Below are 144,179 nucleotides of genomic sequence, written 5' to 3'. Positions count from 1 at the left end.
CATTTATCTACATTAACTTGCAGCTATGTATTTTCCACTGTTGAAAAGTTCGGTTAACAACTCGTTTGTGTGATTAGCCGTATGACTTCGTAAAAATTTGGTTAACAAAACAGTTGAGTATCAAAACGTATAACTTTACAGAATTAAAATAAAAAAAATAAAACGATCGTCTAACAGTCAGGCAAACGACGTTACTGCTCAGCGAAAAATAGAGGTCCTGGTATTAGCCAGTTCCTGCCTAGTAACTCATCTTAACCAATCAATGTACTAGAATTGCATTGTCAACCCATCGTTTTTTGAGTCAACATTCTAGAATTTGATTGTCAACCCATCGTTTTTTGAGTCAACCCATCATCTACCCACAGAGCCCTGCATTTGCGACATTGGCGTGTGTGCTTCCCAGAATGCCTTGCGTGTGAGAATGTTATGTGTAAAATGTGTAGTTAGCAACATGGATGTTAGTTAGGCTACTAGGTAGAGTGTGATAATGGATGTATTCATTACTAGTGATGGGAATTTTGAGTCACTTAAAGCAGGGGTTCCCAACCTTTTCGACTCCGAGGCCCAACTTTTCATATTTGTAACAGGTCGGGGCCCAACAGACCCCCCACTGATTTTAGCGAATCTATATGCTAATTGAATCTATCTATAATCCATTAATTCTAATTAATAAGCAACTCTAGATATTGCATCAAAATGTAATTGTGTACCAGAAAACATAAAACCACAAAGAGCATTTTGAGTCAAAAGGGATTTATTATCCAAAATAACTTTAAAACAAAGACCTTTGTGCACATGCAGCAAACAAGCAAGTAAATAAAACTAGAATAAGAATAAGAGCAATTTAAAATAAGTAAAATCAATATTTACACCTTAATTAAGACACAAAACCAGGTCTCCAAATTGGGTCATTTATGACCACAACAGTTTTCAAGAAATGGTAAAAAAAAAAAAAAACACAGAACAAAGAGCTGGACGAAGCTGGAACAGACAGCGCAGCAAACAAGAAGTTCCGACTTTCCAGAAGTTGAGATGAGGCAGGTGCATCAGGTTTCAGGGTAAGTGGCAAACACCTATAGCAGACACCGAAATAAAAAAAAAAGCATTGGAAAATTGCAATAAACCAGACAAGAAATGAACATAAAGATTTTATAGATTCGTATCTCGTTAGGCTATAACCGTGTTTTGGCAGGGTTTTCCCGTCAGCTGCCTAATAGCCTACGTTTTGCAGAGGACATTGCAGGGTCTCGTTATTCTCCTTAAAGTTGTGTCAAATCACAAGTTTGCTAGGCGTAAATAACTTCGGAAGTTTCGTCTGTTGCGCATCTGAGTTGAAAACACACACATTTTTCATGTAACAAAGAGTTATGGGTCAGGCTTGTAACCTTTTCCCTATTTTCGCCCACTTTGTTAGATTCTGCAGCAGCTCCCGATCCGCCCGGTAAAAATTAGATAGGCCTATAACTGAAAATATATAACGGAAATCCCGATAAGATAAGGTAGGTAGGTAGGTTACTTACTTCCATATGTTGGTAGCAGTCATTTGCAGTGAGGTCAACAGAGAATGGATCCAAAATCCACAAATTTCCCAACCTTGGATCCACTGGGAAGTACTCGTTGCATATTTCGTTCAGCTGCGTGAGGTGCTGTGACACTACATCGCTAATGTTCATGTGAGGGGAGATTTCTAATATTTCGCTCAAGAGCAGTTATTGTGTTGTTTGATACAGCTACTGTTGCAACTTTTTTTGCAGCAGCTTCCCCAACCATCTCGCGGCACAGATCAACCGCAGTTGGCAGCAACAGATCCTCTGCGATCGTGAAGGCCTTCTTGGCCCGTGCCACACGTCTAGCTACCAAGTAGCTCGACTTCAGAGCACTCTTGCTTTGGTTAGCCATTGTCGAAAGGGTATTCTTTTGTAATGTAAGTCCACTTGCTTTTCTTTTAAAATATTGCACCTGCTTTTTAGCGAGTGCTGGATGTCTGCAGCTGGTTGCACCAGCAGAACGTAAGTTACATCTTTGCCTAGTTTGAACGTAAGTAGGCACTACGTTCGAGTTTACGAACTACTAATTGTTAAACTGTTGCACCACACCACTTACGTTCAACGTAGGCTTAAGTTATATCTTAAAACTTAGTATTGGGTAGGTGTAACCTCCGCCGTAAAAAAAAAAAAAAAAAACGGTTAACCCTTCCAAAACGATGTGCGCCCGTGGGGCGTTTGGTGGTATTTCTATTAATAGAATGTAAAATCTCTGCGAGTTTTTGTCCTCCAAACATAAAACTAACACCCTGAGAAAGCTTGAATCTTCTAGTTTTCAAATATATCCAGTTCGAAACAAACAAATGAATGAGCACTTTGTAAGGAGAATACAGGTAAAACCTTGCATATTTCTCTCTCAGAGTGTATAAGCAACCGGTGATTGCCCACCCATTAGCAGATTAGGGCTATTCATATGATAAAATCATGGTAAATCTCCGATCGCTATTGGGTAATGACATTGCAGTAAAACGTGAGAAAACGCCCCATTTTTCCGTATAAACAAGGCAGCATGTAAGGATGTTTACATTTGGACTGAAGAGATACATGATGGCGAATTTCTTCTCTGCTGCCGAAGCCTTGCGCCAAATTCAAGAAGACCTAGTCAGCGAGGAGGAAACCACATCCTCGGATGAGAGCGATGACGATATGGAAGATGAACACATGCACTTTGAGCTTCGTCTTTACCCCGTTGAGGATATCCCTGTTGAGTAAGTTTTATTTGTTCACCTAGCTCTTGTAATGAATGCTGTTGATTAACTTATAGGGAGTAAAATGCTCCTCTGAGTTGAACGAAATATTTTAGTATGCTACTGTTTGCATAGTGAATAAATGACTATATGCTTCTAAAACTATTTTATGGTAGAATATAATTCTCAGAGTTGCGTTAATGATGTTAGGCTATATCAACGATTGTTGTTGACGTTTCGAGTTGGTTGTCTGTGCTGATATAAGTAAAACATACTTGGTGACTATATTGCAGCCATTGATGCAAACGTGTCTTACTGTTATAGCGAGTAAAATGCACGTCGGTATGCTATGAGTTGAATGGAATGTTTAGTATGCTACTATTTGCAGAGCGATTCAATCACTTTATGTCGCTAAGACTATTGTAGTAGAAAACATATTTAATTAACAGAGTTGGGTAAATGATAACAGGCTACACATATAAACGATTGTTGTCTGTTCTGAGATTAGTAAAACATAGAACTACATGGTGACTATATTGCAGCGGATGATGTAAATTGCAATCGCTAAAAACGTGTCTTACTACTGTGGGTAGTCGTTAGTGTTATTATGAAGCGTATGGTAGGTTTGAATCAAAACTAGGAGGTGTTTGTGATCGAAACTGTAGTCGTTAGAGCGCTAAAGTGATATGTGTTACAATGCCCGAACATAAAATGAAAGAGCAACAGTTAATTTTATTTTACTTTATTACAGAAACTTGGAGAACATTGCACCTACACCGCCAAGGAAGAGAGCACGCTGTCAGCCTAACCCAGATCTGTCGTCATGGAAGTCAGAGGGTGACAATGATGCAACTCCATCAGCACTGAGGTTTTTTCCTGCAAGGGAGCCTGGTGTGCAGCTGAATGCAGACAACCACACTCCTCTAGACCTCTTCAAGTTGTTCTTTTCAGAGGATGCTGTGGAAACCCTCTGACAGAACACCAACAAGCAAGCTGCTAGGAGCATTGCCAGAGGTGTAAAGTACAAATGGGTGGATGTTGGAGTTGCTGAATTCTACAGATATATTGGACTGGTTTCTACATGTGCATGATCAAGCTGGATCACATTTCTGACTACTGGAGGAGAAACACCATCTTGTCCATCCCTTTTGTGGCAGATGTGATGGTAAGAGACAGGTACCAAACCATATCATGGAATGTGCACATGAGTGACCCAAGCGAGGACATGGTGAATGATGCCTACCTTTATGTACCTACTTTTATGCACCTTATTTTATGTACCTACTATGCCTTTACTTTTATGCACCTTCTTAAATTCACCTTCTTATGCACCAAGCTTGTTTGCAATTTCTTGTATGTACTTTCAAAGCTGATGGTTGTGGGGGAGAGAGCCACAATGACAGTCCAGGGCCATTGACAGGTGAGCCATACTGGGGAGGGGCACTCACAGGGCAGTTTACACCTCTTTCATCAATATGCATAGTGGTCTAGGTGGAAAAAAGTGTCACCTTGTAAAATTCTTATAATTAGTGTAGAAATCACACACACTTTCTGAATGCTAAACTCAGCTATGTGGAGCAAACACATATGTTTACAAGGTTCAGAGTAAAAAAGAAAACTTCCAAAATATTTAGAATGTGTTTTTTGTAAAAAGTCTGAGCACCTCTAAAGCTAGAGTTAATTTGAGTGTCTTTAGATTTAATTTTAATACAAAACTTTTTTTACTACATTTCTTTTACTCTCATTGTATTATTGCTGAGTTGTTCTAGAATATAATCATAAATTCCACTTTTGCCTAATGGTTTTTAGTTAGGTGAAATATACAAAAATATCAGGCATGGCAGACTACCTAACAGAGCCAAAAAAAGCCCTCTGGGTTGGAAGTGTTAAGATGGCTTTTCGCTTCGGCGTATAGAAAACCTTCTGCAAAATGAAGAAAATGAATTGGAGTATGGCTTGCCAAGACGGCGCATTCTCCGTGACAGGTTAAATCCACTGGAACTGTACGACGATGTCGATTTAGAATTCGGGCGCAACGAAATACTTAAAATTATGGACCTTATAGCTAATGACTTGAGGCATAACACGGCTAGGAATGGGGCCCTTCCGCCACCCTTGCAAGTTTGTTTAGCGCTACGATATTTTGCCACGGGGTCATTTCAAAATCTAGTTGGGGACTCGATTCAAGTTCACAAGTCCACCGTGTGTAGGGCAATTCAGTCTGTTGCATTGTCATTGTGCAGACATATCAACACCTTCGTAAGTTTCCCATCTCAGCCTGTGCAACAAAACATCACCCGTCAGGCGTTCTTCCAGATTGCTGGCTTTCCTGATGTGCTCGGATGCGTGGATGGGACTCACATAAGGATAAAAACCCCATCAGAGCACGAAAATGTCTTCGTCAACAGGAAAGGGTATCATTCTATCAACGCCAAGATCGTGTAAACATCATGTGAAAACACCATGTGAAAACACGCTGTATCCTACAAAACCATGAGAAAAAGCTTAGATAGCCCAGACAATAAAATAGCTTTAACAAAACAAATTCATGTTAAGTAACACTTTATTGTGAAATATACACCATCGAGTATTTTAAGGCACAAACCTACAACGAACTAGGGTGATCGGGCATCTAATGTTGAAGATTAATAACGCTAAAACAGTTTTTTTATTCCTCCGGAGTGATGCTGGAAGTTCATTCAACACATGTGTAGCTACTGTCACACTTCCTGTTTACATGGTAAGCTTCTAATGATTGGCTTGATGTGATTGAAACGTCATTAAATGCGAGACTTATTTGACCCTGGGTAATTTACGCACTACTAGTTAAGTTCCGTCTTAAGTTATGGTGGTGCAACTGAAATTTAGATCAGCGCTAGTTTTAAACTAGCTACTACGAACGTAAGGTTAAGACGAAGTTTACACTGGGACTTACGATCGACCTTACGTTCTGCTGGTGCAACCGGCTGCTGGTCTCTAAATGTCGCTTCAGCTTGGATGGCTTGAGCGCCTCATTCGAGAGCGTTAAACCGCACTCCACACACTGCGCTCTGGGCTCAGATTTGTCACCGCCGGTCACAAACCCAAATTTAATGAAATCAGGGTTGTATTTCCTCTGAATTCTACTTATTTTTGGTGGTATGACGCTACAACTGCTTTTATTCTTCCGTTTGAGAAACGTATCCATTTTCCAAATGTTATCGTCAATATCCGAAGCTTCACCGTAGAGAAGATTGTAGTGTTGTGAAGAATTTCATACGCTCCGCAAGTTTTTATCCTACCCTACATAAAAATGACACCCCCAGAAGCCTCGAAAACTACACCCCCAAGAGCCTCGAAACAACAAAATAAATGGGCACTTTTGCAAGAAGAATAGAGCTAAGTCTCGCACCTTTCAGTCTGGGAATGTGGACGCATCTGCTAACGACCCACCAATTAGCCAGTCAAAAACACTAGAGCCCAGATCGTTTACTAAGCGCGCAAACTTGATGACAATGTAAAGTTCGAAAAAAAAAAAACTGAGACATTCTCACGGCCCACCTGAAACACTTTCGCGGCCCAAAAAAAAAATGAAACATTCTCTCGGCCCACTTGATGTGGCTCCGCGGCCCACCATTGGGTTGGGAAACCCTGACTTAAAGGACTATGAATCTTCTGAGTGAATCACTAAAAATATCCGGATCTTTTGAGTCCTTTGAATCTGAATCAGTAGAAATTATGTCGCTGAATGAGCCCAGCAGCCCACTCCCTAGTGCCTAATGCGCACGCTCACAGCAAACCACTGTAATGCAGTTTTGAGGATATCCAGGGGAAATACGCAAACACACACACACACACACACACACACAGTAAGCCTAGATACATTCAAAACATTTTAACATGATAGGCTTGGCTGGTTAGGCTACCTTTCAGAATTAAATATGTAATTTCGGAAATTGTGAATAGATACTTTTATTTTTACTTAATTTAATAATTTAATTGTCATGTTTACAATGAACAAATTTCAAGAAAATTAGTTCAGACGAGTTACAGTTGATTTGGTAGAATACAGAATGTTGCGCAATGTAATTCGCAATGCAAATGTAGTGAATATCTAATGCCACTTGGTGGCGCCCTAGGCGTATATGGCGGGATTAGATCACTAATGTGAGCTAACAATAAAATACAGTGGAATCCGCTTATAGTGGTCACGGATATAGTAATCAACCGCTTATAGTGTTCAAAAGGCTTGGGACCGAATCATTTCTATACAAATGCTGTTTAAATAATTTGTTTATAGTAATCAAGAAATCCGCTTATAATGTTCATTTTTGGCCATTTTATGAATGTAAACATGTGCGAAAATAATTTTAAAATTATAAAAAAATTATTATTATTATTACGTGTAGTTATTGTATTTTTTACCATGATACCTTTCTGGACGTCTGCTTCTGCCTAGCTAGCTAACGTAAAGAGTTGACGACCAGGCAGCTAGAACTAGCTTGCGAATCATGGCTGGAAAAAGGAAATCATTTTCGATGAATGAAAAACGTAATCTCCTCGAGGCATATGATAAGTTGCCAAAAATGAGCCAACGAGATGCTGCGGCGAAGCTTGGCATTCATCAGGCTACCTTGTGGAGTCTAATTAAGCAACGAGAGACAGTCATGAAGGCTAACGACGGAGACCGAAAACGACGGCGCCCGGGCAAAACACCTGCGGTTGAGGCTGCCCTGGTGAAGTGGATTGATTATGCCCTGTCTCGCAACGCTCCGCTGAGCGGACCCTTGGTCAGGGAGAAGGCTGAGTCATTAGCAACAAGTCTCGGAGGGGAGAGTTTCAAAGTTTCTAGCGGCTGGTTTGAGCGATTTAAAAGAGGGAGAACATTGTGTTTAAGAAGCTGCACGGGGAGGCTGCTGAGGCTGACACTGTGTCACGGGACGAGTAGCTTGAGCAACAGTGGGTCAGGATGAGACAGGAGTACAGTGAGGAAAGCATCTGGAATGCTGATTCAAATCCGAAAATAAAAGAGGGGGGAAAAAATCAAAAGAAAGGATTACGGCTTTGTTCGCCTGCTCTGCCGCGGGAGAAAAGAAGGAACTTTTTGTCATCGGAAAAAGTCAGAGCCCCCGCTGCTTCAAACACGTACGTACACTGCCTGTTCGTTAGGCAGCCAATGCTAATGCTTGGATGACCGGGGCTCTCTTTATGGAGTGGTTAAAGGACTGGGATCGCAAACTGGGCCAAGAGAGGAAGAGTATCCTTCTGCTTGTGGACAACTGCTCAGCCCATAACTTGAAAACAACACTGAGAAACATCCGACTCGAGTTTCTGCCGAAGAACACAACCTCAATTCTCCAGCCCTGTGACCAAGGCATCATCAGAACAGCCAAAGCTTACTTTCGCAAAGAGATGGCCCGCTCTGTACTGCGCCAAATTGATGAGGGGAACAGAGCAGCTGCTGCAGACATCGCAAAGAAAATCAGCCTCCTTGGCGCGATTCTGATGCTGCGGGACGCCTGGGCTGATGTGGAGGCTTCCACAACCAGGAATTGCCGGAGGAAAGGAGGTCTGGTCATGTCACCAGAGGAGGAACCGACACCTGTTGATCCACCTGCTGAGATCAGCACTGACGAGTTTGAGCAGTGGTTCGAAAGTGATGACAGCACTCCGGTGTCAGAGATTGTGACGGATGAGGACATCATCTCGGAGGTACAAGAGCGCTTTGGTGCGGGTACCAGTGGTGCTCGCAGCGAGGAGGAGAAGGATGAGGATGAAGAAGAGGAGACTGTTGTCCCTTCCAGAGCTAAGATGAGGAATGCAGTTTGCATTTTAAAGACTGGTCTCCTGCATGTTGGTTTCAAAAACTTTTACCTTTTACATCGTTTTGAAAAAGAAGTGAACTCGGTGTTGGACAACACTCTGATCCAGGGAGCCATGGATAAATATGTTGAGTGATTTCTTAATGCGGCGCAGCAGATCTGCAACATAAAAACAGAGGTAGGCTAGCTTTAATTTTCTGTAGCCTATGCAGTTATCTTCTATGTTGTTGTTCTATGAAACCGTTTCAAACTTTATTTTCAGACATGTTTAACCCATTTAAGCCGGGAAAGCATTACCGCTGTTCTACCATTAAAGCCGGGAGCGCTGTTGCGTCATTCTACCTTTAAGGCCGGGAAAGCATATACGTCGTTTTCCGGTATAAGGGTTTTTTTTGCCCAAATTGTCGGCCTCCGGGCCAATGAAATGCATCAAAATAGACACGTGATAGTGCCCCAAATGTTTTGCCATTAGTAGCTTCAAAAAAAATTCGTTGGCTTTCTCGCTTTGCTAAGTAACGTCTCATCCACGACAGCCAGGATTATAGCTCAAAGTAAATTAGGCAAGGAGTGAGTTGTGAGTACTGGTAGTTACAGAATATGGTTATCTGTAGTTGTTCACGATTGTTACTTACTTAAATGTAGGTTTACTTGAGGTAAATGAAAGGGAATATGGTATCATAGAGGGCTATATTAACACTAAGCTAGCTTGCTATGTTGTTAAAACTTTCTCCAGTGAGCAAGAGTGTGAACGAGCGAATTATATCGACATCTCTCTATTCTTTGCATTATTATATATTCTAGTATTTCGAAACAATAATCAGTCCCTATAGAATGTTGTTTATAATCAGTTAATGCTACTGAATCCTCGTTTGACTTTATTATAGTGAATGCTTTGGTTGCCTTCCATTTCAGCCCAGCATACAGTATTTATCAGTTGATAAATAAGATGTACTCGAAATTTGTTTTTTATTTGAATTATTCCTGTTTTTGCCCTTTGAATGGAATATTTGACACTAAACTAGTTAATCTGTATCTCAGTGATAGTATCCAAATGAGCATAAAAATATCACTGGTATGTAAAAACTACATGGACAACAAAATAGTTATAATTGTTGATCAAATTCTTATTCCCTTCTGCTCATAATACAACAAGTAAACAACTCAGAGGTTGACACTGTCAGATCCATTCTCCATCCATAGTGTCCAAATGAGCATAAAAAATCCCTGGTATGTAAAAACTACACGGACAACAAAATAGATGTTAATCGTATTCCCTTCTGCTCATAATAAAACAAGTAAACAACTCAAAAGTTAAAACTTTCCCTTTAAGAATTATATACTTATAATTATATAGTTATATACTTAATTCACTTTGTTATATACTTTGTCATATAGCCAATTCATTTTTTTTCTACTGTTTTGTGCTGATCCTGCACTTTAACATATTTTTTTTACTTTTGAGAAGGTGTATGTAAATATTGTAAATATTTGTAAATAAAAATTCAAATTCCCATGAAAGCCACAGGTGTAAGCTCTCAAATACTTTTTGAATTGTGTTCCTATCTGTTACAGGGGCTGATAAATCAGTAATTTAGTAGGCGTTGACACAATTGCTGAATTTCTAGAAAAACTTCAGGTTTTGGGGGCTTTTCTGAAATCGCCTATAGGTTTTACAGGCATTTTTTTCAGGCGCTTTAGGCCTAAATGGGTTAAAAAAATGCACCGGCGGCACAGCAGAGCCGACGCACAGAATAAGTTACTAGGCCTACTGTAGGCTATCAGAGTTATGTCCGCGCACTGCGCCGTACTGTGCTGTGATTAGGCCTAAGCATTTTGTTTCAAACTTTATTTTCAGACAAAAAAAGCACTTCTGTACTGTAATACCGTAAATCCTCAAATAAAGGCCGGGATTCAATTAGAAGCCGGGCTTCAGATAGTAGCCGGGGTCGTGGTCCATACGGACAAATAAAGGCCGGCCCCCGAATACAAGCCGGGGGTAAAATAAAGTAGCCTATACTGTAGCCTACCAGCATCAGTCCGTCGGCTCAAAGTAGACATCACAATTTAATTGAATGCATTTCACAAATACATGTTCTCCCCATGTTTAATATTATATTATATAATATTGTTGGCTAATTTCATGGGCTGTTTGCAATAGAAATGTCCCCACGTAGGACTAGGCTACTAGGAGAAATCGTTATTGTTTAGCCTAAATGCACGTATCGTACAGCCTACTGTTGTTTATCTGTAACGTTTTAGTTTGCTAGGTTACTTTTTCCAGAACGGATCATAAAGCAGTAGTAGACTAACTTTGATATTAAATTCAAAGAGACGGTGTATGCTGATTGCTGAAGAACATTCGGGAGAAAAAGCAGCAAAGAATATTGACATTGACCCGAGACAAATGCGATAGGCTACGACTAGCAGGTGGAGGTAGAAAGAAAGTTAGGCTGGATATCAAACCAGCTCGTTGAATACATGTTTTCAGTCCGCGATAAGCATAATAGAGTGTCTAGAAAAATGATTAAAATCCAGGCTTTGGAAATCTTTTCCTCCGTGACTGACAGTGGAGACCATGACTCCGATGTTTATTTTTTTACGTTGACACTGCACCTAAAGCGCTACGCGATGTGCAGGAAGTGTTGAACGCATGCAATTAATTATATTAGCCTACTGCAATTATGCCCCTTATTTAAATAATAAAATTCTATAACAGAAGATAAGTAAGAAATAAAGGCCTGCCCCTAATACAAGCCTGCCCCAAATAAAGGCCGGAGCGATGTGCAGCCTAAGTAAATACAAGCCCCGGCCACAATTGGAGGATTTACGGTAAGTTACGTACCAGAGTTATGTCTGCGCACAGCGCAGTACAGGTATATGTAATTAAACTTGCATGATACTGTAATAAAATTCAGTAAATGTGGAAGCTATCCGTTTCATCCACCGACTTCTGCATTTCCTCCACCTTCTCCTTCACTTCACTTATTGCCCTGCATCACAACACACAGAAAATCAGACATGGGTGAAGAGGATCTTTGGAAGGGAGGAGTAGCCTCATAAATAAACTTTGGATTCCAAACTATCAAAGGCATATCTGACTAATTCACAATTATAAGTGGAAAACCAAATATGCTGTAGAATATTTATAAATACTGCTCATTGTCTTCTAGCAACATACATTTAAATGGCAGTTGCAATTGGCCAGGAAGGCAGCATTTATGCATATTAACATGGCTACCGGTAGACAGAAACCCAATTGCCTCCATCTAGTAGCTATTAGCTTCCTTGTTAGTTCGGCGGTGAATTGGCCATCTGACCTAGCTACCGGGTGTAGCAGCTAGCTATCTAGCATCATGGGTTCACTTTCACATGATTTCTGCTAAGACATTAGCTTGCTAGTAGCTATAGTTATCCAGACATTCCGGATGTCTAATTAAACCAAATGACAGTGTGATTGTGCTTGTGTTAACGCTGGACTGATAACTGGCATTTATGTCAACCACATAACTGATCAAATAGCTATTCCCGAACGACGATGGTAAATCAGTTGAGTACAGCGCTAGTGCTAATGCTAACTTCTCACTAGCTTGCGCATTGGTCAGTCAATAGGTGGGTTTCCATCCCATGTTTTAATGCGCATTTTCTCTATGCGAATATAGAGAAATGTGCATTAAAACATGAGATGAAAACCCACATAATGACAGGAAGCTAGCGGATTCTTGGGATATTTAGCAGCTAGTTTAATTAGCTATTAGCTAGTTTTGGTAAGCTTGCTACCTTCTTACAATCTAACAACTTCGAGAAACATTTTGTAAACATGACGTTTGTTTGCATTTTGTTCATAAATTATACTCATCAAACTTACCTCAAAACGTCTCTAATATTTGCACCCATGTCATCGCCGTTCCCTGTGCCCTCTCTAGGGCTAGCCCCTGGGAAAAGGCAGGCACTTGCCCGCCAAGCACTAGCCAACTCCTCTGACAACCGCCTTGGTGTGGGCATCCTTAACCGCTCCTCATCCGCGAGCCGTTGATAAACCGGGCCAAATATCTAGTCACCTTGCATTCACATATCCGGAGCCAGAAATCATCAATATTTTCCCGGATTTTTAATTAGTCCGGATATGACCAAAATCTACTCCAGAGATGTGCTTTGTCATTGGAAATTTCCTAACACAAGATCTCCGGATTCCAACCTATTTTGCCCAGTGCGCATCCCGAACCCCGCAATAAATGGGTGACTGTAAAACGAGGAAGTAGTAAGGCTTTTTTATGGTACTCCGTACGACACGTTTTTGGGCACATAGGAACGCCTTCAGGTAGCTGGAACGCCTTCTCAGGTAGCTGAAACGCCCTTTCCGTGCTCTCCAGAGCCGTCGGACAGCTCTCCGTGTCCCCGCAAAAATTTCTGTTGGTCCGCTCATGGCGACGGATACTCCTTGGCCGTGATTGGCCCACTACGACATCATTTCCATACGACATCAGCTCCGGAAACTAACATTTCTGGACCTAGCGTTTCCTGTTTCATTGTTATATCCATATATGAACAACAGCCACTGTCAAAGGTGCAGATCCTTTCCTTGAAAGTAAGTAGCCTACTGCCAGAGAACCAGCACGAGCGACAGCAATTCAAATATTTGTCCAAACGACCTGAGCCCCACGGAGTCAATGTCTCAACTGTTCATACTACTGACACATTGACGTATTTTATGAATAGCCTGCCTATATTTAACTCCGGCATCATATACTACATGCACTCGCTCACACTCGCTGTGATGAACTGCACTCGCTGTGATGTGTTTTCCTTTCATTTCACAACGTATTTACTGTATAATTAACGATATAAGTTGCCCCTTCGTAAACATTGCTACACATTTTATTTGCTTAAAACACACAAGTATGTCCTATAGGCTACTGTCCAATCAGAAAGAAAACAGCTGTCACTCGGCTATATACCTAACCAATACCTTTCAAACACGGTGATAGAATGAAGGACAAATTAGTTGGGAGTACTATCAACAGGTTGACTTCACTAGCCTACTTATAAAGATATTTCAGACAGGAAACTCTCAGAGTAAGTAAAAGATTTTATTTAATGAAAGTACAAGGTAGTATGTTTGGTCATGGCGCCCTAGATCTGCTTAAGCTGCTGCTGCAAGATAAGTTGCACATTGCAACTGCTGCAGCAAGATAAAGTTGCACATTGCAACTGCTGCACAAGATAAAGCTGCACATTGCAACTGCTGCTTAAACACAATTTACACTGTAAATTACTGCCACAATAAATACAAGCAGGATTTAACGAAAACCCCCTTTAACTATAAGCAGATCTAGACAGGTGGAGCTGGGGAGGAGGAGGGAGCAAATAAGCGGCATCAACTCAAGCTGAGTGAGCCTGGAGACCGGAGGATTTAAACTATCGCGGGCGTATGAGAGCGAAGGTGATTGGATAGGTTGTGTTGTCACTAATTAGGGGCGCCTCTCCCGTTTCCTGTATGAACTTGGTCATTTCAAATATGGAATGTTCAATGCTTAATCGCGCCAGCCGCAGTATCTAAATTTGCCAAGATGATGAATATGGATTATCCGTGTGCTCTGCCCTGCTATTGTTCTAACAATAGGCCTACAATATTCCTTTTGTTTGAGTGTGGTTGTTTAGTGCGATATTCTGGTTAGGCTACTGTATATAAAGGAAGGCATTGCAACGGGAAAATCTCCTGAATCTCTTCTCATTGTGCTCCACCTGTCACGTCTCTGCGACCCACAAGTTGGGCTTCCACCACACTTCGAGACACGCTGCCGTTGGGGGAAATAATTACTATAGTTCATGTTTACTTGTATGAACTTTTAACTATTTCATGAAAGGTGTGGACTTGTACAACACTGTCAGTCGTTCAGATGTTGTGCCTATATCGTATAGTCTCGTCACATGATCAAATAGAGATTACAAAAATTACCCAGAAATCATTGCAAATCTGAATATGACGAAAATACCAAGGAAAATAAGAACGTATTCATTTAATTTAATCGTTTTTTTAACAGTTTCTATAGTGTAAGATAAGCATATCATTTTGTTGTAGATTGCAACTATTTCTCCCACAAAAAATACCTACCATGAAAGAGATAAGTTTGCCCTTTCAGGTGTATATGTAACATTAGACAAAGCATGAAAGGTGTGTGTCTGCTGACACCTGTTGCATTTCAATAGCGACAGCTGGTGAGAGGGAAATAAGTAAAAGTTGAGGAGAGGGAAAGCCAACTAACGATTTCCATCGCACGAAAATGTCATGGGGTAGCTTGTCTTTCGGCACTTAAACCGTTACTCCCCCTACTGTTCTGGTAGAGATTTGTTTTCAGCACCCACAGCTAGGGATGGGAACCGAGAACCGGGTCTTGTTGAGAACCGGTTCCCAATGAGCCGAATCTTTGGAATCGTTAGCCAAATTCATAACCGGGTCTGTTAACGGGTCTCTGTGCCGTTTGCGCATGCGCAAACTCTTATAATAAAGTCAGAACGCAGCAGAAATGGTAACTCGACAGAAGCGATCTAAAGTGTGGCTTTATTTCACCCGAACGGATGCGAACACGGTCACTTGTAACCTCTGTAAAAAATGTATTTCCTCAAAGGGAGGAAGTACATCTACCATGAATAAGCACTTGAGCACACATGGTATAAAATTACAAGAATGTCATGTTTTCGATGCCAGCAGCAGCTCAACTAACGTCGGCGCTTCATCCCTTACTTGCCAAGGTAAACTCCTCAAAATGTTTTATCATAAGTTATAACGGTGTTACTCGTGTGTTATCAGCAAACGTTTGAGTTTTCGTGTTAACCATAACTAAACTTAGCATTGAATTGCTTAACAGAATGGGCGATGTTGGACATTGTCATATATTATATATAACTTGCATAACTAGGCTAGCTTAACTGTATAATCTTCTATTTTCAACCGTTGGCTAGAGGCAGGGGCAGTGCTTGCCTCCCCTCTGTTGGTCCTAGGGTAGGGTTAGGCTGTACAAAAGACTCCGTTAATAAGCAAGCAACGCGTGCAGCTCCCTCAGTTTGACAGTTCGATATGGATAAGTTTCTCGTAGCCAATTCAGTGGCAGCAATAGCTAAGTGTTAAATATACTGAGTGCCTAGTTTGTGCATGATACAAGTAATTATGTTTCAGTACGTTATTGTGTTTGTAGTGGACTCTACATTGCTATTAGAAGCGTTTAGCATAATAGTTCGCTATTAGCAATACAACCAAGCAACCTACAAGAAAATATAGTCCTTTACCTCAATAACAAGGGCCGTATGTCAGATCAGAAAATTCAGCGATTTTGTTTGTGCCATTTTTTTCATTGTGCAAACCAGCGTTCGCTCTATAAATAATCTCCATTTCCATCCAATTAAGCTGATGATGAGGTTCTAAATCAGACGGGCTCAGAGGCTGCTAGTCTGTCATCGTTACAGGCTGCAGTCAGTACGTCTTCTGTAAGGAAGGAGCATTGTTATTTGTATGAACGTTTATATTAAACAGAACACATTTTATTTAAGTTATGTAAGTTTTATTTAAATGTGTATGTAAACATTCTAGAAATTTATATAAAAGAACATTCATGTAAAAAACCCGTTTGTGCTCTTTTTTCGCCCCTTACCAAATTATAAGAATCGTTAAGAGAATCGATAAGGAATCGGTTCGATAAGCAGGAATCGATAAGGAACCGGAATCGTTAAAATCTTATCGGTTCTCATCCCTACCCACAGCCGTTGGAGTACTATAAAGGGACACAAATGCTAACTAGTACGTACTATCCGGCCGCCCGCCCACTGTCCAACTATCCGACACGACCGTTTTGAGTACTGTATAAGGGCCTGTAGAAGACACTCAAAGCCCGTATCACACTTGTATCCCAATCCAATCTCAACTTCAAACCGTTTCTCTCCCATTAATACCACCGATACTGATGTACGAAATGTACAGTAGACTATCGGCACTTAATGACTGGCTAGCAGAATGGTGCTCACGAAATAAAGTGGATTTCATATATAACTGGCCAACTTTTTGGAGGAAGCCTGGGCTACTACAGAAGGATGGCATCCACCCCTCCAAAGTGGGTGCTAACCTCCTTTCTCAAAACTTAAAACACCACCTAGCCCAAACGTACTACTGACAACCAATTACTAGAACTGGAAGGCAGACCTATTACCCCACACTAACTCCTGCTGCACCAGTACACTCTCTGCCCATATTAAACCACATACAAACGGTATCTATACCCAGAATACATAAACCCAACGCAAATCATACTAGAAGAAGTATTAATCAGGAAAACCTAATAAAGATACAAACCTTATCAGCACAAAATGAAACTTGCACAATATTAAAACTGGGCCTTATTAACATTCGGTCCCTAACATCAAAAGGTGCACTTATAAATGAGCTGATAACAGACAACAACATCCAAATATTTTTCCTAACTGAAACCTGGCTAAAACAGATGAATTCATAGCCTTAAATGAATCTACCCCTCCAAGCCATGTTAACTGCCACATCCCCCGCAGCACTGGACGTGGAGGTGGAGTTGCTACTATTTCCCTCGCTAATCTAGGTATTTCCCCAAGACCTAAATTTAAATTTGCATCATTTGAAGTCCTCGTACTTAATCTTATGCATCCAAACACAAAAGCCACTAACCCGGTCACTCTTGTGACACTATATAGACCACCAGGTCCCTACACTGAATTTTTATCCGAATTTTCTGATTTCCTATCCGCCCTGATTGTAAATTCCGATAAAATCCTGATAGTGGGAGATTTTAATATCCATATGGATAATGAAAATAATAGCCTTACAATTGCATTCCAATCACTGATAGACTCTATCGGGTTCTCACAACATGTAAACACACCAACCCACTACCATAATCACACCATTGACCTTGTATTAACACATGGCCTAGAAATTGACCGCCCTATAGTTCTACCCCAAAATACTACCCTGTCGGACCACCACCTAATTACATTCAACATGAAATTAGAACTCCGTCCAACATCGGAAATAACCCACTTCTACAGGCGTTGTCTCTCCGACAGGACTACAGCTGAATTTATATCAAAACTACCCGTCGCCCTCACCTCAGTTCCTACCGCTGGCAAAGTAAATGGCATATGCACTCCCCCACCTCATATCGACCTACTAACTGAAGGCGTCATACATGCGTTGCACTCAACCCTTGACGCTGTTGCACCACTAAAAAAGAGAATAAGAAAACTGAAAAAACTGGCCCCATGGTACACTGATCAGACTCGTGCACTTAAACAAACCACACGAAAACTAGAAAAAAAATGGTACTCCACCAAACTTGAGGTATTCCTCCTGACATGAAAGGATAGTCTTCTAAGCTATAAAAGAGTACTCTCTGAGGCAAAATCAGCTTACTATTCTTCATTGATTGATAGTAATAAAAACAACCCAAAGTTCCTATTTAACACTATTTCTAGGCTAACAAAAAACCACAACACAATCGAACATTCGGTTCCCATAATCTTTAGTGGTAATGATTTCATGACCTTTTTCAATAATACAATTCTCAAAATAAGAGAACAAATTCATAGTTTCCTCCCCCTCTGTGACCCTACACCCCCTCCAAAATGCGCCATAGCAACACCCCCTCAACCGGGTGCTCTCCTTGAATTCTTCGCACCCACCGACCTCCCTGAACTAAACTCCTTGATCCTCTCATCTAAATCATCGACGTGCCTACTAGACCCTATCCCCACAAAATTACTTAACACTCTAAGGTCCAAGGCCTTTTAGACTTTTCTAAGTTGTCTGACATGCCTTGATGTTTTTGTACATTTTGCTTAACTTAAAACATTGATGCACAAATGGAATATATGATTCTATTCTAGACGACCTCAGCAATAATATCATGTAAGTAAAAGGAATGTAGTAAAAAAAAGTTTAATTTAAATCAAATGTAAACATACCCTTGGAAAATCCTTGTTTCAGAGGTGCTCAGACTTTGTACATAAACACATTGTAAAGATTTATTCACAAGACTTTTTATTTCTGAGCCTTGTAAACATAGGTGTTGGCTAAACACATGTTAGTTTAGCATTCAGAAAGTATGTCTTGTTTCACTACCACATATTTATAATTTCAGAGTGTCCTGTACCATTCCTAAATCTGTGCCCCTACAAATGCATATTGATGAGTTGGTGTGAACAAACCTGTGACACCTCTCGCAAAGACAAAGGCCATATCCTAATGGCCCTAGAATGTCTTTGTGGCCCAAACCCCCTGGAGTGAATCTTGCCACATCATGACCCAATGGAGATCACTGAATCACCATCTCCTTATCATATGAATAGCTGTCATTTTCTAATGGGTGGGTCCTTAGCAGCAGAAACCCCACTCAGATACTAGAAAGTGCAACACATCAGTTCTATTCCCCTGACAAAGTGCTTATTTATTTTAAAATTTTGAACTGTATATATTATAAAAGAAAAGGGTTCAATGTTTCCGTGGTTGTTCTTTTTATGTCTCTAAGACGAAAACTCGCGGAGCTTTACATTTTTTTTGACAAAAAAATAAAAATATCCCGTACGAGGGATATAGACCTTAGACAGTTAAACATGCACTTCCCTTATTAAGTGAGACATTACTCAATGTAATGAATAATTCACTAATTTCAGGATAAGTCCCACAATCATTCAAAATAGCAGTGATAAAACCATCTCTTAAAAAACCTAACCTTGATCCCGATAATCTCGCTAACTATAGACCCATATCTAACCTCCCTTCCTTTCAAAAATACTTGAAAAACTAGTAGCTAAGCAACTTACTTCCTTTCTACAACAAAACAAAATTGAAGAAACCTTCCAATCAGGTTTTAGGGCCCACCACAGCACTGAAACGGCCTTAGTCAAAGTCTTGAATGACCTACTAATCGCATCTGATCATGGGTGCGCCTCAATACTAGTTCTCCTAGACCTTAGTGCTGCTTTCGACACTATAGATCATCATATCCTTTTGCAGAGACTTGAACATCACGTTGGCATCAAAGGCTGTGCCCTATCTTGGTTTAGATCTTACCTCTCTGATCGCCATCAATTTGTTCATGTCCATGAGAAGTCGTCAAATCACACCAGAGTAAGCTACGGTGTTCCACAAGGCTCTGTCCTTGGACCACTGCTTTTTTCCTTTTATATACTACCCTTAGGTGCTGTCATAAGGAAACATGGCATTAACTTCCATTGCTATGCTGACGACACCCAACTCTACCTATCCATGAAACCTGATAAAATGTTACATCTACCCAAGATAGAAGCTTGCCTCCATGATGTAAAATCTTGGATGGCTAACAACTTCCTGCTCCTCAACTCTGATAAAACTGAGGTTATGCTTGTAGGCCCCGATCAACTGAGAGCTACACTATCTACCCATCTACCCACACTCAATGGCTATAGCTGTAACTATCAACCAAGACCTCCTACTTGACTCACACATAAAACAGATATCAAAGACATCATTTTTTCATTTACGCAATATTGCCAAAATTAGAAAGGTCCTATCCCTCCAAGATGCAGAAAAACTAATCCACGCATTTATTACTTCCCACGTCGATTACTGTAATGCTCTCCTGTCCGGATGCAGCATCAACACAATAAAGAGCCTCCAACTTATACAGAACGCTGCTGCTCGTACACTCACCAGAACTAAAAAGTATGAACACATCTCACCGGTACTCGCCTCTTTGCATTGGCTCCCCGTCAAAAGTCGATTTCAAAGTACTCCTGCTAACATATAAAGCCCTAAACTACCTGGCTCCAAACTACCTCAAGCAATTAGTCGTCCCCTATTGCCCTACAAGGCTGCTCCGTTCCCAGAGTGCAGGCCTCCTGGTAATTCCAAGAATATCAAAAACCACAATAGGAGGCAGAGCCTTTAGCTACCGAGCCCCCCTCCTCTGGAATAATCTCCCTGCCTCCATCCGAGATGCAGACACCGTATCTATATTCAAATCAAAGCTAAAGACATTCCTCTTTAGTGCATCCTATAGCCAAAAGTAATTGCGTCGACAAACCCATCACCTGCTGCGCTAGCCACCCAGATATATCCGAACACAAATAATGTTCTAATAAAAATAAAATACAAATATTTCATCTGTGTGTGTGCAGGTTGCAAGTTGCAGGCAGTGTATGTTGCACTGTGAAATAGTGCTATTACAGATCTCGGGTGTGACATGCAGCTGTCCACACTCACCAGAACTAAAATAAAAATTAAAAATTGAAAAAAATATAACTTACAACTGATACCTCCATAAATACACTACCAAACTAAATAACAAATGCCAGTATTACTAAACATATCTTCTCCCTTTCTCTTTCTCTCGCTCTCCCTCCTTCCATATCAAAAAATTAAATAAAAAATATTTATCTGTGTGTTTGCAGGTTGCAAGTTGCAGGCAGTGTATGTTGCACTGTGAAAGAGTGCTATAACAGATCTCAGGTGTGACATGCAGCTGTCCTCACTCACCAGAAATAAAAAAGAAAACTTACGACTGATATCTCCATAAGTACCCTACCAAACTAAATAACAAATGCCAGTATTACTAAACATATCTTCTCACTTTCTCTCTCTCTCTCTCTCTCTCCTTCCATATCAAAAAATAAAAAATATTTAATCTGTGTGTGTGCAGGTTGCAAGTTGCAGGCAGTGTATGTTGCACTGTGAAAGAGTGCTATAACAGATCTCGGGTGTGACATGCAGCTGTCCTCACTCGCCAGAACTAAAAAAGAAAACTTACGATTGATATCTCCATAAGTACACTACCAAACTAAATAACAAATGCCAGTATTACTAAACATATCTTCTCCCTTTCTCTTTCTCTCTCTCTCTCTCTCCTTCCATACCATATTGCTTATGCCTATAATAACACTGATAAAATAGCCATATTGCCTACTGTTAAATCCACTACCCAAATGTATCACCCTATTTGTTTCTGAAATTGTTGCTTACCACAGGCATGTGTTTACCACCGGATGTCTGTATACTTACTTTGTCCAGCGACCAAATGCTGGCTGTGTATAACCCCTGTTGCTTCCTCTCCCCTTCTGCCACACAACCCTCCCCCTTCCCACCTTTCTGTCTCCACCCGGCCGACCTCAAGCAGATGGGTCCCCCCTTATGTGCCGTGGTTCTGCCTAATGTTTCTTCCTGCCTTACAGGGAGTTTTTCCTTGCCCCTGCTGCCATTGTGCATGCACTAAGGGGGTTTAGGCTCTGGGCTCTGTTAAGCGCCTAGAGTCAATTGTATTGTTATGGCGCTATACAAATTGAATTTAATTGAATTAAGTGAGATCACCCTTGTGGTGTGTTGCATCCGCATTATGTAGTACCCTGTGATAGAGATTATTTCCAAACACTGTTAATGACTTAAGAATATAATAATCAAGTGACTTGTATGAATATATTCCTGTGAATTATGTGCTTATGAAAGAAGGAGCACAGCTTTTCTCTGTGTGTGTGTAACTAGAATATTAGGTGCCACTAAGTCTGCATATGAACAAGAGCATGTTTAGACCAGAGGAGATAAGAAAGGAACTGTGCTTCTTCCGACCTTGTGCAAAACTGCCATCCTTGCAAGACAGGGAGCCTCGGACGTGAGAAATCCACCACGTGATCATCCCTGCTCAAAGCTAAACTTCTGACTATATAAACTTTGTGCAAAGAGTTTATCAGGGCTTCACTGTCAGCCTCGGCTGGGAGGGGAGCCCAATTGCAATTACTGTTGTTTGTCTGTCTAATAAATGTACTTTCATGCAGCTCCGGAGTCCTGAACTAACAAGGGTGATTTTTCACCTATCATAATTGGGGGCTCGTCCGGGATTTCAACAACCTCTTCGACTCTCCTTGCTGGGCTAATCATCAGGACCTGAACCGTATGGAGGAGTACGAGACTCCAAAGACCTCCAAATTGAATTGGATGGAGGCCAGGGCCTGCCAGCGAGGAGAGCCGAGAGTGAAGGAATTGAATTTGACTATAGGGGGAGGACTCCGAGCTGTTTGTGAGTATATTGGTTGTTTTATTGTAAGTGTACGCTTCTATGTGTTTCTTGGTTGTTTCGGTTTTGCGTACACTTGTCTTCAGGTGGGGTTTGTGACTAACTTTTTGCCTGTTTGCCGTGGGGTGGAAAGGGGAACTAAGGTTCATGGAGGGATTTATTCCTGTTTGCCCCGTGTGTTGAACGAATTGCAAGAGTTAGAGAGACTCCTGTCTGTAATTTTCCTATTCAGAGATGCGCTAAGGTTATATAACACTGTTCACGTACCTGCTATTTGCCTTATGTGAAGGATAGCACCTTGTCGAAGGGAAAAAAAGGGTACCGTTCGAAAGGTTATATGTAAAGTATGCCAATTGCCTTATGTGAAGGATAGCGCGCGCTATATGGTTATATAAGCACTGTTCACCTTCCGGTTGTTTGCCTTGTATGAAGGGTGGAAGGAAGGGTACCGTTCAGTTTTGTTTTGAACGGTAAAGGCTATATGTAAAGAATGCCATTGTCCTTATGTGAAGGATAGTGCTTGTGTCTGAATTTGAAAACTTCCTAGGCCTATTTTCTCCGGATATTTCTGTATACATTCCTGTTCGCCTTGAATGAAGGGAACACACTTTTCACTTTCTGTTTTCCTGTTGGGCCTTCTGGTAGGCCTCTTGGTGCATTGTTAAAGGAAAGAAAAAAGGGCTATAAAGAAGGATATAGTCTGAAACGTATAGAGACATACCTGTCTAGCCGGATTTTAACAATAAGAGAAAATGGGAAACAAAGGATCTAAAAATGATGACATATCCCAGTTAGAAGGGGACATGAAACATATGGCAATACAAGGAAATGCTGACTGTGTAATGCACAGACATATGTGGAAACAAGATTTTGGATTTTAAGGAGTCTCCTTAAGAGATAAAGAAAAAGAGTCATAGATACTCTAATATACTAATACTTGTGTGTTATTTTTCTGTGGGGTTGAGACGAACTGTTTACAATGGGTAAAACACTGATAATTATAGTCATAATTTATGCAATTAAAGGACTGATTTCGCATTACTGAGATGCCTTGACCCGGAACCAGTAGGGGACTGATCATCCCAGGGAAATTCCCTGGCCTCAACCTCCTCAGAAAACGAGTGAGATGGAGGACCTCTGGTCGGGCTCTGGTTGACTCAGCATTGCGATCTGAAGAACAAACTATGAGAGTCTGAAAATAGAAACATAACTAACCCTAGTGTGAAGAATAAACTAAAGGTAAGTTAAAGGTTAGGTTTCAATATCAGTTAAAGGTATTAACAGAAATACATAAAATGACTTAAAAATGGGTTAAAGTGCGTCAAAATCAGAGGACGTACATGATAAAGGGAATAAGAGATGGATTTAAAATGTCTACAACAAGAAGAAAATTGTAAACACAGATTTGAAAATGTTTTTGCATTATTGGTTGCGCCAAACAGATAAAAGCTTACGTTAATGGTGGCAAGAAAGCCAATGATTGTTTGTTTTGGTTTATTTTGGCAAGAGGGCCAATGATTTTTTGTTTTGTTTTGTTTTGTGTGACTTTGATGCCTGCAGAGCAGTAACCAGAGAATAACATGCACAGAACAGAAAAAGAGACATCTAAAAGCAGTCATACACATAACCCATTACTTTTGAAGAGTCTGAAACGGGACAGATATTAAAAATGCAGATTATGTTTAAAAAACATGCTCTACAAACTTATTAGGAAGAGATATGATGTGGGATGGGCATTAAAATTGTTCCAACAATACATGGGTTTTAGAATAAATTAAACAATGGTGTCCCAAAATGTTATTAGGTATGGAATATACACTGTTTAGCCACTAAAAAAGATGTATAGAGGATGTGACCCTGTCACACTAACTATATTAACTTAGATTGATGCATTGGACTAACACAGGATGGGTGGGGGCTGAGTGCTGGCTCAAAAGACTATATTCTCACAGGCCATGAGCTCAAACTTAGCTACAGTTCGAGAGACAGTCAATTGTTGTTGAACATCTTGTGCTGTTCTCCAGATAAGAAGATTTTAGCAGAAACAAGGCCACAAAATTAGCAGCTGTGGTTCACTAAAGTAAAGCTATCTTTTAAAAAGCACCTTTGCCAGACACAAAGAAATAAATTATACATTTTCTGGAAATAACTTAATTATGTAGATAATGGATTCCAAACCATGCGTTAGAAACACAAATGTTGCAGAGTTTACTTTATTCTCAGCCCATGTCAGCTGGAGATATTATTAAAAAGCCTGAAGCGGGAAGGCAAGCATTTGATCACATTAAGAAACTATTGGTTAGTTCTACTGTCTTAGCATATACACGACAAAGCCATTCATACAAGCTGTAGACTGTAAAAAAAAAAGAAAAAGGAAAAAGGTTGTATGACATTTGTGTTAATGCATAAGTGGGGACTTAAAGTTGAGACCAGTGGCATATTATTCAACATGGCTAGATCCAGTAGCCCAAGCAATGTCTGAATGTTTACAAGCAGGAGTGGCTGCAGCCTTGACGGTGCAGGCCTCTGCTCCTATTGTACTAAACAGACACTTACACTGAAAGTTCCACATGCTTATTTTTTATTTAATTTGTTTTGCTCTCACAGCCTCATATCACTTTTGAGCACTGCGTGACATTTAGGCCAGCTTCACTTTTACGTACAGCACAAACAGATAAAAAAACTATGGCAGCCAGCGCTGACCTACAAGATATGCCTATTCCAAAAGCTGATTTAACCATTGTTGATGGTTCAAGCAAACAAACCTTGAACACATAGCCACTACTTCCACACTATTCCGCACAGGCAGCGGAACTGATTGCCCTGATTGTGCACACACGTGCAAAAGACCCGGTTTCATTGGGGAACCACAAAGCAGAGAAGGCCACTAACCAAGCAGAAATTTTTATCACTTTTATTTCTTTTATTATGATTTTAATAATCCAAGAAGCCTATTGGAACATCAGGTTCTGATACGATGTTGACCATTATTTTACTCCAGATATTGCTATTGCTGCTTGCTTTTATTAATTTTATGTAAAACACTTTCAACTGCAACAACCATCTGACACATACACATTTGAAGAATTAAAACACACAATACTAAAAGATATGCTGCAATATTGAGCCATGGTGAAAACATGCCTCAATAAGAGGGGATAGTAAGCATATATTTTTACTTCTTGTTTTTATTTTATGAGAAAGAAGGTTAATCATTCATCATTGATTTTATATTGTTTTAATTCTTATTACATTATTTAGTTTGAAAGATGTTTTAACATTCAGTTATAGATTTTATTGAGTTAAATCCCAACGAAAGAAAGAAATATTGTCTAGCCATAGACAAATCACTGCTCATACAACCCCCAGTCAGCCGGACTGGTAGAAAAGAAAGAATTGATCTATTGAAAGCCAATTCAGAGAGTGAAATTAGTGAAATTCAGCATGCATGTTGATATCACTGTTTGAAATGATGTATGGAAGAATCTAAACTGCCTAAGCTCTTAAACCTTTTGCCAAAACAGACGAAGAGATAGAAAATACTTGGCAAAGATGATATTTGAAACTAAATGCTCTCAGACTTCTCTCCCCTACACAGGAACACTGTGAGACTGAAACCAAGGTTGGGCCACGAGACTGGGTCCTAATCAACAGTCTCAAAAGAAAACATTTCCACTTGCCCAAGTGGGACAGAGCATACCAAGAGCTACTGTCAACATCTACCACAGTCAAAATAGCTGAGAGAGCCACGTGGATACATCTGACTAACTGTAAATGGGTAAGCCTGCATACGAGACAGAGGAATAAGGACCATCTTTCTTTGCTGTTTCCAGGTATTGCCCGCAGTGACAGAAAGACCAGTCTACAAAGGGGGGTTGATGTATAGATTCTTCTCGTCTCAAACGCTGGCAGTAGATATAGTACTGTCCTGTGGGATTAGAACCGAGTGGAAATTGTGGAGTAAAAGGTCTATTCCTCTGCAAAGTCATGGGAGGTTACGCAAAGTGGGCCAAAGTATGTGGGGGACTCCTAGCAACAACTGTGAGATTTTACATTGTTGGTCTAATAACATGCTTATAAATGATAGCTATACAGCATCACTATTCACATTTTAACTGGCCCTACATGCCAGACAATGCTTCACCACCTCCACACATCATTAGCAAAGATGCTCTGTTTGAATGCTGGGGAAAAGAACGATGCACACCTAGGACACTATGTAAAACCATTACATAGGTGCTTGATAATGGAAGGGAAATACAGTTAAATACTTCATCTGAATGTAAAACTGCGGGATGTGTTTGAATGGCAGACTTCTTGAAGTACAGGATATAGCCATAGCTGATATGTGGTGGTTATGTGGGAATGGAGAATTAGGAGCTACACTGCCTGTGGGTTGGTCTGGGACTTGGTCTAGAACAATGTTAGTACAACCTTTTAAGATTACCCCCAGATCCAAGATACACCAGTACCTGAGGAACGTTCCAATGCATTCCGCGCGAGGGAGGACAGAAGCAGGGGATGACAGCGAGATCTGGTTCGGCCGCCTGGGCATTCCCCGAGGCATTCCAGACGACTACAAGGCCTTAAACCCAGCAGCAAATGGCCTGGCATCTACCCTCTGCCCCTGGTGCGTCATCGGAGCACACACAGATTGGATTAATTTCCTTTACTACGATGAGATGAAATTCCAAAACCTGACCAGAGACGGACTACAAACGATCAGAGAAGAACTACACGCCAACTCCAGGGTAACACGGCAAAACACGGCTGTGCTTGAGATCCTCACTGCCGAGAATGGAGGCATTTGTGTCATGCTTGGTACTGACCAATATTGCACACATGTCCCTGACAACACCAGAGATGGGAAAGACTTAGATCTGATCCTACAAATAAAATGCAAGCGAGTTCTGGCACGCATGATTGGTTTATGTGTGCCCTGTCGACAATGTTTTCCTCATGGGAAGGAATGTTGATGTCTTGTGTGGGATTGATTTTGGGTATTCTTTGTGTGTTGGCTACCTGTGCATGCTGTGTAGTACCCAGTATACGAAAGATGGTGGCTGGATTGATTAAAACTGCTGACGACGAATACCTTGCCTTACAAATACGTAGCGCCTGTGCCTCTGATAGAAAATTTGCTTAATAATTACTTACTAAGGTAGATGACACAATGCTTATTAATGACCTATGTTCCGAAAATCCATGTGATGAAGCTCAGAATGATGATTTTGAAGTTATCCATTGAAATTGAAAATTAATGCTTAAGAAAGATGATTTGTGATTTTGATTGTGTTTGTAATTTTGAGTTATCCATTGAAACGGATAAAAGGAGGGATTGATAGAGATTATTTCCAAACACTGTTAATGATTTAAGAATATAATAATCAAGTGACTTGTATGAATATATTCCTGTGAATTATGTGCTTATGAAAGAAGGAGCACAGCTTTTCTCTGTGTGTGTGTAACTAGAATATTAGGTGCCACTAAGTCTGCATATGAACAAGAGCATGTTTAGACCAGAGGAGATAAGAAAGGAACTGTGCTTCTTCCGACCTTGTGCAAAACTGCCATCCTTGCAAGACAGGGAGCCTCGGACGTGAGAAATCCACCACGTGATCATCCCTGCTCAAAGCTAAACTTCTGACTATATAAACTTTGTGCAAAGAGTTTATCAGGGCTTCACTGTCAGCCTCGGCTGGGAGGGGAGCCCAATTGCAATTGCTGTTGTTTGTCTGTCTAATAAATGTACTTTCATGCAGCTCCGGAGTCCTGAACTAACAAGGGTGATTTTTCACCTATCACCCTGTGTTTCTCAGTATTTCATCAATGATTTTCATAATTCATCATAGAAATGAAGGAACGTCTAATAACTTGGCAGAACACTACCGCCTGGTTATCATTAGCTGATTTGTCAGACATAGACCCAACCCGCCCGCAAATGCAATATTGTATAGGTCACGGGTCGAACCACGCATCACTAGTGGCCACCTAATATATGCACGTGTGCGGCCTTGTTTGTTGACATAACTAGGCTTTATAACAATGAAACCCCTTTAGGTTCTGCTTATTCAAGTCAGTTAAGTTGGAATTACAAGTAGCTCTTCAATTGGTGTTAGTAAATCCAGTTGAGTTAGAATTACATAAGTGAGTTAGGTCAGTCTAATGAAGGTCTGTTTAGTCAGATAAACACTGCCTGATCAATTATGGCTAACTTGACCAAATAATATTGAAATTACTTAATACAGTCTTGTTGGTTTCACATAAGTTAATTATTTCCTCTGTAAATTTCCTCTGTAATTATAGTATTACATTAGTTTGAACAAAACTCAGTTAGGTGGAAAACATTGACATAACAATGTTAAGTAATTTGAACAACTTATTTTTTTGGAGGAGGAGGAGGAGAAAGCAGCGGACTCACCGATTTTGGGTGCACCCCATATACCAGGGGAGTATCACCGTTTGGTGATGGAGCTGCGCCTTGATGCTGCTCGATTTCAGCAGTATTTTCGATTGAATATAGAGCAATTTGATACACTGCTCACTAAAGTGGGTCCATTCATTTTTAAAATGACATGGTCTCGTGAATCAATTGGTCCAGCCGAACGACTCGCCATCTGCCTGCGGTAAGCATTTTTACTATACCCCTTTTTTTTGTATTGTTTTTTCATGTAAATGTTTTTTCAACTTTTTAATTTCATTTTTAATTTCATGTTTAAGGTTTAAACCTAATTGTCAGCTCTAAATGAGTCATGAGATTTAGACTGATTACACTGTTTCTTGCAGGTTCCTGGCCACAGGTGACTCATTTAAAGCCATTGGTTTTAGCTACCGTGTGGGTTCATGCACCGTGGGCTGGATAGTAGAGGAGGTGAGCCGTGCGATTTGGCCAACCAATCAGGACTGGATGGACATCGCTGAGGGGTTCTCACAGCGGTGGAACTTCCCGAACTGCTTGGGCTCCATCGATGGCAAGCATGTAGTCATCCAGGCCCCCTCCAACAGCAGATCCCTCTTCCGCAATTACAAGGGCACATACTCCATCGTGCTCCTTGCAGTGGTCGATGCCCAGTATAGGTTCAGGATCATCGATGTTGGCAGCTGCGGGCGGAGAAGTGATGGTGGGACCCTGGGCAACTCTCCTCTTGGTCATGCTTTGAAGAACAGCACACTGGACCTCCCAGAGGACTGCCCCATCCCTGCAGCTGAGGGCCTTGGACCTATGGCACATGTCTTTGTAGGAGATGAGGCCTTCCCTTTGCAGAAACACCTGATGCGTCCTTTTCCAGGGAGGGGCATGACGAGGGAGAGGAGAATGTTCAATTATCGCCTCAGCCGTGCCAGGTTGACGGTGGAGTGCGCATTCGGCATTCTCGCCAGCCAATGGAGAATGTACAGTCGTGTTATTAAAAAAAAGCCTAAAAAGGCTGAGCTATGTGTGAAGGCCACCTGTGTCCTTCACAATTTCTTACAGATGTAAACCACCACCAACCAAGCACGCCCAAGTCCTACCACAGAGGGGGAGTCCACCACTGCACTGCTGGATGCTCCCATGACCAGCGGCAACAATGCTAGCCGAGAAGCCATCCGCACCAGGGAGAGTTTCTACAAGTATTTCAATGGAGAGGGTGAAGTGTCCTGGCAGCGCAATGTGGTGTAGGCAGTGGCAGCTTTTCAAAAACAACGGCTCTTTTAAGAGCCACCCATGTTGATCATTTTAGAAGCAAATATGTACAAGTTACATGTAGAGTTATGTGTTGTCAGTGGCTTATTAAACCAACCGCTCTTTTAAGAGCCACCTATGTTAAAAGCAAACATGTACAAGTTATGTGTTGTCAGTGGCTTATTAAACCAACCGCTCTTTTAAGAGCCACCCATGTTAAAAGCAAACATGTACAAGTTATGTGTTGTCAGTGGCTAATTAAACCAATGCAGAGGGTGAAGTGTCCTGGCAGCGCAATGTGGTGTAGGCAGTGGCAGCTTTTCAAAACAACGGCTCTTTTAAGAGCCACCCATTTGTTAAAAGCAAAATATGAACATGTAATGTGTTTATTATTTTTAGTAAGCTAAATAGGTAGGAAACCAAGGGGGAGACATTGTGTTTTAAAACACTATTTATTGGTATTGGCTGTCAGACATAGCCCAGGGATTGTGCCGCATTTCCTCCTCCCTCTCTGCCTCAACCACCATGCCAAAAAAAAAAAAATTCAGTTGCCCCCTCTTATGGGGGGGGCAACCTTTTCAATGCCGTAATGAGGCTCTTGAAATAGAGCCAATCCTCATCCTCATCAGCAGCAGGTGGTGGGTGGTGGAACCTCTCCATTGCAGTGAGCATCCTCTCCTCGAAAGGGCCCACCCTTGCCCTCTTACTCCCGGGTCTGCCCTGCGGTGTGGATGTGGATGGTGTGGATGTGGATGGTGTTGATGTGGGTGGGGTGGTGGTCTCGTGTAGCTCACTCTGCACACTCTGCTCCTGGCTGGCAACAGTGGGGTCAGGCAGGCTGTGACTGGCTGGCAGATCAGCCACCCATCATGATGATTGAGGGTCATGTTGCCAGAGGTCTCTCCAAACTCCATAAATGGGGCAAGGAAACCCATAATGGCCATAAACTTCCAAGGTTTCGCCGTGTAATACCCTGCACCGCTCCTGCTGCGGTCCTTCTCCTTGTTTTTCTCGCGCTTGTAGACATCGCGCAGGTTTTTCCATCTCTTTTTACAGAGATCCTCTGCGTAAATTAAACATTGGAAATGCATACTTATTCATATATGACATATATACTGTAGATGAATGTGAATACTGGAAATATTATCGATATCTAGATTTTCAAAAAGAAGACCACAATTGTGTAACATGATGCAATATGCGTTCAATACGCTGCCCAGGTAACTATTGCCTTGGCTAGGTCAATTAGAGCCGCATTGTTTAGTAGTATGAAAGATGATATACAAATACAATTATTATTACGATCAGACAACCACAGAACACGGTATTTGTACATATAAAACATTTAATTTATCTTCAGCACATATATCCATACATACAATGCATTTTTGAAGAACAGAAAATAGCAAGAGTGCTAACCAGTAACGTTAACTTCATAGATGCCTTTTCGTTTAAGCATGAATTTACATAACATTAAAATAAACCCACCTGGAATACCAACAATATCGGAAACCTTCTTCCACGCATCGTTTTTTTTTTATTATTATCTCTGTAAATGAACAGAGATGTGTCATACAAAACCGGGTGGTTGGATGCAGAGATAATTAACTTTTACTCCATTTTTAAAGCTCCTAAAATGACAGCCAGGTCAAATAGGGCGCGAAATGAAGACGAGTTATAAAGACAATCTGATTGGCCGCTGCAGGTGAAAAAACTTGCGTACGTTTGAGCATGTTCGAATTTTCATCAGTCGCGTCGCTCAGATCGCTGGTCTACGTCACAATGGAGCTGGCTCCCGTTGAAATGCATGGGGTTTAGAAAATCGCGTCGCTCATATCGCTGGTACGGATTCGCACCGTTAGGGACCAGAAGGTGTGTATGAAGGGTTAGGGCTAGGGTCCAGAAGGTGTGTATGAAGGCAACAGCTGAGAAATTGTGTTTAATTTGTGCTAAAACATAAGAGCGCAGCCTAATAAAATCATTTGTTGCATGTTATTAATTGTGGCCATTTTTCCATTGTTTCAGGTGTGTGCATCCTGCACAATTTCGGCAATGAATAGTGGTGTACAACCAGCCCTCCATCCACCTCACTAGGATGTGCTCCCTGACCCATTCCTGAGCCCGGACAACAGACATGTTGTCAAACAACAAGTTATTTCACGAATGTAGGCCAAATAAAGCCTTTTAACATTCATTGGCCTGTCACTATTCTTGGATTCAGTTTACAATCTATGTCAAGATCTAAACACATCACTTCAGTAATACTCAAACAAGGGTGCCAGGGCATCTTTCTGTTTATCTGGTTGAGGGTGCCGTTCATTTTCTGCTTCCAGGTGCCCCCCCGATTCTCTCCTGGCTGTTGGTGATTCTTAGTTGGCTGTCCAGCAGTGTCTGTGTTGGGTGCGTGGCAGCAATGGTTCTGCCTCAAAATCAGTTTCATCTGAGAATAAGGTCTGCATCGCCATTGTTTCTCCGCAACAAAAAATAGTTCCATTGTCAACGTCTTGGTTTGGAATTATAAGAACTTTTAATTAACGGTTATCATCAACGCGCTATATAATGTTTTATCGCGGAGTGATTTATTATTAGCTGTGAAAAGTCTGAATTGGGATGTCCTGGGATATGCATTGCCTGTGTGCACACAGTCCTTCAGTTGCGAAAATATTGTGTTATTGAAAATATTGTTCTTATTTTATTGTTGTATTAAGTACTTAGCCTCTGCCTCATCCAATATTTCCATATATCTGGACTCCTTAGCGACCTTTGCCCTCACTTAAAGACCTGCTATCAAGTGGGTAGAAATGCAATGCAATGCAAATCCTCGTCAAGCTTGGCTTACGGGCGATACCAAACCGTGTCATGCCATCACATTGGCACAGAAAAAGATGACACAGAAAATGATGAGTAGCTGACACCTCCCATGTTCCTTACAGTAGCTGACACCTCCCATGTTCCTTAAAGTAGCTGTCACATGCCCTCCCATGTTCCTTACAGTAGCTGACACCTCCCATGTTGCTTACAGTAGCTGTCACATGCCCTCCCATGTTCCTTACAGTAGCTGACACCTCCCATGTTGCTTACAGTAGCTGACACATGCCCTCCCATGTTCCTTACAGTAGCTGACACCTCCCATGTTGCTTACAGTAGCTGACACACGCCCTCCCATGTTCCTTACAGTAGCTGACACCTCCCATGTTGCTTACAGTAGCTGACACACGCCCTCCCATGTTCCTTACAGTAGCCGACACATGCCCTCCCATGTTCCTTACAGTAGCTGACACCTCCCATGTTCCTTACAGTAGCTGACACATGCCCTCCCATGTTCCTTACAGTAGCTGACACCTCCCATGTTGCTTACAGTAGCTGACACATGCCCTCCCATGTTCCTTACAGTAGCTGACACCTCCCATGTTCCTTACAGTAGCTGACACATGCCCTCCCATGTTCCTTACAATAGCTGACAGCTCCCATGTTCCTTACAGTAGCTGACACCTCCCATGTTCCTTACAGTAGCTGACACATGCCCTCCCATGTTCCTTACAATAGCTGACAGCTCCCATGTTCCTTACAGTAGCTGACACCTCCCATGTTCCTTACAGTAGCTGACACCTCCCATGTTCCTTACAGTAGCTGACACATGCCCTCCCATGTTCCTTACAATAGCTGACACCTCCCATGTTCCTTACAGTAGCTGACACATGCCCTCCCATGTTCCTTACAGTAGCTGACACCTCCCATGTTCCTTACAGTAGCTGACACATGCCCTCCCATGTTCCTTACAGTAGCTGACACCTCCCATGTTCCTTACAGTAGCTGACACATGCCCTCCCATGTTCCTTACAGTAGCTGACACCTCCCATGTTCCTTACAGTAGCTGACACATGCCATGTTCCTTACAGTAGCTGACACATGCCCTCCCATGTTCCTTATAGCAGCCATCAGAGACACGGATCAACTCTCCCTATAGACTCCTGCACTGCGCTGGTTGCTTTCGTCTTCTTGGGAAATGTTTTTGCTTAGAACACATGGGTTAACCCCGCAAACAGGGGACGTCCCCAGGACGTTAACAGGACATTTGCATGTTCGCAAGTCTACGTCAGGTCCTTCTGTGACGTTCGCATGAGTCTTAAATCGGACTTTTAGGGAACGTTCTAATTTGGACTCTCAGCACACGTCCCAAGGACGTCCTTCAAAAACGTCCCGTTACCTTTACCTGTGGTCCTCTGCGTGACGTTTGCATGAGCCTTAAAACGGACTTTTAGGGAACGTTCTGATTTGGTCTCTCAGCACACGTCCCCAAGACGTCCTTCAAAAACGTCCCCGTTACCTTTACCTGTGGTCCTTTGTGACGTTCGCATGAGCCTTAAATCGGACTTTTAGGGAACATTCTGATTTGGTCTCTCGGCACACGTCACCAGGACGTCCTTCAAAAACGTCCCCGTAACCTTTACCTGTTGTCCTCTGCGGGACGTTCGCATTCGGTCCTTTCAAAACGTCCCCTTGACGTCCTCTGATGGTCCTCTCTGAACCAGAGGTTCCGCTAGAGAAAAATGTTTTTCATTTGCCCAACATTTTAATGATAAGCTGGCCAAATATCTATCTCTGCTGACCGGTGAGCTCTACGTTCTGTTGCAGCATATTTGAAGGCCTGTGGAAAAGCTCAATGTTAAAGCTAGAGACTTGAGAGACCTTCCTATGTTTGCATTGTATTGGAATCATGCAGACATTACATTTAGGCTATAGCACAGATCAGTAGAGAAGCATTCATATTTATTTTATTTCATCATTCGGAGCTGGCTCCCGTTGAAATGCATGGGGTTTAGAAAATCGCGTCGCTCATATCGCTGGTACGGATTCGCACCGTTAGGGACCAGAAGGTGTGTATGAAGGGTTAGGGCTAGGGTCCAGAAGGTGTGTATGAAGGCAACAGCTGAGAAATTGTGTTTAATTTGTGCTAAAACATAAGAGCGCAGCCTAATAAAATCATTTGTTGCATGTTATTAATTGTGGCCATTTTTCCATTGTTTCAGGTGTGTGCATCCTGCACAATTTCGGCAATGAATAGTGGTGTACAACCAGCCCTCCATCCACCTCACTAGGATGTGCTCCCTGACCCATTCCTGAGCCCGGACAACAGACATGTCTCTCAGCACACGTCCCCAAGACGTCCTTCAAAAACGTCCCCGTTACCTTTACCTGTGGTCCTTTGTGACGTTCGCATGAGCCTTAAATCGGACTTTTAGGGAACATTCTGATTTGGTCTCTCGGCACACGTCACCAGGACGTCCTTCAAAAACGTCCCTGTAACCTTTACCTGTTGTCCTCTGCGGGACGTTCGCATTCGGTCCTTTCAAAACGTCCCCTTGACGTCCTCTGATGGTCCTCTCCAGAGGTTCCGCTAGAGAAAAATGTTTTTCATTTGCCCAACATTTTAATGATAAGCTGGCCAAATATCTATCTCTGCTGACCGGTGAGCTCTACGTTCTGTTGCAGCATATTTGAAGGCCTGTGGAAAAGCTCAATGTTAAAGCTAGAGACTTGATAGACCTTCCTATGTATGCATTGTATTGGAATCATGCAGACATTACATTTAGGCTATAGCACAGATCAGTAGAGAAGCATTCATATTTATTTTATTTCATCATTCTTAGTTTTGCTAGTTATTCTGCCTCCCTGCCCGCACGTCCGTGACGTGCCATGGATGTTAATTAAAAAAGGAATCATTACGGAAAACCCTCAATGCGTAGTGACTGAGATCGCTACAATATGCTTTTCCTCAAACCCCTCGGAAAAAATGACTACGTTTGTTGGCTGTCTCACACTGTGATAAACGTGTTAAAGTGACAAAATAATATTCAGACAGTGGTAGTACAGTAGGTAGAGAAGTGGTTAAGTAATAGAAAGGTTAACGGTTCAATTCCCATGCCTTGCAATCAAGTTTGTAAGCGCGTGTGTGTCTGTGTGTGTGTATATGTATGTCATATGAAATTTGCTATATAAATAAACTTGAACTTGTGTCTGTGTGCGCCCTGCACACAAAATGACGGCTCTGCGATCTATTATTTTAATTTTTTTCATTTAGCTCAGCAAAAACGGTCGTCATCCCCACCGTGCCTGCTACGTCCGCGGTGCGTCCTTGAATAACGTCCCCAGGACGTCTAAAACACGTTTCCCAGAAGTCACCACAATGCCCTCAGGACGTTCTTGCAACTTCCTGCAGAAAGTCCCCAGGACCTATAGAAACACGTTTTCCAGACGTCACCGCAATGTCCTGGGGACGTTATTGCAACGTCCTGCAGAACGTCCCCAGGACCTATAGAAAACGTTTCCCAATGGTCACCTCAACATCCTCAGGACGGTCTTGGAACGTCGTGCAAAACGTCCTAGAGTTGTCAAGGGAACCATACACATTTACGTTTTTAGAACGTTCAGAGAGACCATTACAGGACGTCGAGGGGACATCATTTTGCTTACAGGGAATTTACAAAGAGTTTACAAAGAGATCTGCAGATTTCTTTTATTATCACCGAAGTGTTTAATTGGACACTCCCACAATTTCAGCCCATATTGTTACAGGAAATATAGTATAATGAAATAACAAAATAACTTTTAGAAAATTGAGCAATTGTATTTGCTCTTTCATGCCTACTTCAGCATGAAGAGACAGAAAAGCAATACATGCACATAATACTGACATTAAACAATAAACTGAGTTCAAAACTATGTTTTGGCAATTCATGTAATTGGACAGACCATATTTGACGTAAACAAAATGTCATCCAACAACAAAACACAAACAATATACAACATGTAAGACAAAGCTCTATTTGCATGTATCAAAGCAAACATTATATGTTGTGTTGTGTATGGCTAAACAAAATCAATACAGCTAATAGAAAATGGATGAATTGGCATTTTTAGCACGCCATTATTTGGCATTCAGTCATGGTCCTCGTGGAAAATCTCAGTGGTGGTTGTGGTGTATCTTGAGGTACACATGGCATTGTCACTGGAATTCGGTGTGGATATGAAAGGTTGCGTGTCAGGGACACCGTCTTTGTGGGCCTTAATCATTGAAACACAGACAAAAAGGAAGGTCCATACTTCACAATCCTAGTGAAGTGCTCGTGAAGTCCTGTCTTTGTTGTTGTTGTTATGAAGTATTGTGTTGTTGTTGTTATAAAGTATTGTGAAGTATCAGTATTGTGGTTGTGGTGCAACCTGGGATGTTATAACATATTCTAGGTTGTTTGGGGACGATTACTTCTATGTGACATTGAGAGGCTTGGCTGCTGTGAGAAGTCCCCAATCAATAGCAGAAACAGTTTACGTCTGTAACTGAAATTACATAGTTAATTCAGTGTTGGTAAATGGTATTTCTAGGCGGGAAAAAAACTGTACATTTTGAATTTGTCACATTATATATTTTCATTAGGGATTTCTGTAAGCAGAAAAGGCAGGTGTGGATGAGGGGAACACTGCATGTGCTCATACAAGCATAAGTACTTCTTCTCAGTAGGGCATGTCAAATAAAATCAGAGTCTGAAATACAACAAAGGACTTTGAACAACATTTTGACAGAAGACCCAAAATCTGTCTCCACTATACAAAGAATATGTATGGTTATATAATAATGTACCTAAATAAATCAACGCTGTTTTGTGTGAATTTTGATGAACTGGGCAACTGATGAATATCAGATGGTTAGAACATCTGTCCAAGGCAGAAGCACTACAGCTGGTTTATGGGATACAGATTCCCACAACTAATGTGTTATAGCCCTGACAACCAGACAACAACAGCTTCTACATTACATTTAAAGCGCCTTGAGACAATTCTGTTGTTTTGCCGCTATATAAATAAAATCAAATTGAATTGAATTACAATTACATTAATGACACAGTTTAGTCTATTTACATTAAAAAAGTGTATAACTACAGAAATTCAAGAGCAAAGGCCTATGAAGTCACTTGCAGTGTTTTAGTGTAATGAGCTATTGCAGCCTTTAATACTGACCCCACGCCTGTCTTGGCCCTCAGTGGCTGGGTACAAGTTTTGCACCAGACTCACCTGGGTATTGCTGAAAGAGGTAATTCGTCCACTGCCAGCAATCTGCAGATTTAAAGTAGTGGCATAACTAGTCTTTAAAGCTGGCTGAGGACCTTGGCTGAGGATAGTGTCTTCTAGATCACCTTCTCTGAAGCACTGAGTTAATGTATCTCTTTGTGGGACAAGTGAGTATTGAGTTCCATAGGTATGAAGATTGCCTGAAGAGATAGCCCCACCTTGATCCCTTTCATCCAGCCACGCCTCTGACCCAGGCTTAGAGGGCAGACAGTTAGGCTCAGAATGGTCAGCCCTGATGGATCTACTCTGCCAAGGCACACTACTGAAGTATTGCCCACTATGTTCACTGGATCCAAATGGACCTTTGTTGGAAGAGTTTAGTTCCACCTTTTGTGGTTGTGGACAGGCAATATTTAATACATTTGTAGGAACACCAATAGGAGGAGGGGAAGCTATGCGAAGGCTCCCACATGGAGATAGAACAGAAGCTGGGTCAGACAGTGGAATATGTTGGCTTTCCTTTCCTTCCTGAGAGGTTCTAAGATCTGGTTGTGCGTTTATGAAGGCACAAGGGTTATTATTGGCAAGTACTGGAGGCCAATTATAGGTGTAAGGGGTAGGGTGTGGCAAGGGGCATGGAGACTGAACCCGTGAATTTGGCTCAGAGGCAGAAAAGGGTCGTGGCACTCGATTGCGCCCAACATAATGAAAAACACGGTGGTCATTAGAACCTCCGCTACAGGCTGATAATGGTTTGTTGTTACTAGAAACCTGTTCGTTGTTCTTGATTTTGTTATTATTATTGTTGGTACTGATTATTTCAGGAAACTGTTCTAGAGCTGTTGGGCTACAGCAGTGTGCATCAGATGGCAAGCCTGGACTCTGGTATGGGGTGTACTGTAACACATTCACTGGTGTGCCAGATCTAAGAGAATTTGCTCTGGAAAGTGAGCCAAAATATTTCAGAGATGGTCTCTTCATACCAGTACCATAATTCAGCGTATTAGCTGGCTGCACAAATGGGGATTTGAGGAGGGATGTTGAGGGACCCAAACAGGCAGAATTTCCAAAAGCTAAGACATTTTGGATATGAGAACTTCTTTTGGCTTGAGTTTGAGTAATGGCCTGACTAATGCGAGAGGCTGCCAGTGACTTGGTTAAGATCAAGGGAGCTGGCGAGGAGCAAGGTTGCTGGGTTTTTATTACAGGGGAGGATCTGCGGGATGGACTTAAGCTGACAGCAGAGGGGAGGTTGTTATCCAGTGCACTCATAGGTCCAGAGGGTATTGTGGGAGACCAGCTGACAGGAGGGCTGGCGGTGGAAAGCAGTAGCACTCCCGCCTTGACTGGAAGAGCTGCTAATCTGATGACACAATTAAAAGCAGACAAAAATGTTTCAGTGTGTGTATTTCTAAAACAGATATTTGTTGTTTGAATATATGCATTTCAACTTGGTTACTAACTTGAACTAAGACCATAATCCAAAGCCATGTGCACTGCATTTGCTCAGACTACTCAGTGGTTCAAAGACACGGGTACCATCACATCAGCAGCATGCAATAAGATGGGGAGTACTGTCAAGGGTCCGACAAGGTCCATATGCAGACTGTTTCTTCTAGACCTGTGGTATGTGTAATGTATGTGATACACTGTGGTATGTGTAATCTATGTGATACACTGTGGTATGTGTAATCTATGTGATATACTGTACTGTGGTATGTGTAATGTGTGTGATATACTGTGGTATGTGTAATGTGTATGATATACTGTGGTATGTGTCATGTGTGTGATATACTGTGGTATGTGTAATGTGTGTGATATACTGTGGGATGTGTAATGTATGTGATGTACTGTGGTATGTGTAATGTGTGTGATGTACTGTGGTATGTGTAATGTGTGTGATATACTGTGGTATGTGGAATGTATATGATGTACTGTGGTATGTGGAATGTATATGATGTACTGTGGTATGTGTAATGTGTGTGATATACTGTGGTATGTGTACCCAACATTTTGAATGCCACTGTATACAGTGGCATTCAAAATGTTGGGTACAAATGGACAACATTTTTGTTTTGGATTTGGATGTCATCATGTGTGACATCACACCTCACATGGGCCCACAGTAGCCAAACAAAGACAGCATTATGGATTCTAGACAGTAAAGTGTTACACATTTTTGTGTTCCTTGTAACCTTGAAAAATGAAACAAGACACATTGTTGAGTAAATTCACTCCTCCTCACAACAGTAAGAGAAGAACTAGTGCCCAACATTAACACAATGCAAACAGTGTAAAGTATTGTTACCTTGGGTTGGAGATAAATGGACTTTTTCTTGGTTGGCTCATTGTCTGTACTTTCAGCGGGGCACTGGATGGTGCCTGACTGGCACACTTTGTAAAGCAGTCCATAGAGGTGAAACCCATAGAAGGAGAAGCTGATCCGGGGTGCCTTGAGTTGACAACTGAAGGAGCCTGGATCAAATCTGGTTCTCCGTTGAGATCATCTAGGCTGTTTGTGAGACTTTGGCTTTTCAAGGTTGGTGCTTGTTTAAAATTACACCAAGGACCAAAAAGAGGAGATTCAGCACATGTTTTATCCTCTTGAACGTAGAAACAGTCTGTTTTTGTGTCTTTAATGCCTAGTGCTTGCAAATGGTTGCTCTCGTCAGGGTGTGTGTAGAAATCACAACACAAAGTATTTGGCTCCTTGTTGAAAAGCGGATCTTTGGTGACATCTAGGTCCAATTGTATCTCAGGTGGAGGATGAGCACTATTCTCTAGTGTATCTGGTTTACATTTTAGGACAAGATCTAAAGGAGTTTCTGAGGTGAGAGTCACTTCTTCAGCCATACTAGGAGCATTTCTCCTGTGTGATATAAGAGCTTCTGTCTCCTCTGCTGTCAGGATGTCTGAGTCTGTGGACATCTGATGACACGGCAGACTCTTAGCCTCCTTTGACTGACTGTTTGTTTTATGCAAGGATGACTGTAAAGAGTTGTCTTCTGTACGAGAGTCTAAAGCGTGCCGGGTTCTGGGCTTTGAATTAGCTACATAGGCTTCCTCAGTGATTGGGAGGCAACTGACCTGGGATCCAGCAAATAGAATATCATCCTTAATTACGTTTCCTGAAAAATTCTCATTTTCATGTGAAGATTCTTGCAACATATGATGTAGAGGGAGGCCTTTACATGAAACGTCTGCTTCCTTGTTCTCACAACGTCTGTTAACCTTTAAAGACATTGAGGTCATTTCCTGTGATCCATCAATGGATTCCTGGGATGAACAAACTGATTGAGATGAAACAAGTGAGACGCTTGCTGTCTGCTCTGTCAGTGTACAAATACTGTCCTGGTAACTCTCTGGTGGGAGTTGCTCCGTGATGGTGGCAATAGAGGGCCGTGGTGAAAAGGAAGCTTGGCTCAGCAGTGGGCTCTCTGTGTGAACAAAATAAGAATGGTTCAATCTTCTGGTGATCTATACATGAAATCTGTTCACATGATTTCATTCTCTAATGTTGTCTAATAAGCCATAATCAAACCTGAGATAAAAGTAGAGTATTGAGCAGGGGCGTCGTAAGGCCTGTTTTAGGGGTTCTTCAGCCCCCCCAAAATGATTTGGCATTATTGGCTTTTTTTGGTGATGACATTAAATTAAGCGATTGTTATGCTACATATGTGCGTGCGTGCGTTCTGGTTTGTAGGTTTTCTCCCCCTTAAAATTACAATCCAATAGCATATCATTAACGATAACGGGGATCTCGCAGAGGCTGCTGCGCTGGTTTTCTCACTCTGCCAAGTAAGGTCTCTTCAACTACATCCAAGATTATAGCCAAGGTGTTCAGCTCAAAGTAAATGATGCATGGAGTGAAATGGTAAGTAAAGGTAGTTACAGAATGTGGCTATCTGTAGTTGTTAAAGATTGTAGTTAGTGTGCTTGCCCGAAGGGAAGCACAGTACTGTTATCGTCAAGTTTTCTTTATTTATTTATTCTCCCCGTTTTTCTTGCAGCTAACTACTCCTCGCCCGTTTGAGATAGAGACGCCATTCAAACACCGAAATGTCCGGCTCGATCCGGTGCAAGCCGCTATGACTTTTCGTGGCGGTACTCCTTGCCACTCCTTTTTTATTCCTCTTTTTCATCACCTTTTTCTCTCATTGACTAACATGGTGGAAGGTTGAGCCATTGTGACGTCACCCACTAAGGCGAAGTTCTGTATTCTTCTGTAACGGCCGTTGACGGCCAGCGACGACCAGCATACAATCATGGATATAAACACTAGAAAAGCTGTTGCTGAACTTCATCTACACACCTGATTTAATTCTTTAAGCCTTATTGAACATATTTTTATCTTAAAAGCTATATATTTGTATTTAACTATTTTGAGAAATTATAACGTTATTACGTGATGTGCCTTCGCTGCAGAACAGGATGGTATAAGAGAAAGAGAGCGGAGATTCTCCTAACTGGCTGGCTAATGTAGCCATCCCATTTAAGCTATTCATATTACCGCTAAGCTATTTGTGACATTGGTAATTATACAGCATAATTTGTTAGATTTCACTCTCAATATTTCCCGCTACAAACTGCTTAGTATTCCACTTTGTAGCCTTCTCTAATCACTCAATTACCTCAGCCAGCCAGATTGGCAAAATGACAGCACCGAGACGTCCACGTATGTTTACCCTGAAGGGAGCAGTAGTGCTTTGCCAAATTGAGCCAGAGATTTTCGAGTCGAATGACAACGAAACTAATGTAAGTTGTAAAATGAATGTTGATGGATAACAACCTAAATCTGAGCCATAGTTGCCAACTCTGGCATCTACAACATTTCTGATTAGCTACGCTAATTTGACTCATAGAGCCTAGTTTGTGTTGATGCGCCGGTCAGTGTCTTTCAATAGAGAGTTAGCCTACACATAGCCTCTTACTCTATAAAACATTAAAGCAAATATGGCGATTATTATTTACCTTATCTGCTGGTAACCATAGAAGATCGTGAAGTAGGCCTACTAGTGATTTGAGTCCAAGCCCATATGTATTGTAGATGAGGTAATCCACTTGGTGCTAGCAAGCACATCAAAACTCCAGTCAAAACGATGGTCTGTCGACAACGCAGATTTCGCTAGGATGTTTATCCTACTTGTAACTTGTTGGTTGCTAGAAAGCTCTCTGAACATATGACCGGTCTTACTATACTGTTAGTACACAGAGTATTCCTATTTTATGGACTGCATGGCTTATGAACAAAGCTCATGTAAAGTGACATTTCTAGTAACGTAATCTTGAAATGTAGCCTGGCTCGCGTCGCTGTCATTCTTCCACACTGTCAGTGGACGAGCGTTGGCTCACTGTAGATTCACTTTGTTTGCGTTATTTCAGTGTAGTATTTATTTATATATTTAATTTTGCAATTAGGCTATATAGGCTGTCAAAAAGGTGTTGTATCGCTATGGCAGGGTTACATGAAGTAAATATGAATGTAATAGGCTACTTTGTGCTACTGAATAATGCAGCTGAGATAATAAAGTCTTTGGAAGATGTTTTGTGTCATGTCTATAGGTTTATGTCTGTAAATGTGAAATGGTTAGTAATAGCATTGTAGTGTGCTCAGTTTTCGAAAACTAGACTGAAACTAAGAAGGATAACTATGACTAAATGTGACTAAAACTAATATGCATTTTTGTCTTAAGACTGAATCTAAAATAGCTGCCAAAATGAACACTGATAGGGGACCCCTTAATCTGCAATGCATGGTTGCTAGCTCTAATCAGATGTACTAACTAGGCTTATAAGAGAAGACTAACTTTTTATGCCAACGAACACACTAGACCCTTTCACAATAAACAAGCAAACATGAGAGAAAAACAGAGCAAGCACACTCTCGCAGTTCGTTCACGAAACGCATTCTAGTTTTAATTCTAGTTTTAATATTTGAGTTGACACTGTCAGGTCCATTCTCCAACCATAGTGTCCAAATGAGATAAATACAAATATCACTGGTATGTTAAAACTACACGGACAACAGAAAAGATGTAAATGTTGTTCAAATCATATTCCCTTCTGCTTATAATAAAACAAGTAAAAAACTCAAAAGTTGACACTTTCCCTTTAAGAATTAGGATTTGGGAGCAGATATGAAAGCTAGTTATCTGTCTTTCCTTTACAAGCAGGTCAATTTCTCTCTCTTTATTTGAGAAAAGTTCATATTTTTGTTGTCAAATTTCACTGTGACCCTGAAATTCTGTCTCTTGTGTTATCATATACTAAATGCAAGCAAAACTAAAGAGCAAAATCACAATTTTTCTGATTAAACCAATCTATGAACTGTCTGAAACAAACAATGGATATCTGCGGCCCTAAATGGGCCCCCCAAAAAATGTTGCGCGCTATGCGCGCAAACATCCAACTCCCCTTGGGGCTAAGCCCCCCCTTTCTTTGAATCCTAGAAATGCCCCTGGTATTGAGACAAAATGGCCTCCAGATCTACAGTGCTTTCCAAAAGTATTCTACCCCACTAAAAGTCGTCACCATTTGCTCAATAACAAAAGGTACACACCATTTTTATGTTGAACCGTTATTGGACCGGTATATTTTCAAGGCAAAATAAATAACTATGAACTGAAATATTTGTAGACTAGGTTATTGCAATGTAATTTTAGCTGGCCTGTCTGCATGTATTGTGAGACCATTGTAAATGTTTCAGAATGTGGTGTATTTATATCAGCCAAAGAGGAAACTCTAGTAACCCTTCTCTGGCTCCTGTAGCAGGCATTGTCATGCTAAATTACACCACCAAATGGTGTTGAGGCACAGCTTCCTGAACTCATAAATAAGCACCTTGCAAACTGTAGCGAAATTTAAATCCCCATAACCATGGACTGTAAGGCTGTCAATAGGCTGTTTAGAGATAGCCTTCAGAGCTTCGTTTCGTACGAGTATTTTTTCCGGTTTACCATAAATATTTTAAGAAGAATAGCCTCTAATTCACTATTTACACCCGGGTGCAAATAATCACTCCGATATTTTAATGAATCAATTGATTAATTAATCATCCCCCCACCATAAGTTTATGTATTGAGGCGACAACTACAAAAACAACAGTGACATTAATGCAGATAATTGGGTCAAAATAATTGTGCCAGCTGTTCTTTAACCAGTTCTGTGGAACACTTGTGCAAGGCATTGTTTAGGAAAGGTTAGGTTAGGTTATCCCACAGGCTATTTACTAAATCACAATGGCTTGTATAGATGTATGAATTCTCAAAAACACTTTCTGCTCCTTAACATCACAAATACTTTTGGTTTATTCTATGTAAGAATAACATCCTGATAGGTGGAATGGTTAGTGTTAGAGCTATGGTAGCTATGTTAATCACTGTTGCTTCTCACCTGCTGGTAGGGTTTGTGTACTCCACTTCCAAGCCTGGGCTGGTGGTGGAATATTAGCTGTTCTTCTTCTAGACAATGGCCCTCGGGGCCCCTGTGTCCTCTTGTTGTACTGGCTTGTTAACATCTGAACCTTACTCTGAATATTCCTTGTTCTTTCGATGACATGCTCATCATGTATTTCTCCAAAGGGTCCTTGTCCATGGAGCACTGCCCTGTCCTCGCACAGCATCCCTTTACTCTGGGGAGCCCTTCCATTGGCTTGGACCTGAGTGGGAAGGTCACTTCTCTGACCAGACAATGCACAGTATTTACTGTTTTCAAATAAAAGCACATTACAAGCTTGAGGTTGGACAACACTTTCAGTTTGTAGATCCTGGTTGGAATCAGTCTGTCCGTCAACTAGATTTGACTTAGCATGTTCACCAGGCCTGCAGGATAACTGTGTTGTTTTTATTCCATGGCATTCTTCCTCAGAAATGTTGGCACTTTTGCTTGAGTGTATAATCTCCTGGTTCGTCTCCTGTTCCCTCAGTGAGGTTGGGTTTGGCTGCACCATGCCGCCATATTCTTGACAGGGGGTCAAGCATTCGCTAGCATTCTCTTTTAAAACCAAGGGCTTGGCATAGTTTGATTTTACAGGACTAGTTGTCTTTAGTAACTCATCAGATTCTTTTGGTTCTGAATTCAGTAGGTTATCATCTGAATGCTCAGTGATAGAGTCACATGCGCTGTCTTGAGGTACACAGTCCTCAAACTGGGCGATATAATCTGTTGTTGCTACGGACTCAGCTTTAGAATCTGTGGTTGCTACAGACTCAGATTTGGAATCTGTTGTTGCTAGGGACTCCGCGTTAGGCAAAAAAGTACTCTCTGATGTTGGAATGATGCCAGAGTGGAGTGTGTGGGGAGAATTCATCCGTTCAGATTTTCTGTTAGTCTCTTCCTGGCGGTTTAATGAGTAGGATGTTCCACCGTCTCCTTCAGTGGGGGTTTCAAAGGTCTTTCCCTTCAGATCAGGTGTGGCTCCATTAACCCCATGTTCATGTGCAGTCTTCTTCTGGTCAGCTGTTGTTGCTTCTATTTGATTCCCACATTGTACATCTGAAGGAACATCCTTGACTGAAGACAATAACTGTGGCTGTGATTCAATAGCCAAACATGATGAAGGACTCACATCCTTTATTGTATCTGTAATCCTTTGAAGTCTGAACTCGTTTTCCTCTATCTGCTCTGTCTCGGTTTCAAAAGGGTAGAGTGAGGTTTGCATATCGGGTGCCATTACGGTTAAGTGGCCCTAGGGACAAAACAAGAGCACATTTTGTGGAATTGTTATTACAATTAAGCTTTTTACCATAAGGCCTATATTTGTTCAATGTAATACTTTTTCCAGAGATCTCTGAAACAAACCCATCTTGACTAACACAGGAAAATAATCTAAATAAACCTTTCCCTAGTGTTCAAAAAACAGTTGAACAGCAATTAAACAGCATTAACCTTTTCTAAAATGATTGGCAAAATGAGTAGCATCACTCTGTTTCATACACTGGAACTTGAATATTTAGCTCTGGTTCGTAATCACCATATCCCACACACTGTTTAAGTGAGGCCAAATCACCATATCCCATACACTGTTAATGGGCTATTTGAGCTTTTAGGGCAGAATACACATCATAGAACATACACAACAAATATCAGGTTCATATAAGCTGCAAACCTGACTGATGTTCTGAAGATAAAACTCCAGATTAGCTTCCCACATAAATGTCCCTCTGTTAATTGTTAAACAGTCCATCTTGAACACCCCCATCAACATTGTATCATGTGAAAATCAATGTCAGAATGCTAATAAAGGGAGCACTGAATCATTTGAATATAACTAGTTCGGTAACATGTTCTGCTGCAGTAATAGTGTGCAGGTGTGTTCATTTAAAGCAAATTAACTATTACTACTGGAACTGTATCTATATTTAAGGCTATAGTTATTAAGTGTGCAGAAACCCCATGGTTACACTCAGGGCCGCTGACAGGTTTGGCTGGGCCCGGGACAAAATTCTCTCAATGCCCCCCCCCCCCCCCCCCCCCCCCCCCCCCAACAAAAATCTAAGGTTTTACGCCGAAACACAACCACAGAATTCCCTTGTGCAGCTCCCAAACACATGACGTCGGGATGACAAGCCCATTTATTACGGATAAACCAAAAGGATTATTTACAACTTTAATTGGATAGGCTATGGATATGGACTGAGTGAAGTTATGGCTTTCAGAATCATACTACAATAAAACTCACGCTATTGTATTCACTTAAAGCTCATTAACTGCACATTTCATCGACCATTTTTCACTTGACCAAGGGGAATCATGTCAAGGGTACTTTTATTTATCGCCAGACCCGCGTGTATGTCCGCTGAACTTCCAGAGAATGTTTGGGGAACAAGGCGGAGCCCATTCATCTGGCGAGTTTCAAGTTAACAACAATCAGAAACTAAGTTACAGGCTACCCCAAAACGTCACGTTTATAACCCATTTGTTACATCCAACTCTATCTAATGGCAATTTCACATGTTGCCATGCCACTGGTTTATTTTAAACCATGAGCCGCGTTACACTGGCTGTAATTCAGCTGACGGGATGATTCTCAAATCAATTCAGCCGGATTGGAGTGCGCAGCGCGTGCCTGCCTGAAACATTTGATTTGGACATGGGCCTATTTGCGGGGTAATGTGCATATTCTAAGATTCAATTAGATATAGGCGTATGAAACACAATGTAATAAAGCCGTTGTGGTTATCAAATTATTCAATGCCCCCTGTCTGTCTGATATTGATCTCCGTGTGACTTGCTCATGTGGTGCTGCGCTAATATGTTTGACACGCCGCCTGTGCCTGTGTTACTTGACGGCGGGACTAAAGGCTGATTTAGGGTCGTTTTAGATGCAGAGCCGTAAGCACGTAAGATTCATAACCCCCCCTTGCGCGGTAAAATATCCCCCCTTACTGGAAGCTGTATATATATTTAAGGCTATAGTTATTAAGTGTGCAAAAACCCCATGGTTACACTCAGGGCCGCTGACAGGTTTGGCTGGGCCCGGGACAATCCATCAATTGCACCAGCGAGTTTGATAGAATGAGCCCGGTCTGCTCATATACAAAAGTTAACAGTAACCTGCCGTTACCTTGTGGCCAGCACCATTGTAGTTACAAGCATTGACAACATGATGAGATTCTCTCGCCGTTTACCACCTCATCTTTAAATAATGTAACTCATAAACACATCGTTTTAAAGCCTGTCGCAGTCATTAAAAGATGTGTCAATGAACAAACTTTTGCGTCATGTGTTGTCTTTTTCGCCACTGGTACTGAATTGCCAACATTTGTATTTTGTGTAACACATGTATTCATAACATCAAGCCAGGCCAATTTAGGGTCGTTTTAGACGCAGAGCCGTAAGCACGTAATTTACACAAGGAACTTGTTTTAGACAAGTTTTGATTTACGGTTCCTTAAGGTTCGTTTTAGACGCAGAGAAGTGTTGCAAGGCTTGTGAGCCTTGTTGCGTGTTGCAAAGCAAATTGACGCCAGAACTGTAGATTTATTTTGAGTTAAGTAAGCGTATTTATTGCAGCAGGACAAAGGAAAAAAACTTACCGGAGCATGAAAGTGTAGTGGGCGAAAGGCTTGATGTTATGAATACATACACAAAATACAAATGTTGGCAATTCAGTACCAGTGGCGAAAAAGACAGATCACATGACGCAAAAGTTTGTTTATTGACAGATCTTTTAATGACTGCGACAGGCTTTAAAACGATGTTCATGAGTTTAGATTATTCAAAGATGAGGTGATAAACGGCGAGAGAATCTCATCATGTTGTCAATGCTTGTAACTACAATGGTGCTGGCCACAAGGTAACAGCAGGTTAATGTTAACTTTTGTATATGAGCAGACCGGGCTCATTCTATCAAATTCGCGGGTGCAATTGATTGATTCACGTCAATATGAACTCAATGAAAGATATCACCATGACTCACAACTGGCGGAAAATGAATATGAAAGTACCTATTTGTTTGTGAATTACCACATTCTCTCCAAACAATCGCGGGTGAGAATGGGATTCTCTCAATAAATTTGCGGTAATTTGAGCGTTCCTATAAGTGTTTAAAGAGGATTTGTAAAGGAGTTCCTGTCTTCGGACCTCTTCTGTTATGTTTGTTCCTAATCCATAAGAAAAGGCTTGTGAGACGGTCTGCAGGGTATTCATGATTAAAAAAAATGTCTGGGTCTAAAAAAGACTGTAGTATGCTATTAACCCGGAAACGTGAGACTCTGTGAAAGGTGAGGTTAGCCGGCCAATCACACTCTTTGCGAGCTGCGTAGGGCCGTAGTGTTTTAGTCGCATAGTCAGGAATTTTGGGCGACGCACTTAAGCACGTAAGGGGGGATATTTTACCGCGCAAGGGGGGGTTATGTATCTTACGTGCTTACGTCTCTGCGTCTAAAGCGACCCTAAATCGACCTTAAGTTGGCCGTGTCTTACCTGGCTCTGCTGCACAGCTGCCTTTACTGGTACCTGCAGCATCACCTGAGTCTTTTCTGAAATATTTATAAAGAGATCCCCTCAGGCTTTCGGCTTCTTCCTCTCTTTTTCGCCTTTCTTTCTTTTTCAGGGCTCCTGACTTGTGCATGTTGAATCGACTCGTGCACTGACCACTAATGGAATGATGTCGTCTTTTTTCTTCTCCAAAGACCAAACCATTTTGGCATAGGGGTGATAGGGGGTTATTGGCCGTTTTTTCAAGGGCAATGAAGGCAAACAATCTAGGAGTCATTAATTGAATGCAAATAAAGCACTTTTCTTCTCTAAATCAACACATTTTGAAGTATACATACAATAATTAATCCCAACTTCATGGGGGTCCAGTTATGGGCCCCCCCCCCATTCCAGGGCCAGTCCAGGGCCCGGGACAACGTACCCGTTTGTCCCCCCCTGTCGGCGGGCCTGGTTACACTAACGGCATTGCACACTATGACGTTAACCATTGATATTACATACCCCATCAGGCTGTAATCCTGTCATATCCTCAGAAAATGTGCTTTGGTTGATGAGCTGCATAATTTCATCAGTAATGGACAGGGTTGGCAGGAGCAGTATGGTGTCCTCATCCTGACCTAGAGCTTGGTCATGCTCAATATCCATGTTGATGACAGAGGAAGCCAAAGTGCTGGTACTCCCTAAAGAATCCAAGCATTCAGCCTGTGTGTGCCGTTCATCCACACTACCTGCCTAAGAGCCAAATACACACAAGAGAACAACGCGCATGAAATACACAGAGGGTTTCAAAATCCAGGAAATGTTTCTGGACTGAATACTGTGGCAAGTGCTAACTGGACTTAATGTAGATATGTTTTGAATTGTTCTTACCTTCAGAATGACTGTGTAAAGGTATGAATGAAAAAAGAACACAGTATTAGACAAGAGAAACCTGATGATGAGGAGAGTCACACTTAAGCATATTCTAACAACATAACACTGTCTAATAAGGCTGCACCACAGCCCAGTCTTCATGTAAAACTATGGATGCTACAACCCAAAAAAGGGATTCATTTGGGGAGTGAAATGGTATCTCTCCTAGTCCTAGACAGAATTGTTGTTCATGCAGTGTGTTTGTATGTGAGCTCACCATTCTGTTGAAATGTGTCGTCAATATGTTTGTCAGGGGCTAAGCACAGAAAAAAAAGTTGAGTTAATGTAACTGGCATTATGACAAGACAATGTGCACAAAAGCTGTTTATCTGCTTTTTTAACTGGCCTTACTCACTGACAGTTGTTTGAGGAATTTATATGTCAATTTCCTGTTCCTCTTTCTATCTGCTGTGAAGTCTAGACTAAGACAACTGCTAATTACTTCGGAACGTAATTATTTTAGTGCCACCTCTCATTACAATTGCTCATGACATCACATTGACTATTACATCGTAATTTAGGGAGATCCGGCACAATTTGAACAGTTAACAGTGAGCATCATGTATGTAACAGCACTAATGGGACAGTGAGCATCATGTACAGTGCCTGACAAAAGTCTTGTCACCTATCCAAGTTGTAGGCACAACAGATGATAACTTGACTTGTAGTTGATCAATTGGAATCAGAAATGGCTTCTATGAAAGGCGAAGGCCTTTAGATTATGCTTATTATACCAACATAAAGTTGTGTATCATTAATTGAGTTTTATCATGTAATAAGGACAGACAGGTCAGATTGGGTTTGGACAAAAGTCTCGTCGCATACACAAACATATTTTTTTTAATTTTTAATTTTACTTTGATAACACAAAAATGCTACAATAACATCAGAGCATAAAGTCATGGTGCCTTGGAAAAAACAAATAATATTGTGTATGACTCCCATGAGCTTGGAGGACTGCATCCATATGTCTCGGCAATTACTCAAATAACTAATTGATGAAGTATGGAATGGCAAAGAAAGCAGTCTTGCAGGACTGGTTTCATCTTCCAAGCCTCCTCCTTCATCCTACTTCAGACATGCTCAATAATGTTCTTGTCTGGTGATGGGCTGGCCAATCCCGGAGCACCTTGACTTTCTTTGGTTTCAGGAACTTTGATGTGGAGGCTGAAGTATGAGAAGGAGCGTCATCCTGCTGAAGAATTTACATTCTCTTGTGGTTTGGGATGTAATAGGCAGCAATAATCTCTTGATACTTCAGGCTGTTGATGTTGCCATCCACTCTGCACACCCATACTGGTTGTAACCCCAAACCATTTTTTTGCCAAAACGATAGACAGTGGAAAAGTTTCAGAAGGTTGATTTTTTTTCTGATGAATCATCCATCAAACTGCATTACGATCGCTACGAATACTGCAGAAGACCTGTTGGAACCCGCATGGACCCAAGATTCACCCAGAAAACAGTCAAGTTTGGTGGAGGAAATATCATGGTTTGTATGGGGGTGTGCAAAAGATCTGCAGAGAGGATGGCAACATCAGCAGCCTGAAATATCAAGGGATTCTTGATGGCTATTACATTCCAAACCACAGGAGACGGCAAATTCTTCAGCTTCGGGGGGTGGGAGAGCCCTTGGGATAATGAACCCAGGTAAGGGGAAGGGAAGGAAGCGGGATACAAACCCTGGTCATCAAGGCACCAAAAGAGAACAACAAGTAACATGGCCACTTCATCTGTATCAAGGACATAGGGCAATATGAGATGTATAGACATGAAGAGGTAGAAGGACATAGTGCAATATGAGATACGTATATGGACAGGAAGAGGTATTAGGAGAGGGAGAATTGGCCTAGGATGGTCATTTTTCATTTAAGTTATACACAGGAAAGGATGTTTAATTCCTAAATTCCCAGGTTTGGGTTAAGGTAGACTGTGTAACTGCTCTCTGAACCTGACCGCTGAATTTGTATCAATGCCACTGGTAAATAAAGGACTTTAGTACACGGCTCTTCTTAATGCTGTAGAATGCTCCATTCACTTGAATGGGGCTTCCCAACGTTCTGCGGTCAACTATTTTCCGATAACTGACCGTTGCTATGCACTTAATGACCGCTGTCAAGGAAAGTGGCCTTTTTGCCTCTGATTCACATCTTTCGTAGCACTCCGCAAGTAGTACGGTAACTTATCAAGGGAGTTTCAGCGGACGGTTGAGCAGCTGTGTTCTAAAGAATGTTCAACTGTCTTTGAAGTTCAACGTCTTTGGCGAACTATTTCTCTGCTTTTTAACACTACGTATAGTAACAAAAACAAATACATTGTAAAAAGACACACTGTGTTAAGTTATTTTTTTTTAGTTTTAGCCGTATAATAAGCGGGATAATGTAAAGAACGCCGGTCATTGTCGGGAAAATAAGCCCCTTCACGGTGAAGCAACACCCCTTCGCGTCGGGGTGCTGTTCGCCCTGTCTGGGCTTATTTTCCCGACAATGACCTGCGTTCTATACATTATCCCTTACTTAATCACCACACTGACCTCGTTAATCAGAAGGAGGAGTAAAGCAGGTAAGCGAGAGCAGGAAAGCAAGCCTGTCTCGAGACATCTCCAAAAAAGACTAAATACCCACGCTGTTCTGTAACCAATACTTCGAATGCTGGCCCTCACCCTTTTTTCACTATTTATTGTATATTTCATGGAATCATTTATGTACCATGTACATATCCTCTGATACGTGTATGAATCCTTTGGCTTGCTCCTGATTCTCTCTTCTCCTTCTCTCGTCCCTTCCCTTCTGCCCTAAGCAGATGGGTTCCCCCTTTGAGCTGAGGTTCTGCTCAAGGTTTATTCCTGTTAAAAGGGAGTTTGTTTCAGTTGCCTTAAACCTAATTTATACTTCGGTGGACGACACTTTTGAAAAAAAAAAAGTGTCGTCCAGGCTTGTGTGTTTATACTTCAGGCGAACAGTCGCCGAGTTCGTCATAATGGGAGAGGCGTTTTTTTTTTTAACGTAATTTTTGTTGGAAATCAGCTGTTGACCGCTCGAGGAAAATTCAAACAACGAAGTCAACGACGCGTGCCGTCTATCTAGCCAATCACACTTGCGCGTAACTTTGTGACGACTTCAGCGCCAGTAGAAATTTCTCCATGTAGCCGACACTTCAAAACGACGATTTAAAGTGTCGTCCATGATTTTTGTCGGCGACCTTTTTTAGTGCTTGCTCTAGGAGGTTCAGGCTTTGTAATTCAGTTGTAATTGTCGCTATTTAAAAAAAAATATATATAATTGAATTGAATAAGTCACACAGAGGGGAGTCATTATATATTGTTATTGTGGTGGGCAGGAATTACTTCCAATACTGGTCCTTATTACAGCAGAGTTGAAGGAGCCTCTGACTGGAAATTCTCTGTGAAGTGTTGCAGCACGGTGGCTCAGTGGTTAGCACTGTCGCCCCACAGCAAGAAGGCCCTGAGTATGTGGGTTCGCCTTCCAGGTCCTTTCTGTGTGGAGTTTGCATGTTCTCCCCCAGACTGTGTGGGTTTAATCTGCGTACTTCGGGGTCCCCCACCATCATAAAGACATCACATAGTGGAGCCCCTCAAAAGAAATAAGTGTTGTCCATTATGTTGAGCAGTCTGTGCAACACCCATCTATCAACAACCAACTCTAGGGGGTCCAGAGCAGCCCCAGCCACAGACCAACCAGCTTTCTAAATCTGCTTGCTCAGTTTCTGAGTGTCGCTCAGTACGTTTACATGACGGTATTAATTTGACCATAGCTTTAGTCGGACTATGCTATTTTTGGAGGCAACTGCTATTATCTCAATATACATGGCAGTGAATAATTCGAATCATTGGCCGAAAGCATGTCATATCCCGTTACGATAGGTAGCGCTGTTTTCATTTCAGCTGGTGGTGATACAGCCATTTCCGCTTGACCTCTTCACCACCATAGACATACTGTATATTCATTCATGTCTATGTTCACCACTACCAACAAAAGCAGTTGAATTAGCATGAATCGCGTCTGTTCAAATCAAATGTGGAATGTTTTCAAGCGGGCACCCGCTATCGTTGATTATACAGTAAATAAGTTGTGAAATGAAACACATCACAGTTAAAGTTGTATTAGTATTGATGGATTCACATCGATATGAATGGATGACATGACTAACTAACAAGTGGTGAATAAGCGCGTTCTGTCTAAACAGTCGCAGTCAAAGTTTTTAAAATGTCAACGCAGTGGTATACCAGGTAAGTAGGAGGTAGGATGTTGCAATGCATGTCGATTCTTTGCACAAGTGACACCCTTCACCTCTCATCTTTCATCCTCAGATTCATAAAGTAGGCTACTTTTATCGTTAGGTCGTATTTACAATAGGACTTTAGGCTAAACCAGTCGTAAATGAATTGATTTCAATTTGTTTTGTGGTATGAAGGATTCTGCATTCATTTAAACTGTTCTATCGCGGCCATTTGAACGTCCTTATACGTGTTTAAGGAGGTGTTGTAAAGGTGCTCATATCTTCGGACCTCTTGTGTTATGTTTGTTCATAATCAACAAGAATAAGCTTGTGAGACAGTCTGCAGGATATTCATAAAAAACGTGTCATTAGTATGAACAGTTGAGACCATGGACATATATAAATGTCTCTGGTTGAGACAAAACCTTTCCTTTAGCCATGTCTGATATGCAGTTGCTATTTAGATACTAAAGTTAGCTTTGTTTATTGTTTCAGGAGCCGTCAGAATAATTCGCTTTTCTGTTGGCCATTTCTGATATGCAGCACATGAAGGTTCGATAACGGAGGGCAAAGAAAATTGTGCATGGTCTTGGTCATGCATATTTCAAATGGCTGCAAAGACAATTGCAACAACATACTGGTAGAACATGCTAAATCTTGCTGCACATATTAAAGGACAGTGGCGGTTCTACATGGAATTATGCCCTGGGCGAGACCCTCTCCGACACCCCACACACATAAGACACACTTACATTTCTCAATTGACCTATCGCTTAGCCCGGTCTCCCTTATATTAGTTACTGTTGCTAACTCGGACAAACTAGAGGAGCTGACTAGAGTTCACAAAAGCAGCTATCATATGATATCCCAAGAGGCTCTAGGCAACTTTTTGAGACAGAAGGACCTGATTGCGTCTTGGAGCCTTCAAAAGGGACTTCATTATGCAATGAAGGGATATGTACAAAATGTAAAACTAGATATGATGGATGACAAGCTTAAATTGGAGGCGAGAATTTACAGATCACATTGCAACAAGGAGAATCCATCTCGGTCATCACGATTGCAGATAACAACATCCCATACCAGCATTGTTCATGCACCGCAGGGAAAGATTACATTATTTTACCTTCAGTTAATTTAAAACTCATCTGGAGAGAGGCACTGAGATGTAGACCTACGTTTATTAACTAGCATTATTACCCTGTCCCTGACAGGGCAGTGTCCCAGCATAGCTGCTAGGTCAGTTATCTGACAGTGTCAAACATCGGCCATTCTGTTAAACAATCAAAATGCTAAGTTTAATAATGGTTTAACAATCAATGTGCTAATTTTAGTAGCTAATGGATTAAAATGACAACGTGAACGTTTGCCCAAAACACACGCAGTACGATAATTAATACCATAACGATAACTGTCTAGCTAGCTAGCGAATAGCTAACGTTAGCTAGTTTTAACCAGAGATAACTTGCCTAAGCCTAGCATAACATCAGTGGTGAAAGTAAGATGGTACTCACAATGAAATGTGAATTATGAGTATGCCTTTGACCATGCAGGCTTAGTTTATTACTTTAGCAACGGAAAATTCCAACCTAACAAGTTCATTTGGGAGACCCAGAGGTAAACTGTCCCCCACGCCCCCTCACCTTCCCCCTCACACAGGATCTGTGCAAGGCACCTTCTTAGGGAGCAGGGGCGCCAATTTGCCTATTCCCCACAAAGTGATATGGTAGATAGATAATAGAAAACCGCTTTGCGGCCCAGATGATTTTTATTTAATTTTTTTAAGTGCTTGTGCCACCCTCCACGTGTCATGAAAAAGTGCTTCTTTAACTCCACAACCATCTCCTTCGTTTTGGCCACATTTTAGACAAGGTGGTTGTTTTCACACCACAACACACAGTGGTCCACCAGTTCAGTTAAAATCAGCTTTTAGAATAATGTCTTCACTCATGAATTACATACTGTGACTGGGTAAATGTACACACAACCTATTTTTGACCTGGGCTGTATGTGTAGAGAAGAGGTAAGATACATACCCGACTGTCTCCTGCCACGCCTGTGTGGAAAGATTTGTTCCCATAACAGACTCCCAAGACTCCCCCTAGTCTTGTCATGGGTGCAGGTATACTCTGGGGGCTCTGGGGGAAAGAAACACTGTTAGAGAACCAGCAGATCCACTCATGTCTTTTCAGAAGTGGTGCTGCCTTCACTGTAGAATACTGGGTCCATAAATGCACTCACCAGATTGTCTCCTGCTCCGGTTGTAGCCATGAACATCATTCACATGGGAAGAGAGGGAAGATTTCCTAATGACCTCATGGTCTAACTGCAGAGCTATAGGGTAGAGAGCATGTTAACCTGAACAGAATGTCCATAGTCATCATACATGTATATGCAAGGTTATACAGATGTATTATCCATGTTTAGGACTCAAAGGGCCACATTGCAAAAATATATACAGTATGTACAAATATCTTAAAATATATCTCAATAAATACATTGTTACATAAAGTGTCAATAAATGCTTAAATGCTAAAATAAGGATTCATTGATTTTGTGATTTATTGATTTTAAAATACAGAAACTTCGATCAAACTTTGCTGCGTCAGTCTTGTAAATAAGAGGATGGCTGCAATGTGCACACATTACGATACATAACATTGACTTACATTGTGGCCTCAAGAAGACTGACATTGACATTGTTACATTATATTCATGAGCACTTGTGCTTAATTATCTATTTATCTATCTATATATCTATCTATCTATCTCTCCCTTCCTCTCCAACTCCTCTTTTCACACTCTATAGCTGTGTTCGAAATGTCCACTCGATGTGTCTGAGAACAGAGTCCACTGCAAATGGTTTTGGTTTAATTTTACTTTTAATTATGCTCTAATTATTGTACAGTTAAGGAAATCAATAAATAAAGCAGCTCATAGCTCAGCATACCTCTCCATTTTCTCTTTGTTCCATCTTCACTCTTTTCACTCGTTCTCTTTCTTACCCTGTCTTTATCCACTCTTTTTCTCCTTCTTCATGTCAGCTCTTCAGTTACTCCCTTTGTCTCTCTCTCCAAAACCTCCCTCCACTCTATCTATATATCTTTTTTTAGTTATTTTCCCTGTAATAATAATAGGAAGTAGCTTGCACTGTAACCAGAAATATGCTAGCTTGCCAGATAGCTAGTGCTAAATCTTCTTATTATGCTTGCTAGATAGCTCTTAAAGTCAGCCAACTTTGGCACATTTGCAAGAATGATTCTGCCAACTTAAACTGTGATGGATAAATTATCAACAAAAGAAGTGAGTGTGAAGGTAAGGAGAAAATAGAATAGACTGGTAAATGGTAGCTTGTCGACGAACTGTAGACTACCTCTGACTGTGTTGGATATAAAGTTACTGACGTTTAGAGTGCTGCTGGGGGTTATTTAAAGTTGGTCACAGATTGGTGTATAGATGTAGACCAGCTGTCAGAAATCATGATCTCACTAGGAGACATCACGAAAAGCACAGTTACTCATAAGTGTTGTATCATATAGCACAGTTACTCATACATAAGTGTTGTATCATATAGACTATCATCCTCATAATCTCACTGGAAGACATCACGCAAAGCACAGTTACTCATAAGTGTTGTATCATATTGACTATCATCCTCATTTGCAGGAATGATACATAAACATCACATTTCATTCTTGGAATTCTCCCAGAAAGGCAGGAATTCAGATTCTAGGTTGGGCAGTAATATGATGGGGCAGATGGCATCCTCACTGAATGACCTTGTGTTAAAGGAAACTGTAGCACCCCAGGTTGTTCACACAGTCGTTCGTACAGTCGGCTGAATCAAATGGCATAAAGGACGATGTTAATTTTCTTCGCCTATTCAGCATTTTAAGCAAGTCAACAAATCAAAATATATCTCTTTCTGTAATTTCAGTTTCTAATTCAGTTTGGAGAATGAGGGCTGAGGTGTGCGAGTGGTGGGGGATGGGTTGAACAGAGTTGCTTCACTGAACATTTTGATCACCAGCCACCACTGCCTGTGAAGCATCTGTTTTTCAAATTAAAGATTCAGAGTTTTTCTATCGTCCTGCACCTGGGCCTCCAGCTTCCCTTTCTAAACTGCTTGAAGCCAGTTTGCATTCTCCTGTGAACCATGTGCTGCACAACTTGGTCAGATATCTGTAATAGACTGGGTTTATCAGGTTAAGTGTTATCAGTATTGTGATTGGTTCTCGAAGTCACATGTCTTAGTGTAAAAGCGTAAGCTAGAAAGTAGTCCTGGAGCGGGAGACTTGTATGTATGCTAGTGATTCCTATCTGTCTAAGAAAACGTGTTCAGTTTTATAAACCACCGCCTGAGTGCTTATTATAAACCCACCAAGATATTACAATATCTGTTGTTTGGTTGACAACTCCTTCAATCCCTGAAACAATATCAATCTGATTCATTTCTTTACAAAAGATATTTCTGTCTGACCATCTTTCTGTCTGACCACTTTTCTGTCCATTTATCAATTGAATCAAGTCCATAAGTGCTGATGTTCCTGATACTCAAGTAGGCCAAAGAAGGCCAGTTTTATTATTGCTTCCTGCAACAACAACAGCAGTCTTTAGCCACATAGACATGATTTAAAACGGGTTTTCTAATTATGCAAAAGCCTTTACATTTTACATTTAGTCATTTAGCAGACGCTTTTATCCAAAGCGACTTACAAGGATGTATACACATTTTACATTTACACTGATGGCACACTGCACATCAGGAGCAATTAGGGGTTCAGTTTCTTGCTCAAGGACGCTTCGACAGGGAATCGAACTAGCTACCTTCTGATTACTAAACGACTTCTCTACCTCCTGTACCTCCTGTACCACTGTCGCCCCTTTGAAACATAATAGTTTAGGATTAGCTAACATAATGTGTCATGGAAACACAGGAGTGATAGTGGCAAAAATTGGCCTTTTACTTTAGATATTCTATTCAAAATATGGAGTTTCCAGCTGTAACTAGTCATTCACAACATTACCATTATTTACACTGTATTTTTTTTTAAGATTCGTTTTTTGGCGTTTTGCCTTTAATCAGATAGGACAGTCAAGGTTTGGACAGGAAATGAGGTGGAGAGAAGAGGTAGGGAGTGGGATCGGGAAATGATGGCGGGTCGGATTCAAGCCCGTATATGGTCGGGGCTACTGCTTGCGCCACAGTGCGCCTCTACACTGTATTTCTGATCAGTTTAAAGAGAGAGAGAAGCACATGTCAAGTGTATAATGAGAAATTGTAGATTTCTTATAAATCTGTATGAAGGCTCCTGCAGTACACATGACACAAGTTCTGCAAGGTAGAGAACGCATTCGATTAGTATAAAGACTTGTTCAAACTTACACTGATAGAAATGGTTTCCAAGAACCTGGCGTGCCTGCAAATAAATCCAATCATGAATGAACTAATAAATAAATAAACAAACAAACATCACACACAAGTAAATACTGTAAATATGCTGTACTATACAGCCCTTCAGAATGCTGCAGTATATCCCATTGATTTGGAAGGGCAACCGCAACACTCTGATATTTCTATATAATGACCTCTGCAAAAATTGTTTGACTGCTGCCATTGGCAACCAGTTTTGGGCTTCTAAGTCTTTCATATCATTCTTTAATATTATTCCGCAACTAGTCTATTTATTTTTCATTACTGAAATTATTGTAACTTGAAGTCAGCAAATAATATGTTGGTACGCAACATCTGAAACTTTAAAGTTCTATTTGTTTTTTCTAGTTTTTTTTCTGGTAACAAAATCATTCAAAAGAGATTTTTTGGAGGAATGTCTTTTATCGTTTTGACAGTTAACCATACAGTATAACCATATCATAATAGGGTGACAGTAATATATAGTTGTTGTGATATTTTGTTTTCAGTGTTTTTTACTGCCAAAGCGAGGTAGCTGGACATTTTATATTCATAATGTCAAAATGTCTGTTCATGCAGTGAGTTTTTTTTGTCTGTGTCCATTGGAAAATGACATTTTATTCTGAATTGATAGGCTACATTTCTTCTTTGTTCCTGTGTAATAAACCAACAGATTTACTATGGCCTTTTATGAAATATATGTATTTGAAGGTAAGCAATGCCACTTTTGTACAATTGGCTTATTTCAATTTGTAATAGAAAATGAATGAACAAATGTAGTTAAGAACTGAAATGTATTGTATTGTATCAAATCGCACCAAATCGTTCTGCATTGAAATGTATCGTCCCTGAATCGTTACCCAAGTGAGCAATCTAGATACATATTGCATTGCACATTATTTTAGAAAAAGCCTAACAGAATACAGTACTTCGTAGTAGTTAGTAAGTTAAGAGAACTAACCCTGATGTGCTATGATGCTAAAGATGAAAAATTTAAATAAATATTAAACTGTTCCAACACCTGTAACTCACTCATTTAAAAAGAGTTTACTTTGAACAACCCCTCACTCTTCACTAAAGGGTAGTGATTCATTTATAGAAGTCCTTGCATACTAACCTTCTGTGGTAAGGAAGCTGGATGGTTTTCTACTATGAGTCTCTTGAGATAGTGCAGCCAGAGACGCCTCTCTTCCTGGTTCTTGGCCTGCAATATTGAAAGGTTTTCGGAATGAAAGAAAAAAATAAAAATCTCGTAGTAAAAAATATCTCGTAGTCAAGTTCATAATTAAGTCAGCATCTAAAATTCCCATCCAATCATCATATCATTGCTAAAAGTAATGACATGATTAACAAAAAGGCATGACTTAAATTATCCGTAATCATACGTTTTTTCTTTGCGCCCCGCCAGAGGTGGTTGTTCTGGAGGCATGTGCTCTATGGGGTTGGTGAATTTGTCCAATTTGGTTTCCCCCTTCACCATGACTGCAGTTTGGGAAAGTGACAGTGCTCTGTGTATTGTCTTACACTTCAAATTCTTCCTGTCACATGGCTGTAGTCGTTGTCTCTCCACTGGCGGTATCTGCACTTCTCCAGTGTTTGATGGACAGTCTTGACTCTCAACAATTATCAGGTTGTTAGGATTGAAGCCTTGGCCCTCCAAACCTACAGTTCTCTTCATGACTTCCTCAGCTTCGCCTGCATCTTCCACTGACTCCGGTGATATGTGTGTTCCCACGTCTGGAATCAATGGCTCCTCAGATTCCTGTGCCTTTTCTATAATCCCGCAGTAACCTGGCTCTGGCCATTCGACATGGCGCAGCTCACTGTCAACTGGGGGTATTTCATCTTGCACCGAACCTAGACCATCTTTATCATTAGGCACACACACATCATCTTTGTCAAGCTGCTGGCTTTCAGCCACCGTAAGAGACCGTAAGGAGGGCAGACTTAGTTTCCCGGAATCGCCGACATAAGGGTCTGTCTCTGATGATCCGTCAACTTCGCAAACCTTCTGAATATGTCTTCATCATCATTACTCTCCTCATCACCCTCTTTGTGATGGTTATAGCGAGCTGTATATCTGCCACGTTTCTGAGTGTTGCACTGTTTCGACCAATGGCCATGTTTCCCACACTTATTACATGTTTCATGGGATCTGTTTCTTGGCGGATATTGTGATCTGAACTGTTGATGTTCAGATGCTTTTCCAGGACCTTGTGAATTTAGAGGTCTCAGCATGCACTCCTGTTCATCATCTGGACCACAGGTGTTGACACATCTGAGCTTTTGTTCAACACCACGTTCCACCCTTCTCGCCACATTGATTAGCATTTCTAAGGTAAACGTGGTGTCCTCCCAAGTCGGAGTAGTCAGCTTGACAGCCTGCTTCACTTCTGGATTCAGGCTATGCAGCAGGTTAGCCTTAAGAGCACCATTGTCACTTATTCCAATGTTCTCCTCTGTCAAACCACTCATGCCTGAGTGTCTTAAAAAGGTTTCAATGAATCTTTGTGAAAAGTCATCAACAGCCTCATTAGTCCTTTGTTTGCAGGCGGCTATCTTGGCCCAATCAGTGGTGGCGTTTGTGGAACTTTGGATGTAATCACGTAATGCCAGCCAGCCCTCCTCCATCTTCTGTTGACTGTCTCCTAGGCCTCTTTCAACAGCCCGCCTTATTTTGCTTGATTCAGAGGCATTGAGTACGGTACACATCATTGCCACGCCGTCTAAAGGATGGAGTTGGTAGATGTTTCGCAGACGGTTGATTTTGGACCATGCCTCCATGCCCGACTTGCGAGGATGTTGCAAGTCTTTAGTCCATTGATCAATATCCTGGGGTTTTGCCGGTTTATATCCATACGTCACATTTCCACTGGCATGCCTGGTCGTTAAAGGTCTCAGCTTGATTGGATTATCCGAGTCCATTGCATCATCACTGTCCTCACACACGTCGCTGTCTGTGTGGGGAGCCATTGCTGATTGCAACAGTCTTCGTGTTTCAGACTGAGCTGCTTCCCTCATTTCCTGAAAGGGGTACAAGGTCTCGCCAGGTAGCGTCAGTTGATCAGAAACATTAATCCCAGCCTGAGTTGTTAACATTTTCTCCGCCTTCAGCGATCTCACATCTTCCGCTAGAGCTCTGGTTTTATTCTTTTCCACAATCAATTGTCTTTCGGTCTCAGATTTTTCGGCCTTCAACTTTGAAAACTCCGCCTCTCTCTCAGCCTTCTGGACAGCTTTTTGCCTACGTGTGACTTGACTCAGAATTAGCAAAGCGTATGGCAATTTGTTTTTATCCGACAGTCGCTGCATCTTTCCCCATGCGCGTTTTGCATCGTCAATCGGCCATAAATTGTCACTGTCAGGCACAATGTCATATTTGTTTTCCAGCTTCTTTTGTAGCACATCTACCTTCAAATGGTCATTGATGAAACCTCTTACAGATGAAATTATGGTTTCTTCATCAATTTCAGGAACTGCTCGCCCACCCCTTATATTGGTGGTTTTCTGCTTAACTTTTTCGTTCTTTCCGATCATTTTGGCTTTTGCCAAAATATGGATCACAAAAACAACAGCTGAAGCCTTCTCTTCACTGAGTTAAAATAAGCAATCTCTCGATTGCAATTATCTGCAGTCTACTCTGCATTCGACGTGCACTGTATGTTTTTTCCGAAAACGGTTTATCACCATAACACATACACACCATACGGTAACTTCTGTCCCGCAAAAACCAAAGTGCATACAATTAAGTATTAAAATGTATCACTTACTCATAAATGATCTGTCTCGGAAAAAACAGGTTCACTTATGGGCCCAATCTTTACAAGTCCTTATATCGAGTGCATACAATTAAGTATTAAAATGTACCACTTACTCATAAATGATCTGTCTCGGAAAAAACAGGTTCACTTATGGGCCCAATCTTTACAAGTCCTTATATCTGTTAGATGGATCTGACGTACACAGCTTTTTCCGTTCTTTTTTTCAGCAAAGGAAAGATGATTATACTCCGTATCCTATCTTCTTCTTTTTCCTTCTTGAAACTGGGTGGAAACGCCAGATGAAAGAAGTCTGTCTCAGTCTTGGATCCAAGGTTAGGTTTGCAGATAGTCAGGAAACTTGGGAGAGTGTCCAACAGTAGAAATATGTTTATTTCAGCGTCACAGGACAATCCGAACGCATGTTGCACGAACGGTTCTTTCTCAACATACTGAGAGGAATAACAGATATTTATACAATCATCCAGGATATGGGAGGGAATGGGTGTGTACTATTTCTGAGTGGATGATTGAACCTGATTTAATCACAGTGAATGAGTACCTCGATTAAATCCCATTGATTACAAAAGGGTCAGGAGGCCAGCTTGATCACGTTAAATAGACTGATATCTAACAGGAATCAAAGGCAATTCATCTGTTTGTGCTTACAGTATGTTTCATGGTGTAAGAGTTTACTAGTTCACGGTGTTCACAGCTAGTTCAGCTTGGATTCAGATTTCCGAGGCAATTCATTTGTTTGTGCTTACAGCCATTTTCGCAGTTAAATAGTTTTCTAGTTCCCAGTGTTTACAGCTAGTTCAGCTAGGTTGCCAGATCAGCTAGGTTGTGAGTTCAGCTAGGTTGCATATTCCCGGTGTAACAGGACATAGTATACCTCCGGTCCTGACTATACCTGGGGTTAAAGGGGCCTAGGCTATATTGTACCCCGGTTATATTATGGCCTAGGCCAATTTATACTCCGGGGTTTAAATTGGCCTCGCCAATTCATACCCCCTCAGGCCAGATTATACCCCCATGATTTCAGTAGTGTTGAGTGAGATACACAAGAATTACTTAATACAAACATAAGACTTTAAAACATAAGACTCTAAAACATAGAATTTTATTACTTCAAACCGAAAAACTGAAAAAATATTAGACAAAGATCCACAAAGATCAAAGATTACTATGTCCTGAAACTTCAACTTCTAAGACTGTCACAACCTTAGCTGCACGCTCCTCTGTTTCTGTTCCTGCTCTTGCTCCATATGCTACTCCAGCCCGTTCATCCTCTCCTGTGTTTAGTATTTCCCTCACAATTTAGTTTTTCCTCGATGTTTTGTTTCCACGATGTTGGCTTTCCTCGATGTTTTGTTCACCTGACTGTAGCCAATGTGTTAATTGTGTTTAGTTCTCACCTGTAGCCTTTGTGTTAATTAAGTTTAGTTCTCACCTGCAGTCAATGTATTAATTGAGCTCCTATGTAAGCCTTAGACTATTCCTTTGTCTTTGTGTGTAATTGTTTTTGTGATCAAGTCCTGTGAACTTTGCCTTGTTTGCCCATCGTGGCACTTTGATTTATTTTAGTAAAACACGCCTTGAGCGTTTGCATCCTATTTCTGGTATCAAGTCTCCAGTTTGTGACAAAGACTAGCAAGTCCTCGCTACAATATAAATGTTCAAAGTTAAACACTGATAACAACATCAAAACATCCACAGAGATCAAAGATTACTACAACACTTCACATAATTTAATCATTGACAGTTAATAGCTAATTTACCGTAGCATAAATTACAGGGTTGTGCACTTTCAGGTTTCTCTCGATGTATGTTGTGTTCTTCAAACCTATTTTTGAAGCCCCACCGTTTATCTCCCGTTATTGCAGTGTGTTGTGTTTTATTTTCTGTCAAGTTATAATAAAGAGTGTCCAGATATCTATTCTTTTTCTTCCAGTACCAGAGTCCAGAGTGCTCTATCTTCATCCATGATCAAACATTTGTTAGGACGTCTCTTGCATGTCTGGGCATCTCAGGGAGTGGAGGAGGGATACAGAACCGGGCAACATTCAACAAATGATATTAACAATGTACTGCACTAGGTGCATGCAAGTTTGAAAAAATGATGTATTACATTTGGTATTGTTCGTTCGACCCACACGCGACCCATACCCACCAATGCGCTAGCATGTTCTGACAACACCCCTACCTCTTTAGATTTTTGGCAAATGTTCCCCTTATGTTAAATATATTTTTTAATGTCAAAATATTGGTCAGAGAAATGGAAGGGGCGCAAAAAACTCTACCAGGACGTAGTAATCTTTGATCTTTGTGGAAGTCTAATATTTTTTCAATTTTTCTGGTTGAAGTAATAAAAGTCTAGGTTTTAGAGTTTTGAGATTTAAGTCAGTAAGCTTTCTCACTTAACCTACCTGACAAAGCTGAACCCCCAATAAAATGTTGAAAAATTAAGTAATTCTTGTGTATATCACTCAACACTACTGAAATCATGGGGGTATAATCTGGCCTGAGGGGGTTTGAATTGGCCTAGGCCATAATATACCCGGAGTATTAATTGGCCAAAACTTTTTAGGCCCAAGATCACCGACCTTAGCCTTGGTGAAGGCAAGATCTCCCTATTGAGGCGTTGAGAGAAAAAGACTGTCCAGACTCAAAACTGCACTTACAGCTTGTCTTTGTATTGGGCCTAGTTGTATTTGAATTAAATCAAACACTTTGGCCCAGCTTTGAAATTGATGTGACCAAGAACACATTTAACCAGGGGCTCTCAATTATATCAATTATCAATCCATCTCAAACTATAATTTTTCTAAATTATTTCCACAGCCCATATAGAACCACAGACAGCAATTATTTGACTAGTTTAACGCTGAAACTATGTGTCAGATTTCATCTTCATATCCAATTTGAAATCTCTATCTGTCTGCAATACAGCTCGCGGCCACTATGCAACATAGGTGCTCTCACACTTGCCATGCATACATAGTAATAGAAAGCACACGCAGCATCTACTGTTTGGGCAAACCTGGATACAGGGCTGTTAACGATGTGTTCTTCGCCTGGAAGTCTCTAGAAATCTGGCACCTTATTCAATTTCAAGTTCAATTTAAGAATCCTCCTGAGAACACTTCAGCTGTGTTCAGAGATATTTTCTGACTATGGTCTTTCGAAGTCCGTAAGAAAACAGTTCGAAAATGATTATTTTTTTTTTCTTTTTGGAGATCGACAGGGAAAGGCCATAATATACCCAGGGTATAATCTAGCCTAGGCCCCTTTAACCCCAGGCATAGTCCAGGCCGGGGGTATACTATGGCCTGTTACACCGGCGTGAAGGAGTAGCCTCCCCACTCATTCAAAAACTTTTTTGTGAGCCATCGTCAAATAAGCTGGTAGAAGAATATTTACCTAAAATGTGTACCAGCAGGATATGATGTAGACCTCAAGTTAATTTAAAATTAATTTTCATACTGGGTATTTTCCTTCCCAAAATCTAAGTCTGGGATCCTAGCCTTTATGGTAGGCTATTGGTTACTTTCAACATTGAGTGGAGTATAGCCTCAACCTTATGTCTGAGTGGAGTATAGCCTCAACCTTAGACCTGAGTGGAGTATAGCCTCAACCTTAGGTCTGAGTTGAGTATAACCTCAACCTTAGATCTGAGTTGAGTATAGCCTCAACCTTAGATCTGAGTGGAGTATAACCTCAACCTTAGATCTGAGTGGAGTATAGCCTCAACCTTAGATCTTAGTGGGTGCTTTTAAAAATAGGGGCACGTTTTTCACAATCAGCGCAAACAAGCAAGAATAGAAGTAGTTCTAAAGCACATATTTAACATTAACACCTACTTCCCTGAACTACTAATGGGGGGGGGGGGGGCATACTTCTATACCAAGCCCCCATCAGATCACTGACTGTTATTGGCATTTGAAAGGCCAAGCCATCAACTAATGAGTCAGTATGTTTACATGATGGCATAAACCCGATTTCGGCTAAAGCCCGGCTTCTCTATCCATGGGGGGCTAACTGCTTTATCTCACGGTACATGGCAGTGACAAATACAGAACTTGGCCGCGTCTGTTCATATCAAATGTGGAATGTTTACAAGCGGGCATCTGCTACCGTTGATTATACAGTAAATAAGTTGTGAAATGAAAGAAAAACACATCACAGTTAAAGTTGTATTAGTATTGATTGATTCAGATCAATATGAATGGATGACATGACTAACAAGTGGTGGAAAAGTAATATGAAAATATTTGTTCAGTGAATTAGCGCGTTCTGTCCAAAACAGTCGCAGTCAACGTTTTTCTAATGTCAACACATTGGTATAGGCTACCACATAACTATCATCTGAAATATCCCGGTCGCAACAAACATGTCGCAACAAACCTTTGATCTAAACAGAATATTCAGTATGGATTGGGAATAGAGCAGTATCTTTTATGACATACAGTACTGTGCAAAAGTTTTAGGCAGGTGTGAAAAAATGCTGTAAACTAAGAATGCTTTCAAAAATGGAAGTGTTAACAGTTTATTTTCATCAATTCTTCATAAATTAACAAAATGCAGTGAAGGAACAGAAGAAAATTCTAAATTAAATCAATATTTGGTGTGACCACCCTTTGCCTTCAAAATAGCATCAATTCTTCCAGATACACTTGCGCAGTTTTTGAAGGAACTCGGCTGGTAAATTGTTCCAAAAATCTTGGAGAACTAACCACAGATCTTCTGTGGATGTAGGCTTCCTAAAATTCTTCTGTCTCTTCATGTAAACCCAGACAGACTCGATGATGTAGAGATCAGGGCTCTGTGGGGGTCATACCATCACTTGCAGGACTTTCTGTTCTTCTTTAAGCTGAAGATAGTTGTTAATGACATTGGCTGTATGTTTGGGGTTATGTTCCTGCTGCAGAATACATTTGGTGCCAATCATACGACTCCCTGATGGTATTTCATGATGGATTAGTATCTGCCTGTATTTCTCAGCATTGAGGACACCATTCATCCTGACCAAATTTCCAACTCCACTTGCAGAAATGCAGCCCCAAACTGGAAAGGAACCTCCACCATGCTTCACTGTTGCCTGCAGACTCTCATTATTGTACCTCTCTCCAGCCCTTCGGCGAACAAACTGCCTTCTTCTACAGCCAAATATTTCTAATTTTGACTCATCAGTCCAGAGCACCTTCTGCCATGTTTCTGCACCCCAGTTTCTATGTTTTCGTGCTTAGTTCAGTCACTTGGCCCTGTTTCCTTGTCGGGGAAGAGCTTTTTGGCTGCAACTCTTCCATGAAGACCACTTCTGGCCCGACTTCCCTGGACAGTAAATGTCTGTACCTGGGTACCACTGGTTTCTGCCAGTTCTGAGCTGATGCCACTGCTTGAAATCTTCCGATTTCGAAGGTAAATAAGCTTGATGTGTTTTTCATCAGCTGCATTAAGTTTCCTTGGCTGACCACTGCGTCTACGATCCTCAACGTCTTCTTCAAAAGAGCTTGAACTGCACATTTTGAAACCCCTGTCTGCTTTGAAATCTTTGTCTGGGAGAGACCCTGCTGATGCAGTATAACTACGTTGTGTCTTGTTGCTGTGCTCAGTCTTACCATGTAAATGGATACAAAATAAACATTTATTGTTTACATTTTTCAAAGCATTCTTAGTTCATAGCATTTTTTCACACCTGCCTAAAACTTTTGCACAGTACTGTATATGATGCATGTACGTATATATGTCTATGGACGGGATCTCAACCATGCGCAAAAGACGTCATCTCCAGTTGTTATCTAGTTTCAAAGGTACAAGCCCGCGTTGTCAGATATACAACCAAATCTGATCGAGTTGTCTGGGGGTGTAAATCGGACTTCAGTCGGACACAGCAAATCTAGATTTGTGGAGTTACATGAAATAGATCTTCGATTTAAACCCAACAACGCCAGAAATCTGGACACATGTAACCGCACTGACTGTGGTCAGTCAGTGTTATTATTATTTGAGTTGAGACCTCAACCATTTGGACTACTCATGAAGATGTCATGAAGTGTTATGACACTGTCAATTTGACCTCAACTTCAGCGGTCAAATTTGGACCTGTCATAAAGATGTCTTCAAGTTTTATGTCAATGTCAGACAATTATATAAAGGTGTCATGATTAATTCTTCCCAACTATAGTGGTACCATTTGTCATAACAAAGACATTTACAGGTTATTTTGTCTTGGCTAATATCAAGTTGCCACAAAGACATTTACAGGTTGTGTTGTCTTGGCTAATATCAAGTTGTTACAAACACATTTACAGGTTGTGTTGTCTTGGCTAATATGAAGTTGTCATAAAGATGTTGGCAGGTTGTCTTCTTGGTTAATGTCAAGTTGTCATGACAAAGACATCCCAAGCAATGTCAACTTGACATCAGAAATGACAACATTTCCAGAATAAATACATTTAATGAGAACAGTCATAAACATTAATAAATGTTCATGAAAGTGTCATGTCATGGTTATGATGTTGTCATGTCAGCCTTTAAAAAAAGTTTAACCTTACAACCGTGTTACCTCAGAGTGTTTCATTATTACCTGAATGATATGCTGCTGTTTGAAATAGGCCTAGAAGGCGCTACACCTTATAACCGGGTTACCTTAACCCTTATTATAGTATGTCTATTTTTCATTTTTATCACACTTGCACTCATGGGTCATTTTTGACCCATGTGTGTAAACTTGATGTTATAATACAAAAAACATTTTAGTTCATAAATTAAGAAAGGAAAAAAAAAAAACAATGATTTGTGGTAATCAAAAACAAGATATTTAATGAATACTTGTAATATTAAATTATGAAATCAATAGATTTTAAAAGATATAGCTAAGAAACACTCAGCCATGCATGAAATAACATTAAAAGTCAATAAGGGTCATTTTTGACCCATGTTGTGTCTTAGAAGGGGTATCCATAGCTTGTGTATCAAAGGGTTAAAGTGTTTCATTATTACCTGAATGATATGCTGCTGTTTGGGTATTGTCTGATCTGAAATCTTGAAGCATAGGGGGTCCTTCATGTTCTCCATCAGTAGAAGGTTGCAGCACTAGATGGAGGAGGTGAGGGTGGAGAACAGAAGAGAAGACTTCAAAACGAGAGAGACAGGAAACACTAAAGATTCATATTCACACAACACAACTGAAGCAGAGAGATGGACTGTGAGAGAGGAGTTGGAGAGGGATACAAAAAACTGAGAATAAGAGAGAATAGGTGCAAGTAGGAAAGAGAATGAACAGAGGGGAGGAAGGAGATGTTAGAATGATCAATGGATAGAGTGAAAGACAGACATGGCATGGAAGAAAAAAGGAAATAAGATGGAAGGGAGGATAGAGGACTGTAAAGTCTTAGAAAGTTGAGGCAGAGAGATGGAGTGTGAAGAGAGAGACTGAGAGGGATAGATAGAAAGATGGAGAGATGGAGAGAAAAAAGTGGAGTATTCCTAGTTATATAGTTGAATGGAGAGGGACAGAGAGAAGAGGAGCCTTGGAACCTTGGCGCAGGTGTCAGTGAAGCACAGGTGCAAGCCAGTTTAATGACCCTTTTATAATTTCACAATGGCCAAATGTAAATCTATGGGAGCAATTGTGTTCATTTTTCTATTATAAAGTATAAAGAATAAAGTTAAGAAAAATGAAAAATACATAGCTGAAGTGTCCTTTACAAGACCTACGTGACAAAGTCTGAACGATGTTTCTACATTAATTGGTTCAATTTGAAGACACATTTTCTCAAACAATTTGCCATATCCTCAAACTACACACATTCTTTATGTGACTGCTTGTCTGTGTTGCCAAGGGCGAATTTTGAGTTTTGAGAAAATTGTGAGTTATTTCAAGAACTGTGTCTTAGCAATCATGAAAAACCTACCTTTGTGTGCATGTACCATTGGTAATGCTGTGGAACAGCTATTCAGATAATCAGTGTCATTTTAGGAATTAACTTACAAAAATATGGGTGCTGTAGATAAAATGCCCAAGCTTCTTCTTGGTGATGAGAAGCATCTTGTCAAAGAGGAAGAAAGCCCTCTCTTTCTTGAATCGCTGCACACGAAACAGCCCCTCGAGAAGCAGATCGCCAAAAGCATGGAGATCAGGACCCATCCAATTTAGCAGCAGTCTCTTAATTTCCTACAAAGGCAACAGAAATGGATGTCATAGCTCTACAATGTTTCAGCTTTCAGCAAATGTTGCCACATAAAATGTGTTGTTTTAACAGTGTTCTTCATAACTAGCTAGACAAAGAGGTGATATACTTAAAGAAGCATTACAGAGTTTTATCCAAAACTAGTGAGCTTAATAGCCAACAGACGAACCTTGCTAACTGCGACAACAGCACAGTTGGCACTGATAAAAGCTACTAGCTTCCTAAATTATGTGATCTGCAACATTAGGGGAAGAGGGAATTTAAACACAGTACAGCAATGAGCTAAAAGACACCATCATGATAACAGACAGCAATGAGCTAAAAGACACCATCATGATTACAGACAGCAATGAGCTAAAGGACACCATCATGATAACAGACAGCAATGAGCTAAAGGACACCATCATGATAACAGACAGCATGAGCTAAAGGACACCATCATGATTACAGACAGCAATGAGCTAAAGGACACCATCATGATAACAGACAGCAATGAGCTAAAAGACACCATCATGATAACAGACAGCAATAAGCTCGAAGATACCATCATGATTACAGACAGCAATAAGCTCGAAGACACCATAATGATTACAGACAGCATAATAGGTTGCAGAGACCAACCACCTTCTCAACCGTATTCCTCTCTGGACCTTAGGTTAATGTCTTTGTGCATGCATTTATTAATGTTATTTTTTGTTGAATCAATACATATGTTTTGTTTTGTGTATAACTTGTGTTATAAAACAATTGGGTTCTATTGCGTTATTTAGCTGTTTCTGATTGGATGAGACTTTCCATGAGTTGGATTATCAGTCAACATACCAACAGTTTGGAACTTTTCACAGCTAATAATTAGTGCTGTCAAACGATTAAAATATTTAATCGCGATTAATCGCATTTTTGTCATAGTTAACTCAAAATTAATCGCGATTAAATTACTTAAAATTAATCGCGATCGCAAATTGTATCTATTCTAAATGCCCCTTCAATTATTTTTTTTCCATCATTTTTATTTTATTTTAATGCTGTTATCAACATGGAAAAGTGGATTGGCTTGCTTTAAGCAATGTTTTATTTTATTGAAAAACAACATAAAATTATAAAGTGCACATTTAAGATAAACATGGACTCAGCCTATAGTGCAGTTAAACCATGGCTTAATATTTTTTGCTGCCAGCTGCCTGTTGACATTTTCAGCAGTGAAGCTCGCTTCTTTTGCACAACACAACTTTTAAAGGTAAACTTTCTATTCAGAAGCTTTTTATCATCCATTTCTTTGTATCGCGCTCATCATTCACTCAAACGTGACGTTAGCCTACTACAAAGTTTGGGAGGGCAAAATAACGTTAATCTAAAAAAAAAAAAAAAAAAAAAAATGTATTTATTTTTTTTTTTTTTTTTTACATCGCGTTAATCGCGCGATAGAAAAATTTACGGCGTTAAAATGGGTTCGCGTTAACGCCGTTAATAACGCGTTAAACTGACAGCACTACTAATAATAAATCACTCCGCGATGAAATGGAAACTTGTGGAAAGCGCGTTGATGATAACCGTTAATTCAAAGTTCTTAAAATTCCAAACCAAGACGTTGACAATGGAACTTTTTTTTGTTGCGGAGAAACAATGGCGAAATAAACCATTTTTAATCAATAACTTCGTGTTGAAATGTTAATTTGTTGACGGTAGAATTGTTTTATAAAAGCAATAGAGCACTCGTGGGGGTGGGATAGGTAAGGGATAATCCCACGGGTGTTCTTGCCTACGCCACTCGGCCTCCGGCCTCGGTGGCTACGGCCGAACACCACCCATGGGATTATCCCTTACATACCCCACCCCCACTTCCACTCGTGCTATATTGCTTAATTATAATGGTATTCTACAACAACAGATCTGGGCTTCTAATAAACGTGTCCCACCTGAAGCCGTACTGCGTGTTCCTGTTTCCTCTTCATGTCATTGATGTACCAGGCAACCTCCGTCATGGTGATGATGGCATCCTCCACCACCTCATATCCTGGGTCACTTTTGTCAAATTGTTTTGACAGCTCCTGCCACAAGGAATACCATGAACCACATCAACTCATTAAAGGGATATTCACAACATGAAAGAAGAGATTCTATTAGAAGCTCATTTATTTCATTAGTTGACATGTAGTCAATCTATGTTAGTATCTAATGTTCTATTAGTTAGGTTAGTGAGTTAGCTTGTGTCTCTTCAAAATCATGCAAAGACAAAACAATAATGCAACTCTTAAAATACATAATTACTAGCGAATAATAAAAATAAAAATGAATACAAATAAAAACAAAAGTTGCAGATGATATCTCACTGAGAAGATAAACACCCTCATCCTCAGCCACATCCCCTGCTGCACAGGTCAGTAGCCTTGGTGTTATTCCTAAATTGCACACATAAACAATGTTTCTCACAATGCCTTTTGCATCTGTGAAACATCCAGAACAATGCTGTGCCCTCACTCAGCACAGCACCAATGTCCTGCTCAATTATTTTGTTGCGTTGCAAATAATCCAGGACAGTGAGCTAGATAACAAGAGGTTTGGGTTAACAACAGAGAATTTTGGTCAAAAGCAGTTCAACCCGTGACAATCAGGCTCATCAGCTTACTGTATCTTACCAAATACTATTCAGTATACTACTCCTTAAGCCTTTTAATGCAGCCTTTTTACGCAGACACGCAAAAGCCCCTTGAGCCGATTGCGAACCCCCTCCCAAATTTTGCAAGCCGCACTACGACCGCAGGGCTGTGAAAGGTCCAACCCATTGCCGTTTACCTTGTGGGTAGTACCATGCTAACCTTTTACATACGTATATTTCTATGATGCTAACATTAGATAGCTGGCTCAGACACCTCGCAAATCCACTCAGACGTAATTTTCAGTTTCAAAAACAGGGTTTTTACATTGCACAGTGTCTATTTCTCGGTAACATAAAAAAATATCTAAGCAGTCTGGAAATGCTGTCTGCAAGCTACTCCTGCAGTGCCAAGCCCTACTCAATATGGATGGACAGGCAAAGATGGCAAGTTGGACATTCACTGGTTGCGTTCCCCACCTGCGGTCTTGGAGCTCCTTTCATGCAAGTGTGTGCGGTCATGCAAGCTGCCAAATTGCACATGTCTGTCAAATGGGCTGACCTGCACAGACCTGTGCAGGTAACAGATCTGTAGCAACCAAAAAGTATTAGATGATACAGAACCAGAATTTGAACTGATGGGGTCAGATGATGAGAGCGATGACCAGTTTAATGAATAACAGTGTGTGTACAGTGTAATCATTTTGATTATATTACTTGCAGTATGGATGTATTGTACATTTTCCTGTATCCTTTACCATTTTTGAAGTAAAGACAAGTTTGTGACCTGACTGACTTTTGTTTAGTAACTTTCAGAGTAAAACGGCACTTTTGATATAAGGCTGGAAAATCACCCCTCAGAATGAAGCAGTATGGGTATATTGTACATTTCCTGAATCCTTGGAGTCATGTGAGTATTCTACTGCTAGTGAGTTGTGTCTCCATTGTTCCTTGATGTCACAAGACTAAAAGAAACAATATGATTAAGGCGGAAATTGTGGAAAAATGTGTGTGATTAAAAGTTTGAAGAGCTCCAGTGACCACTGTACTTGTCATACATAATCATACAAGGGCTTGAATGAAAGCTTAGAGTGCGCTTTAAAATGATACCAAACAAAATGTTTTTAAGCACTGACAAATATCCTGAACTTGAGTCTAAACCAAGATATGTACCAGCGTCTAAAATGCATTTTTTCCAGCTGATAACTCTAATTTAGCTTCGACTCAGGAAGGGTTATCATACTAAAATATCATCAACAGACATGGATGTTTTCAAAAATTATAAGTAACCTTTGCCCCCTTGAGTGGTACCGACAAGTACAATTTTGGCCTCTGGCCCATGGACTAATTACAGACAGCATACGAGCGGCCTGCTTCTTCCCTTTTTAGTTCTTGCATAATTTGGAGGTACGCTTTGGGTCATTGTCCTGTTGTAGGAGGAAATTGTCTCCAATCAAACGCTGTCCAAAGGGTATGGCATAGCGTTGCGAAATGGAGTGATAGCCTTCCCTATTTAAAATCCTTTTTACCTTGTACAAATCTCCCACTTTACCAGCAACAAAGCAGCCCCAGACCATCACAGTACCTCCACCATGCTTGACAGATGGCAACAGGCACTCTTCCAGCATCCTTTCACCTGTTCTGCTTCCACAAATGTTTTTCTGTATGATCCAAACACCTCAAACTTTAAATTTGTCCAGAACACTTTTTTCCAATCTTCCTCTGTCCAATGTCTGTGTTATTTTGCCCAAATCAATCTTTTCTTTTTATTGGCCAGTCTCAGATATAGCTTTTTCTTTGCCACTCTGCCTATAAGGCCAGCACCCAAGAGTCGCCTCACTGTAGAAGGTGACACTGGTGTTTTGCAGGTACCATTTATAAAGCTGCCAGTTGAGGACCTGTGAGGCGTCTATTTCTTAAACTAGACACAATAACTTCGTGTTGAAATGTTAATTTGTTGACGGTAGAATTGTTTTATAAAAGCAATATAGCACTCGTGGGGGTGGGATAGGTAAGGGATAATCCCACGGGTGTTCTTGCCTACGCCAACACGAAGTTATTGATTAAAAATGGTTTGTTTCGCCATTGTTTCTCCGCAACAAAAAATAGTTCCATTGTCAACGTCTTGGTTTGGAATTTTAAGAACTTTGAATTAACGGCTAATATATTTGTCTTCTTGCTGAGTTGTGCACCGGGTCCATCCACTTCTCTTTCTACTCTGGTTAGAGCCTGTTTCTGCTGTTTTCTAAAGGGAGTAGTACACACCGTTGTAGGACGAGTTCAATTTCTTCGCAATTTCTCACATGGAATAGCCTTCAGTTCTAAGAACAAGAATAGACTGAGTCTTCTAAGGCGATTAGCAAACACAATGTACCATTAGAACACCGGAGTGATAGTTGCTGGAAATGGGCCTCTATACACCTATGTATATATTTAATTAAAAAACAGATATTTCCACCTAGAATAGTCATTCACCACATTAACAATGTATAGAGTGTATTTCTGATTATAATGGCATCTTCTTTGAAAAATCAGTGCTTTTCTTTGAAAAATAAGGACATTTCTAAGTGACCCCAAACTTGTGTACGGTAGTGTAAATAGTAAAGTAAAAAGTACAGTCTGTCCAAGGGGCTAGTATAGCCAGTAAAAGGGTGGGCAGTGGGATGGAATATAGTGAGGTGAGAAGAGGAGGGCAGACTGAGGTAGACTCATGCAGAGAAGTCCATCTCCCTCCCCCTCCCCTTCTGCGTGGCGTTGTAAAGCTGGATGGCCCTGGGGACAAAGGACTTCCTCAGCCTGTCCGATGAGCATGACAGTGACAGGAGTCTGCCACTGAAAATGCTCCTCTGTCCATTGAAAGTACTGTCCATTGAAAGTACTCATGGTCCATTGAAAGTACTCATGGTCTCAGAGGACTAGTAGTTATCACTTTAAAATGACACTCATGGTCTCAGAGGACTAGTAGTAGTCTTTGATCCCTTCCATTGAGGCCCAGTTAAGATGACACTCATGGTCTCACAACCAGCAACCAACAGCTGCACCTCCAGTCACCAGTCCGTCAAGCTCCTCAAGTTTGCTAACGACACCACCCTCATTGGGCTCATCTCTGGTGTGGATGAGTCTGTCTACAGGTGGGAGGTTGACCATCTAGTGACCTGGTGTGGACAGAACAATATGCAGCTCAATGTGCTGAAAACAGTGGAGATGATTGTAGATTTCAGGAAGAACCCAGCCTCACCCACCCCCATCAACCTGAGTGACGCCCCAGTTGACAGTGTTGAGTCCATCCACTTCCTGGGCACCATCATCTCCCAGGACCTCAAGTGGGAGCTAAACATCATCTCCCTCACCAAAAAGGCACATCAGAGGATGTACTTCCTGCGGCAGCTGAAAAAATTCAACCTGCCAAAGGCAATGATGTTGAGCTTTTACACCTCCATCATTGAGTCCATCCTCACCTCCTCCATCACCATCTGGTACGCTGCTGCCACTGCCAAGGACAAAGGCAGACTACAGCGTCTCATTCATTCAGCGGAGAAGGTGATTGGCTGCAATTTGCCATCTCTCCAGGACCTGTATGGATCCAGGACCCTGAGGTGTGCGGGAAAGATTATGGCCGACCCCTTCCACCCTGGTCACAAACTCTTTGTGACGCTCCCCTCCGGCAGAAGGCTGCGGTTCCATCAGGACCAAAACCCCACGCCACCAGAGTAGCTTCTTCCAGTCTGCGGCTGGCTTCAACAACAAGGCCTGGGACCCCAGCCACCCAACACGGACTCTAATCCTGAACTCTTAATTGCACACTCCTGCATTTTCCATTTAACACATTCTGTATTTTTTTTATATATTTAGTATTTCAATCAATCAATTTCAATTTTACATAGCGCTTCTCTATATACCTGAAGACGCTTTACAGAGTAGTCCAGTCCAGTCCATTCATTCAGACAGTCATACCAGTGGTGGTAAGCTACATCAGTAGCCACAGCTGCCCTGGGGCAGACTGACGGAAGCGTGGCAGTCAATCAGCACCAACGGCCCCTCCGACCACCACCAACATTCATTCAGATTCATACGATGTATTGTGATGCATGTCTTTATGATGGTGGGGAAAACCGGAGTACCCGGAGTAAACCCACGCAGTCACGGGGAGAACATGCAAACTCCGCACAGAAAGGACCTGGAAGGAACGGGATACGAACCCCAGAAACAATCAGGATACTAACCCACGCCCTCAGGGCCTTCTTGCTGTGAGGCGACAGTGCTAACCACTGAGCCACTGTGCTGCCCGTATTTACGTTTAATAACTTAATATGTGTATAATAACTTAATATGTGTATTGTTTATTGTTTATTGTGTATGTTTATTGTTTGCACCAATGTTCCACAAAACATTCCTGGTAGGTGAAAACCTACTTGGCAGTAAAAACCTTTCTGATTCTGATTCTGATTAGAGGACTAGTAGTAGTCACGTTAAGATGACACTCACTGTCTACTAGTAGTGCACAAAGAATGGAGTGAAGGGTAAAGTTGAAACAACTGTGTCTGAGGACAAGCCTGCCAAGGTGGAGACAGGTGTAAAGAAGTCTGAAGAAAGTCTGGTGGGAGATTTGGGGTTGGTTTTGTGTCGCAAAAGAACAAGTGTACACTGTGGCTATGGCCAACAAAATAAACTATTCAGTAGAAACAGTGCATAATTCCTCATAGAACAGAATTGTTCTGACTGTAGACAAAGGGAACAAACTTTACTGGTTGCAGTAAACAAGATGCGCATAGAAAACACATGTATTATAATTATCATGAAAAATGAAATCTATTGTCACCTTCCCCTTCCACCAAAACAACACGTGCTCACCTGCAGTAGGAGGTGGTACTTGAGGATCCTTTGCACAGGCTTCAACAGATAGGTCTCCAAGGGCAGGAAGAGATTCAGAGTGGACTGCCGCTCCTGAAAGAACTGGACCAGGTAGACATTCTTCATGCAGTCCTTCAAAACCGCTACAGCACTGGGAGAAAAGCCAAATAATATGTGTATGTGTGCAAAGCCAGTTTCAAACAAATCAAAACTTTGCAAAAGAATCAAGGAGACTGCTTCCAACAATGGCATTTTTAAATGTCACTTTAATTTATTTTACCTGTACAACCATTGCTAAGGACTGTTTAGAAGTTTATAGGGTTAATGTTCTTTGTTTGCAAATGTCCCCAATATAACAACTCCTAATGGAAACAAAAGAGCAAGGCTTTTCTACTGTTTATTTCATGGTACTTAAGCCCAAGGAAAAGCCTTGGCTGGCCCCAGTCTTAAATGGAAAAAGGCCACAGATGTATCTGAACCAACGTTATTCCTAGTGTCACCACAGTTTTACTGCTGTCATTATTAATAAAGGTTGCAATCTCATGGTTATCAAGAAATCTCCCTTTTGAAATGTTTTAATACAATTTTGCAAATAGTTTATCAGAGAGGACAATAACACTTACTTGGGATAGTTCATGCAGTAGATGGTATAAATATCAAAGGCTTCACTCTTAAAAAAAGTAAACAGACAACATTACTGGTGTGTACAGGAATATGATGTACAGGAATAGCAATCAAGTTCAGATACCCTTGCGTTCTGTAGATTACATACGAAATATGTAATTGTATTCTATTTTGATATATTAAATACAATTTTAATAAAATTAATATAGCTCCTTTAAACCAGTTAATACACAAATTAGGCCCATGAAACGGCATATAAACCCAACAAACACCATGGAATCCAGGTGAGTTTGCCTTACATCTGAGACCGAGATGCATAGTTTTGTTGCATGAATATACATTTTCATTTCTGTTTCATCTGTTTTCTACTCTGGTCTCAGCATGCACTCCCTGAGCATTGCCGGATGAGGAGGCCAATAATATGAGAAATAGCATGTTGCACACAAAAAAACATCTTATTTCATTTTCTTCTATTGACTTGTACTCCACTCAATGGTGTGTACAGCTTTGCTGCAAGCAGTGATGACTGGCCAGGCAGCCCAGCAGGGCATCGTGGAAACATGATGTCACTTTGTCGCGGTCTTAAGCACTCACGCAAGTTTTGAGTTGAATGACCAAACCAACCAATTTGTGCTTATTCCAGTGCCCCTTAGTGGTCGATTGACACAAAATCTAGAGTCCTGAGTCCATGCATCAAGTTTGGTTTTGAGATATCAATGCATTGCTGAGATGAGACCTCACTTCCTCTTTAGCTGCTGGGAAAACGCTTTCAAAAATAAAAAAGCCGTACAGATACCTTTGTGAAGCATGGTTCTGGGGATTAGCAGGTTTAGTGCTAGCATGGTTCTGGGGATTAGCAGGCTTAGTGCTTGGAAACTGGGAAACTGGCTGAAAGCGAAGCAGATCCAGTCTGATCACCTGATCCAGTCTGGCTCAGACTCTTGATCTGACAGGGATCTAGCAGGATAGTGCCTTGCTGACTCAGGAATGGAATCAGGCAGGAGACTAGCAGGCCTGAATTTAGCTGATTCAAGAGCAAGACCAGGCCGGAGCTAGCAGTGCGGAGGCTCTTCTTGAAACTAGCAGTCTGTAGAGCTAATTTATCCAATTATGCAATTTGAGAGCTCGGGTTTAGAAGAAATAGTTCTCTCGAGTAAGGTTACTGCGGCTAACATGTACTCAATGTCCATGGTGTTGGCAATGATTGAATTCTCTCTGTCAAAAAAGTTTCTTACCTGCTCAATATCTGTCAGTGTCATCTGGGTCCATTTATACTGTCACGTTTACGAGAGAGAGGACCCAAACACATGACATGACACATGACTATTAATTCAACAATGCTGTAATGACCAGGCAAGGTAAAACCTGTTGAGGAAGATTGGAAAATTCTGCAGTAATTCCGCTATAAAAACTCTCGTAATGAGAGAGGAAAGAAACTAATGGCAGAGGTGGAGGTTTATGGGGACTCTTCAAAGTAAAAAAGAACTTCCTAGGTTCTGTGTCATTGTTAACCTTTCCTTGGAAGAATGCCGATCATTCTCATCTCTGGATTTACACCTTTTCTGTTGACAACTCTTAGTTCCTTTTGTACATCACAAATATGATCAGTAAGCCATGGCTGACGTGGTCAAGACAGGAGCTCAGTGTAGCTCAGAGTGTCCATAGCATCATAGCTAACCCTAACAAACCTCCAGTGATGAGAATCAACTTGGAGTAGGTAGACTGTATGCAACCAAGGAGGAGTACTCATTGTTTGAGAGACTTCTGAGGTCACAACAAAGCAGAGCCACAAGAGAAGGAACAGTAGGACTCAAATGACAGGGACTTCTTTGTTGCCATTGGAAACTGTATCTTATCACAAACATCCATAACCTGTGGTGTCGCCTTGAGTCACTTTAAGGACCTTATTATTCAGGCTTCAACAAATCATTTAAGAATTATACTCATACTCGTACATCATATTCTTGCTACTCATCTTGACACCAAATGAGCGAAGGACGTTGTTAAAAACCCTGGTGTTTTAATTGATTGCAACCTCAGTTTCAACAACCATGCGAATGTCCAGATCACTGGAGAGAAATCTGTTGGTAAAAACCTATTCACAGAACTAACCATGATGAAGCTGTTTTTATCTTTTATTGATAAAACCATGTCTCCTCATAATAACATATGTTTTAATCATGGCACTTTCATACGGGTATTCGTCATTGTTTATATATGTTAAGCTGAGCAGCCAACTCTCCCGTTTTTCCCGGGTTTCTCCCGTTTTCTGATCCATCTCCCGCCACCCTCCCATTTTGTCATTTCTCCCGGTAATCTCCCGTATTTAAGTTACAAATGAAGTGTATTAATAATCAAATCAAAATGTGTGTCAATGTTCTAAAGTTGCCAGATCATGTATGAAACGCAATCATGAGAGCCAATGCAAGCGTCCGCCAATCAAATTGCCTTTAATGCCAAGACAACACAGGCTCTAGCCAATCAGATCACGTTTATGGTCACGTCTCAAGAGACCAAAGCAAAAAAAAAAAAAGATGGCGGACCAATCTCCGTAGATGGTCGTATTTGTACCTATAAGTTGTTTGTTTGACTTTTTTTTGCTTATATTTTTAGAAAGTTACCGAGAAATAGACATTGTACAATGTATAAACCCCATTATTGTAACTGAAAAATACGTCTGGAGGATTTGTGAGGTGTCTGAGCTAGATATCATTCACTTTGAATGGGGATCCGTCAACCTTGACGGATCAACACATTCCAACGCATATATAGTCAGAATATGAGTCTGATACTGCTCCATTGGGCTGTGATTGTGGGGCGTGTTTCAACTGAACCAAGAAAAAAAATGCCTTTTCGCTATATATACAGTGGGGCAAAAAAGTATTTAGTCAACCACCAATTGTGTAAGTTCTCCCACTTAAAAAGATAAGAGATGCCTGTAATTTTCATCATAGGTTAACCTCAACTATGAGAGACAAAATGAGGGGAAAAAATCCAGAAAATCACATTGTCTGATTTTTAAAGAATTTATTTGCAAATTATGGTGGAAAATAAGTATTTGGTCAATAACTAAAGTTCATCTTAATACTTTGTTATATACCCTTTGTTGCCAATGACAGACGTGAAACGTTTTCTGTAAGTCTTCACAAGCTTTTCACACACTGTTGCTGGTATTTTGGCCCATTCCTCAATGCAAATCTCCTCTAAAGCAGCGATGTTTTGGGGCTGTCCCTGGGCAACACGGACTTTCAACTCCCTCCACAGATTTTCTATGGTGTTGAGATCCGGAGACAGGCTAGGCCACTCCAGGACCTTGAAATGCTTCTTACGAAGCCACTGCTACATTGCCCAGGCGGTGTGTTTGGGATCATTGTCATGCTGAAAGACCCAGCCATGTTTCATCTTCGATGCCCTTGCTGATGGAAAGAGGTTTTCACTCAAAATCTCACGATACATGGCCCCATTCATTCCCTCCTTTACACGGATCAGTCGTCCTGGTCCCTTTGCAGAAAAACAGCCCCAAAGCATGATGTTTCTAACCCCTTGCTTCAAAGTAGGTATGGTGTTCATTGGATGCAACTCTGCATTCTTTGTCCTCAAAACATGTAAGTTGAGTTTTTACCAAAAAATTATAATTTGGTTTCATCTGACTATCTGACATTCTCCCAGTCCTCTTCTGGATCATCCAAATGCTCTCTAGCAAGCTTCAGACAGGCCTGGACAGGAACTGGCTTAAGCAGGGGGACACGTCTGGCACTGCAGGATTTGAGTCGCTGGCGGCATAGTGTGTTACTGATGGTAGCCTTTGTTACTTTGGTCCCAGCTCCCTGTAGGTCATTCACTAGGTCCCCCCGTGTGGTTCTGGGATTTTTGTTCACAGTTCTTGTGATCATTTTGGCCCCGTGGGGTGAGATCTTGCGGGGAGCCCTAGATCTAGGGAGATTATCAGTGGTCTTGTATGTCTTCCATTTTCTAATAATTGCTCCCACAGTTGATTTCTTTACACCAAGCTGCTTACCTATTGCAGATTCAGTCTTCCCAGCCTGGTGCAGGTCTACAATTTAGTTTCTGGTGTCCTTTGACAGCTCTTTGGTCTTGGCCATAGTGGAGTTTGGATTGTGACAGTTTTAGGTTGTGAACAGGTGTCTTTTATACTGATAACAAGTTCAAACGAGTACCATTAATGCAGGTAACGAGTTGAGGACAGAGGAGCCTCTTAAAGAAGAAGTAACAGGTCTGTGAAAGCCAGAAATCTTACATGTTTTGTAGGTGACCAAATACTTATTTTCCACCATAATTTACAAATAAATTCTTTAAAAATCAGACAATGTGATTTTCTGGATTTTTTTTTCTCATTTTGTCTCTCATAGTTGAGGTGTACCTATGATAAAAATTACAGGCATCTCTCAACTTTTTAAGTGAGAGAACTTGCACAATTGGTGGTTGACTAAATACTTTTTTTCCCCACTGTATATATATACAGCCGCGGAAAAAATTAAGAGACCACTTCAAAATTATCAGTTTCTCTGGTTTTACTATTTATTGGTATGTGTTAAAGTAAAATGTACATTTTAGTTTTATTCTATAACCTACTGGCAACATTCCTACCAAATTTCAAATAAAAATATTGTCATTTAGAGCATTTATTTGCAGAAAAATGACAATTGGTCAAAATAGCAAAAATGATGCAGTGTCTTCAGATCTCGAATAATGCAAAGAAAACAAGCTCATATTCATTTTTAAACTACACAATACTAATGCTTACACTTAGGAAGAGTTCAGAAATCAATATTTGGTGGAATAACCTTGATTTAAAATCACAACTTTCATGTGTCTTGGCATGCTCTCCACCAGTCTTTCACATTGCCGTTGGGTGACTTTATGCTACTCCTGGCGCAAGAATTCAAGCAGCTCGGCTTCTTTTCATGGCTTGTGACCATCCATCTTCCTCTTGATCACATTTCAGAGGTTTTTTATGGGATTCAGGTCTCGAAATTGGGCTGGCCATGACAGGGTCCTGATCTGGTGGTACTCCATCCACACCTTTACTGGCCTGGCTGTGTGGCATGGAGCATTGCCCTGCTGGAAAAAACACTTCTCAGTGTTGGGGAACATTGTCAGACCAAAAGGAAGCAAGTTTTTCTTCCGGGACAACGGTGTACTTTGCCTGGCTGAGGTTTGTAAAAGACCATAAGGATTGAAAAAGCGGACTGGAGGTTCTTCTAAGTTCGTCTTCTCTGATGAGTCCGATTTCACAGTAGGTGCAAGACTCTCTGGCTTGTAGGCCTCTCCAGGTCTCCGTCTAACCATCAGACGACCATGTGTTGGGCAAAGCTGAAAATTGGACTCACCAGAGAAGACGAACTAGAAGACCCTCCAGTCCACTTTTTTCAATCCTTATGGTCTTTTACAAACCTCAGCCAGGCAAAGTACAACGTTGTCCCGGAAGAAAAACTTGCTTCCTTTTGCTCTGACAATGTTCCCCAACTCTGAGAAGTGTTTTTTCCAGCAGGGCAATGCTCCATGCCACACAGCCAGGCCAGTAAAGGTGTGGATGGAGTATCACCAGATCAGGACCCTGTCATGGCCAGCCCAATTTCGAGACCTGAATCCCATAAAAAAAACTCTGAAATGTGATCAAGAGGAAGATGGATGGTCACAAGCCATGAAAAGAAGCCGAGCTGCTTGAATTCTTGCGCCAGGAGTAGCATAAAGTCACCCGACGGCAATGTGAAAGACTGGTGGAGAGCATGCCAAGACACATGAAAGTTGTGATTTTAAATCAAGGTTATTCCACCAAATATTGATTTCTGAACTCTTCCTAAGTTAAAGCATTAGTATTGTGTAGTTTAAAAATGAATATGAGCTTGTTTTCTTTGCATTATTCGAGATCTGAAGACACTGCATCTTTTTTGCTATTTTGACCAATTGTCATTTTTCTGCAAATAAATGATCTAAATGACAATATTTTTATTTGAAATTTGGTAGGAATGTTGCCAGTAGGTTATAGAATAAAACAAAAATGTACATTTTACTTTAACACATACCAATAAATAGTAAAACCAGAGAAACTGATAATTTTGAAGTGGTCTCTTAATTTTTTCCGCGGCTGTATATGGATATACCTAGATCCAATCAGAGCAACGTTGTATGACCATGGGGCCAGCTGATACATTAAACTTTTACCGGATCCCGTAGGAAGGACGGCAAAAACATATTTTCGATCGACAAATGCCTTGATCGCGTTTCTCTGTTCCTCTTTTAAAATGATTGCGCTGTCAATTGGCCTCATTTATAAAAAGTTGCGTAGAAACCATCCTACATTTTGTCTAAGACATTTCCTGAAATGAGCGTAAGTGAGATCCACAGTAAACAGACGTACACACAAAAAACACGTGTACGCCAATCCTTCGGTTATAAATCACAAATGGTCGTGAAATTGTGCGCAACTGAATCTCCGCCCTCAAAACGCCCCTATTTAATCTAATCAGCATATTATCAATGCACAAACAGAGCGCATCCTCAATGCACAAACTCTCTGTGACAGTGGCAAGCAAGAAAGAAACATGTAAACAGAAGAATTAAAGTGAGGCTGACATCGACGTTCTGCTAATGGAACAGCAGATGCGGGCCAAAACATCGTTAGAAAGCCTGTCTGGTGGCGTAATGGCAAAAGCAAAGTATTTGACATGTATTAGACACGTCTCCGAAGCACCACCAGCACCTGCGGCACGAGCAGCACCAGAAGCCGCATCTGCGGCAGCAACTTCAAGGCTCTGGTGCACTCCATACCGACCTGTGCTGTATTGAAGTGGGCTTCCTAGGCTTTCTGAGTGTGCGAAATCTGGATGAGAATACATTGGGAACACTGTTTTACGCAGGAAATCCTCTTTCACATTTTGCTGGGCACTGTATGGAAATCTAATAAATTGCGGGCATATGTGATAGTATACTGCGAAGAACATCGGGCAAAATTCTGCTTAATGATGACGGGGATTGCTCGACTGGTCTCATCGGAACGTTACTGTAGCCAGGAATCCAAGAATGGACAATACCTGAACGTGCATGGCCTGGTTGCCTCTGGTGCGCCTCTCTAGACGAGAGGCCATTTGGGCACAACCAGTGGTGTAATGGTCCCTGGAGAAGTGGGTATACTCTTTATTTATTTTTAAGCAGCCCATACAGCACATGATAAACGCCCTGTTTTGAGAAGTGGTTAATCCAATGCTGACTGAAAAATAAGTGGGTATACCTGGACTACACCACTGTGCACAAAGCTCTCGGCAAGCGGTACCTGCTTATCAGACATACATCATCCTGTGTCAAAAAGTCTGCGCGATCACAAAAAAACCCTCTCTCTCCTTATTGCGCAGTTGGCAATATCCTCTAATAACACCAATGCAGCCATATCTCCTACTGAAAACTAAACCACTTTTAGTCTTTTTAAAAGCTATAAGTTTGAGCGAAATGTTTTACACTTGTGAAATTAAAACGGAATACCTATAAGATGTGAATCTCATTCATGTGTAAATTATTCTAATAGTTTATTTGATTTTATTGAGCGAAACATTAATTTGGCCTTTCACCATTAGCCCAAATGGTGACGGTGGTGCTGACGTTGATGAAACTGCGTGTCGGAGAGTCCTGAATTCCTGCAGTACTCCAGTATTGCCGCAAGGAAATGTACTTACAAATCTGTACTTAGACGTGGATTTGATCGCACGCACAGTCTAAGATCAGTTCTGTGCGTAAGTACGTTTTATAAATGAGGCCCAATGTCTACTAAAACAGACTCAAAATTCATCTGTCCATCATCGTATTAAGCCCTCCCTGACAATTTGATTGGTCCGGGAGATTTTTGACTTCTGATAATTTCTCCCTAAAGGAGCAGTACCAGACCGAAATCCCAGACCTCAAATGTTGTGGGCGGGGCTAAATTTGGTATGGCATCCAGGCTAAAGCAGATTATGAACAGTGAGAAAGTGTAAGTGCACTTGACAACCCCTATATAATACCCATTGCTGTGCAATGCTGTATGACATTTGGATTGGTTGGTTAAGCTGTTGTGAATGGGCCTTACTCAACAAAACACTGACGAAGGAAGGTGCCCACTTGACAACCCAGGTGAAATGAGTATGATGGCGTCTTTGTTTTTGTTGAGTATTGTTAAGTATCTGTATCATGGTTGTGGTGCATTCTATTCTAATACTTGAGTATGAGTACTTGCATGTGTGGGAAGTCCGAAACCAGAAGTACAAGGAATTTAACATCTTTTCCTGTTGTACTGTGAAGGAGTGCCTGAATGGATCCCAGGTACACCATGTGGCGCGTGTTGCGGCTGTCACCAGCCAGTTGTTCGTTGGTGTATCCTGCTGCTAAGGATCTATTGTTGGGCAGTTGTTATATTGGTTAGGTTAGGTTTCTGATGTTTCTAATTGATGGTATCACCCAATTTGAATTACAAATCAGGGGCCGTATTCACAAAGAATCTTAGGGCTAAAAGTAGCTCATAAGTGGCGAATTTAGGAGAAACTCCTAAAAATAATGGGCGTGTCAGTCTTAACTGTCTAAGGTCTATATCCCTCGTACGGGATATTTTTATTTTTTTGTCAAAAAAAATGTAAAGCTCCGTGAGTTTTCGTCTTAGAGACATAAAAAGAACAACCACGGAAACATTGAACCCTTTTCTTTTATAATATATTGTAGAATGTTACATGTTATGTTAATGAGCTGGTACTACGTGAACGTGATGCCCCCCGGTGGATTGTGGGATTACGGAATAGCATGGTAGATGGTTTAACTGAGTAGCACATGCTGGTTAATAAAAGTACATAAATAGAGCCTCTGTTTGATACTTGCTACATGGTGTCAGAAGTGAAACATTATATCGTACTGTACATAGTTAGCAAAACGTGTTCCGTAGTTAGAGCGTCAACATTTCATGTTTGTCGACCGGTGTTCGGTGAGCACGACCGTTAAAACATGGCGGACGGATTTCGTCGTCCAGACCCGCTGGTGTTCGACGACAGAATTGCGGAAAACTGGCGAGTATTCGAGCAAGAGTACAACATCTTCATAGCTGCAGCCCACAGCGATAAACCAGACCGAACAAAAGCCTACATACTCCTCAATCTAGCGGGAAGTGAGGCTATCGAGAGAGAACGTACTTTCACCTATGCTCCAGCCCAACTAGCCGAGAATGGCGATGTGGTTCGTCCAGCGGAATTACGGGAGGATCCCGAGTGTTTGATGCGCAAATTCAGAGAGCTTTGCAACCCACAGACGAACATTACAATGGAGAGACATTTGTTCAACACAAGGAACCAAAAACCTGGTGAGACAATTGAGTCATATTTAAGTGCACTAAGAAATAAAGCGAGGACATGTGATTTTGGAGCCCTGCTAGATGACTTTATCAAAGATAGGCTAGTATGTGGCATCAGCTCCGATAGCGTGCGAAAGATACTCCTAAGAGACTGTGAGCTAACGTTAGCAAAAGCCATTCAAATATGCCAGATTAACGAGCTAACTGAGCAACGCACCAAAATGTTAGCTGCTACCCCGCGCAGCTCTTCAATGAGCGTGGATGCTATACACCAGGACAGGAGAAGATACAAGCCTGCTCATAAGCAACAGAAATATCCAGGTGCCGCTGAAAACATAATCAACTGCAGGAACTGTGGTAATGAGCATCCAGCGAAAAAAGAACTGTGCCTCGCATATGGTAAGCAATGCCATTACTGCAACAAACCAAACCATTTCCGAAATCACTGTCGAGCTGCACTCAGTGCTAGGGGTAAACAGCACAAGTCTGTACATCAGATAGCCCAGACCAACTCTGACAGCAACAGTGAGGATTCTGAGTCATTTGACATAGATGGGCTGTCACTAGATAGCAGTGAAATATGTGCATTGAATGACAAGAATATCAAAGAAGAACTGAACTGCTGTGTTACTGTCAACAGGAAGACACTCAAACTTAAAGTTGATACGGGTGCAAAGTGTAATGTCATCCCTTTGGATGTTCTAGAGCAGGTGAGAAATGGCGAAAAAACGAATAGCAGCAGGAGGGTGAAGCTGGTAGCATATGGAGGTACTGTGATTAACACTGAAGGGACTGTGCTGCTAAAATGTCAATTGAGCAATAACAGAGTCTACAGCCTACAATTCCACGTGGTCAAAAGGAACGTCCAACCACTTCTAGGGCTGCCGGACTGCTTAAGAATGAATCTGATGACTCTGAAGGATGAGGTCTTTCATGTGGATCTGAAAGAGGGACAAAGCCCACTGCACAACTGGTTTGAGGACTATGCTGACTTGTTCAGTGATGAACTGGGGTCACTCCCAGTCACCTACCACGTGAAGCTGGACCCGAGTGTCACACCTGTCGTCCGGCCGCCTCGCCGCATCCCAGTAGCCATGATGGACAAGGTAAAGGCGGAGTTACAAACCATGGTAAAACAAGGAGTCATCACACCCATCTCTGAGCCCACAGAATGGGTGTCCTCAATGGTCGCCACACACAAAAAAGACACTGACAAGATCCGGGTATGCATTGACCCAAGAGACTTAAATGAAGCAATAATGCGTCCCCATCACCCAATGCGCACTGTTGAGGAAGTGGCTGCCCAGATGGCAGGTGCAACTGTGTTTTCAGTGCTTGATGCTAAGAGTTCATTTTGGCAAATCAAACTGGACAAAGATTCCTCTTTTCTCACAACTTTTGCCAGCCCTTTTGGGCGTTTTCGCTACCTTAGGATGCCATATGGTATCAATGCTGCCTCTGAAGTGTTTCAGAGATCAATGGAGCAGATATTTGCAGGTCTCCCATGCGCCATCATCGTCGATGACATCATTGTTGGTGGAAGAGACCTCAATGAGCATGATGAAAATCTGCGAAAAGTGCTAGACAGGGCGCGCAAAGTCCGGCTGAGGCTGAACCAGCAAAAATGCAAGTTCCAGTTGAAGGAGGTCAGCTATGTTGGACACATCTTCACTGAACATGGCCTTAGGCCTGACCCTGCAAAGATCCAAGCGATCGTGGATATCCCGCCACCAGAGGATAAAGTGGCACTGCAACGTTTCCTTGGGATGATAAACTACCTGGGGAAATTCATTCCCAACCACAGCAACACTGCAGCACCTCTCCATCAGCTCCTACACAAGGACACAGCATGGACATGGTCAGAGCAACAAAAGAATGCATTTGCCACACTAAAGCAATGTGTGACATCACCACCGGTACTGACGTACTATGATGTGCACAAGCCAGTCACTCTCACATGTGATGCTTCACAATACGGCCTCGGCAGTGCGTGCCTCCAGGATGGTAGTCCTGTGGCCTATGCCTCTCGCACCCTCACAGAAACAGAACAAAGGTATGCCCAAATTGAAAAAGAACTGCTGGCTGTGGTGTTTGCCTGTTTCAAATTCTATGATTACATATATGGCAAGCCCGTGATCATTGAGACAGATCATCAACCCCTGGTCTCAATCCTGAAGAAGCCCCTTCTCTCAGCACCGGCACGCCTACAACGAATGATGCTTAAACTCCACAAATTCAATCTGACATTGGTCTACAAAAAAGGAAAAGAACTGTACCTGGCAGACACGCTGTCACGTGCACCAAGGGAGTCCACAGCACAACACCTCACAGAGCAGGAAGACTTTGAGGTGATGTCAGTACAACATGTCTCATCCTCGCGCCAAGAGGAGCTACGCGTCCACACGATGGAGGACACAACTTTACAAACCTTGACTAACATCATCAGACATGGGTGGCCAGAACGACTGAGCAGTGTCCCAACTCAAGTGAAACAGTTCTTTCCCTTCCGAGACGAGCTCTCTGTGGAGAATGGGATAATAATGAAAGGCACAAGAATGGTCATTCCACAAAATCTTCACAAAGAATACCTGATGCTGCTTCACAAGGGCCATCCAGGCGCAGAGGCCACCAAGCGACGAGCGCGCAATGTGGTTTTTTGGACGACAATGACAAGAGACATAGATGGCTGTGTACAATCATGCAGCATCTGCAACGCATTGAGACCACATCAGCAAAAGGAGCCGTTGCAACTACATGCAGTCCCAGAACTTCCCTGGTCGACAGTGGCAACAGATCTGTTTGAATGGAATGGCCAACAATACCTAGTTCTTGTCGACTCCTATTCAGGATGGTATGAGATAGATAAACTCAAGAAAACCTCATCACAGTGTGTCATTAACAAGCTGAAACGGCATTTCTCTGTCTATGGAATTCCCCACAAGCTGATCTCTGATAGTGGCACACAGTTCACAAGTCTAACTTTTCGTGACTTTGCCAAAGATTGGGACTTCATCCACATCACCAGCAGTCCAGAATACCATCAAGCAAATGGACTGGCAGAGCGAGCAGTGCGAAGCGCAAAGCGCCTTCTAGAAACATCTAAAAGAGATGGAACAGATTTCTTCCTCAATTTGCTGAGTGTCAGGAATGTGCCACGAGATGCCACGCTAGGCTCCCCTGCACAAAGATTGATGTCCAGAGAAACACGCACAAACATGCCTGTCAGCAAACACCAGCTAACACCAAAGCCAATGAACTCTGGGACAGTTCACAATCACCTGACAAAGAAAAGAGATGGACAGAAAAGATTCTACAATCATGGCAGCCAGCCTCTCGCTCCACTCCACAACTCCCAGGTAGTTCGGCTGCAAACAAAAAAAGGACATGACAAAGTCGGTGTCGTCAAAAGGGCTGCTGATGAACCGAGATCTTACCTGGTCGAGTCAGGCGGCAGAGAGTACCGCAGGAATAGGCGACATCTGTTGCCTGTGGCAGAACCACATCCTCTGGACGTAGAGAATGATCCATTGTTGGCAGATTCAGCAATCAACAATGAAGTCATCCAGAGTCTTCCCAGTGTTCCAGTGTCTCCAGAGAGGCAGCACCCCCCACACAATGAACACTCACCTGGCCATCCCAGTGAGAACCCTGTCCAAACACCTACTGAATCTTCAACCCCCCGTTCCAGATACGGCAGGCCTTTGAAGCCTAACCCCAAATACAACATCTAATCTAATCTTACAGCGGTAGAACCGCTACTTTTGTCTGTTAAAAAAAAAAAAAAAAAAAAAAAAAGCAAAAAGCATGTTGTCATATATGTTGTGAATTGTAAAAGGTCAATGCCGTTTTTTTCTAACACATATTCAGAATGGTTATCTCTGATGTATTACTGGAGGTCATGTTAATCCTAAAGATGGTTTTAAATAGCTGTTATCCTGCAGACAGTATTGCAGGACATGTTCTTGTTATTAGTAGTGTTAAACTAAAGAAGGGGGATGTAGAATGTTACATGTTATGTTAATGAGCTGGTACTACGTGAACGTGATGCCCCCCGGTGGATTGTGGGATTACGGAATAGCATGGTAGATGGTTTAACTGAGTAGCACATGCTGGTTAATAAAAGTACATAAATAGAGCCTCTGTTTGATACTTGCTACATATATACAGTTCAAAATTTTAAAATAAATAAGCACTTTGTCAGGGGAATAGAACTGATGTGGTGCACTTTCTAGTATCTGAGTGGGGTTTCTGCTGCTAAGGACCCACCCATTAGCAAATGACAGCTATTCATATGATAAGGAGATGGTGATTCAGTGATCTCCATTGGGTCATGATGTGGCAAGATTCACTCCGGGGGGTTTGGGCCACAAAGACATTCTAGGGCCATTAGGATATGGCCTTTGTCTTTGCGAGAGGTGTCACAGGTTTGTTCACACCAACTCATCAATATGCATTTGTAGGGGCACAGATTTAGGAATGGTACAGGACACTCTGAAATTATAAATATGTGGTAGTGAAACAAGACATACTTTCTGAATGCTAAACTAACATGTGTTTAGCCAACACCTATGTTTACAAGGCTCAGAAATAAAAAGTCTTGTGAATAAATCTTTACAATGTGTTTATGTACAAAGTCTGAGCACCTCTGAAACAAGGATTTTCCAAGGGTATGTTTACATTTGATTTAAATTAAACTTTTTTTTACTAAATTCCTTTTACTTACATGATATTATTGCTGAGGTCGTCTAGAATAGAATCATATATTCCATTTGTGCATCAATGTTTTAAGTTAAGCAAAATGTACAAAAACATCAAGGCATGTCAGACAACTTAGAAAAGTCTAAAAGGCCTTGGACCTTAGAGTGTTAAATTTAGGACTCCTATTTTTTTTTACTAAGAGCGATTCACAAAATATTTTATCCCTAAAAGTAGCACCTAAGTCTAGGACAGCTTAAAACTCCTCATGAGGACTCCTAAGTCACTAAGACCTATTCACAAAAAGTCTTAAAATGGCTGAAGCCAGACGTAACGTGTTGGAGACAATGAACGACTCTGAATTGTTGAGAAGATATCGTTTAAACCGTGAAGGCATCAACATTTTACTAGCTTCTTACTCACGTCTCCAACTATCCGAAACAACCCAATCAGTCCGGAAGTTAAATGTTTGATAACATTACGATTTTTGGCTACGGGGAAAATGCAACTTTGCAACGCAGACGACTTCAGAATATCGCAATCATCAGTAAGCCGATTCATTCATCAAACTATCACCGCACTCTGTAGACCACACATTGTACAACAGTTTATCCGGTTCCCTTTGGACAATCGCCTACTTCAAAGGATCAAGGTCAATTTCATGGCGTTTGCAGGAATGCCCGGTGTCGTGGGTGCCATCGATGGAACACACATTAAAATAATTGCTCCATCCAGAGATGAGGACGTCTTTGTAAACCGCAAAAAGGTGCATTCAATTAATACACAGATAGTGTTTGATCCAAATTTCACAATCATGGATATTGTTGCGAAGTGGCCTGGATCTACTCACGATTCGCGCATTTTAATGGAGAGCGCGGTCTGCGCCAGCTTTTTGAGCGGCACCATGTACCTGCTTGATGCCACTTGTTGGGTGACAGTGGCCATCCATGCAAGACATGGCTTTTGACACCCTTCCTCAATCCACAACCGGGAGCACAGTTGAACTACAACATGCAAGTATACGCATGAGGCCTATTTTGATGACACAATACCTGTAGCCGCGACGGCTCTTTTAAAGTCCACTCCGCAATCTCCATCCTACATTGTGACTGGAGCGCATACCACCGCTTCTCGCAGTCATCGACAGAGCGACACACGGCAGGGAATGAAGCATTTATGTTAAGACATATGTCCTCCCATGCCTCACGCATAGTTTGCAGGGTGCTTTAATTATTACTTCTTTGATTTCATGCAATTTCCGTGTTTTTTTCGGCAATTTCTCTTTCTCTTAACGTGCAAAGCGTCATTCTCGTTGGATGCACAAACTTGTCATCATGCGTGTGCATTCTGCTAAGTGCACTGTCCATAACTATTTAATATGACTTCATTTGAAGCCTAGGTTATTCTCTTATTTTCTGTTTATTTAGTGGGATCGTTAGGGGGATGTTAGGACTGAGTTTTTAATGAGAGAGCCTGTCAACAACCAATCACCGTCCTCACCCCTTCTAAACTCGTGCATGAGAAGCGACGTCATCCATAGCAACGGAGTTTTTATCTTAAGCTTAGGAGTTGGTATTATCCTTAGTATGAGTAGGTCTCAGAGCCGTTGTGAATCACTTTTAAGAAATTACTCCTACGTAAAAGGTTTTAGCGCGAGTTAGGAGCACTCCTAGAGGTAAGATAAAAGGCTTTGTGAATACGGCCCCAGAACTGTACATTTTGGTTATATGTTTGCCACCTTACCTAACACCAAACTGCATTGACAGTATATATACATTTATTAATGAAAATGAGATTTTAGTTTTTCCTTCATCTGAATTTCTATTCCAAAGGGGTCTTGTTGAAAGTCATTGACTGAGCAGGGAAGCTCATTTCCTGATTTCTGAATAGAATTTGGCTGGCTGCTCATCGACATCAAAACTACAGAGAACATTACCCAGACCACTGCACACAGAGAACAGTACACAGACCACTGTACACAGAGAACAGCACACAGACCACTTTACACAGAGAACAGTACATAGACCACCGTACACAGAGAACAGCACACAGACCACTGTACACATAGAACAGTACACAGACCACTGAACACAGAGAACAGAACACAGGCCACTAAGCAGTGTAAGGTGAGTGGACCTACCCTCCGCACAAAGCATTCTGCAATGGCAGCTGCACTGGCACTCTGCTCTAAGTCGTCCAGCAGTTCTCTGCAAGATGAAAATACTGATGAGTAGACAGTTGATCTTCAGGAAAATGTAGGAGTTCTATGATTGTTATAGGAAGGCCATATGGCCATGTAATAAAAGTTTATGTTAATGAGCGGATGCAGCAATACCAGGCATGAGAAAAGTAGAGACAAAACAGAAATGGTAACAAACACCTACCTGCTAAACTCATAGATGTCCTCGATGTTGCAAAAAAGTGTGCTGATCTCATCTGACTTAAGGGGCAAGTTAGTACTACCATTAATATACCCCAAGTAATCCTAGAATAAAAAAACAAGAACAAATAACTTAATACATTTTGCTAATTGACTTAATTGCAAACCTAGTTAACTGCCTGAAATGACACAAAGCAAGGATTTATTATTCACATTTAATGTGTTCAACTATGTACTTAACAGACTACAATGTGATACAACTTTACCAACACATTTTAACTTGTATTAACCAGTCTTGCCAGCATAGTACAAATGAGCTCTTCTGTTACTCAGGGCCTCCCTGCAGCACAAACAGGCCCACTGACCTGAGATTCCAAATAAGACAAGTTTGAAACAACAATTAACTTCTATTGTAAGATGAGAACTGCATTAAAAATAATATATTTTCAATTGTTTTTCATTTAAGAAAAAAAAAGTGTCCGCAAAGTGGAGGACAAAAACAGAGAAGCCAAAGAAAAAAACCTCCAAGCACATTTAATTCTCATGGAGAGATAGTTTCATGTTTATAGGTTTTCTTACTGAAGGCACCAGTTATAGTTTGTTAGCAATCAAGCACAATTGTCATGTTGTGTGATGTAAGCGTGGTCGAAAATCTAAATTCTTGACATTTGAAATGATGCATCTAATACATGGCACACCAGAGAGGTGTAGTTATGCATGATGCATCACAGCATCATACATAGGAGGAAAGAATTGTCAGAGGCATTTTGCACAGCACATCCAAGTGGTTGTGGTACTATTGCAGGTTACATGACTAAAGTGTAGACTAAAGGTGTTGTCTAAAGGTGTGTAAGTGTGGCGTCATTGAGCTTAATGAAATGCATGTCTAAAGATGTGTTAGTGTGGCGTCATTAAGCTTAATGAAATGCATGTCTAAAGATGTGTTATTGTGGCGTCATTGAGCTTAATGAAATGCATGTCTAAAGAGGTGTTAGTATGCCGTCATTAAGCTTAATGAAATGCATGTCTAAAGATGTGTTAGTATGCCGTCATTGAGCTTAATGAAATGCATGTCTAAAGATGTGTTAGTGTGCCGTCATTGAGCTTAATGAAATGCATGTCTAAAGATGTGTTATTGTGGCGTCATTGAGCTTAATGAAATGCATGTCTAAAGATGTGTTAGTGTGCCGTCATTGAGCTTAATGAAATGCATGTCTAAAGAGGTGTTAGTATGCCGTCATTGAGCTTAATGAAATGCATGTCTAAAGAGGTGTTAGTAAGCCGTCATTGAGCTTAATGAAATGCATGTCTAAAGATGTGTTAGTGTGCCGTCATTGAGCTTAATGAAATGCATGTCTAAAGAGGTGTTAGTATGCCGTCATTAAGCTTAATGAAATGCATGTCTAAAGATGTGTTAGTGTGCCGTCATTGAGCTTAATGAAATGCATGTCTAAAGAGGTGTTAGTATGCCGTCATTAAGCTTAATGAAATGCATGTCTAAAGATGTGTTAGTATGCCGTCATTAAGCTTAATGAAATGCATGTCTAAAGATGTGTTAGTGTGCCGTTATTGAGCTTAATGAAATGCATGTCTAAAGATGTGTTAGTGTGCCGTTATTGAGCTTAATGAAATGCATGTCTAAAGATGTGTTAGTGTGCCGTCATTGAGCTTAATGAAATGCATGTCTAAAGAGGTGTTAGTATGCCGTCATTAAGCTTAATGAAATGCATGTCTAAAGATGTGTTAGTGTGCCGTTATTGAGCTTAATGAAATGCATGTCCTAAGGTTCTCCTTTTTCTTTCAGTTTTATAAAGAATCATTACACTGATGTCTAAATGGCCTAAAGACACACACTGTTTGTCAATACCTCAGCAAGTGGGTTGAGCATATTTTGTGGTTTTGTTATATAAGTGAGTGTGATGTACCCGCATTTATATTTCATTTCTACTTATTTGTTTATTTATTTTCACACGATTATATATCTTATATCGTCATGTCATCAATGGGGGGTTATTTAGAACAATGGGTGATTAACAACGTGTCGTTTTTCATGAAGAGGTCAACCGGGGAACTCGGAAAGGGAATAAAGTTCCCGGAAGTAAGGTGACCGGGAGATGGAGACGAATGGCGTTGGAGAAACAGAAACAAAAGGGTTTTGTTGCGGAAGAGTTGCAGCGTTTTGAGCCACAGGCTATTGACAGCATACGGAGCCGTTGGCGTACCTTTTCTAAAAAGGTTTCCTTTCCCGACAGTAGGACCGTCAGAGTTGTAGTCAAGCACACAGACTGGGGAGCGTGGGTTTCCTGCATCGTTGGGCTATTAAGGACTAAACCTTTTCCGCACGGAATACTCCGGATTTCCTTCTTTGGATGGACGTAAGAGGCCGTGGACAATGGACAATACGTATGTGGTGGTCAGTATTTTGTGATTAACGCGTGACAATTTGTCACCGCAATTTTTTTGTTTGTTTGGTTTAAGAATACAGAAACGGTTGCGGCACTTATGAGCGTGAGACTATGTTTATTATGAAAGACAATCTGAATATATAACAAATTTGGGGGCTCGTCCGGGATTTGTACAATTTTTAATTAGTTTATTTGTGCATTCTGTTTAATACTCTGAAACTGTCTGAGAAACACGTGTTTGCATAAGTGATTTTTTTTTTTTTTTTAGTCATGGCAGAGGCTGTGCAAGAGTTTTGTTTGTTACCAACTGCTAAGGGTTTGCAGGGGTTTAAAAAATCAGAGTTATTGGAGATTGTTAAGAAACTGGAATTAGTTGAGGTTAGTTCAAGGTTAACAAAAGTTAGGATTGCTTGCTGAATTGATAGCCGAACATTATCATGAGCAAAATGTGTTTACAAGTGAAGATTTAGCGCTGTTTACAGAGGGTGAGCCGCAGTCTCCTAAAACTAGCTCAGACATTGAGTTGAACATCCAACAGTTGCAACTGGAGAGGGAAAGAGAAAAAGAACGGGCTGATGAGCGAGAAAAGCAGAGAAAATTCGAATGGGAGAAATTAAGAATTGATGGTATTTCATTTTAAACCATATATTGGAAGACTCAAGCGTGGATTTGTCAGTCATGTTTCAGGTTTTAATCTTGTACAATGATGGCCACCATTGTGAGACAGAGCTTGAGCTCCACTCACCCAGAGTTTCGCCTCAAGATTATCTGCCTGTCTCTTAAAAGGACAGGGTCTTATATACATAATGTTTAGGGGTGTAACCATCTATTCAAATAGGCCATGGCTGCAGACTCTCTGTCCTGACCCGGAGGGGGAAGGGGTTTTCTCACCTCCGTCCCCATGTCAAATCAAAGAGTCTCACCCAGGAATGCTTACATGCTAATAAAAGTAACATTTATACTAGGTACAAATAAGATGGATATTGACTATGGCATATCCTTATTAACTATGGATATCGACTATGGCATATCCTTATTAACTATGAATACCGGTCCCTTCAGAATGGAACGAGAAAAAGAAGAAAAAGAAAGAGAACGGGCTGATGAGGGAGAAAAATTCGAATTGGAGAAATTAAGAATAGAACGAGACAAAGAAGAAAAAGAAAGAGATAGACAGGAAAGGTTAGAGAACGCAAGATTAAAATTGGAAAAAGAAAACTGGAGGCGCAAATTGAGTTAGCAAAGCTGGGGAAAACAGACACATGTGAGATTGTTTCCTCCATTTGATGAGCCGGAAGTTGACCAGTATTTCCAACATTTTGAAAAAGTGTCTGAGATTTTGAAATGGCCCAAAGAGTATTGGCCATTATTGCTGCAAAGTGTTATTAAAGGAAAACACAACAGGCATATTCAGCTCTGTCTGTTGAAGATGCTTTATCGTATGATGTGGTTAAACAAGCCGTTTTGACAGTGTACGAGTTAGTTCCAGAGGCCTACAGACAAAAATTCAGAGGCCTCAGAGGAATTGAGGGACATGAATTTGTGCATGATAAAGAGGTATACTTTGAACGTTGGTGTACATCTAGAGCCGTCATGGGCGATTTCAAAATGTTGAAAGACTTGATGTTGGTAGAAGAATTTAAAAGGTGCGTTCAGAATGATATTAAGTCTTATCTGGAGGAGAAAGACGTGTCCACACTCCACGAAGAAGCTAGGTTTGCTGATAGGTATTCATTGACACACAAGTCTAAGTTTGGGCCTCATGACCTGCAGTATCCACCTAGACCCAATTCAGCACAGACAACAGATGTTAGGAGTAGAATTAGTGATGCCAGGAGAGAGGTGCCTGCGGGTCCTACGTGTCATTACTGTAAGAAACCAGGTAATTTGTTGTCCTAGTGCCTGTATCTTAAGATAAAGAGAGAAAAGGAGGCCTCACCTGTTTCTTTGGAGAAGTCTGTTGCAGTAATGCCTATGGGAATTGATTCAAGAGAATCATCCTGTCCTTAGGGGGGCCTACGTGAATTATTTGTACTTTTTATGTCATAATTATTGTTTCATCCTGTTATTAGGGGGGCCTACGTGAATTATTTTTACTTTTTATGTCATAATTATTGTTTTTTTAATTTAAGTTTCTTTGACTGTGTTTCAATTTAAATTCTATTACTGTTTGTTTCTGTAAAGGTTGTCATGGTGATGGCGCCTGGTATGGCTGCCTCGGTGTGATGGCCCGCACTTCTGTGAATGTTTCAGTCATTAATTCAGTTAATTATGAATCAACTCGGTTTATTTTGATTTATTGTTAGTAACTGTGTTTGTTTTTATCTTGAATTTTTATTTATTTTTTCATAACGTCTCAACCCCGATTTTTTCCGTATTTTTTTGTGTTTCAATTTAAATTCTATTACTGTTTGTTTCTGTAAAGCACATTGAATTGCAGAATGTACGAAATGTGCTATATAAATACATTTGCCTTGCCTTGCCTTGCCTATGATGCCAAGCAGGCTGAGTGGTGTGATCTTTTGAGGGAAGAGTTCCTTCCTTTCGTGTCACAGGGATTTGTGTCCATAAATGAACGTTCTACTCCTCAACCCATCCGAATTCTACGCGATACTGGGGCTTCCCAGTCTCTCTTGTTGAGAGAGGCATTGCCCTCCTGTGAAGGGGAAGATACTGAAATCAGTGACTTTACCCTTGTTAGGGGTATTGAGGGGAGAATTATAGCCGTACCTCTGCACTCTGTATGTTTGAAGTCAGATTTAGTTACAGGACAAGTAAAAGTGGGGCTTATGTCCAGTCTCCCCATTAAAGGTATTTCTCTCTTGCTCGGAAATGACTTAGCTGGTGGTAAAGTCGTCCCCTCTGTTCAGTTGACTTCTCAGCCGAACCCTGAAGAAGAGTCTTGTTTGGACTCTGAGATTTTCTCTTCATGTGCAGTGACTCGAGCTAGAGCTAGACAGGCTGGAAAAGGGGAGGACTCTGTGCAATCTAGCACTTTGTGGAAAAACGACCCTGATGGTTCTGGCAGTAAGTCTAGAGAGTCTTGTTTGGATGAATTGTCAGACACTTTTCTGGTACCAGTCTTTAAGCAGGACTTGGGTAGTTCGCCGTTAGAGTCAGGTGAGGAATATTCACATGTGTCTGACATGTCTTTATCTAGAGAACAGCTGATCAAAGAGCAAAGCTGTGATCTTGAAGTTTAGGAGTTGGGAGAGAAAGCTCTTCCTGATGACGAGATTGCCAAAGTGCCTGATGACGAGTTTGCCAAAGTGCCAATGGGTTATTACCTGAAAGATGGGGTTTTGCTATGGAAGTGGCGTCTCCTGATATTCCTGCCAATGAGGAGTGGGCAGTCGTCACTCAAGAGAGATGTTGCCAATTTTTGTCGCTCTTGCCATGTTTGCCAGATGGTGGGAAAATATCAGTTACACCCTCCTGTGGCTCCATTGAAACCTACCCCAGCCTTTGGTGAGCCTTTCTCTTAGGTGATTGTGGATTGTGTGGGACCGTTACCAAGAACCCGAACTGAAAATTTGTACATGTTAACTCTGATGTGTGCTGCTACAAGGTTCCCGGAAGCAATTCCACTTCGAATTATCAAAGCAGCAACAGTTGCTAAAGCCCTGATCAAATGTTTCACTTTGTTTGGTCTGCCTAATGAGATTCAGTCAGATCAAGGTAGTAATTTTACTTCAGGATTGTTTCAGCTGGTTGTCTATCTGTTAGGAATGAGGCAGATCACTTCGAGTGCCTATCATCCTGAAAGTCAAGGAGCGTTGGAAAGATTCCACTCCACTCTAAAGACTATGATTAGGACGTACTGTTTTGAGAATGAGAAAGACTGGGATGAGGGTGTTCATTTGTTGTTGTTTGCGGCCAGGGAGTCCGTCCAAGAGTCTCTGGGATTCAGCCCCTTTGAATTGGTCTATGGACACCAGGTTAGAGGACCGTTAGCCCTGCTGTGTGAGCAGTGGACCAACAAAAAGACTCAAGTGAACTTGCTGGATTATGTCTCGAAATTCAAAGAGAGACTTCACAGGGCCTGTGCGCTGGCCAAGGAAAACCTTGAGTCTACTCAAGAAAAAATGAAAACATGGTATGATCGCAAGGCTAGGGCTAGGACATTCACCCCAGGAGAAAAAGTACTGGTTCTGTTCCTCTTGCAGTCAAACCCACTACAGGCTCGGTTTCATGGGCCCTATGAGATCCACTCTAAGATTAACGACCTAAATTACACCGTGACCACTCCAGATAGAAGGAAGGCCAGACAGTTATGCCACATCAACATGTTGAAACCCTACCATGACCGATCTGTACAGGCTGTCTCTGTTGTTCATCAGGAAGTTAGTAGGAGTTCTGTGGATGACGAGTTACAGGAGGAGAAGCCCTCCATCAAACATGAAATCATTCCCTGTAGATTGTCAAACACTGAGATTTTGCAAAATCTTGATGTGAAAATGTCTTATTTAGAACCTTGGCAACACGCTCAGATGACTGATTGTTGTTGAAATATCAAGATTTGTGTCCTGATGTTCCAAAGAGAACCCATGTAGCAATTCATGATGTTGATGTTGGTGACGCTCAACCAATCAAACAGCATCCATATAGGATGAGTCCTGAGAAATAGGCTTTCTGAGAAGGAAGTGGCTTATATGTTAGAGCACAACATTATCCAGCCGTCATACTCTGATTGGAGCTCACCGTGTGTACTTGTACCAAAGCCGGATGGCAGCACGCGGTTTTGTACTGACTATAGGAGAGTAAACGCTGTCAGTAACACTGATGCTTTTCCCATACCAAGGGTAGATGATTGTGTTGACAAGGTAAGGCAAGCAAAGTTTCTCACAAAGATTGATCTGTTGAAAGGTTATTGGTGTGTTCCGTTAACGGACAGAGGTAGAGAAATCTCTGCTTTTGTCACCCCTTCTGGGCTGTATGAATACAACGTGCTTTCATTTGGGATGAAAAATTCACCAGCCACATTCCAAAGAATGATTCAGTCCGTGTTTAGGGACTTGCCAAACACAAGTGCTTACATTGATGATTTGGTGACAGGGAGTGAGACTTGGAAAAGTCATCTCGAGGACGTTGCAAATCTGGTAGAGAAACTGTCCAAGGCCAATTTAACAATCAATCTGGCCAAGAGTGAGTTTGATTGTGCCCATGTGACCTATCTTGGATATGTTATTGGACAGGGTCTGGTGGCTCATGTTGATGCTAAGATTCAGAACATAGTGGCCTTCCCTGTTCCCACCAGTAAGAAAGCCATGCGGCGATTCTTGGGAATGGTGGGGTATTACCGCAAGTTCTGTAGGAACTTTGCTGATGTGGCCCTACCCCTTACTAATTTACTCTAGAAGAGAGAAGTGTTTGTCTGGACTAAATCCTGCCAAAAGGCATTGGAGAAACTTAAGTCCATGTTGTGTCATTACCCGGTGCTCCGTGCACCTGACTTCAATAAACCATTTTCAGTAGCTGTAGATGCTAGTGATGATGCCGCTGGTGCTGTGTTAATACAGCTGGATGAGAGTGATGGTATTGAGCATCCTATTGCATTTTTTTTGTATTATTCAACCAACACTAAAGGAACTATTCCACAATTGAAAAGGAGCTTTTGGCCTTGATTCTGGCTCTTCAGAACTTTGATGTTTACCTTTGTACATGCCAGAAACCACTAGTTGTATATACTGATCACAATCGTTTAGTTTTCTTGGGGAAAATGAGAAACAGCAACAGAAGGTTGTTTAACTGGAGTTTAATTTTGAGTATGACATTGTGATTAAGCATATCAGGGGTAAAGATAATGCCATTGCCGATTGTCTATCCCGATGTTAAGAGTTGTTATGATTGATGACATGGTGATTGATAGACTTATCTGAAAATTTTGATCTATTGGATCAAATATTTTCCATTCCAAGGGGGAGGTGTGATGTACCCGCATTTATATTTCATTTCTACTTATTTGTTTATTTATTTTCACACGATTATATATGTTATTTCGTAATGTCATCAATGGGGGGTTATTTAGAACACTGGGTGATAATCAACGTGTAGTTTTTCATGAAGAGGTCAACCGGGGAACTCGGAAAGGGAATAAAGTTCCCGGAAGTAAGGTGACCGGGAGATGGAGACGAATGGCGTTGGAGAAACAGAAACAAAAGGGTTTTGTTGTGGAAGAGTTGCAGCGTTTTGGGCCACAGGCTATTGACAGCATACGGAGCCGTTGGCGTACCTTTTCTAAAAAGGTTTCCTTTCCCGACAGTAGGACTGTCGGAGTTGTAGTCAAGCACACAGACTGGGAAGCGTGGGTTTCCTCCATCGTTGGACTATTAAGGCGAGACACGGCAGGTGAAATATCGATTTTTTTCATGCCCTGGTCAAATTTGAGATTTTGGGCTAGTTTGCCTCTTTAACTTGTTATCTTTCATACTACCATAAAGAAAACGTCAAAATTACACATTTAAGTGTCTGTTTCACTGCATTTAGTTCAGCCGCGGCATCCATTTTCTCCTAACTTTACCAAGAATTCTCCCTTGAACCACGTTCAGCGATTCGTCTTTTTACACGTCATCCGTCATGTCTGGAATGACTTTAACGCTATGAGTCTCGATCAGAAGGCTGTGTAATCCAAATATGGGCATTTCCTTTCTTTTCAGCAACCAATCCTGACTTTCTGAAGGGATTCATTGGCTGACGGCGCTTTTCTGCTAACGTGATTCGCTCAGTGCCCCACGTGTTGTCTTTAAATGCGGTTTTCTCAAAATGAGTGTTTTTTCATTTTTAGGTACACATTTCTCAGCCTATGTAGAACCTAGGTACACCACACTTCCCAGTTTCACACATAGCATTGTTATGAAGACTTCTACAGATGGATTTATTTATAAATTGTTCCTGGCCAGATTTATGGGTCATTTTACCTGGAAATCATGGCGAAAATAGGGTTTTTAAGGCCACAGATAGTATATTTTGATTTCCCAGGTCATAAAAGCAGATATCCTAAAATCCATCTGAGGATTTTTTGTCATTTGATATATAAACAAAATAAAAAAAGAATTTTGGTCCTGGCTTTATCACAGTTTAAGATTCATGTACCTGAAATATATGCAAAAACGTGCATATTTAATGAGATCCAGCCTAATTAGCATAATTAAATATGCAGAATTCAAAAACTTGTAATACATTTTTTTCTTGTAATGATGTATGTAATCAACTGGTAAAGTTTCATGGTGATCCCTTGTATTTAAATGTTTTACCCTATTCACCTGCCATGTCTCGCCTTAAGGATTTAACCTTTTCCACACGGAATACTCCGGATTTCCTTCTTTGGATATTTCTTCTTTTGATGGATGTAACGGTGCAAACCCATGCCAGCGACGCGACGTGTCGCATCAGAATTCCATCGCTTTGAGTGGGCATGGTGTAGCGTGTGGAAATAGCATACAGTCCCCAATTTTCAAATCGTCAAAGACGACACCAAACAATCTCATTGGCCGCTGCCGGGAAAAATCGCTCCTCATTTGCATAAGTTTCAACATGTTCAAATTTTCATCGATCGCGTCGCTCAGATCGCTCATCTATGTCACAATGGACTGGCTCCCGTTGAAATGCATTGGGTTTAGAAATCGCGTCGCTCACAAAGGTGACATGGGTTTGCACCGTAAGAGACCGTGGACAATGGACAATACGCATGTATGGGTCGGTATTTTGTGATTAACGGGTGACAATTTGTCAACGCAATTTTTTTGTTTGTTTGGTTTAAGAATACAGAAACGGTTGTGACACTTATGAGCGTGAGACTATGTTTATTATGAAAGACAATCTGAATATATAACATGAGAAATGTAAGGAAATCATCTACTTCGGACATACAACAATGTTCATAACTATATGTAACCTTCAATCTTCATAACTATATGTAACCTTCAATCTTCATAACTATATGTCACCTTCAATGTTCATAACAATATGTCACCTTCAATGTTCATAACTATATGTCACCTTCAATGTTCATAACAATATGTCACCTTCAGTGTTCATAACAATATGTCAGCTTCAATGTTCAGAACAATATTTGTTCACCACCATAAAGGTTGTTTTTTAAACTTGTAGGAGTTATGAAGTTATAAAGAGAGTTTTGAAAATGGCTAGAAGATGTCGCAGTTACAATATATTTCTGTTTTAATTTCTCAGAATCAGAATCAGGTTTTATTATTTTACTTAAGTAAGTTTGCACAAACAAGGAATTTGCCTTGGTGCAGTGGCTCTCATCACAACACAAAACAATACAACAGTGCAAAACAATACAACAGTGCAATGGTCTAACAGTCCAAGAAGTCTAAAAAAGTATATACAAGGAGTATATATACAATAGTGCAAAGTGGAGTCCAGGAAGAGCAGGACAAAAATAAATACTACACGGTATGAGTATGACGGTTATACTTCGCTTTACTTTGTGATGTACACTGACATAAGCCTTTAAAGCCTTCTAGTGAAGGGTCCGTGCCATGTTTGTTTATGCCTGCAGAGCATGTTAGCGGTGTTGCTAACTCAGCATGGACAGGACTCAGGAGGCCTTTCAGGTGACAGGTCACTGACCACCGCTCGCGGCTATATTACTATAGATAAATATAATTAACACTTCCAACCCCAAGGGCTTTTTTTGACTCTGTTAGGTAGTTTGCCATGCCTGATATTTTTGTATATTTTATCTAACTAAAAACCATGAGGCAAAAGTGGCATTTATGATTGTATTCTAGAACAACTCAGCAATAATACATGAGAGTAAAAGGAATGTAGTAAAACAAAGTTTTGTATTACAGTTTTTCACTATTGTTAAAAAGTATAAAGCAAAAATTCGGCACAATCTGCACAACCTTCACGTCATGTATCAATCGCTCGCCCCAAGTGGGAAATACTTAAGATTCCCTTATCTACATTAGAGTCCGATTTTCCTTGTGAACACACTGATGTCAATTACACATCACGTTGTTGTCAAAACAGTGTACACAAAGTTCTGTTGTTGCACACAATTTTCAAGTAAAATCTCAAAGCATCAACCTGCAAACCACAAATAGTCAAATCTCTAAACTTTCAGGTCTTTTGACCAATTTGCAGTGAGGACTGCTACATAAAAGTGTCTTGAGCCTCTGTTTTGTTGGATAAACTATTGAAAACTTTGAAAAGATCCACAACCAGAGAAGGAGAGGGGTAAGAGTGAGAGGAGGAAGAAGAGGAGGACAAGAAGGAGGAGGAGTAGGAGGTTGAAGAGTAGGAGGACAGAGAGAAGGAAGAGGAGGACAAGGAGGAGGAACAGAATGAGGACAAGGTGAAGAAGGAGGAGGATCAGGAGAAAGAAGAAGGAGAATGGTCATATCTAATGAGATTTGGGCCGCTGTGGTAGACCATGTTTTCATGGTTTTTCATTAGAACCTTCAGGATGGAGAACAAGTACGAAATCTGATTGCCTTGTGTACTGTAATACTGCATATCAATATAATATACGTAGTGTGCTCACAGTATTTGTATTTTGCAGGACTGAAAGAGAACCACACTGTGGAGGAAGAAAACACACTTTCAATATTTTTTGAAAGCAAAGTAGCATTTTCCAGGAGATATAAAGGGTTTTGCATTTTCAGTTAGTTGCTTTGGAATTTGTGTTTAGAGTTTTGAGACAGGGCATGCTTTCAAAAAATGTGTGTAAGCAATTGAGAAAAACTATAAGCATTTTGTATACAATTTTATGTCAATACAATCTGGTGGAACAGGAGACTAAAATTGTAAATATGGTTTGTGAGAACAACGGTATTGCTGTTTTATGTTTGACTATGAAAAATGTAGGCCTACACTGATACATTTTACAAAAGGAGAAAGGGCTCAATGAGACATTGTCATTCATATGGTGTGTTTCGATGATTGTGTTTTCAATTTTGCACTTCTGTGTGCTGTAAATGCTTGGTAGTGTGCAGCTAATGCTTAGTTGTGTGTACTAAATGAATGTATGTGTGTGTGTTTTGAAAATATGGCTGTGTGTACCAAATGAAAACACGAGTTCCATTTTGTGAACAGTTAAGAGATTTGATAGCAAAGAGTCATCTTGCAAAGGGAGTGTCAGGTTTAGCATTTTGTGTGTGAGGTTTTCAATTTTCTGTGTGCAGTTTTGAGAAAGACGTTACTGTTTTGAAAAACGGGTTTTAGCAACAGTGAAAAACTGTAAAATGAAATATAAAGACACTAAAATGAAATCTAGCTTTAGAAGTGCTCAGACTTTGTACACATTGTAAATATTTTGGAAGTTTCCTGTTTTACTCTGAACCCTGTAAACAAAGGTGTTTGCTCCAAAAAGGTGAGTTTAGCATTCAAAAAGTGTGTTTGGTTTCTATACTAATTAGAATATAGAAAGTGACAATTTTCTTCACACCACTATGCATATTGATGAGAGATGTGTGAACATTCTGGGACACCTTGGTCAAAAGACAATGGCCAGCACGTAATGGCCCTTGAATGTCTTTGTGGCCCTCTCCCCCCTACAGGTTTTCTTGACACATCATGACCCAATAGTAATCACTGAATTAGCATTTCTTTATCATATGAATGGTTGTCATTTGCTAATGGACGGATCGTATGCTCCTGAAACCTCACTCACAGACTGAAATGTGCAAAGGATTAGTTATATTCTCCTTACAAAGTGATTATTTATATTTGAGTTTCAAACTGTAAATATTTTAAAAGAAAAGGGTTTAAGGTTGCTGTAGGTGTTAGTTTCATGTTTGTAGGACAAAAACTCACAGAGATTTTTAAATATCTCAAAATACAACTAAGTGCCCCACGGGGCACCTTGGGGCTAGAAGGGTTAAACAAATCATTTACAAATGAGTTTTATAAATAAAATAAATTAGTCCAAGTTGATTTTTGTGATAGTTGTAGGGTTCAATCCTACACCACCATGTCCCTCTCCTTGACAGTTCAGGTCAACATTCTCTCTGTTGTCTCTTATTCTCTCTGTTGTCTCCTATTTTTCTCGGTTGTCTGTCATTCTCTCTGTTGTCTCTCATTCTGTCTGTTGTCTATCTTTCTCTCTGTTGTTTCTCATTTTCTCTGTTGGCTCTCATTCTCTCTGCTGTCTCTCATTCTCTTTCTTGTATCTCATTCTCTCTGTTGTCTGTAATATTCTCTGTTGTCTCTAATTTGTTCATTCCACTCTTCATTGAATGGCTCCCTATGCCTCTCACACAGATTGTTGAGGATAAGCTCCATCCCCTATAAGATTGTAACCTACCCACAAATCATTTTATTTTTGTATTGTGAAGGTTTCTCTCTGCCATGTAATGTCCCAAATCTTTGATTGGTGCCGTGAGAAGGTAAAATCTCCTCTTCACACCATGGCATGAAAAAGGGAGTTTTCACTCATGTTGCCCTGCAAGAGACTTGGTCTCCCCCTCTACAATGGTTGGGTCCGGGCTCCCCTGTGTCAATGTTTGGATGTAATTGGACCAATTAAGCCCAATGGGCTGCCTTATTTAAAGGGTGCCTCATTGCTTAGTGGCAAGAGAGATGAAAGAAGCATTGAGAAAAATTGGAGAGGCATGAGAGAAAGAACACTTACCTGCTGTTAGGTCAAGTGCAAAGACTGTTGAGATGCATGTTGAGAACAGCTAGTATTGTTGCCTAGTTCTGGTGCCTAGTTTTGGTGCCAAGTTCAATGTGCCTAATTTTGTTGCCTAGTTCAATGTGCCTCGATTGTGCCTGCTTAGTTTTGCCTTAGCCTGAGGCTTCAGCGTGTCCGTCAGCGAACCACCAGTACACTTGGCTGAAAAACCCTCTTCTCCTGATAGTCCTTGCTTACAAAGAGTGCACTACAAACTTGTAGTATCACAGCTAACTGGACTATAGTCTCGTTTAAGTGGAACTAGCCAACAGTGAACCGCCTGCCAAGTATGAACGTGCACAATTTTTGTTTTGTTTACCCTATTAAATGAATTGCTGCAGCAAGGGGAAATACAAAATGCTTCGTTAGGCTTTTCTTATTTACATCGTCAGTGCTATCACTAGTTAGCTAATATAATGAAATGTAGAATTTCCAAGCCAACCAACCTCATGACATCAAGTTCTGCAGTAGGACAATATGATGCTTCACTCATTCTTTTTAATCTAGTCTCATTGAAAGTGTTTAACTGTACTGTGCAGCAGTACAGGATGCGCAGGAGCAACCATGTTCCATGCCAATTTAGGTAAATCCTCAGGACCTGAATTTAAATTTCAATCATTTTAAGTTATTGTACTTAATCTTACACACCCAAACTAGAAAACCACCCATTCAGTTACTCTTGTGACACTATACAGACCCTCTGGCTTCTACACTGAATTTTTATCCAAGTCACTAATAGAGCCTACTGGGTTTTCCCAACATGGAAACACACCAACTCATTGCTGCAACCATGTCATTGACCTTGTATTAACATATGGCATAGAAAATGATCACCCCATAGTTCCACCTCAAAATACTCTCCTTTCAGATCATCACCGTATTACACTCAACATGCCATTAGAACTCTGCACAACATAAGAATGAACCCACTTCTACAGCCATGGTTTTATCTGACAAAGAGAGTAACCAAGCAGGAGACTGAACTAAAGTCTGTCTCAGAGATGAAGAGAAGAGATGTCAGATGCCGATCTGGCCTTCTTTCTGTTGAAAAGTCCGTGCTGTCTGCTCAGGGAGTCGAATTGCGAAAATGCACGAAATAGACGAAAGATGAAGGTAGGCAAGGTCTTCTGCACTCATTTGTTTTCATCTGCGTTTGAATACCTGACTCAACAGCCATACCTTCAAAAGTACGTCACTTTATAAGAGACGAGTGAAACTAAATATGTTTTCAGATGCCTTCTTTGTAATCCAAAGAAAAAGTTCCTGTCAACGTCAATGACATCCAACACAAACATACGAACACACGAATTTCATCCATTCAACCGTTTTTATCTGACTGACAGTTGTGTTGATCCCTAAAATTGCATTGACTTGGCATGCAGTTTGTTTAACTGAAAGTAGCTTCTAATGTATCAAACTACTTTTGACAGGTTTATGTAACTTAGATTGCTACTTTTTTTGTTGAGTGGTAGCTTCTGTGTAGTGAAGCTTAATTTATTGTAGAGTAGCTGATAGCTTAGCACACTACAAATATCAAGTAGCTTGCCCAACATTGCAACTCGGACACTTGAATTCGAAGTTGAGAAAAAAAACCTCCCCTGCCTCCTATGACTGCACGTCCCTGGTCATCTCCCTTGGCAACCTCCATGTCTGTAGTAGAAGCAGGCCTGTGCAGAGTTCTGAACTGGTTTGAGCTGGTTTAACCTGGGATCATGAGGTCAATAGCTTTACTCAGCCATAGATGCCCACCATCCCCAAGCAGCCTGCAGGTGGGTCAGGCCACATCTGATCAGGACTGGTCTTTTAAACACGTCATGCACTGAGCCAGGGTACCCAACCATGATTCGAGTCGTAGAAGTACTAATAGGTTGAAGTTCGACATGAATGGATTTTTAGATTTACAACTTTGTTATTATGCTGTGGAATGTTTGCTTTGCTTGATAATAACATAGCTGGTGTAAATGTCCTCGCTTGTTTTGCTGCAGAGCATTTGTGGTGGAGTGCGTCCTTCAAGGCAAGGCCTCAAGGAAAAGGAAGCGCATGGCTCTTCCTGACCTGGTTGAGGTCATCAGGGAGATGGATAGAGAGAGGGAGGCCCTGGCAAGAAACAGAAAGGCGTTGCTTGAGCAGGGGGGAGAGGGGAGAGGCGAGAAGCGAAGGAGACAGGAACTAAAGGCACAGGAGGGGTAATGGAGAAAAGGAGAGAGACATACACAGAGAGACACACAGACACAGACACACAGACACAGACACACAAACACACGCACACACACACACACACACACACACACACACACACACACACACACACACACACACACACACACACACACACACACACACACACACACACACACACACACACACACACACACACACACACACACACACACACACACTTGAATATACACTGTCTGACTGTACATAGAAGTGCATCTGTTTAAGCCATAATGGTTAGGATGTGTAATTTTTGTTCAGAATTTGGCAGCACTGATTGCATAGGGGAGAAACATTTCATCAAGGCTGTGAGCCTATTTCTCCCACAGTCTTGTCACGTCACTGCACCTTGAGCTCTTCATGACTAAAAGTCTGTCAATGAATAGTTGTATTTCAGTTTCGGAAGTTTCATTTTGGAATTTGTTTTGACAAACCAATGCATAAACACGTAATTGTATATTTTTCTGGTTTATTTGCATCTTTAACACATTACAGACATACAGTCTCAGCTCTGACAGTTTAGATGTTTTTAAATGTGAGATAATCCAACCTCTGCTCTTTGATCTGGCAGCTTCTTATGTATACTATGCAACAATTGAGGTATGGTTTTACAGGCAACTCGTTTTGATACCACCTCCAATTCATTGTGATAGAATATGGCCATCTGAAAGACATATAAACACCTGTGTCTTTCCCACTAGCCATCCAAGATATGCCCTATGTAGTTCAGTGTCTTTCTCACTAGACATCCAGGATATGCCCTATGAAGTTCAGTGTCTTTCTCACTAGCCATCCAGGATATGCCCTATGCAGTTCTGTGTTCTGTGCTGAATGGTTGATGCCTGTCCAATCGGGGGAGATCATCAACATATTGGTGCCGTTGTCAGGATGGTACCGATGTGTCTTGGTGGCTCTGACCTACATACTCTGGTGTTCCCATGTGAGACTGTGACCAATTGTACCTACATTATTTTGAGCCCTGCGTGAGGACGGTACTGATTGAACCCACACTGATGCTCTGCCTTTATTTCCAGATGTTTTTAATGAACTGAAAGTTCCGAATTTGTACAGGTCCTGTTTTAACTATTTCAATTCTCTCTTTATCTGTTAATTTGTCACGCCATATTGCTGGGTCTTTACTGATCACTGTATGCCATTGCTGTTACTCGCATTGGTGACATCACTGCTCCCGTTATCATCCAGCTGTGCTTTATTGGAAATATTAGCATTGACTCAGCCAACATGACCATGGATCTCCAGCTCATCACCTGCCCACCCTCTGCATCAGTGGATGAATTAGTGGAGCTCTATAATACATCCTTGAGCTGTGTTTTTGATGCCCCTGTGAAGACACGTGAGGTCAATTTCTCACGCTCTGCTCCTTGGTTCACACATGAGCTGCGGAAAATAAAAACAGCTGGGCGTGTCCTGGAACGACGCTACAGACACTCTGGGCTGACTGTGCATAAACTGGCCTTCCGTGAACATCAAAGGGCCTACTCCAACTCACTTAAATATGCTCGCTCACAGTTCTATTCCAACTTAATTAATAAAGACCCTGGCAACTCTAAACAGCTTTTTACCACCATAAATCATCTCCTGAAGCCACAACCATCCTCTTCAACTGAGGCTACAGAGGAGCAATGCAACAGCTTCATTGACTTTTTCAGATCCAAGGTCAACAACATTCGCTCTCAGATGTCAAGACCCCCAGCTCTGCTTCCCTATGACACCAACACCTCATCTGCGAGTGTGCTGTCTCCTCTACATCTCGCTGAGGTTGGGGAGAGCCATGTTGAAGAAATCCTCAGAAAAATGAGATCGTGTACCTGTGCCCTGGACCCCATTCCCACTGCCCTGCTCAAGTCACACATCCCCACTCTCAGTCCTTTCATCACCAAAGTCGTTAACCTTTCCCTTCAGTCTGGCTGTGTCCCACCTGCCCTCAAGGTTGCTGTCATCCGTCCCCTTCTTAAGAAGCCCACCCTGGACCCGGAGGTTCTAGCCAACTACAGGCCTATCTCAAACCTTGCCTTCCTGTCCAAGGTGTTAGAGAAGGTAGTTACTTCTCAACTTCAGGACCACCTCAAACACAACAACTTGTTTGAAAAATTTCAATCAGGATTTCGTTCAGCCCACAGCACTGAAACAGCTTTGCTCAGGGTGACAAATGACCTGCTGATGACAGCCGATGCAGGATCACCCTCACTCCTCATCCTCCAGGACCTGACTGCTGCATTTGACACAGTGGACCACACTATCCTGCTAGAGCGCCTCCACACCACCATTGGACTATCAGACTCTGCACTCAAGTGGTTTCAGTTCTACCTTTCTGGCAGAACTGAATATGTCTCACTGGGAAGTTGCAAGTCCAGACAGCTCCCTGTCTCCTGTGGTGTTCCGCAAGGGTCGGTCCTCGGCCCCATCCTCTTCATTATGTACATGCTCCCCCTCGGACGCGTCATCAGCAGACATGGGATGTCTTTCCACTGTTACGCTGATGACACACAGCTTTATATCAAAACTGCCCCAAGCCCCACTGCAGCCATGTCATCTCTCAACGCCTGTCTTGGGGAGATAAAGGCATGGATGAGCAACAACTTTCTCCAGCTTAATAGTAGCAAAACTGAAGCCCTTTTTGTTGGTACCCCACACCAGGTTCAGTCATCCTTCTTGACTCATCTCACCTTCGACAGCCAGGTCATCCCCCTCTCCTCCACAGTCACTAATCTCGGAGTTAGGTTTGACTCTCACCTGAACTTTAATGATCATATAAAACACCTGTGCAAAACCTCTTTTTATCATCTAAGAAACATCTCCAAACTCCGCCCCACTTTAACCCTATCAGATGCAGAGAAGCTTGTCCACGCCTTTATCTCCTCAAGACTGGACTATTGTAATTTCAGTTGGCTAGAGTGGGTGACGTCACAATGACGTCACCATGTTAGTCTATGAGAGAAAAAGGTGATGAAAAAGAGGAATAAAAAAGGAGTGGCAAGGAGTACCGCCACGAAAAGATATAGCAGGTTGCACCGGATCGGGCCGGACGTTTCGGTGTTTGAACGGCGTCTCTATCTCAATCGGGCGAGGCGTAGTTAGCTACAAGAAAAACGGGGAGAATAAATAAATAAACTAGAATGCGTTTCGTGTGTGCTTGCTCTGTTGCGGCCATGACCGAGAGAACAAGTGCCTTGGAATTGGGGCAGGTGTCAGCTCTCCAGCTCTCCCTGCTGGATGAGCATGCACAAATGAGTATGCATGAGTGAGTATGCATGAGTGAGTAAACATGAGTGAGTATGCATGAGTGAGTATACAAAAGTGAGTATGCACGAGTGAGTATGCATGAGTGAGTATGCATGAGTGAGTAAACATGAGTGAGTATGCATGAGTGAGTAAACATGAGTGAGTATGCATGAGTGAGTATGCATGAGTGAGTAAACAAGAGTGAGTATGCATGAGTGAGTATGCACGAGTGAGTAAACATGAGTGAGTATGCATGAGTGAGTATGCATGAGTGAGTGTGCATGAGTGAGTGTGCACGAGTGAGTTAACATGAGTGAGTATGCATGAGTGAGTAAACATGAGTTAGTATGCATGAGTGAGTAAACATGAGTGAGTAAACATGAGTGAGTATGCATGAGTGAGTATGCATGAGTGAGTATGCACGAGTGAGTATGCATAAGTGAGTATGCACAATTGAGTAAACATGAGTGAGTATGCATGAGTGAGTAGAGCCCTGGTATGGAAGGTGTCTCTTAATATTCCTAGTCATACAGTTGAATGGAGAGGGACAGAGAGAGAAGAGGAGCCTTGGGACCTTGGCGCAGGTGTCAGGGAAGCAGTCCAAGCCAGTTTAATGACCCCATTATGATGTCATAATGCCACAGAGTTCTGCCATGCAAGTCTATGGGGAAAAAAGGTGATGAAAAAGAGGTATAAAAAAAGAGTGGCAAGGAGTACCGCCACAAAAAGATATAGCAGGTTGCACCGGATCGGGCCGGACGTTTCGGTGTTTGAACGGCGTCTGTACCTCGAACGGGCGAGGCGTAGTTAGCTGCAAGAAAAACGGGGAGAATAAATAACGGGCAAGCACACTAATAAAGAAAACTTATGAAGAACAATACTGTGCTTCCCTACGGGCAAGCACACTAATAATGTGAGAAAAAAAACACAGTAGTTGATTTTCTACTTGGGCCTATAATGATTACATTCATAAGAGAATTGAAGAGAAGAGAAAGAAGGAACATTTCAAGGCTTTGAGAGAATTTGCAGTCTGACTATCAAACACGAAGGCCTCTCCATTTCTCCCTCCGTGTGTGTGTGTGTGTGTGTGTGTGTGTGTGTGTGTGTTTGTGTCTCCGTGTGTGCCTCAGAAGAGAGAAGGCCGCTCCATGTCTCCCCTCCGTGTGTGCCTCAGAAGAGAGCAGGCAGCCAACTTTTTACCCAACCCCCAATTTCCTGTCCTATTTGGCAGCAATACGAGAACGAGGGGGAAACAAATTCTCTCACTCTTTTCTCCCATTTTGTTCACAACAGCTCCAGTATTTCTTTGCAAGTACAGTCGTGACCAAAAGTTTTGAGAATGACACAAATATGCATTTTCACAAAGTTTGCTGCTTCAGTGTCTTTAGCTATTGTGAGATGTTACTATGGAAGGCTGAAGAATAATTACAAACATTTAATAAGTGTCACTGGCTTTTATTGGCAATTACATGAAGTTAATGCAAAAAGTCAATATGTGCAGTTTTGACCCTTCTTTTTCAAGACCTCTGCAATCCGCCCTGGCATGCTGTCAATTAACTTCTGGGCCACATCCTGACTGATGGCGGCCCATTCTTGCATAATCAATGCTTGGATCCTCCGAGAGCCACTTCTCCCAACCATCCAGGAACAGTTTGGTGATAAACAATGCCTTTCCCAGCATGATGGAGCACCTTGCCATAAGGTAAAAGTGATAACAAAACATTGAAATTTTGGGTCCATTGGCCAGGAAACTCCCCAGACCTTAATCCCATTGAGAACTTGTGGTCAATCCTCAAGAGGCGGGTGGACAAACAAAAAAACATATTTCTGACAAACTCCAAGCATTGTTTATGCAAGAATGGGCCGCCATCAGTCAGGATGTGGCCCAGAAGTTAATTGACAGCATGCCAGGGCGGATTGCAGAGGTCTTGAAAAAGAAGGGTCAAAACTGCACATATTGACTTTTTGCATTAACTTCATGTAATTGCCAATAAAAGCCAGTGACACTTATTAAATGTTTGTAATTATACTTCAGTCTTCCATAGTAACATCTGACAAAAATATGTAAAGACACTGAAGCAGCAAACTTTGTGAAAATGCATATTTGTGTCATTCTCAAAACTTTTGGCCACGACTGTACAGTCACGCTTAAGTACATACAGTCACGCCAACCATGAAGTAGTTCCATGAAGAAAGTCCTTTCAAGCCAAGGTATAACTCAGAATTATTAATTTTGTTTGATAACATACACTTTCACTGCCTCTCCTTCCTTCACTCCTGTCCCCCTCTTTCTATCTCTCTCCCCTTCCAACCTCAGGCCAATGTGTTCCCTCTTTTTGAACTGGGTTTTGCTCAAGGTGACACTCTCCTCAGACAGGATTCATGTCTGTTCCTTCCTAGGATGGTCTAGGGCAGGGGGTCCCAAAGTGGAGTCGAAAGATTGTGTGAGAAAAAAAAACATTAAAACTAGATAGATTTGCAGTTCCTGATGGAAATACCAGTGCATGTAAAGGGAAACATTTGAATAAATAAAGCGTAAAAGATTAAAACACAATTTAGAAAAAAAAACAGAGAGCAGCAAAAAGACTGATAGAAAGAGAGGGGGAACAGGAGAGGCAGACAGTATGGAGTGTATGCAGGACAAAAAGATAGAGTTAAAGAAAGATAGAGAGAGAGAGACAGAGAAACAGGCAGATCAAGAGATAAAGAATGAGAGAGGATATACAGTATAGATACAAAGAAATTGTTAAGTTAGATATTAAGATAGAACAAGAGACATTTAAATAATTTAAGACATTTAAAAGACATTCCATATTTGAGACTTCAGCATGACACTTACAAACGGTGTGCTGCAACGGCCTGGATGATCGCTTCATTCTTTGTTAAAGTAGTGTATAGCAGTGCTAACTGCAAAATGGAGTAGGCCTACGTGAATTACAAAATATGTGTGTCGGTAAGAATACATTGTACATCTATAAGTTTACCATTTATTTTATTTAGCATTTCAGTCTAATTTCACTTCCAACAGAGACATGACCCTCCTCATATACCCCCAGAATGCACAGCAAGCAAGGGCGTCAGTTTGTTTTTAGAAGTGGTGGGGACAATAACCATAAGCTTGAGTGTGGTTTGAAAAGTGCTGGGTACCCTTATGTAAGCTATTCATCAATTCAACATTGCATTACAATATGCTCTACAGTGTATTGTCAGGTGTTGAAAATCCCATTCAAACAATAAAAGTTGAAAACCACAGATTGTGTTTTGGCTTGTTTTGCAAAACGGTGTTGGAAACACCAGGGTATTGGCTCGGGATATGTTATACTAATACACATAGGACAAAGACCAGTGTTGGCAACTTAACACTTCTCTTGACATCAACAAAGTTTACCAGACAAACAATGTCAGACTGCAAAGGGTGTACGAAATGAAACGAGGTACTGAGCATCAGCCAGCGGCGTAACAATGTCTTGACTTCCCCCTTACCGTCGTTACGTCACAAACAATGATAATGCAATTTAGCGAGACGCAGGCCAATGTACTTATGATGTACAATACACATTAAGGGTTGCTACAATATGTTGTCATGAAAACACCAATGAACACAGTATTTCATCGATCAAACTGATTTTGGAGAAACAGTGTAAAATGAGCAGTAGACAACACATGGGGAAACATTAATACAACTTCTTCAGGGGGTTATCAAACATTGTTGTGAATTACGAACATTTACATGGATTTATTGGAACAGCCGCTCGACAGCGCCTGCGGTAACAAAACAAACTTCCTCCAACAATATCTTATTAGGCGTATTATAAAACGTAACATGCATGACGTTTAGAATGGCATTCTGCGGTAAGAAACAATAGCAGAGCCATGCACACCTCGCCAAAGGCTGATGTAACAAAGTGGTTATCCACAATCTGAGCTTTTGCTATTTGTTGCGCTCATGACTGCTGAGAGATCGCTGCTTGAGAAGCAGGACGTAAACTATAGGAGTTGACAGTATATCAGACAGTAAACGGTATGTGATTAGCCTACCCTGGTGGGCCTAATTTCCGTTGGGCTGGGGGTCAGAGACGTACCGTTCTCCTGAACACTCTTCGCCACAAATCCAATTGAAGATAATTTTGGCAGTTTTGCCACCCTTTCATCCTGCTCGTTGCGTTCATGCCGCTTTCTACAGCCACTTTTGTGTTTGAAGGGCATGGGGTAGCCTACTTATCGCTTATTCAACACGCAATGCAACACAACACAGGGTGGGAAGTTATCGCAACAATTGTGGGTGGGCTATAGAATATTTGACAACAAAATAACCCAGACATCCTTGTGATTTTTCGATGGCAATATTACTTAAAGGGGCCATATTATGAAAATTCCACTTTTTTTAGGGCTTCTACTCGTTAATTTGGGTATCTGGCATGTTTAGTAACCCAAAAACTGCGGGAAAAAACAACCCCCGCGATTTGTTATGGTTCTTGTACGCCAGAAACGTCATGCTTGAGTGACTGCGAATGAGATTCCTGTGAACTCTCCCGTCACAAGACAATGGGAGGTTCCCTAGAATCCCTACATGGCCTTGGCCCACCCCCAACCTCACACCCCAGCCACCCCCCCCCCATTTGTTAGATATAAATAATTTGCCAGAGTGAATCATACCGTTCCTGCAACGCTTGGATATACTTTGAATAGCTAGCTAGCAGCATGGCGAAAAGTTCTGGAGCAAAGTTCTCAAGATGTGCTGTGGTCGGCTGCACAGATCCGCACAAATCTATACATCACGTTCCAGCCTCAGAAGACACAAGAGCGAAATGGATTAATTTCATTTTTGAAGGCAATGTCCCGGAAAGAGTTGGGAAACTGTTGTTTGTGTGCGCAAACCATTTTGAATTGGACTGTTACCAACCTGGGCCAATATAACGCTGGACTCGCAACAAGACTGACCTTGCAAGCGGGTTCAGTACTATCTATCCGTCGCATTTCAGACGAGGGGAATGTAAGTATTTTTAAAAATAATTCTTGTATGTGCATTGACCATTTAGTGTGGGTGGTTGGCAACGTAAGGAGTGTAGTTGGGGAGACGTTAGCATTAGTTCGCTAGAAATGTGGGCAATGTGTGGAGGCTTTTCGTAAAAGTATCCATGACATAGGGAATGTATTTCACGTATGTGTACAACCTATTTAGAATGGCTGACCATACTTAAAACGGCAGTGAAAGAGACTTGAGCCAACAAGAACTTTTGCCACTATGAGTGGTGCGTGCGAGAGGATATTAGCATGCTAACGTGTTACTTTTAGCTACAAACTCGAGAGTTGGCGTATGCAGTTAGTAGTTCGCTAGAATGTGATACCTTAGGCTAGTCATGTATGCCTTGTACAGCATTTAGTTTGAATTTGCCTACGGCAAACAATAAGAAGATTTCTGTGAAGTAGTTTGTTAGGACTTCGAGGTGTTGACACTAAAGAAACCTGAGGGGCTTTGTACAAGTTAGCAACATTAGCATCTTGTAGTGTGTAGGAGCCAGCTGACAAATCAATTGCTAAAGTGGCCAACGAATTTTTGTGTGAACAGTTAGGCTAGCCTTTTTAATCTTGGTTAACAGTAGATGGTTCGTTTGGATGTCTATGAAGGGGAATTTGTGTCAAAGTATATAGTGTCTATAGTTTTCTCATCCATAACATTCCCTTGTGAAAATGCTTTGTGTTGGGGCGGAGGGAGGTTAGTCACCTGCAAATACGAAGGCAATTAGTCCTGCTGGTGACACCTTCGACACAACAATGATGGGGTCATACATGTTTAATGGGCACTTAATTGTTCATGAACGACGTGATTAGCAGCTAAGAGACTCACCTGCATTTACCAAAACATGCATAACATTGCTGCTCTCTTATTGTTTAGGCAAGCACCTCTACTCAGGGCCAGAGAGAAAGGCAAAGTGGACCTCCATCCTGAACCATCTCCAAGACATCCACTCCCATGATGACCCTCTCTACCCACAGTGTTTGCATCAGCCACGCATTTCAAGGGACAAAAGCAAATGGTTGAAAGCAGGTATGTTCACCCAATTTGCATTGTAAATGTGAGGCTTGTTTATCTATGTACATGTATAAACAAACCAAATAACCAATGCCATAATCACTTTGAAGCTATAGTTTTTTTTTTTTTTTTTTAAAGGGACACCAGCCTTCTTCAAGTTAGAGAAGGCGTTGACTAACAGGAGGGTCCTGAAAGATGTGGGGAAGCTGAGCCCTCACTACCAGACCTCGTCGTTGGAGGCTTTCCACAGCCTCATTCTGCGTTTTGCGCCCAAAAACGTAGTCTTTCCTTTTCTTGGAATGTTATGCAGGTAACAGTACGATCATTTTTTCTAAGAAATGTATACCTATTATGTATTATACTAACTATTATACACCCATACACACATGCTCTTATAAGTATTATTTTCTCCCCAAAGACTCTACCTGGCAGCCCTGCATTTCAATGAAAATACTGGGCGTCCCCAAGCAACAAGTTCAGCTGGTGAGCCGCTATTTAAAGTGAACTTCCCAAAATATAAGAAGGGCGAGTGCACTGCAAAGCCTGTGAAAGCAGATCCAACCTTCCGTGAGTGGCACAGGCTTTATTTCAAATTCCACAAAATCAAACAATGTACAAACAGTATGTGAAACATAAATAACATAACATTGCCTTTTTAAATAGTCTTCATAATAAATAGAATATAATTATAAAATAAAATATACAAAAATGTGCAACAATGTAAAAGTTTTGGATTGTTTTTTTGTATTATAGGGTACGTGGATAACCTCTTGGACCTCATCTTTGACGATGTTTATCAGAACCCGGCCCCATATGTGAATGCGCTGCTGAAGATCCCAATACCCCCGTTTCTCTCTGCCCAGTTTGAGAAACCTGACAAGCAGGAAGTTATAGGCCGCTATGTGTCCAGGTTCAATCGAGGGCAGGTCTGACCCCGTATACCTTCCCTGTGCATCAGGGAACACTCTGCGTATCTGGAGCACAACGCAAGAGGGCAGGACCACTCTGATTCTTCGGCCCAGATAGCCCCAACACCAGCTAACAAAACTTCTGTACACCAAATACCTGTAACGTCTGAACAAATGTTACACTGTGTTTAGAGAATAAAAGGTTACACACATAAAGTGTTCCTTTGTTAACAGTATGGCAATTGATGGCACAAATTATTTTTAAATTGTAATTTTGTAATCAATGTTTTTAATATACCTTTGTATTTATAATATACCTTGTATTTATTACCGATGTACCAGCCATTACATTTAATAACTATGTTTAAAAAGCTCTATGGCATTCATTCTAGCAATCTTTCTGACAATAAAAGTGTGTATACACAGTTTTGTGTGCCTTCAAAAATTGACACGTGTAAGATGAGCAGTTAGCAAAGTAATACAGAGGGAAGGGTAATTTATTGTATTTTTATCCTCTGTCATATTTGTATTGCAGAAATGACTGATAACTCATGCATACAAAAAAAAACCGTACTGCTCTATTCCTCTTTCACGTAAAGGCCCATAATCTGCCCTATATATGTTAAATGCATTCTGCAAAGAATAGACATTCAAACACACAGGTTCAAGGCCTGGATGGTCAACCATGCATGCTGTCGGGTTCTCAAGCTGAAGTATTCTTCTTGTAACCTTGAATATTGAGAGTAGGTGACATGGAATATAAAACAGATGATGACTGCATATTTACAATGTCAATGTAATTCACAAATACTTCAACCTGTGGTATCTCCCTGCAGCATACATTTTCAGGCTCCGTAGGCATTTTAGCACACTTGCCACAAGTACACCTGTATAAACAAAGAGTATTATAAAGTGACAACCTTGCAGGTAAACTTTATTTGAACGTTGTGTTCATATTACAGACATAAGTCATCAAATACAACGATGTAAACGCTAATAAATCCAGGTAAAACGTTAGAGAGAGTGCTTTTATCTAACCTGCGAGGACGTGGGTGGGCCCATTATACATCTACTATATGCAACTCCGGAGTCCTGAGGTAAGTTGAGTGAATGTTCACAACAGAACGTACTCATGTAGCAATTATATCTTTATGGCGTTCCCGTTACTTGCATTTACATAAACACTTACAAACAGTAACTTATAAACACACTGTATTTGCTACGCACCATTATGCTACCAACACCGCAAACTAGACTGTGGCCCATTAACAAACAAATAAAGAAATGTAGAAGCGACAAAGTTTACTTACCATTCAGAAACGTTTTGTTGAGCCCTAACTTCTTGAATATGTTCGGAAGCCTCTTGTTCTGCTTCTGGGTCTGACTCTGGCTCAAACAGATACGGTTGTACGATTCTGTCTTCTGCAGTAGCCATCTTTCTATATTGTAGTTAGCTGCGTAGGCTATGCGAGCGCATTTCTTGGAGGAGGGGGAGGAGTGAAGGGGGAGGGGGGAGCTGGCTCATTAGCATTTAAAGGAACAGGCACTCAATACAGGGCAATCTGTAGGGAGCTGTTTTTGACAGGGTGAAAAGGGGGCTGTATTAAATTATTCTTGTGGTATTTTGACCAAAATATGTTACTGGCATTTCATAAATACCCCAAGGAACCATTTCAACTTGTGATAAAAATGGGCATACGATGGGTCCTTTAATAAAAACGAGACTCGTTTCATTCAGCAAAAGGAAAATGAGGCTTAATTAATTATTTGCTGTTGTCAAGACTGACTATTGTTAAAATGGTTATTGGGCAAGTGATAGCTCATAATTATGAATAACTGTCACCGTTATTGAGAAATGTTTGCGAATTGATGGGAGTGGATCATACGCAAGATTTAGATTAGACAATTTCGGTTGAGTATGTGGGGATTTTTTCGGTCACAATTGGTTTGCACATTTTTAAAAGTGGTGGGGACAAAATTCAAATTATGAATAGTGGTGGGGACATGTCCCCCCCGCCCCCCCCGTAATTGACGCCTATGACAGCAAGAGTATTTCAAGTTCGTCCAGAGAGGCACGCCCTCCACTGGGAGGTATACCTGGAAGATGGACCTGCTATAATCTCCAGTTGACGTTAAGCACGTTCATGTGCACAAGATTTTACACTGATTTGACTTTGCTCAGATTTATGAAGGGAATTGGGTGCATGTTCTGCATAAAAACATGAGAATGTGCATGGTCCTACAGAAAGGTGCACGCAAAAAGTGTAAAAAGAGAGAGGCTACTCAGAATGGTGGAGAAACATCTGTGGGGCTAACATCTGTATGGCAACAGTTTGGCTATTGTGTAAACTTAACTATGACAGCAAAGCCAGTGTCAAAGACCTGCAACAAATAAGGCAGCCCTTTCCTGAGGGCTAAACTTCAACCCAACGACAGTATAAAGGGTGTAAGATTCATGATCAAGTAGCTGCTGTGTCCACCAAAAGTTGGCCAGCAGAATATCAAAAATGGTTATCTTATAATGGTCACAATGGAAAATTCCCCACACTGGATTTGCTCAGACACCTGGGGTCAGGAAGCAAACTGAGGTGTGAGTGACTGCAATTAATCATAGTATGGGAATGGGGGAGGCCATTGAGAACCATCTCAGACAGAGAAACCAGATTATCATAAACAACAAAAGGTTGCCAGACTTGATTGCATTTCAAGCCTAGCTAATTTACATTAGAAGCCTATAGGAGGGGTCTTAAAACAGTATATATGACTAGAATTGTGGAGGCTTGTTATTCAGTCCTACACGGCTGAATCCGGAGTAAGGCTGCTTCGTCACTGCACATTACTGGCATAAAGATTACTGCATCAGAAACAAAGAAACGTCCTTCATTTCTTACAAGGGTAAACAACAGTCATTTACTAAAAACATGTTTGACTGAAAGCCTGCGCTCACAGCCACTGGGTGTCCATTTAGAAAACAGAGATGTATTTAATCTTGTGTTTAAATGGACCGAAATTAAAGAGGTTATGGTCAAGAGTAACACCAGTGTCTGAGTGTAGTGTAACTTAATGGCAAGAAAATGCCTTTCATAAATGCCTGAGGTCTACTACTATAAACCATGTTTTATCCTCTGGACTGTATGTGTGGATTTAAAATAGACTTGCAGTCCTTACTTCAACAATGCTCTTCAGATCCCGTACGTAGGCCTGCTCTGTCTCCACTATCTCCAGTGCCACCCTCTCCATCCGGGAGAGTTTAGGTATCAGCATGAAGGAAGTGGAGGCTTGTCCGTCATGGCTGCCACCCCCAGCTGCCACAGAGGTGCCCATGGCAGAGTCAGGAGCACAGTCCTGCAGCAGCATGGTCACGGGCATGAGGTCCAGGCTGATGTCAGAGTCTTGACAGGAGGGACCCCCCCCAATGAGCAGAGAGAGGGAGGAGGAGGAATGACTGTCCTGCAGGGAGGCTGAGGAGGTGGAGGCGCAGAGACTGATAGGGCGCTCATTGTCTGAGCACAAAGTGTTGACAGAGGTACAGCTCCCCAGAGAGGTGCGCTTGGATGTAGCCATGTGGCTTATAATGCTACTGAGAGAAGACATGGAGCACGGCCTCTTCGCCACTGAAAAATTAAGAAGATAAAAAAATGAATTGAATTTCAATCAGGGATAGGGATCTAAATAAAATACAATAGACAATACAATGATAAACTACATCAACAATCATAAAAAACAAACAATATCACTATGGCAAGTGGTCATATACAGTATATCATTCAAATATGACACATTTGTGTAAATATTGATAGGAGATACTGTTTGCAATGACTTTTGATATGAAGTTTTATGGTGGTGCTCCGTTTATTTATGTATTTGGCACAGGCATTCCACAGACCTCACCAAGCCTCTGAAACTGATCAGATAAGACACAGAACACAACTTGCTCTCGATCTCAAAAGTAATAGTTGGAAAATGGGAGCTCTGCCAAAATAGTTCATTTCAGTTTATGAGTTTAATTCAAATTGAAGGTCACTATGACACTGTGTGGAAAACCATTTATCATGGCTTTTAATTGTAGCATCTACCATTAAAGATGACATTCATTCATGGCTTTGGGTCTATAAAGTGTCTTGAGCCCATTTTAACCACAGAGTGTAAAATTCTAGATCATGAAACAAGACGGAATGCAGGGCCAGAAGTACATGAGACTCTGCAACATGTTTTGGCAATAAAACTAAGCTCGTTTTATGTTATTCATATAATTACTTTTAGCAATGATATGATGATTGGATGGGAATTTAGTAATGATTTTTGGTAATGGACTTGACTATGAGATATGGGTTAATGATCATAGTCTGAACCCTAATGTTTAGGCAGTTTTAATGTTCAATGTTATGATAAGTTTGCTTGTTCTTGTCCTATGAATGAAAAGCCACATGCTATGGATTTTGTGATACTGCCAAAGTTTTTTTTTTTTACCTAAGATTAGAGGATATTTAAGGGTTGTTCACTTTAACCTGAGAGCTCAGGAACTTGGCATGTTGTGGTTGCAAGAAACACCCAATTTAAAACATGGTGATGTTTACAACTACACTATAGAAAGGCGTGTTTTGTTTACATCTGGGACAACGTTTGATTGTTTGATCATGAATATGTCTGATTATGTTTCATTATGGTTTCATTAGGTGTTTTTTTATTTATGATCAGATGGGGAGATTGTTAGATATAGGTCGGTTTCTCATACAAAACCATATCAATTGATCCCCTACACAAAGTGGTTTGGAGTCAGGGCCATTAGACCTGATTGTCGGCCTTTGACAACAGCCACGACAAGATGTTTGGAGCCAGGCATATTAGCATTTAGATAACCATGGTCAAGCTAGCCATAGGCACCTGTCTGGCTTTCACACACCCATATTCCCTTGCCCCACACCTCACACCTTGACCTCAAACTCCCCCATGGAAAGACATGATGTTCACCCACACATCAGAGACCCCCAAACACTTGAACCCTCCTCCTGCCAAAGGGTCCAGAATGCTTCCCCCTAGATGAACACCTGTGGCTTATCTTTATGCCATTGTTTAGTATGTCAAGTCATATTTATTTACATAGCACTTTTAAAAACAGCTCACGCTGACCAAAGTGCTTTACAAGTAAATCACAATAAAATAAAAATATCAAAACAAATAGAAAACAAAAATAAGATCACACAAAAACACACTCAACTAAGCATATATATACACATCAAAAGAACAGAAACACCTCTTACAGAAAGCAAAAATACGCTCTTCCGGTGTAGAATCACTACGCGTGGCAGAATCAGCTACCGAAATGGCAAAGTCAAAGAATCACACCACCCACAACCAGTCTCGCAAATGGCACAGAAATGGAATCAAGAAGCCAAAGTCTGATCGTTACGAGTCATTGAAGGGGGTTTGCCCTATGTTCCTGAGGAACATGCGTTTTGCCAAGAAACACAACAAGAAGGGGGCACCCAAGGCTGTTAAACCATGAACAGCAGACATATTCCAGAGGCACCACATATACCATCTTTCCAAAAGGACTGTGTACTACCACAACAATAAAGCCATGGTTTGTTGAGGACAACAAAAACAAACAAAAAAAAAAAAAAACTTGTAACTGTTGCTGTGTGTTAGAAATTCTTAGGCTAAAACTTTGTTGGAATAAACTGATTATTTCGCTAAGCTGCCTTCCCGAGTTACCTCAATCACTACCGGCTAACTCGAACCAAGGAAACAACTTTGGCATTTCATCAAAGACTGGCAATGAACAGCATACTCCTTCACCCCTATTCGACTAAACTCACTACTGAGAACAAATGACCATCGGAGAAAATAAATTACTAATGGAAAACTGTCTGAGCTCTACATGTTATATGGCAATGACCATGCCAAATGTATTACTGATATGCGTTAAAGACAGTACCTGTAGCACACCCACACCAATCACGCCATAGACACCTAACACACCCTTCTAAACCCAACATACCATCTACAGACAATACTGGCCCTGGAAGAGAAGTGATAAAATGCCAGCTTACACACTGTGAAGATGACCAAGGTCTTCTGAAATGAGCAGAATACCAACATTGAACCCCCGGGTCAATCTGTGGATATCATAATGTCAAAAGTGTTCAAGGCCAGAGAAGAGAGTCTTGAGCACTTAAGTAAACACCCACAAATTACCTTTGAAATACTGTGTTCAATGCTTTGATTTGGAATTGGAATATATACAGTATATATTGAAACTGAAGCACTGAAAGTTCTTTAAATGATCTAGGCAGACAGACTATGGTAATATTCAAAATGGTCTCTGGCGGCCAGTCACTGAAGGTCGACTTCATTAAGCACTGTTGATGAGACATGCACTAAACTCATAATTACTGCCTACTCACAGAATGTTAATGAATCCTGTTTGCCTGCTGGTCTTACTGTCACCACAGTCTACCAGCACGGACCACTGACCACAGACCACAGACCACGGACCACTGACCTTCATTGCTATGCTTCTTCTGACTGCCGTGTCCGCCCCTCTCAGGCATGGTTTGATGATTTCACAGGAAATGAAGAACTGGAAAAGACCAATTACCAGACACAATTACAAATGATGGTTATGTATACATTGATGAGCCAACACTTTATGAAGACCTGCCTAACATTCTGTTGGTCATCCATATGCCAACAAAGGAACTTGATGAGGCAACTTGCTCAGTCATACTGTATACTTCTACATTGTGTCAACTCAACTCAAAACACCTTTGGGGTATTTTAAAGAGAAAGGATGAGCAACACAACCCTCAAGCACAGAGCAAAGACCAAAGTCACTTTTAGATTATAACAGTTATTTTGTTGACCAAACAAGGAAATATTGCTTGTGCACTGCACAAATGGTAAAACTATCCTTAGGATTTTGCAGTTGAGAAAGACCTGACACATATTGTTTGTGTCTAGCTAGCTGGCAAATATTAGCTGAATTGGCATTACACATTATCAAATGTCAGGCTTAAGGGTGTAGGCGTAGTCCCACCGAAGACTTCATTACCCACAATTCTCTTATCACCTTAACTTTCTTATCTACATTTCATTGGGACAGCATTGGCTTAAACAAGATTGTAAAAAGGTGATGCATTTTTCCCTTTAAAGCCCCAATATGCAACAATTATACTTCAGGATTAGGGTTAGGATAAGCAGTTTAACCTTAAAATAACAGCTTCAAAAAAATTGGGGCGCTACAATGCCTTTAATATGGAGAATCGTGTCCGTGCCATTGCGATGGCAGGGTCTATAAGCATATAACTGCGTTCTGTAGTTTTGCCTGCCGCAGCCCGCCGACCTGACTTGTTTACTACTAGTAAGTAGCTTATTTGCCTTATCCTGCTTTGTCTTATGTTGCACTTGCTTGATGTTTGACAGTGTAAGGACAGTCGTTGAGTAACTAGTTTGTCATAATGCCAAAGTCAGCACATTTCAAGGGATTTCGTTAGTTTTAGCTGCTAGCATACCTTTAGGCGATGGTTTTACAACAGTGAACTCCATTCATAAAAGAGATATCACCATCTGCAGGAACCAAGGACAACCCAGCCACGACTTCAACTTTTTGCCAAGGATACTTTGACTCGTTTAGTTGCAACCTAAGTTTATACCAGTAGAATTATACTGCAGCCCAGCAGTTTCTGAGTAAGAGAAGGAGACAGGCTCCCTTTTTGTTTCTCCACGTCGAAACATTAACTTTGCATCCTGGGAGACCCACAGGACATCCAACAGGCCCCCGTTGAAAGTTTCAGCTGACGAGCTGAGATGGACACGGAATCTTCCTCAAACCTGCGTTCATGGGAGGTTTTAGGCACGGGCGAACCAGGCAGCCGGGCAGCAACTTTTTCATGACACGTGGGGGGCAGCATGAGTAGGGATGGGAACCGAGAACCGGGTCTTGTTGAGAACCGGTTCCCAATGAGCCGAATCTTTGGAATCGTTAGCCAAATTCATAAACCGGGTCTGTTAACGGGTCTCTGTGCCGTTTGCGCATGCGCCAACTCTTATAATAAAGTCAGAACGCAGCAGAAATGGCAACTCGACAGAAGCGATCTAAAGTGTGGCTTTATTTCACCCGAACGGATGCGAACACGGTCACTTGTAACCTCTGTAAAAAATGTATTTCCTCAAAGGGAGGAAGTACATCTACCATGAATAAGCACTTGAGCACACATGGTATAAAATTACAAGAATGTCACGTTTTCGATGCCAGCAGCAGCTCAACTAACGTCGGCGCTTCATCCCTTACTTGCCAAGGTAAACTCCTCAAAATGTTTTATCATAAGTCATAACGGTGTTACTCGTGTGTTATCAGCAAACGTTTGCGTTTTCGTGTTAACCATAACTAAACTTAGCATTGAATTGCTTAACAGAATGGGCGATGTTGGACATTGTCATATATTATATATAACTTACATAACTAGGCTAGCTTAACTGTATAATCTTCTATTTTCAACCGTTGGCTAGAGGCAGGGGCAGTGCTTGCCTCCCCTCTGTTCCCTAGGGTAGAGTTAGGCTGTACAAAAGACTCTGTTTATAAGCAAGCAACGCGTGCAGCTCCCTCAGTTTGACAGTTCGATATGGATAAGTTTCTCGTAGCCAATTCAGTGGCAGCAATAGCTAAGTGTTAAATATACTGAGTGCCTAGTTTGTACATGATACAAGTAATTATGTTTCAGTACGTTATTGTGTTTGTAGTGGACTCTACATTGCTATTAGAAGCGTTTAGCATAATAGTTCGCTATTAGCAATACAACCAAGCAACCTAAAAGAAAATATAGTCCTTTACCTCAATAACAAGGGCTGTATGTCAGATCAGAAAATTCAGCGATTTTGTTAGTGAAATTTTTTTCATTGTGCAAACCAGCGTTCGCTCTATAAATAATCTCCATTTCCATCCAATTAAGCTGATGAAGAGGTTCTAAATCAGACGGGCTCAGAGGCTGCTAGTCTGTCATCATTACAGGCTGCAGTTAGTACGTCTTCTGTAAGGAAGGAGCATTGTTATTTGTATGAACGTTTATATTAAACAGAACACATTTTATTTAAGTTATGTAAGTTTTATTTAAATGTGTATGTAAACATTCTAGAAATGTATATAAAAGAACATTAATGTAAAAAACCCGTTTGTGCTCTTTTTTCGCCCCTTACCAAATTATAAGAATCGTTAAGAGAATCGATAAGGAATCGGTTCGATAAGCAGGAATCGATAAGGAACTGGAATCGTTAAAATCTTATCGGTTCTCATCCCTAAGCATGAGGATTTAAAAAAGAAATAATAATCATCATCTGGGCCGCAAAGCGGTTTTCTATTATCTATCATATCACTGTGTGGGGAATTGGAAAATTGGCGCCCCCTGCAGCTGCAGACGCCCCTGCTCGCTAAGAAGGTGCAGTGCATAGATCCTGTGTGAGAAGGGGGAAGGGGTGGGGGTGCAGGGGACAGTTCACCTCTGCGTCTCCCAAATGGAACTTGTTAGGTTGGAATTTTCCTCTGCTAATGTAATCAACTAAGCCTACATGATCATCGGCATACTCATTATTCACATTATTGCCATTGACAGTACCGGCTTACTTTCACCACTGATGTTATGCTAGGCTTAGGCAAGTTATCTCAGGTTAAAACTAGCTAACGTTAGCTATTCACTAGCTGCACTAGCTAACCAGACAGTTATCCAAACGGTGTTTATTTTCAGATTGCGTGTGTTATTGGCAAACGTTCACGTTGTCATGTTAATCAATTATTAAACTGAGCATATAAATTGTTAATCCTTGGAGAGAACAAATCTGACAGTACAACTTTAAGACCAAATGAAATATTCGTGAAATATTCATGTTACACACTATGAGGTGCGCGCAAATATACTATTTCACAAGTAAAGCCTTAATTCAATATTTTTGTGGGAGCTTTTGTTTCTTTCCATAGTCACTCACGAGAGTGAATGTAAACATGTCAACGCTGAATGTGTCCGATAATTGACGCGTGCCGGTATTTGATTTTAAGCTATTAAACTTAGCATTTTGATTGTTTAACAGAATGGCCGATGTTTGACACTGTCCGAGAGCGCTCAGAGGGGGATTGCCCGGGGCGTAATTCCATGTAGAACCGCCACTGCCTGCGTTCCACGCTGTTCATTGGAGGACTGCAAAAACACTGCTGATCGCTAAGAAAGAGCGTTTCAAGTAAGGCTGACATCTGGGCAGGGATTAGTCTTATGTGTGTGTTTAATTTATGTGTGAGAGTAATGTTGTTTTATTTAATCTACGATTTTAATGCAATCTGTAATTCACAGTCTACATGGCCGTTGATTTATCTTGCTTTGTTTTATTTTGCTACTCTGTTCTCTTTCTCTTTAACTCCCTTTCCATCACCATCTGAACATAAACACGTCCACATTGCAATTTCAGTGTTGTAAGAGATATTGCGTTGAGTAAAGGGCCTAGTTTGGATTCAGCCCTCAAGGCAAGAATCCTTTGTATAGGTATTCTTTACATTCTGTGTCCATCCCCCAACTCAATTGGCGCCTAAGAACAGATAGTTCAGGTCTCGGACCCGCAGTCCGGTGACCATTCCCAATCTAATTGGTGCCTGCCGCACTATGTCCTTCACGCACACACCATCTATCACCTATGCGCATGCGCATAGCCTCCCTTTCAATCCTCCTCTCTCCATTAAGTATGAGACTGATTTAATTAAACTAATATTTTAGTTAAAGGGCATTGTAAAATAATAACAGGTATCAACTTTTCTTGATATCATTTATATTACTGTTTTGTGTATTTTGTCAGCCCCTTGACTTACAGATAGCCTTGAATATATATAATGATATGCCATCGCCGTGCCTAATTGAATGGTTATATGCCATCACCATGCCTTATTGAATGGTTATATTCATCATTATCATTGTTTATTCAGGGAGAATTGACTGAGCACAGGGCTCTTTTGCAGCAATGCCCTGACTGAGGCTACAGAATACAGAAGAACAATAAATAAACAAACCATAACAAAACAAAGCAGACAAAATAAATAAACAAAACACATAAAAAAAACTCAGAAATTAAGTATAAAATATACAGTATACACGATGGGGAAAATAAGTATTTGAACCCCTGGCGTTTGGCCACTTGCAAAGAAATGTGTGATTTATAATTGTAATGGTAAGTGTATATTAACAGTGAGAAACAGAATATCAACAAAAAAATCAAGAAAAATGCATTTTATAACATTTATGACTTTATTTGCATTTGATACAAAAAATAAGTATTTGAACCCCTAGCAAAACTGACTGACAAAAATGACCTAGTACTTGGTGGAATAACCCTTGTTGGCAAGCACAGACGTCAGACGTTTCTTGTAGTTGGTCACCAGGTTTACACACATCTCAGGAGGGATTTTGGTCCACTCCTCTTTGCAGATCCTCTCCAAATCTTTAAGGTTGCGTTTTCAATGGGAGGGAATGAGTGGATGAGGTTCAAGCCCAATATTCCACGTTATATGGCCCCATCCTTAGTCCCCTTGATGTGGTGGAGTCGTCCTGTACCCTTGGCAGAGAGTCCCAAAGCATAATGTTTCCACCTCCATGCTTGATGGTGGGTATGATGTACTCTTGGGGTCATATTCAGCACCCCCCCCCCCTGTCAAACACGGCAAGTCGAGTTGATGCCAAAGAGCTTGATTTTGGTATCATCTGACCACATTCTGTCTCCCAATCCTCCTTAGAATCATTCAAGTGTGTAATGGCAAACTTCAGATGGCCCTGTACATGCGCTTCCTTGAGCAGGGGGACCTTGCGAGTGCTTCAGTACTTAAAAAAATTACGATGTGGTGTGTTGCCAATGGTTTTCTTGGTGACTGTGGTCCCAGCTGCCTTGAGATCATTCACAAGCTCCCCGTGTAGTTCTGGGGTTATACTGCACCTTTCGAATGACCACTGATACCGCACAAGGGGATATCTTGCATGGAGCCCCAGACCTAGAGCGATTGACATTTGTTTGGTGTTGCTTCCATTTACGAATAATCGCACCAATAGCTGTTTGCTTCTCACCAAGCTGCTTGGCAATGGTTTTGTAGCCCATTCCAGCCTTGTGCAGGTCTACAATCTTATCTCTGACGTCCTTGGACAACTCTTTGGTCTTGCCCATGGTGGTGAGGTTGAAGGTGTGAAGTATGATTCTTTGGACAGGTTTCTTTTATAAACGTCACCAGAATCAGGTGTACCTTGTTAGACCTAATGAGGACTAATCTGTAAGTCAGCTGCAAATATGACTTGACCCCCAAAAAATTCTAACAAAAGGTTTTTCAGTGGTTTACACTAGTATCAGATGTACTTAAAAACATACTAAAAGTTTACCAAAGTTTGACTCCAAGAAAGGCCCCATTTTCAAAATGGCGGCCGTCAGGTCCTTAAAATGACCATTAGTCCTTTGTCTACCTTTCTTCTGGATGAGAGACAACTTGGATCACCAAGTCACATAATCATCCACACTGGCACAAATGACCTAAGGAGTCAGCAAGACAGACCGGCAGTTTCACTGAGAGCAGTAATAGAACAGGCCTCTAGCACATTTCCACAAGCAAGGATTGTGATATCCACATTGCTGCCCAGAAAAGATGCCAACCCCCTCACCATCCACAAGATCAATGCCAGCATCTCAAGGGACTGTGCACTTCGGTCAAACGTCCACCTCGCCCATAACTCTACCATAAACACAAAATATCTCTATGACCACGTCCATCTGCATAAACGTAGTCCCTTTGTTAGCTAAAACCCTGAAAGATGCTGCCTTCACACAGACAACCACCCCCCAAACACACAGCAGGGGAAACACAACCACCCCTCCACCAATAACACACCGACCACACAGTTCGCCACGCCCCGGAAAACAGAGGAGGCCCCAGGAGAGGCCAGGACCACCTTCTGTGGATGGACATGTGCCTACACTGTCACATGGTGCAGCTTCACCACCCCATCGACTCCGGCCCTCTCGACCAGGGACACTCACCTATGCCCAGGCGCTCAGTGGTACAGGACGCTCTGCCGGCAGAGAACTCAGAGAGATTCAGCAGATGCTCAGCCTCATCTGTGCTTCCCAAATTGGCAGTGGATCGTGGCCAGACCAGCAACAAAAAACAATAAAGCCAAATGGATTCTCTTTCAATTAGTATGTGGAACATACAGGGGTTAAGTTCATCAACCTTTGGTAAGCCCCAATAAGGACCTCCAAAACTATGTTGAAAACATAGTAAGTTGCAGGAGAAAAGGTACTCACTGTCCTCCTCACTACAGAGAGATCGTACTACCCTCTCAGAAATGAGTACAGTGCGCAAAGGCAGGGCCTCAGGGGGATTAATCATTTGGTATAAATCCAAATTACATTAAGCACCTAACCCTTACCCTTTTAGTGCTAACCCTAACCCACCAATGAACGCATAGAAGACGACTATCTAAATTGCTATTAAATCCGGTTAGCATCATTAGCATTTGTTTAAAACTCTTGCGTTCAAGTTGACTGATCATCTCAATATCAATGTTTTTCAAGACTCAAAAGTCTTGCACCCCTTGCCAAAATCAAGGTAGGCCTATGTATCGAACCGTGGGTCAAACATTGTTATACAAACCAAATTGTGAGTTTGGTGTACCGTTTCAGCCCTGCTAATCTCATAAAATAAAGTATTCCATAAGTATGTAATTATGCCAGTGCAATTTAGACAAGTCCAATGAATTCATAGACCCAGAAAACAAGTTACAAAGGCAACAAGTAAGAGAACATTATTTCAGAACTATTACCATGGGCTGTTAGCCTAACATTGTTTGTGGCAAATGTGTATGTTAATGGATGTTTCAGAATGTTGGTCAATGTGTAGGCTAATTAGAATAGATACGAAACACATCGCGATCTGAAACATTCATGAACAATTTCCATTCAGAATGTCAGCTGAACGTGAACAGTCAGACTAACAATAGGCATATTAACGATTTAAAAACAAAACAGTACAGACGATTGTTTTTTTATGGTACCAGTGAGCTATACGTATTTCGCATACCAGTTAGCATTACGGCAGCGGTTTTACCATTGGGTTTAGTGACTTGGATTTTTAGAACATGTTTCCCTGTTGTTTTGATACTAACCTTCTCTCTGTAGCTCAATGAATGAAACGTTTTGTTCAATAAAACATGAACAATATCTTCGTTTTCCATTGCACATCCTCCTTATTTGCCATCTTTCTACAACAATCTTTAAGGGTGACGTGTTATCGATATCCTTCTGCAGAGAATGGTATTAATGTCTAATCCCCTCCCTCCAACGCCAAATCCGTTGTTTATTGGTTAAGCGATGTTGGCGCAGACTCAGACGCTAGGGAGGTCTTTCCTCCCCTGGGCAATGTAAGTGAATGAGCCCCAAGAACCGCCAGTATCAGAGACAGATTACATTGATCTCAATGGGAGCCAAAGGGAGGACGTCCTCCATGCAGTAATTTCTTGTTACGATAGGGGGTGCTTATGTTATTTTAACTCAGGGAAACAAATTATAATATGCATAGTATTAAATACTGATATCAAACTGCATTTTTAAAGGAGTTTAGTCAGTTCAATTACAAAAATAGATTTCTCAAAAAGTTTGGGGAGGTACTTCCTCCGTTTCCTCAATGGAAGAACCTCCTCTGGTATGCATATCTCACAGATATTGACAGCGCATTCATTTTGAAAGGGCAACAGAGAAACACGATTAAGGCATTTGTCTATCGAAAAGATGTTTTTGCCGTCCTTCCTACGGGATCCGGTAAAAGTTTAATGTATCAGATGGTCATACTACGTTGCTCTGATTGGTTCTAGGTGTCCGATTGAGCGAAGAGGCATTTTCTTTCCTGGTTCGTTGAAACACGCCCCATAATCACAGCTCAATGGAGCAATATCAGACTCATATTCTGACTAGAATTATGAGTATGTCATCGTCAGGCTAGCATAAATTGAGTTTAAAGATAGAAAAGAGCTGATCTGCTCATTTACAAAGGATTCCAACATTTTGGCTAGGCATGGGAGCTTAGAGATCGGCCTATAATTGTTCATATCATTTGGGTCTCCATCTTTATGAAGGGGCACCACTAATGCAGATTTTCAGATGCTAGGAATGTAGCCAGAAAAAAGTGACATATTAAAAATGTGGGTCAAGGGTCTGGTTATAATGGGGGCAGCAAGCTTCAAGAGACGTGGGTCTAACTGGTCTGCACCCACTGAGCCCAGGCCTTATTTCTATTTAGAATTACGAAGAGCAGAGAGGACTTCATGCTGTTATATTGGTCTAAAAGAGAAGGAAGTGGTTGGGTCAGTTCCCAGTGACCTGGCATCATCAGTGAAGTTATCCAGCACTCTAGCATCAGGGAAATTAGAAGGGTCAAACAAAGTGCCGCATTGGATAAAATGATTATTGAAAGCATTACAAACTTCCTTAGGATCATTAATTGCTTAATCTTCCAGCATGATCTGCTGGGGTAGTGTAGGTGGGGAAACCCCTTTAAGAGATTTTACTGTTTTCCAGAATTGTGTTGGATTATTACCACAAGCAGACAAATGATTCACAAAGTAGTTGGATTTGGCCATTTTCACCAGATGTGTGCATTTGTTTCGAAGCTGTTTAAAAGATTGCCAAGTTGCAGAAGAGCCAGTGGCTCTTGCTAATGTCCAGGCCTTATTTCTATTAGTTGTGGCCTCACTTATGTCATGAGTAAACCAGGGATTAAAATTATTTGTTTATCCTACATTTCTTAAAAGAAAAATGTTTGTCAGTGACAGCATGAAAAAACGACTGGAAATGATTCAAGGCAACACTGTGAGTCCGTGAAATGCCATCGCCATGCCTAATTTAATGGTTATATGCCATCACCATGCCTAATTGTAGCCAAGATCCAATATGGGGTACATCATCTGACAACAGTTCTGGAAAAGTGCCTCCAGTTGCTCACTAGCAGTTTGTATTTCAGCCAGGGGATTTGAGGCCAAGTCATGACTGAACCATGGAATTCAGTATAGGCCTCAGGATTGCCTGTCTTCCCACATGGGTCATTGTGGAAAACACAATTAACTCTCAGGCTCTTTTTTCTCTTTTGCAGATTTTTTTTTTTTTTTTTTTTTACAACTGCTTGTTTTCTAGTCTCATGCATTTAAAACTCCTGCAATTCCTTTTCAAAATCAAATGTTTATGTCAAATGGCAAACACAACTATTTGAGGCTTATTTAATCACTAACCACACACCATTGGGATGAATCTAAAACACCATCTTAAGCCTAGGCCTTTTGCAGTTGCAGTGTTCTTTATAGAGCATCCTCAGACAAAACCCATTACTAGAGACTGCAATATATGGACATAGAAATACAGAACATGGACTGTGGACTACTATTGCACATAGACTGTGGACCATCTGCATTTTCAGGGCAACAATGTAGAACTATACAAAATATTAGAATTATACAAAATATGACATTAGTTCATCACAGGAAGTATAGTAAGTCAGCACATAATTGCAAGGTCATGGGATGGAAAGATAACATAGCCATTTTCAATATGTTACCAACACAGAATCTCCACGTGCTCTGGAGCATTACACAATACTCCGCAATATTGAGGATATAAAAAGCGTAATATACCATTTTTAATAATATTATAAAGAGACTGTTTGACTGTATCTGTCCTGTATTATAAAAAGACTGTGTCTATCTGTCCTGTATTTTAAAGAGACTGTTTGACTATCTGTCCTGTATTATAAAAAGACTGGATGTCTATCTGTCCTGTATTATAAAGAGACTGTGTGACTGTATCTGTCCTGTAATATAGAGACACTGTATGACAGCGTCTGTCCTGTATCTCGTCACAGAAACACATTTGCAACACAGCCAAAGTTCTCCTTTGGAAGTGGCACATGTGTGTATCATTTTGAAGGGCATTGCCCTTAGAGTTTACATACCAAAAGGGAAGAAAAAGTTGTTCTGTGGTTAATATATGGTGCAGATTATTGATGGGAAATTACAGTATAGTGTACAGTATATTGTTGCTGCAAAAAGATGTTAAACAGACAGTATATTAACAGTCAGTTAAATGAACAACAGGTGACCTTAACTGCAGAGTTTTCCATGTGTAGCATAGCAAAACTGACCTATAGCACTTGAACAAGATGCTGTCCTCCTCAAGGGTGTCGAGGAGGGCAATACCAATGACCCAAAACAAAAGAGACTCAAGAAGGACTTATACAGTACATTAAGCAGAAAGATGGTTGTGGTCATTTGTATTTTCAATCAATGGCCCTCCACATATTGCCCCACGCATTAATACATTTGCTGCATTAATACATCATGATGCTGAGAATGTAAACAGCAGTATAATGTATTGAATGAAGATGAATTCAACACTGTTTGTCTGTGCACACCCCATCCACGGTAACCCTCTCTCTCCCTGGATTTCACAGAGAAACAGGAATTCTGGGTTTGTGAGTGGCCCAGTTATCTGGTGAGTGACAACCTGACCCATGCTTCTTAAAGGTGTAAAAATATTCACTTTGCTCAGTTAACACTGGCAGGACCATGACAATAAATGCAATTCAAATTGTCACACTTTATTTGGATGGTCCCGTCTACAACTGCTCAGATCATAAACAAACGATCTGTTCAAACAATGTATGTTTAAGGTTAGGGTGTGTACAATTAGAAAGACTGAACTTGAATTTCAACAAACCATCTGAACGTGTTTAAACCCACCCCCGACTACAGTGACAGTTTTGCATCTTACCGATTTTATCTGAACACACTATCAACTAAGAAAATTGATGTCATCCTCACTTGGCTCAGCGTTCAGGTCCATGACACAAAACGAACAAGTCACCTGGACCCAATCTGTGCTGGGGTCGCTTAGGCTCATTTCCACGATTAGTGTGTGTAAGATACAGAATTAGGGTAGACCTATTAACCAATTAGGAGGCGAACAAATCAGACTCAGGCTAAATATTTTCTTTCACGTGTCGTTAGCCTGTGTGCCAAGCTCCCACTTAAAGAAATTAAAAAAAAGAATTCAGTTATAGCATTAACATGAGAAATGTGAAGATAAGGCTTAGCCTGTAACCAAGCCATCGAACTTGGGCTACTCATACAAAATGTTAAACTTTGAGTAGCTCAGTCTATACCACCTTGTTGGCCTACTACAGGCAGCGTAGACTGTCAGGTATAACGGCAGATTTAAGGTTTAAAATTATTTATAAATCGCCCGGGTTAATGAACTGGGCTGCTGTCGAAAAACCGAGGAAACAAGCAGCAAAAGAAAGCTGTGTGTTACGAAATGTGTTTTGAGAAAAAATTTCAAATTGGAGGCTAGTGAAATTACAAATACAACAGTGTCTTAAATTAATAAGGGTCTAAAACAATCCGGTCCTACCTGTACTAGAATGGAGATTACAGTCATCAAGCCCAGAACCCAGGCTGTCATCACGCCGCTTCACACATTATAAAATCCTTTTACACTTCTCTGCCCGCCGAGAAGGGCGTAGTGTTTGTCGAACGAACTTGCGATGAGTTCGACTAACAATGCAAATAGTTAGTTCGATCTATCATATAGCATTGGTGTTTGCTCTTTTTTTAGCGTTCATGCCCTTTTTAAAATAACGTATTACCATTCAATAATGAGTCCCGACCAAAAGGCACAGAAAAGGCGAGTTTTCCCTGACTTGCCGACTGCAGTCCTCGAAAAGACGCCTACTGGGGTCTCGCCTACTTTACTAGATGACGTTAGCACAAAAAAATCCAGGAATATTGTGCGTGTGGGTGTAGGTTGGTGGTATGGTTGGATTGTTGGAGAGGTTATAATTTCCGCCAGCTGTTGAGCACTTAAAGTGTTTCTTGTTCTGTCACTGCCAGATAGCAGTTCCATCGGTATCCAACTAGCACAGGCATCTTCTCCATCACAAACAGAGTTCATGAACTTCAAATATTTGTAACAGGTAGGCCTAGGTTTTTTTGACACATGTAATATGCTATTTAAAGTATCCTTTTCCAGCCAAATAATAGATAGGTATGGTTAGGTTGTGTATGAACGTTCCAAAAATGGAACCAGTCACCTGAAAAGACTTTTAGTCAGTAATGTTGTGCGTTCAGTTAATCATCTTTGTGAATCGTGTGGTTTGTGATAAGGTAAGCACGTGAACAGGTAAACCCCAGGTGGTGCTCAAGTACCTTCCCCTTGCCCTCTGATTTGACAAGTGCCTTTTTTACCACCAAGGAGGTTGTTTTCATTACTGTTCATTTGTTTGACTTTCAGGACAGGATTAAGACAAAAACTATCAGGCCAGATTTCAACAAATTTGGTGGAGGGTCATAGCCAGACGATGTCATTCTCATAATTCTAGTCAGAATATGAGTCTGATACTGCTCCATTGAGCTGTGATTATGGGGCGTGTTTCAACGAACCAGGAAAAAAAATGCCTCTTCGCTCAATTGGATACCTAGAACCAATCAGAGCAACGTAGTATGACCATCTGATACATTAAACTATTACCGGATCCCGTAGGAAGGACGGCAAAAACATCTTTTCGATCGACAAATGCCTTGATCGCGTTTCTCTGTTCCTCTTTCAAAATGAATGAATTTTATCTGTGAGATATGCATGCTCACGTAATACTTATACTATTCAATGGATTATACTATTCAATGGATTTTTGGTCTAAGCGTTAGCAATAACCTAACAATAATGGTCTACAGCTTTAATTAAGACCTACAATACTCTGCAACATTCGTGTTGCACATACACAACTAGCCGAGTCAATGTAGACATAAAAAAAGTTGTGTAGATTGCTTAATTCACATAAAATATTTCCCACCAACAGGCTCCCAAGACGCTGCCATTTTGGTATGATTTCGAATCTACCGTTAATTCAACTCAAGCATTAGTTGATCATCTGTCCATCATCGTATAAACCAATTTGATTGGTTAGATCATTTTTCTGAAACTGATAATTTCTCCCTAACGGAGCAGTGCCAGACCAAACTTCCCAGACCACAAATGTGGTGGGCGGGGCTAAGTTCAGTCTGGTATCCAGGCTAGGAGGGTAGGAATATTGTTGTCTTTGGCAGAGATCTTACTCAATCTAATATCATTTTTAAGACCTTTTAGTTTAGCCCCCCCCCCCCCCCCCCCCCACACACACACATTCCTCTCCCTTATCAAGGCACGGACTAACCGTCTTGAATTTACCCAGATTGCCAGTATTTTTTTCTCTCCCTTTCCCAAGCCCTTAGATACACAACCAATACAGATATTCAATAGGTAGTCTTAGCTGCAGCGACATGGTGCAACCTGGAATACCTGTGAGTGCTGTTGCCATCACAAAAAAAAAAATCTAAACGGTTCGTTGTCGGAACCCACGCCTTGCAGTGCCGAAAAGGTTGACGTCGGCTGGCT

At 41.2% G+C, this 144,179-nt stretch overlaps 2 protein-coding genes across 2 annotated transcripts; both read right to left on the bottom strand.

The window, feature by feature from the left end:
• Positions 1–37,037: 37,037 nt before the first annotated feature.
• On the bottom strand, positions 37,038–46,751 carry LOC308369911 (uncharacterized protein). Its single transcript, XM_080844473.1, has 3 exons — positions 45,715–46,751; positions 40,631–41,759; positions 37,038–39,685 (listed from the first exon to the last, which is right to left on the bottom strand). Exons 1-3 carry the CDS (start codon positions 46,628–46,630, stop codon positions 38,236–38,238), a joined length of 3,495 nt encoding a protein of 1,164 aa, XP_080700599.1. The 5' UTR covers positions 46,631–46,751; the 3' UTR covers positions 37,038–38,235.
• A 4,611-nt stretch (positions 46,752–51,362) lies between these two features.
• Positions 51,363–142,298, bottom strand: plekhg2 (pleckstrin homology domain containing, family G (with RhoGef domain) member 2; the record flags this gene model as incomplete). Its single annotated transcript, XM_080845103.1, has 15 exons — positions 142,161–142,298; positions 130,204–130,281; positions 126,867–127,312; positions 97,252–97,352; positions 97,008–97,074; positions 80,847–80,893; positions 80,224–80,374; positions 74,696–74,827; positions 72,581–72,763; positions 71,590–71,682; positions 61,944–62,030; positions 60,800–60,833; positions 57,655–57,747; positions 57,450–57,551; positions 51,363–51,430 (listed from the first exon to the last, which is right to left on the bottom strand). The coding sequence occupies exons 2-15, from the start codon at positions 130,250–130,252 to the stop codon at positions 51,363–51,365; spliced, it is 1,653 nt and encodes a 550-aa protein (XP_080701229.1). The 5' UTR covers positions 130,253–130,281; positions 142,161–142,298.
• Positions 142,299–144,179: the final 1,881 nt, after the last annotated feature.

This window comes from Sprattus sprattus (genome assembly GCF_963457725.1).
Source record: "Sprattus sprattus genome assembly, chromosome: 9".
NCBI classification, from domain to species: domain Eukaryota; kingdom Metazoa; phylum Chordata; class Actinopteri; order Clupeiformes; family Clupeidae; genus Sprattus; species Sprattus sprattus.
Note: the sequence above shows the minus strand (reverse complement) of the source record. Positions and strands in the feature narration are given on the sequence as shown.

Coding starts and splice junctions, on each gene's coding strand:
- LOC308369911 (XM_080844473.1), bottom strand. CDS start 46,630: ATGAATTCTCCCCACACACTCCACTCTGGCATCATTCCAACATCAGAG. Junction 41,760..45,714: donor TACACAAACCCTACCAGCAG/GTGAGAAGCAAC, acceptor TTGTTCACACAG/AGAGCCCACTGCTGAGCCAA. Junction 39,686..40,630: donor CCATTTATCTCCAACCCAAG/GTAACAATACTT, acceptor TTGTGTCATCAG/ATTAGCAGCTCTTCCAGTCA.